Source organism: Mytilus galloprovincialis, chromosome 6 (genome assembly GCF_965363235.1).
Source record: "Mytilus galloprovincialis chromosome 6, xbMytGall1.hap1.1, whole genome shotgun sequence".
In the NCBI taxonomy this organism is placed as follows: Eukaryota; Metazoa; Mollusca; class Bivalvia; order Mytilida; family Mytilidae; genus Mytilus; species Mytilus galloprovincialis.
In genome coordinates this window covers 53,259,730-53,403,908 of record NC_134843.1, presented here as the reverse complement: position 1 = coordinate 53,403,908, position 144,179 = coordinate 53,259,730, and the positions used below count along the sequence as shown (strand labels likewise).

Sequence of the window (144,179 nt, the reverse complement as noted above, 5' to 3'; positions counted from 1 at the left end):
GGTAACAATGTCAAAAATACAGCATCTACATTATGTTATAATCCTAATCACCAACAAAAACATACAAAAATGTAACAAAGAAGAACTGATTCATACAACATCTTATAATTATATAAATATGAATCTGACCTATTTAAGCAACCCCTAATCGTTTACCCAAGTTTTTTATTCAACTTTTTTTGTTTGTCTAAAAGCAGGCTTTGATTACACTATGGTATTTTGAATTAAATAAATCGGGATCATTAACATTATGGTTTAAAAACCTTCAATAAATGAATAATGAATGGTCATAATTTCACTTTTATGAAAAGAAAATGAAATTCTTGGTTTTAACAGTTGTTTTAGCATTATGCTTTGCGAGTAATTTACATATTTACCATATTGATACTATTGCTTTTTAAATAATGTTGGTCGATGGTTGGCTTTTTGTCAATAACATTATACCAAAATGAGCGTGAACTTGTTGTTATAAAACAGAAGTGACCTATACTATAAGAACATTCAACAGTATTATTTATTTACTCACATGAAACAAACCGGGTTGCGGTATTCAGTACATAGGTGAAACTAGACGATATTTATCTAAACGCACGCAAGAACACCTGTATCGTTTTAAAAGACCAAATAAATTCAAAAGTATCATTTATCAACATCTTAAGAAGCACAATCATCCTATTAAATGTTTAACAGTTCAACCTTTAGCAGTGGTAAATAAGCAGCCTGGTGAATCTCATTCAAAGTTTGTACGATCACGGAAAATAATTGAATTAAATTGGATTAAAAAATTACAAACAGTCTACCCTCCCGGTCTTAATGGTAATATCATGGGAATTGATAATATATCAAGAGCCGATTCTGTTAACAGTTTGGATATTGATTCTAAAAACTGTTCGTAAAAATTGTTCTCATTGACGTAGAAAAAATCGAAATCAAAGAAAATTTCGGACCAACCATACAAATATTTCGGACTTAATTTCTAAAGACAACGGTAGACATTATCTGTTAACCAAGCTCTGTGATTTACCTATAAATAAATTAAATAAAAATTCTAGAGGATTGCAACATAATTTCATATGGCAGTCCTAAGTATGAAATCGTTCAAATTATAATGGCTTATTGTTATTCTAAACTGTTTTCCAAAATTGATCACCCTGAAGAAAAAATTATTTTATGAAAATAAAGTATGTCTATAACGGTTTTGATTTTGTAAATATTGCCGGTATTTTTAACGACCATTCTGTTAAAGACCAAATTCCTGGATATTTTGATAATACTGAACTCCCTCTTATTTGTTATATTTACAAGAAATCTACCCGGAAATATGTGTTTAATTATAGACAATTGTGTAAAGATGTAAATATCAGTGAAAAAACACCTATGTCATGTAATTGCAGTAAATCCGAATACACTTATGGCCCCATTTCTCATGTCATAACAGGAGATCTTAACATCGTTCGTGACCGTGATTTAAGGTAGCACAATACAAAGATTTTATAACTGCAACTCCCAAGTTTTAAAATGCTGTAAATTTCTTAATAATGCTTGAAAATTTATAAAGTGGTAGTTTTGGATAGCTAACAGATTACTCTTTCAAATAAATGCAATGTTAGTATTAATAATTATGTAACCAATTATAATGTTAACTGTGTCGAAAATATTTTTCACCAAATTTCCACTTTCAAATGAAATTAGCTTCTGCATAGGTGTCCCTAGAGGGTTGATTTTATTATATGTTGTTCCTATGGCCATTATCTACAAAAGGGTTTCTCAGATTTCAGATAGAAGGTATAGAACAAATTTTACACCTAAATGAAAATTATCTTATTTTATGTGATTAGGATGTTTACACTAATTAGAGATTCATGAGAGAATGGAATATAATAGAGACAATCTGATACACCCTTTTGAAGACCATGATGTGTTGATTAAGATTTCGTTAAAATTTTCTGTATAGTGAAAGAGCTAAATTCAGTCAAGTGAACTTACCCAGATTTTGCCACTAATTACATAATAATTGATTACATAATGATTGCATAATAAAAATATTGCATTCATTTAAAAGATTAATCTTTTATCTATCTATATATACCTCTTTTATTATTTTCTATGCATTCATAAGACAGTTACAGTATTTCAAAGGTTAGTGATTGGAAGTAAAAAAATCTTTGTATTGTGCTACCTTGAAAACATTCCTCAGTGAAGGACCTTAATATCGTCCCCCGTCAATTATTGATTGGAATGAGTGTCGTAATATCATCCACGATTCACTCCGTACTTACTGTTTGGAATGGGTAAAACGGGAAAAAGCTGACAAAAAATCTTTGGACTCTTTTTTTAATTCAGTGATGAAGATAGTTGATATTCGTAAACAGCATTTCAAAGAACATTTTACTTTGAACAACAACCATAAAAACCCTAGTTATTTATGTATTATTGTCATTTTGTTTATATTCTTTTGATACATCTTCTGACATCAGTCTCGGACTTTTCTTGAACTGAATTGTAATGTGCGTATTGTTATGCGTTTACCTACTACATTGGCTAGAGGTATAGTGGGAGGGTTGAGATCTCATAAACATGTTTAAACCCGCCTCAATTTTGCGCCTGTCCCAAGTCAGGAACATCTGGCCTTTGTTAGTCTTGTATGATTTTTAATTTTAGTTTCTTGTGTATAATTCGGAGTTTAGTATGACGTTCATTATCACTGAACTAGTATATATATTTTTAAGGGGCCAGCTGAAGGACGCCTCCGGATGCAAAAGTTTCTCGCTACATTGAAGACCCATTGGTGGCCGTCTGCTGTTGTCTGCTCTATGGTCGGGTTGTTGTCGCTTTTACACATTCCCCATTTCCTTTCCAATTTTTAAACTCATATTTCTAAAATAAACAAACTGCGGGATTGCTAACAACAAAAAAGACAAACAATAGTACAATTCAGGGATATGACAATTCTCATTTCTTCGTGTGATGTGTTTTGAGCTTTTGATTTTGACATTTGATTAGGGGAAAAGTTAAATCACGAAAATACTTAATTCCGAGGAAAATTAGAAACGGAAAGTCCCTAATCAAATAACAAAATTATATGATAAATCACATCAAACGAATGGAGAACAACTGTCATATTCCTGACTTGGGCAGATATTTTAAATGTAGAAAATGGTTGATTGAACCTGGTTTTATAGCGCTAAACCTCTCACTTTCCGTTTTGAATTTTCCTCGGAGCTCAGTATGTTTGTGATTTTACTTTCTACGAACCCCACCAGAAAATGATGGGATCTCAGGTGCTCCGGGAGAGTAAGCAGATCCTACTGTCATTCTGCTGTTATCAATTTCAATAAAAAATATTTTTGATTTATATCAAATATTAATCATCCGCTTCAACTAAACAAATTGTGTTTGGTTAAAAATTGAAAATTAACGGTGTATAATCCATCGAAAAATATCATATATAACTGCTGTCATTTTTTTGTAACGGTGCTAATTCAATTTTGCCAATTTAAATATTATATACATACATATTTAGTAATTGGTAGCTGCTCGTACATGTAAGAAAACTATTCTAATATTTGATCAGTTCGGGCTTAGTTTTATCAAACTCTGAACAACATATCTTATGCTTACATTCTTATAGATTGTCTCAGAATATTCAGTGTAATTTCCATATGCACACATTAACTATTCAGATCTATTCATTGTCCAATTCTGTTGTATTTTATTTCATCAATATTTTTATTGTCAAAGCAAAAATAATTGTAATCATTGTATGACATTTAAAACCCGCATGGATCCGTAATTAATAAAGTATTTTTTTTTCTATGTATATCTACTTAGTCTAGCTGGAAAATATTATATTGTTCGTCATTAAATTTCTACAAAGCTGCCTTAAGTTTGAAGCTTGATGTTTGTTTTAACTTATGTTATATTGAAATCTTGTCATAGACATCAAGTTCTATTTTATCTGTTTTCATTTTCATGACAACTTAATGGTTTAACATTTCCGTTTATGGGTAACATGTTTGCATTGCCATACCCCTGTATTCACATTTATATATATTATGTCTGGTTGACGTGTTGACACATCATCAATATAGTTATGTGTAACTGTCATACGCGTAACAGGTTTAGCTAGCTATAAAAAAGGGTTTAATTCCAATTTTCAACATACGAAAATGCAGGTACAAAGTCAGGAATATAACAGTTGTTATCCATTTGTTTGATTTGATTGGGTTTTTGATTATTTTTGCCATTAATTAGGGACTTCCCTTTTAGAATTGTCCTCGGAGTTCGGTATTATTGTTATTTAGCTTATTTTTGTATAAGGATCAGCTGACGAGTTTTTATTGTTGTTTTTGTTTTCATTTGGCGAATTTCATGATAATTACTCGTTGACATTTTGCTACCTTAAGTAACTCTATATTTACAATTCACGGACAATAAAAGTATAAACAAATGTAAAGCCGAAATAGAAAAGTGCCATCTGAGTGTTTTAAGCAAAATTGAATCAGATTTTTTTTAATTTACGGCCAGAGACAAACATGACAAACGTATTTAGGACGAATCAAATTAACCATTATATAACTTTGTTCTAAATCGCCTATCTTGATTGTTAAACGTGGTACATGTAGTAACACGACTACAGTCAACAGGCTGATATGTCACTCTATATTTAAACATTATTTAGACTGCCTTATTTTGTCTACCAGCATAAATGAAAAACGAACGGACATACAGACTAGAAATAATAATATCCTCCTGCAATCTTCAAATGTTCACAAAAATAAAAAAATCCTTATTAACAAAACTGAGGGTTTCGAAAACAGGGGATCGAGGTCCCAAATCAAATAAAGTTTGAGGTGGAACGGAATAAAAGTGTCGACTTACCATACATGTAGGACTATAAAGGAGTCTGGGTACCCGTGCATACTCTGCCAAGAACCCATGAATCTATTAGCAGAGGTATTGATTTTATCATCTTATCTAGTATATTTAATGACTCTACCGTTCAAAACTTTATACCTCCCTATTTTGATAATATAGAACCACCTATAATTTCATTCACATACAAAAAAACCAGCAGAAGTTTAATTTTTAATTATACGTCAGTTACATCAGACGTGAATATAGATAGTAATACTCCCTTAACTTGAAACTGTAAATAGTCAAAGTTTAGATATGTTCCATATGGCCATGTTATTACAGGGGACCTCAATATCGTCCAGGACAGAGAGGTTAAAAACCTGTTGAAAAAAGGACAAAAATATCGTCCTCCATCTAAAATAGATTGGAAAGAGTGTCGTCAAGTCACCAAATAGTTATCAATGGTACCAGCAGGAGTATAATTTAGTACGCCAGACGCGCGTTTCATCTACATAAGACTCATCAGTGACGCTCATATCAAAATATTTAAAAGCCAAACAAGTACAACATTGAAGAGCATTGAGGATCCAAAATTCCAAAAAGTTGTCCCATATACGGCTAAGCTAATCTATGCCTGGGATAAGAAAATCCTTAGTTTTTCGAAAAATTCAAAGTTTTGTAAACAGGAAATTTATAAAAATGACCACATTATTGATATTCATGTCAACATCGAAGTGTTGACTACTGGCTGGTGATTACCTCGGGGACGAAACGTCAACCAGCAGTGGCATCGACCCAGTGGTGTAAATAGTTATCAAAGGTACACGGATTATAATTTAGTACGCCAGACGCGCGTTTCATCTACATAAGACTCATCAGTGACGCTCATATCAAAATATTTATAAAGCCAAACAAATACAAAGTTGAAGAGCATTGAGGATCCAGAATTCCAAAAAGTTGTGCCAAATACGGCTAAGCTAATCTAAGCCTGGGATAAGAAAATCCTTGGTTTTTCGAAAAATTCAAAGTTTTGTAAACAGGAAATTTAGAAAAATGACCACATTATTGATATTCATGTCAACACCGAAGTGTTGACTACTGGCTGGTGATTACCTCGGGGACGATACGTCCACCAGCAGAGGCATCGACCCAGTGGTGTAAATAGTTATCAAAGGTACACGGATTATAATTTAGTACGCCAGACGCGCGTTTCATCTACATAAGACTCATCAGTGACGCTCATATCAAAATATTTATAAAGACAAACAAATACAAAGTTGAAGAGCATTGAGGATCCAAAATTCCAAAAAGTTGTGCCAAATACGGCTAAGGTAATCTATGCCTGGGATAAGAAAATCCTTAGTTTTTCGAAAAAATTTAAAGTTTTGTAAACAGGAAATTTAGAAAAATGACCACATTATTGATATTCGTGTCAACACCGAAGTGTTGACTACTGGGCTGGTGATACCCTCGGGGACGAAACGTCCACCAGCAGTGGCATCGACCCAGTGGTGTCAATAGTTATCAAAGGTACCAGGATTATAATTTAGTACGCCAGACGCGCGTTTCATCTACATAAGACTCATCAGTGACGCTCATATCAAAATATTTATAAGCCAAACAAGTACAAAATTGAAGAGCATTGAGGATCCAAATTTCCAAAAAGTTGTGCCAAATACGGCTAAGGTAATCTATGCCTGGGATAAGAAAATCCTTAGTTTTTCGAAAAATTTAAAGTTTTGTAAACAGGAAATTTAGAAAAATGACCACATTATTGATATTCGTGTCAACATCGAAGTGTTGACTACTGGGCTGGTGATTACCTCGGGGACGAAACGTTCACCAGCAGTGGCATCGATCCAGTGGTGTAAATAGTTATCAAAGGTTTACGGATTATAATTTAGTACGCCAGACGTGAGTTTCATCTACATAAGACTCATCAGTGACGCTCATATCAAAATATTTATAAAGACAAACAAATACAAAGTTGAAGAGCATTGAGGATCCAAAATTCCAAAAAGTTGTGCCAAATACGGCTAAGGTAATCTATGCCTGGGATAAGAAAATCCTTAGTTTTTCGAAAAATTCAAAGTTTTGTTGACAGGAAATTTAGAAAAATGACCACATTATTGATATTCATGTCAACACCGAAGTGTTGACTACTGGGCTGGTGATACCCTCGGGGACGAAACGTCGACCAGCAGTGGCATCGACCCAGTGGTGTAAATAGTTATCAAAGGTACCAGGATTATAATTTAGCACGCCAGACGCGCGTTTCATCTACATAAGACTTATCAGTGACGCTCATATCAAAATCTTTATAAAGCCAAACAAGTACAAAGTTGAAGAGCATTGAGGATCAAAAATTCAAAAAAGTTGTCCCAAATACGGCTAAGGTAATCTATGCCTGGGATAAGAAAATCCTTAGTTTTTCGAAAAAATTCAAAGTTTTGTAAACAGGAAATTTAGAAAAATGACTACATTATTGATATTCATGTCAACACCAAAGTGTTGACTACTGGCTGGTGATACCCTCGGGGACGAAACGTCCACCAGCAGTGGCATCGACCAAGTGGTGTAAATAGTTATCAAAGGTACCAGGATTATAATTTAGTACGCCAGACGCGCGTTTCATCTACATAAGACTCATCAGTGACGCTAATATCAAAATATTTATAAAGCCAAACAAGTACAAAATTGAAGAGCATTGAGGATCCAAAATTCCAAAAAGTTGTGCCAAATACGGCTAAGGTAATCTATGCCTTGGATAAGAAAATCCTTAGTTTTTCGAAAATTTCAAAGTTTTGTAAACAGGAAATTTAAAAAAATTACCACATTATTGATATTCCTGTCAACTGCGAAGTGTTGACTAATGGGCTGGTGATACCCTCGGGGACGAAATGTCCAACACCGAAGTGTTGACTACTGGGCTGGTGATACCCTCGGGGACGAAACGTCCAACACCGAAGTGTTGACTACTGGGCTGGTGATACCCTCGGGGACGAAACGTCGACCAGCAGTGGCATCGACCCAGTGTTGTAAATAGTTATCAAAGGTACCAGGATTATAATTTAGTACGCCAGATGCGCGTTTCATCTACATAAGACTCATCAGTGACGCTCATATCAAAATATTTATAAAGCCAAACAAGTACAAAGTTGAAGAGCATTGAGGTTCCAAAATGCTCTTTCCTCGTTTTGTAAAGAATGGTGTAAACGGGAAAAATCTGATAAAAAATCTCTTGATTCTTATTTGAATAAATGTATGAATGTAGTAGATAAGAAAATATCACATTTTGAAAATAAGTAGAAGTAAATAATAGAGTACATAATATACTATTTCCAGAATAAGAAATAAACTTCAAATACTTCCAAAGCGGTTTGTATCTGTACCGGCCGACAAAGCAGCCAACAATGAGGTGGTTGTATGCCGTAAATACTACACGAACGTTCTTAAGAATAAAATTTTAAATTCTTCTACATTCAAGTCTATCTGCTCCACAGAGAGTCATATAGTAAACAAGCATATCACAACCACACCAAAGCTTCAGGCTTCTTCTGAACTTTTGAAGGTCCCTACTATGTATTTGCTACCTAAACTACACAAAAAAACATTCAAATATCGTTTCATCTCGGCCTCTAGTAAGTGTTCTACAACTAATCTTTCAGTGCTCTTAACTAGTTCATTAACTACTATTAAAGAGCTTATCATAAACTATTGTAATAAAATATATGAACATAGTGGTATAAACCATTTTTGGAGTGTAAAAAATTCTTTAAATGTTTTAGATAAATTACGTGCTTTTCATGGTCCTTTTGATTCTGTTAATAGTTTTGATTTTTCTACTCTTTACACTTCACTTCCACACTATCTTATTATACAAAAGTTTTCCTATTTAATTAAATGGTCGTTTGGTAAAGCGGAATGTAGATATATTTGCTGCAACTCATTTAAAGCCTTCTTCTTTAATGAGAAAGGTAAATATGCTAGATATATTTACTGGAGGTGTGATGAGATATATAATTGAAGCTGTTAATTTTCTCCTTGATAATATTTATGTACGTTTTGGCAACAAAGTTTATCGACAGGTTGTAGGTACCCCATGGGCACTTATTGTGTCCTTTTACTAGCAGACTTGTTTTTGTACTGTTACGAATCACAGTTTATGATTAAACTCGGTAAAGACCCGTCGAAATTGCATTTAATTGATAAATTCAACAACACTTATCGTTATCTTGATGATATTTGTTCGTTAAATAATCAAGAATCTTCTCAATAATTTACCCCATGGAACTTACTTCAAATAAATAAAATTTATTTAGTAATAACTGTCCTTTCCTGGATTTAGATATTTCGGTTTTAAACGGGAAACTCCACACTAAAATTTACGTCAAGAGAGACGAGTTTTCGTTCCCTATTGTTAATTTTCCATTTTTAGATGGTGATGTTCCTTTGGCACCATCTTACGGTGTTTATATTTAACAACTTGTTCGCTATGCCCGTAACTGTTGTGACGTTTTTGATTTTAACGAACGAAACCTATGTATTACTGGTAAATTATTAAACCAGGGATATCGTTACCATAAATTACTTAAAACCTTTACTAATTTTTTCCATAGATATAAAGATTTGGTTTTGAAGTTTGGTTGTACCTGTAGAAAACTTATTTCAAACAGGATAGCACATCCTTATTTTTACGGAAATGTTGTTAACCGTGCCCGGAAATTTAGAAATGATGCATGTAAACTTGTCGCTCCTTTAAATAAACTTATTCTAAAAGGTTACCTATTCAACACTGTAATAAGATCATTGAATATTGTTTTTATTGGTATAAATATTGATTTTATTATCGGTAAATTAAAAGCTAACTAAATATTTTAGTATGTTATATACATATACATATGCATGGATCTACAATCTGTCGATACCTGGAACTTGGCAGTGCACAAGGTCATGTTTTTCTCTGGCTGTCTATGACGTCTTTACACTAAATCCATTGGATGTTGGATGTGTAAGGATTGATAGTTTAGTCTTAGATGTATGATTTTTTTCATTAGTTGTTAGTGGCTTTGAACTACCTGGCAGATAACTGCGAGTACTCTCAGATCTGTTCATTGTGTTTTTTGTGTCGGGATGTATAAGTACCCGGCCACGTCTACTTGTATTTTTGTCCATCTGATGAGTTAAGCCTTTTTCAACTGATTTTTATAGTTCGTTCTTACGTTTTACTGTTATACTACTGTCCTAGGTTAGGGGGAGGGTTGGGATCCCGCTAACATGTTTAACCCCGCCACAATATTTATGTATGTGCCTGTCCCAAGTCAGGAGCCTGTAATTCAGTGGTTGTCGTTTGATTATGTGTTAAATATTTGTTTTTCGTTCATTTTTTTACATAAATAAGGCCGTTAGTTTTCTCCTCTTGAACTGTTTTACATTGTCTTATCGGGGCCTATCATAGCTGACTATGCGGTATGGGTTTTTCTCATTGTTGAAGGCCGTACGGTGACCTATAGTTGTTTATGTCTGTGTCATTTTAGTCTTTTGTGGATAGTTGTCTCATTGTCAATCATACCACATCTTCTGTTTTAATTTACCATACATGTAGCTCTATAAAGGAGTTTGGGTACCCATGCATACTCTGCCAAGAACCCATGAATCTTTATATCGAAAAAAGAACAAACAAAAAAGAACCAAGATGTAAATAAAATAAAAATAACTGATTTAGAAATTATAAACATTTATTTCTCAGAAAGAGAGGCGAAACATACCAGAGGGACAATCATACTCATTGGTGAAAAATAAATTATGACTTAAAATGAAGAAAAAAACATGAAAGAAACCAACAGAAAAACAATAGTACAAAAAACACAACCATTGACAACAAAGAAAACTATATAGTCTGAGCAAGACGAACCCCACAAAAGACAACATAGAAAACTAAATAGTCTGAGCAAGACGAGTTCCGGCAAAAATTTTGGGGATATCAGGTGGTTCAGAAGGGTAAGCAGATCCTGCTACACATATGACATCCGTAGTGCTACTCATGTGACAATCAAGTATAACACAAAAATACTGAACTCCAACGAAAATTAAAATCGAAATGACCCTTATCAAAAAGCACAAAATGAAAAGCTCAAACACATCCATGATATGTACAAAAGGATGATTATTAAACTTGATTGTGTAGCTAGCTGCATGTTAACCTCTCAGTTGTATTGTAATAAGTTATAAGGAGAAATCGGTATATCAGATTTGGGAACAAGGAACGGCACTTCAGTCACGACATTTTGAAGATATCCGCTAATTTATGTGAAACGGATATTCAATAACAGTCAACCAACTCGTGAATACATCAACTTCCCCACTTCGAACTCTTGTTTTAATAGCTTTGTGTGAGTAGCAACCCATATTCAGGTAAATCACAATAGAAGATAAAAGTCCTGACATATTGTATCAACTGGGAAAGATATTTTCCGTATGCCGGCGCTGCTGAAATGTTGCTGCAAAGAACTTGAGTTCACAATTGGGAATCTGAAACCATCGCGTTTTTTGTAAAGTTATGATTTTAACTGACCCTCATTGTCAACTTTTAGATGTCAGTCAGGATGTGAGTCAATCTTTACCGTATCTGTTATGTATCGTATATCTCAAGTTTGATTGGATGGATGTGATCAACGTATTCACCAAATTAAAGGTAAATGATACTGCTTACTTTTTTTCTTTCTTACAATGATAATCCTGTATGAAGTAAGACTCATATGAATAAAGGAACAGTTGGATTGAGAGTTGGTTTCTTTTTACTCATACCATATATTCCCATTTCTATCAACTCCCCCCAAGTCTCAAGTCGGATGCCTAAAATTACCGTACTTGTGTCAGCACTTTCTATTTATTATTATACTGTGTTCAGTCTAGATCCAATAACGGGGGGCCTCGGTGGCCGAGTGGTCGAAGTAATTACTGTAATCACTAGCCAGTTAACACTGAGGTTGTGAGTTCGACCCCCGCTCGTATGGGTGCACTCGACTTAATCTTAATTGACTAGGATTGTCCGTTTTCCTATCGAAGGTCGGTGATTTTCTCCGGGCAAGCCAGCCTAATCCCCCAATAAAAACTGGCCGCCCCAAAATTGCCTAAATATAGTGCTTAATAAAGGCAACAGTAGTATACCGCTGTTCAAACTCCATGAACAAAAAACAAAATCGGGGTAACAAATTAAAACTGAGGGAAACGCATTAAATATAAGAGGAGAACAACGACACAACATTACAATGTAACACACACAGATACGGACCAAGCATCAGACAGAATCCCACGAGAATAACAAATATTACATCAAAACCAAATACATGAATTTGGGATAGACAAGTACCGTGACACGTCTTATAAAAGTGGCATTAAAACACCAAAAATCAAATCAAATCATATAAGGGGTAATCATCAGTACAAAATGAAATCACGTTATAAATTGCATGCGTCTGAGGCAACATTGAAAACTAAATAGTCTGAGCAAGACGAACCCCAGCAAAGACTTTGGGGAAATCGGGTGGTTCAGAAGGGTAAGCAGATTGTGCTACACATATGACATTCGTAGTGCTGCTCAAGCGACAATAAAGTATAACATAAAATACTGAACTCCAACGAATCATCAGTACAAAATGAAAACACGTTATAAATATCTGACTATTTATAATATAGACTATTCAGAACCGAACATGTGAAAGTCAAGGATAAGTAAAACCGAAACATGAAAAGACAAATTGACCTGAAAATATTTAAATCCATCTAACGGTCAACTTTCCTAATGCCTAAGTCACACATTCACGGATTTGACATAGTAGTACTTGTATATCCTTGACAATTTTTGAACATGTTCAAAATTTGACCACGGATCAGACGACCGTAGCAACTCCTTCCTAAGCCGTATAAGACCGTACTGATCCGTTTTAGTCCGTTCTAATTCGTATACTAGAATGATTTGTACGGCTAGTTTCGGAGAACTACGTACTAGTACGGTTACACCACGTATTGATTAGTTTCAATACGATTTCTTACGAGTGTGTCACGGAACGGCACGATTGCATTACGTTCAAATACGGATAGCTAGGTATCAGCCAGGGTTCTGAAAGTCTATTACGGTTAACGTCACAACACGGAATACTGTGGAATCTGTTATGTTCGTCGGTACCTATTTTCGTGGATTGCGAAAACCTTGCATTTTGATGGATATTTGATTTCGTAGGTCTGCCAAAGTCTGCATACAATTTTATAGTAATTTGTTTTTCGTTTAACATTTAAATTCGTGATTCAACTATACCCACAAAACCAACGAAACCGACGCATATGGAAATCCGACGAATAATGATAAATCCACAGTATAACAACGATAAACTGACATAAGAGGGGTCCTTTTTTTTGGGACGTCGGGATCAGGTGTTTTTAAGCTCGGAATTTCGGAATTGACCCTTTCGGGATCCGGGAATTCTCTTTTCGAAGTTCGGGACTCGGAATTTAAATTTCTTTAGATTCGAGACCTCGGGATTTCATTTTTAAAACCGGGATTTCGGGATCAGGACCCCTCCGACCCGACCTCACATAAGGCTTCTGTATTTATAAATGTTCCATACTTATAGGGTCCTACTTATTCTGTGTCTTGACGTTGAGGTATACATAATGATTATCCATCATTAATAATCAACAACTGTTGCTTGCAATTAATTGGCTAGAATAGGATATTGATATGGCACAAAATTACAGGACAGGGTCGAAATACTTGATGACAGACGTAGAGGTGACAGGAGGCAGAGAAGATGGTGGAGTAGGGACTGACTTCCCTATCCATGGCCAGTTTGAGTCCCTCATACCTGAATTGTGTGCGAAAATTTCAACTACATGTAAGAACTTTGAAAGAATAGTCCCCAAATTTGTTTCAAGATCTGCTACATGTCGTTCGTCTGAGGATAACGAATACTAGTAACACCACAAAGTACAAACAGACAGATACAAAATTTATTTAACAACAATGAAAAATAATCTACGACTAACTGCCATATAGAAATGATGAATAACAAGTAAACTATAGAAATGTGATTGTTTGTACTAACCCTTATTTTAACTGTAACGAACCGTGTTTATCCGCAGTACATACGTCACGACACGTATCGTTGCGTACTAAACCGTGTAATTTCTGTCTTATGCCGTGTCTTACCGTAAGAAACCGTATCACTCATGTCGCCTAAATTAACCCACTCCTTCATTATTCGTGGTAGTAACGTCAAAACTCGTAGTCATACCGTTGTGCATCCGTGTCAGATCCGTAGCAGACTACGAACACAGCATTTCTGGGATCATCCGTGAAATTAAATCCGTAGTGGATCCGGCGAGGTGATCCGTGAATGTGTGACCGAGGCACAAGGGAGTTGAAACCTTAGTTTTTTTTTATTGATCAAAATATTTAAATGGACAATTTTAGAAAGGTTTGTTATAAATCACGTTATTATATAAGTACTGACTAGTACGCGGATGATAATCTTAGGGTCCACTAGCAGATATCGACCGATTGGTGTACAAAATAAACACAACACGTTATAAATATCAGGCGTTCAAACAAATGTGCCTTCTATTTGCAGACAGATTGCTCCCTTTTATTTGTGTTTCTTATTATATGTTTAGTATTGTTTTAAATCTAATACATGTATTTTGTTGGAAAACATTAAAATAACAAAAATACAGAACTCAAACGAAAATTTAAAATGAAATGTCAGTTATCAAATGTCCAAATCAAGAGCTCAAACACAGTAAACAAAGAAAGACAGCTGTCTTATTCCTAGCTTGGTATTGTTATTTCCTCCTGTAGAAAATGATGAATTAAACTTTACTTTTTCATGTTTATAGCTATCTAAATTTCCACTTGTTGACAGTCGCTAAGAATTAATGGTGCTTTATTTTTTTTTTTATAAATTTGAAACAGAAAGCTAAGTTCCATTAAACATGTTAAAAATTGATTTGCTAATCTTTTTTTTCTGTTAAATATTTTTTCAGTTTGAAATAGTAATTCCACGACTGATTAACATAAATGCACTAGTGAATGTTTTAAATGTCAAAAGCTTTGACCCAGTATGTTAAAAAATATATTCATACCATTACCTAATGGCGTCAAATGGTTAAATTATGAATGCAAAATTTCGACAGGAAAATTTATAGATATGTAACGGAATGCGACAGATGCAGCCAAAGTAGTTTAGAAACAACAACACTAACTTTGATAAACATAATAATATATGCAAAAGGTCAAATGGTATTGCACCAAAGATACATTGACACGGTTTAGAAATACACTATGCAAATCCAATCTATTTGGATTTTTTTATTTCCCTTGTTTTCAAAATTTTCCTTTAAATGAAATGTGGATTTGTTTAGTTAGCAAAAAACACAGGTTTAACCAGATTTTTTACATAAAAGATGTCTGTACAATGTACTGTAACAAGAAAAATAATAAAAGCAGTGCAGTCAGAATAATTTTGAAAGTGTACGATAAAGCTGATTTCAGCTAATCTCTTGAAACCGATTAAAACCTTACTCATATTACTGTACTTTGTTTTCGTATTGGGAAAAATGAATAGTTTTTGAAGAAATCAAGCAATATGATGTTTTTAACAAGACAATATAATTAAATTCAAAAATTTCTCCACTTGTAAATTCTAAAAGCGATACCTTTATCTCGTTGCATATGATCAGTTGATGTTACTGTTGAACTGTTATAATTCTCCCTAACCTTGAACAAAAATCTATAACTGCGTTACCACATTGGTCTTTCAAATGTTATGATAAAAGTGTAATTCCAGTCTTATATAAAAAAAAATAATAAAACGCGAGTCTCGCGAAACAAATACTTGTATATTTGAAGTTCATGATCATGATTTTACCCCGGGTGTTGGTTGTAACCTTCATGATTTTTATCCATCTATTAGATTTGAATAACAGTTAGCTTATGCTGCCTACATCTACATTTTCAACATTATCAGTTAAGGTAGGCATAACACTATTGTGTTTCCATACAAATGGTTTTACCTAACAAATGTTGTGCTTGTACAAGAGAATGCTTTTGTCAAATAGTTTATAACTTTTTGATATTTTGTTATATCCTTTGTATGCATTTCAATTGAAAATGAAGGTATTTTAAAACTTTTTTAATATGATACCTGGCTTTCGTTTATTGTTGACAATGATAACCTTTCACATTTTCATACATTTCATATTAATTCATATTAAAATAAGATGCGGTATGATTGTCAATGAGACCGATTGGCCTAAAAATTAACAACTTTGGGTCAATATATTGCCTTCAACTATAAAGCCTTTAAATCATTTACTTCTGATCATTGTCATTACTGTACGAATGTATACGTCTGTTGAATGCTCAATAGATACATTTTCACAACAACAACTGTCTACATATATCGTTTTAAATGTAAATTTTGCGATAACCGCATTATAAAACAGAAATACTAATAAGAAAATGCCTCTACCAAATAAGGAATATGACAGTTGTTATCTACTTGCTTGATGTGTTTTAGTTTTATATTTTGTCTCTCCGTTAGGGACTTTTAAATGTTTTCCTTGGATTTTTTGTTCACGTGCTTCTTTATAACGCATAACGGGTGATTGTGATCTCACAAAATATGATTTACCGAGTCGTGGTCAACATAGTTTGCGGCGCCTCTCCCAAGTGAGGAACGTCTGGCCTGTGTTTGTCTTGTGTGGGGTTTTTTTCTTCATTTATGTGTTAACTGTTTTTAAGGGAACGATAAAGCCTGTCTCCGGTTGCGATATGATCTTATTGTTATTAAGACCCCCGTGTTGGATCCTAGACTTTTTTCTCCTCTTTGGACGGTTTTTCTCTTTGATACATTCCCCATTTCCATTGTTAGTTTTTTCATTTAAAATCAAACAGTGGATGCTGCGTCCATACCAGTCTAAGGTGTTGTTAGATTTTCAATTAAAAAATGTCATGGGATGTTGATTTCTCGTTTGGTTTTCATTATCGTCTGTCCTTATTCATCCATTCAACTCGCTGTATTTTCTTACTGATTTACCTTTTCGAGATACTATATATAATAATGGCGGTATGGGTAAGTCGTACAATGACCTATGATAATTGCTCTCTTCTACTTATAGATATAATTTCAACATACAAAAATATGTAAAACATATATATAACATAAAAAAGTAAAATCACAAAAATACTGAACCTAGAGAAAGATCAATTGGGAAAGTCCATAATCACATGGCAAAATCAAATAACAAAACGCATAAAAAACGAATGGACGAGACATGTCATATTCCTGACTTGGTACAGGCATTTTTAAATGTAGAAAATGGTGGATTAAACCTGGTTCTATAGCGCTAACCCTCTCACTTTAATGACAGTCTCATCAATTTCCGATGAATAAAAATGAGAATGGAAATGGGGAATGTGTCAAAGAGACAACAACACGACCAGAGTAGAAGACAGCCGAAGGTCACATATGGGTCTTCAACTCAGCGAGAACGTCCCGCAACCAGAGGCATACTTCAGCTGGTCCCTAAACGAAAAATGTGTTCTAGTTCATGGATTATGAACGTCATACTTAACTCCAAAACATACTATAAAAAAACTATAATTAAGAATCATACAAAACTAACAAAGACCAGGGGCTCTTGACTTGCGACAGGCGCAAAGATGAAGCGGGTTTAAATATGTTTTGTGTTATCTCAATCCTCTCCTGTACTTCTAGCCAATGTACGTAGAAAAACAAGCATACATCAATACGCACATTAACACTTAGGTTAAAAGAAGACCGAGTCAATTGTCAGCATAGATAACAAAAGAAACTAAGCAAACTGACAAGCATACATAAATAAACAAAGGACTAGCAGTTAATGACATGGCAGATTCAGACAACAATTAAACTAGTTGAAATATTAGGTCTCGATCATATGAAAATCAGGCACATTCCCTCCAATTGTGGGTTTAGAATCATATCGTCATGTATAAATGACTTTAATTCACACAAAAAACTAAAGCTAAGAGTTTGGTCTCACTTTTTTTCATTACTAAACAATGTTCACACATTTCTAAAGCTGAATAGTTTTAATAGATATTTCAAAAGTCGTATTATTATGATCATGATTTCTGTTCACGAGCCTATAATCAAAGCATTTGCTGTTTAGATCAATGATCATTTTTGAAAACGAAATGCTGGAGTCATTTACAAGATTTAGGAAATTTTAATTATACTCGTTCAGTACAGATAACAACGGAATGAAATTTTAAAGAAAACAGCTGCTGTAATTTATTTGTATTTGTTTGAAACTGCAATGCACAGCGTAAAAACAAATCTTGTTTAAGTCAACTGTCAATGTGACGTTACTGTTTGGTGTAATTGATGAAATATAACCTTTGGTCATTATATTATTATCATAAATTAAATGTAACAGGTTTGCATATAATTACGTATCTGTATAAAAAGGCATGGCTACTTATTGTTTATGTAGACAAACAGATCAGGAAAGTTAAACGTAAGTAAAAACATTAAATTAACATTTGATCACAATTCGCCATCGAAAGGTTTGACTTTGGTATAGAAGTCTGGTTATTCCTGGGCTTCTCTCCATCGGCAGTTAAAACTCTGCTAAATAGTGGCGTCTGTGTGTGTACAACGCTCTCTGTATGTAAGGCACCATTGCAACAACGTTTTAAAGACACCTTGGTGACGAAGGTGGCCCGCTACAAGTTAATTTCTTTCATCATCCTCATTTTCCAATGCTCGTCTAAATTGAGGTCATGCATACCGTTTTTGATAAACAAATTTGAAAAAAACTACATATTAATCTGTAATTTAAAGTTATTTTGTTATAAGTTAGAATATACATTAAAATGTAAGGTATGACCCAATTTGACAAAAATATTTAATCAAATAAGATTTAATTGTGATCAGACTCAAGTGTTCTGTAAGTGTTATCTGTTTCTTCGCCAAAAGTGATACATTGCATGTAACTGGTGTTAAAAGTCAAAAAATAATCGACGATAAGGCATCAAAGATAACACTTAGCTGATTAGAAATCGAATGGAGCCTATTTCAAAGGATGAAGGGATACTGGTATATAAAAATTGTCATCTCTTTGTCTTCTTCACATTGGCAGTAAAATCCTTGCAAATTTAGGGGTCCGTTTTGCTCAGCGTTATGCATAAATATGCAGCCACGTCATGCAAGAATATGGACGGTAATTCCGATGCCTCGTGTAGAGGCTCTTTCTGTACGAAAGGAACTCTTGCAAAACTCATTAAGGGGTCCGTACGTAACGTGTTCCAAAGCTTAAAGTTTGTCCCATACCAGTAATACCCTTATTCTCCAGTGTCACTCTAAATTTACAATCTATTATCCCGGTCGAACCCCTATTACAAGCCGTTTTATGTATGAATTCGTTCTCGTCCTGACTATAATTTGAATATTTGCAACTGGACATAACATGTATTAGAACAACAATAAAATACTGAATTTGGTCAATGTCTCCCAACGGCTTTTTTTAGCATTCCAATAGAAATATGTATCGAACTATTTTAACGATGTGCATGTGTTTGTCGTAATTCTTAAACGTTTTTAATGAAGCTCGTAAGTAGAAGCACCTTTAAGAATAAATTCTGTATCATGTTGTAAAAACCATTGAGTTTTGTGAAGACATCAATTGGTATTAGGTTGAGGTGACGAAAATTAAAAAATTGTGTAATTTTCTATTTCTGTCAGTTTTTATTGTGTAAAAGAGAGGCAAGAGATACCAGAGTGACATTCAAACTCATACGATGAAGATAAACTTAAAAGACTATTATGGCTAAAAAAAGAAAAAGACAAACAGACAAACAATAACACACAATTATACACAATATACAAAACTAAAGACTGATCAACACAAACCCCACCAAAATGTTGGGTAATCTCAGGTGCCTCTGAAGGGTAAGCAGATCTTGCTCCACTTGTGGCATCCGTTGCTCATGTAGAGTGATATTTGAATTGAGTTTGTGTACAACTTCCCCAATTTGTCAACTAGATAATGCCTAAGATAACACATTGAATAGAAATTTTACATTATTAAATAGAGAAAAGAAGGTGACACGAATTATAAAGCGTTGCAAACAAACCTAGTTATGTTTGACTAATATTAATTTTAGTGTGTGATATGAAAAGCTTCGTACACATGCAATAGTCGAAGAATGTATCAATCGCGATCATTCAAATTGTATTTTAAAAGCCTTTTATCATTTTATTATGAGTTTACACATTTTTATTTGCAGGAAAGAAAAAAAAATGAAAATATTTGTTTTTGCAGTTTTACTCGCATTGTGCTTTGCAGGTAATATACATATGTTTATAGTTTTGGTTTTGTTAACTAGTCTGAAGTATTTCATTGCGGATGGTCTCAATAGTCAGTATAATTAGAACTACAATAGGGGAACTTTTTTCCATTTCGTGCAAACACTCTGAAAATGTAGTTTTTTCCATTTGTACGAAAGTCTTTCTTGTATGATTAGTTTAACGCATGGTGTTTTTAAGTTCAGTCAAACATATTTTTATTGTTTTTTTAATGTAAATATTGTAAAAACACATCCATGTTAAGGTTTGAAATAGTTAATTGCTAAAACCTCAATATGAAAGAGAGGCAAAAGATACCAAAGGGATTTTCAAACTCATAAGTCAAAAGCAAACTTACAGTGTCATGACAGAACAAAACCAAAAAAAAAAACGATCAAAAGACAAACAACAGTACATAAAACACAACAAAAAAAAAACAAAAAACAAAAGACTGAAAAACACCAAAAAAAAACAAAAAAAAACCCAGCATTTAGTTGTTCTTTATTTGATTTTGAATTTAGCTTGATTTTTTTGCTAACGTTTACCTCACATTTTCCTGATATTTTGTTCTAAAGATACAAGTCCAAGTAATGTGTATACGCATCATTGCAGAAGGAATTTGAATTTAATTTCCTTTAATTTTTTTATCTTAATCTGGTCCATTCTGTACAATAGTTTCAAAGGCGCACGTACATCAAAACGATGTGTTATCCACCACAAACTACCACTAAAAATAAACGTTAGAAGCGACGTTATCAATTATGTTTAGATACAAACAATAAAAATACCTATGTATAGTCATAGTATACAACGGATAATTGCAAACTTTTGGTGCCTTTTATATTATGTATACTATGCAATATGGGATTTGCTCATTGTTGAATGTCATACGGTAACCTAAACTTGTAATCGTTTACGTCATTTCGTCTTATTGGCGATTATACCACGTTTTTTTGTTTTTATAATGTATTTTATTGTATGCTTATTTAATATTTTAACATTTATAGGCTGTGTAGAGGCTGACAAATGTTTTCGCTCCTCGAATGGCTGTGCCATATCCAAAGCCGTTTGTCGAAATGTATGTCGAGTACGCGGTTGTAGTACTCGGAATGCTAAATGCCGTAGAAACAGGAAATGTTGCTGTAAAGGGCCGTGTCGTCTTGGCTAATGCTGACGTAGAGCTGCGCCTTTGGTGTTAGTGATAACAGACCTAATAAAACTTGACAGACAGAATTCTTTGTTTTGTAGTTCTTTATCACAGACAGAATTCTTTGTTTTGTAGTTCTTTATCACAATTTTATGAATATTATAAAAGTTTACCTTGGGGAGAAATTCATACATTCTATTCAACACATACAAAATAGAATGAAAAGCTTGTTTTCCGGACGACCAATTGCGAGTGTGACATATCTCCTGTTTTTATATTTGGTTTACAATTAAAGGGACATTAGCTGTCAAATTCATGTTCACAGGTTTGACTCAAATTCTCATATTTAATTTATAACATACTATAATGTAAATCCAAATTATAAAAAGTCTAAATTCAACACTATAAGATGCACGAACTCGATAATATGTATTACACTTCGTGTATATTTCAGTCTTGACGCCATCTGATTAGCCATCAAGGTGACCTTCAAAGACTGACGACGGTCATAAACCCGATATTAATATAAACATAGATATAAATAAATAGCAAACTCGTGCAATTTTTCTAGATCTGTTTGATTTCATATTATAGGTTAAAAACATATGATAATAATACTTTTTACCTCTACAAGAATGAGTTTTGTAGATCGAATTAGCGAATTAGTCTACCAAATGGTATGCCCTTTTTTCACTTTCAATGTTGACATTATTTTCTTTTTAACAGCTGAACACGCCTAGTTCATGCGTAACCCGTCTCTATCTAAGGGGTTCTATAGAGGTCGAACTATTTACTTGCAAGTGAATAATTCTTTAGCGATTTGTCTTTGCCTATGTTGACAAAACTGAACAAAACTGGGTGCTAAAACCTAATTATTATATCAACATTTCACTTTCATAATTGATTGAACAAAAAATTATAATATTTTATCTATTGTTTTCTTTATCTTGTAGCTAATGCCCCTTTTATCTGCTTTACGCCGTCCATTTACGATGACAAAATGATTTTTGTGAATGTAAATAGTAAAGGTCATATGGATTGCATGATTTAAGCAATGCAGCGTCTCAAAGCATAAGATAAGTGCGTTAAATGAGATTTTACGGCGGAATAATTAACGGTAGACAGATAAAATCAGACGATCGATCGTCCTGAAAATGCATGAAATATTTGCCGCTGGACGTTAAGCAAACAAACATCAATCAATCTTAAAATCGATTAACGGTATTGGGGCATGTTGTAACAACTTGTTTAAATCATGTAGAAAAAAGATATGGAGAAATCATGGTTAACCTCCAACTGACAACCGAATAACTTTTGACATTTTTATCTTTTATGTCTGTTTATTTTGTTTTGCTCATACATTGTAACAGTTGTAATTATCATGGAATTGTATGCGACTGTCATACAAGTGAGAGGTTTAGATAGCTACAAAAAATGTATAAAACCATGTTTAATCCACAATTTTCTACGTAGGGAAATGCCTGTACTACATAAAGAATAGGACAGTTGTTTTCGATTCGTTCAATGTGTTTGAGCTTTCGCTTTAGCCATTTGATAAATGACTTTTCATTTTAATTTTCGTGGAATTCGGTCTTTTTGTTACTTTACTTTCTACTAGTGTAGAGCATTTTTAAATATCATTTTGTTTGGATTTATTGATAACAGTTTGATATTCTTATATCAGTTCTATAATTCAAATGACATAAATTTTAATCTAGTCACATCTTTTTATTTAGAAAAAATCAATCTGCAATGAATTTTTTAGCTAGAAAATCATGAAAACGTCAAAAACATTTAAAATATTAAGGCTGATTATTTCATCTAAATTAGCAACTGTTTATAATAAGGCTGTGCTTCTAACTTTCTTATCTATATAGTCATGAGTTGAACAACTGAGAGAGAGGTGTTAAAAACATAGCCGTATTTGACACAGCCTTTTTCAACTTTTGATCTTCAGTGCTGTACAACTTTGTACTTTTTTTCGCTTTCGATCTTTTATATCTGGGCGTCACTGGTGAGTCTTGTGTGGACGAGGCGCGTTTTTGACGTATTGAATTTTAAACCTGATGCTTTTTTGTTATTCATTAATCATGTGTTTCTTTGTTTAATACGTTCTCCTATTTATTTGTATTGTAGTCCTGTAATATTATGTTGTCATTTCAATGTTATATTTAACATTGCCATTAAAGTGCAAGGTTTGGCATGCCACAAAACCAGGTTCAACCCACCATTTTTTGCTTTAAAAATGTCCTGTACCAAGTCAGGAATATGGCCATTGTTATATTATTGTTCGTTTCTGTGTGTGTTACATTTTAACGTTGCGTCGTTTGTTTTCTCTTATTTTTGAGTGTAATTTCCCATTGCGATAAGACGTGTCACGGTACTTGTCTATCCCAAATTCATGTATTTGGTTTTGATGTTATATTTGTTATTCTCGTGGGATTTTGTCTGATGCTTGGTCCGTTTCTGTGTGTGTTACATTTTAGTGTTGTGTCGTTGTTCTCCTCTTATATTAAATGCGTTTCCCTCGGTTTTAGTTTGTTACCCCGATTTTGTTTTTGTCCATGGATTTATGAGTTTTGAACAGCGGTATACTACTGTTGCCTTTAGTTAACAAGACTTTCAATTGCAGATACCATCAGTTAGATTGGGTAGATGCAACTCTGATTCAAACAAGAGGATAAACATTTTGGAACACCGTTGTTGTAAGACAAAACTATGTTTGAAACGATGTATCAAATATACAGAGATTGATTTTAAAAGTACACAGTTTGATTTTAACAGTATACAAATTGATTTTTTGTTATCATACTGCTTACTTCTATGACAATTTAACCGTTTTATGTGCATGTCTAATGTTTTGAACAAATTGAAAAATATATAATAAATAATTTTTAGACAGATTGGTTTTCAAGAGTTGACGCTGACGCGGAGAAAATAAAATGACTTACTAAGTGTATAAACGTGATTACTGTACTAAATCATATTTGAAAAAAATAGGCCTATTAATCAAACAATCAATGAAGAATATGTCTATGGGACCCTGATGATGCCTCCGCTTGCATATAACGGAATTAGGGGCCATAATTCAAGAATGGTAAAAGTGACGCCACCCAAATTCGAACTTGATCGATCTGTGTTTTGTAGAGATAAACAGTGTGTTTAAGTTTTATAATATTTGATCGAGGCAAACTAAGAGAACGAAAACAATTGTTACGGCATACGGACAGACAAAGGTAATACTTAATGCCCCCTCCATCGCCACGGGGGCATAAAAATACGCGTGTTTATTTTCATATGTCGATCTACTCATTCCTCGTGCATCTTATTGTATTGTACTGTACTGTAGTTCTCCAAAAATATGCCCATACCGTGAATTCCTAACACATTGTTTTTGTTCAGATAACAGCACAATTAAACAAGACACGGGTGCCGCGTGTTGAGCAGGATCCGCTTACCCTTCCTGAGCACATGAGATTTTTTGGTGGGGTTCGTGTTGCTCAGTCTTTAGTTTTCAATGTTGTGTTTTGTGTACTGTTGTTAGTCTGTTTGTCTTTTCTTTCTTTTTCCATGGCGTTGTCAGTTTATTTTTCGACTTATTACTTTGAATGTCCCTTTGCTTTCTTTCGCCTCTCTTTTAAAACCGAACACATGGACAGAAACACCTGCATATCAAGACATATCACTCTAGGCTTAAACGTTTACTCAAGTTTAAAGCTTACATGTTCAAAATGTTTACATCATGATATATACTGTTTAATAGTAACAATAAAACAGATTGTATTCAGGTTAACATGTTTAACATGGAAAGTATTCAAGTTTATCAAGTTGAGGATTTGACCACGTTCCATATTTTCATTGTGGTTATAACTTGTTACAAAAGTGTTCTTATGTTTACCAAAGTTGTTCTAATTCTTAGAACCAATTTCACAGCATACGAAAAAGACATAGAAAGTAAATCAGGTTGTATGCACTTTCTAGCTTGGAACTCAGGAACATGGCATAAATGAGCAAAGTGTATATAGAGAACAATTTACAAAAACAATGTTGTTTTAACTTCTTTTTTTTTCATTTCTTGATGCATAGCACCCTTAAATATGAATATACATTAACCAGTAAAATACAATATTACTTAAAAAATAATTCAAGTGTTCCATATCGATTAAAACAATCTTTCAGTGGCCGAATAAACTTGATTCCATGACCAGGTGTTCAAATGTTCGGTGACCCAATTTATACACGTATCGTCTTACCGCACAAATAAACAAACAAGTTAATTGCCAATCCAATCAAGGATCTCCACCATGGATTTAAAATACATCTTACATTCAGCTGAAAGTTACGTGTGTATATTTTGTTTTTTTTTTTAAATTAATGAAGATGTATAATCTTTATATGTTTGCACATTTTATTCTGATTTCGACATCTTACAATAGATATAAGAAGATGCGGTATGAGTGCCAGTAAGATAACTCTCCATCTAAGTCACAATTTGTAAAAGTAAACCATTACAATTATATTCTCGAGTGTATACTTTTTAGGAATCTAAAAAAAAAGGATAGGGGGTTAAACAATCAGTTTTTAAACGTTCTATCGTGTTACTACAAAAAATATACACATTGCAAGAAATACAAAAGTTTCAGACATAGGATTGTCGTTAAAATTATGTAAAAATAGCTTGTATGTATACCTAAGGAAAATTTGCATATACTTTTCACGGTAATTGTTGGCTGCATTATAAATAGTCGGCACGTGGATGCTACACTTTCGTGACTTTTAAAAACTAATTTCCTAAATGAAATCATTTAATAGAAAGACCTGACGAGCGAACATTAAAAAAATGAATTAGAGATTCTTAACAAGGATTTCTTTTTCAAACATTACCAATAGACATTTAATCAATTTTTTTTTTAAATCTTTTACTCAAAGTATCATAGCTTCACGAATAGATATATACATGTATTGATTTTTGCCTTCAAAACATGTCATTTTATGAAAATGATTGATTGTTAATTGCTCAACGTCCAGTGGCAACTATTCCATACATATGCAGGACGATTTTTTTTTATGAAAAATGAATTGGGTGTTGATTTACAGGTCTTTGATTGTTTCTGTTTAATTAGTTCATTACTTTTATATACTATATGAGTACACCTGTCTACTGTCATAGACTGTATTTTGATGTCAAGATCGTCGTAGGGTTGCTGTCTTATTGACGTAAAACCAATATTTTTTTCCATTCATATTTGTCGCGTTGGTGTAGCATGTATAATTGAATGTAACAAGTATTATTTTAGATAAAGTCGAATCGGTGAATAAAATTTTTACATCATTTATTTGAAAAAAACTTAACTGCCAAGTAAACCCTCCAACATTCATTTTTTTTCAAATTTTCACTTAAAAGAACAAATCAAACATAATACACGGAGAAAATAAACGGAAAGTTGGAAACAAAAATGTACATTATAAATTATTTCAGACTGTCTGGTTCATATACATTTAGTAAGAATAACTGTTGATATTTGGTTTTACGTATACAGAAACATTAATTTATTAATATTGTTATTCAAATTATAAATAAAGAGATAAGGTATGATCCCAGTAAGACAACTATCAACCAATTCGTTTGTTAACCGACAAACAAAAAAGGAAATTGTAAGGCCTGCATATCTTTCAATAGCTTGCAGTATTAACTAGAAAAGGGTACTATTTTTGAAGAAATGTATGTATTTATTTCTTTTTGGGTCGAGTAAAAAACTTACATTCATGTAATACATCAAAATAATCATGATAATTTATTTTCAGGGGCGTATCTACGATTTTTCAAAGGGGACTGTGAGGCTTAAATTTTAGAAAACGTATTTATTTGACGATGTTATGCTAAAAAGTCATAGATCGTGAAAAGCATGAGATTGGGTTAGCGATCAAAGGCACTCTACGCTCTCTTGATCCACAACTGATTTTACTAGAAGAGTGTTTTTTATAATCCATATAAGGATTTATGTAGGATTTCAATCCTTGTTGCATGGAATGTATAATAAATAACCGAACAGAAATAAAATAGACCAAATTCGAAGTAATAGTTGGATTATGAGACACTGTATACTAGACATTTTCTGAACTAACTAAAATGTTACATATAAAGAAAAGAGGATGTGGTATGATTGCCAATTTCCACTAGAGACCAAATGACATAGAAGTTAACATATGAACGTTTTACAACTAGAATAAGTCACAAACCGATGTCACATTTTTTGCATTTGTGTAAAGACGAAATTATTTTCGAAACTTTGAAATATTTTTCATTTTTTTATTATAAATGATCTTTAAGGTGTTTAATCTAATCATAGTGTAATCAGAAATAATTTCCCTATCTCCAAATTATGTATTATATATAATTTGGATTGCTCAGCTTTTGAGGCATTTCTGATAAATAGTAAATTGATTTCATAAATGCATTTTGAAATGAGAAAAACTACACCTTTTAATTATTTTGAAATGCTGCATTTCAACAAAATTGCTGGTGAAATCATTCCATCTGTTACTTCTGATTTGGTCAGCTGCTAAATTAGTAAACAGACATTAGGTTATTTTTTCTGTGACTCCAAAACTCGTAATCGCACAGAGGTAAGTCTTGGTAGAAATTTAAGCTTGCTGTGTTTTTTAAACATTGGTGATGCGTATCAAGTGCTCTGGGGTTCAATGAGTGAAGCAAAAAAACGGGTGTGCATCTGAATTTGTTCTGTACATAAGCATCGATCTATAAAGTTCAATAGCAATTGCAGTTTTGTTCATTAGACATTACATATTAATGTTGTAAACAAAGTTTGGTTAAAATATTCATCAACCTTATTATAGCTGAACATTTTGGCACTTTTTTTTTTATATTATTTGGCCTTTTGCATGATCATTTACATTTCTTAAAATGTGACATTGCTGGTAGAAGAACTTAAATTAATATGAATTTAATAGAAAATCGAAAACAAGATTTCATAAATTAGATTTTTTACTTTGTTCGTTAAGTATTTCTGTATGTGCGTTTGAATTTTAGCGAAACCGTATGTAGGATATTGAATTTATTATTATTACCATTAATAGTATTGTTTTTGTTGACTACATGGCCACGAATGCAACTGTTGCATTGCATGACATGGATTTTCATTTGCCTCAGGAAAGTGTGCTACAAAAAGACCACCAAGTTTAATTTTCCAGGCCTTCGGGTAATTGTATGACTATTTTGGATTTATTGTATATAATAATTTAAATGTCACGACAAAATAATAATTTTGATATTAATCATATTACCAGTATAGTGGTCTATATCGTACGTTTCTATTGCAATGCAAGGAAAGTTCTCTATAAGCACTGAGACCCAAATTTGAGTGTTATGAAATTGTGTTACTGTCAAGTATTGTTGGTAACTTTTGTTGTACTATTTGTTTTAAATGACATGTTACATCGTAAAAGTTTTTAAAACAAATGACTCCGGTAATAAACTTTCATGTCATGCTTAAATAAACTCATCATAGCTACAAGGATAAAAATTGTGTACGCCAGATGTTCTGATATGGGTTTTTAAAGAAGTAAATTTGGTTCAGTATGTTTGTTTAAGCATTTTGAAGGCAATTTTGGTACATGCATTTATCATTTTGATTATTGTTGAATGTTTATATAATCAAGTCATATTGGAAATGCTACAGAACCAATGAAATGTTGAATTGCATTATGGTTTATCTATTTTTAGTTTGGGCTTGATAAGAAATGCTTTTTATCGGTCTTTAAAGGTTACATTTAAGATTAACTTTATGGTCTAATGCATTCTTTGATATATTTTCAAATGCGTTCACCAAAACGTTGTGATTGATTTAAAATTATCAGTGCAATTAGAATTCAACTAATGACGTCACGGTAAATTCATTCTGGTCTTCAAACATTTGGTCGTCCTTAAGATTCTGAAACGGCAAATTGGAGAGTCTTTGCTATCCAATACTTAACATGAAAGTGAATGAAAGCAAATGTTTACCCCTTAGGATATGGGTACTACATGCTATGTAAGCAACCTAATTATATATATTTGTTTACTTTTACCCAGTTATATAAACTTAGGTACTATTAAAACCAAGTTTATTTCAAGTAGGAGAGGAAGAAACGTGGGAAACATATTTCACTGAGGTTGTCGAACCTATTCCATGTCAAAAGAATTGAGCAAATTTCAAACGCCTTTGTGTTGATAATTTACAATCTGTTTGTAGAAACATAATTAATGATTAATTAAAAACCAATTGTTCCAAACCAAATATTCAGAGAACAATTGAAGGTCTTTCCTCATCAATTTTCTAAATAATAAAAACTACTTCCGGTTTACTCAAAGTTGCTTTTGGCGTCCAATCATAGGGTTAATGTCACTTCTGTCTCATATGATTACTTTATTCACACTGATTCCAAAAATATATAGTTTGTTTATACTAATGCCTGTAATAAGGGAGATAATTTGCTACTTCCGGTTATATTTTGTCACTTCCGGTCTCCAAGGATAAGTTTATGTATGTCCATTTAAAAAAATGATATTAAGGTTTTTCTATGAAATAGTGCAAAAATGACAACTTCCGTTCACTCAAAGTCGCTTCCGGTTGAAATTTTTCAAGGTCATATGTCACCTAACATTTTCAAAAGACCTTATGGCTTTATCATGTACAAATCTAAAAACAAAATCAATTTACCTAAAAACAAAACATTTCAGGGCAATAACTCCTATAAGATGTCATTAGATTGTCTAAGACCAAATATATCATTTTCAAACAAGGGAACGCTTAAATAAATTTCCGAATGAAGACATCATTTCGAAATTTGTATCAGCTGAAAGAGTAATGTATCAGCTTTTATTTGACATCAAACTTTAGTATCAAATGAACATATAAATTGAGTGAATTGGACGATTTTTTAATAGTGGAACTACCGAAACTTAAAAAGTATTGATACATGTATATAAAAGTTTGATAGAACATACAGATCAACTTTTACAATCATTTTTATCAAACTCACCACATAGCAGTATTACTTCTTAATTTTCACCAAGTCAAGTAACGCTACTTTTTCTGTCATATAAAATGCAATGCATGTAAGATATATTTTCCTAAGTTTTATAGTTCAGAATATAATATTTGTATCAATAGTTGTGTCTATGTGCTTGAATAAGTACAGATGCTAAGGTGCTTTTATTCTTGTTTTTTGAAAAGACTAATTTCAACCCACATTGGAACACATCCAAAAACTTCCAGTTCTAATTCCATCAAATAAAAACGAATGAAGTAGCTTAGGTCGTATAATTAAGCATGTACATGTCTCAGAGAAAAACGTTTTGGTCCATATGAATTAGGGGGGGGGGGGGAACATGCATGAAACGATTAATCCACTTTCGTTAAAACACGTTCCATGGCGATACTTTGATTGGAAAAAATGTCTATTCTGAAGACAAGAAAATACAACAAGCTAAGCAATAAAGGCATATCGAGTCATTTGAGCGTGTCGATATTGTTTTAAAGGACGCAAATCATCAGGCAGATCATCCAGTGGTATATTTACTCTTTATAAATAACTTCAAGGACAAGCCGCTTCAACATTCAGCATGCATTGTTAACTACTTGATGAAAATAAAAATAATTTGCTTCTGATGCTTAAAATTAATCGGAGCATGATGTTGCTTTTCAAATACTAATGAAAAGTCTACATGATGATCTGTTTTACGAAAGAAAGAAAAAAACATTTTCGTTATCGTATTCTGCAAGGTTAGTAGATGACAATATTTTTCATAAGGATAATGATTACAAACAAATCTCATGTGATGCTGAAAGGTATACTTTAGACTATAAAGTGTGTGATATTCTTTATGAAAAACCAGTACACCCCTGGTGAAATAGATGGTATTAGTATTGTCCAAAGTCTTAATGTAAAAAAGTACAACAGTTATAAAGATTTGGCCAATGACTGCTTTAAAACCATAATCCAAATAATATGTGGTAAGATTACCAATTAGACAAATCCTCAAATCGAAACAAATTTCATCATGACCAAATTAATATGTTTGATTAAACTACAGCTGATGTTCCAATTTTGCCTTTTGTACATTTTTGTTGTTGTTTTACCCTAAAGGGAAAACGGTACTATCTATTCTGCCATAGGCGACAATATTTACATTTTCTAAATTTACCACTTTTTTTAGATAAAAACCTGGATACAACAGTTATATGTTGTGTTAGTACTTTATTATTCTATTTTAAAAATTAAAGCTAAGTATCATGACCAACTTCCAACCGAGCTTGTTTATGTTATCCATGCTCACCGTCATTTTGCACCAAATTTATAAAAGTGGTTTTCGAATAATTCTCTAGAAAATATTTCAATAGGTTTCAAAATTAATATTGTAAATATACACACTGCAGTTATTCATAGATATATAAAAACATATTGACATCGTAACATATGGAATGACAATATAAAATTGAGAATGGAAATGGGGAATGTGTCAAAGAGACAACAATCCGACCAAATAAAAAACAACAGCAGAGGGTCACCAACAGGCCTTCAATGCAGCGAGAAACTCCCGCACCCGGAGGCGTCCTTCAGCTGCCCCTAAACAAATATATACTAGTCCAGTGATAATGAACGCCATACTAATTTCCAAATTGTACACAAGAAACTAAAATTAAAATAATACAAGACTAACAAAGGCCAGAGGCTCCTGACTTGGGACAGGCGCAAAAAATGCGGCGGGGTTAAACATGTTTGTGAGATCTCAACCCTCCCCCTATACCTCTAATCATGAATGTTTTTTTGTAAGATAAGTCTTCGTTGTTTGAGAAAAACATTAAAAAAAGCCTTAAAATTGAAAAAAAATATTATGTTGTCGACTCTTATACAACAGATTATTCCAGTTCGAAAAAGAACAAATTATCATGGGATGGCATTATCATGTATTAAAAAAGATATATTCGCATCATTCGACAACATGATTTAAAGAATTGCCAACTTGAGAATATGTGGTTTAAGTTAAACTAAATTGCGATCGATATTGACAAACATCCCATTATAGAGGGGGCAAGGGGGTCCCAATAACAGCAAAACAGTGAATTGATTTGGCTTAAAACAGATGACAAAGAATTGAAAAGGAATAAAACTGATAACAGTGAATGAAAAATTATAACCAGTCCGGTTCAGGACCGATCTTGTAAAAGAGGGACGAAAGATACCAAAGGGACAGTCAAACTCATAAATCTAAAACAAACTGACAACGCCATGGCTAAAAATGAAAAAGACAAACAGAAAAACAATAGTACACACGACACAACATAGAAAACTAAAGAATAAACAACACGAACCCCACCAAAAACTAGGGGTGATCTCAGGTGCTCCGGAAGGGTAAGCAAATCCTGCTCCACATGTGGCACCCATCGTGTTGCTTATATGATTACAAATCCGGTAAATAGTCTAATTCGGTAGGTCATATTCATGAAAGGGAAGGGGATTGTAGTTACGACGTAAGGAACATATCCGATATCATTTGTGAAACGGTTATTCCATTGTAAATGACTCGTAGATCTTATTATTTAACTGGTGGTATGGACCAAGAAAATTTTTATATGTGCAAACAAGACGTTTTGGCCATTAAGCCAGTTCGGCCTTCATGGATTTTTCCCCGTAACTTGTACAATAATTTAAAGAATGGATGTTAAGTTTTTCTGAACAAAATTACTAGTTTCCTGTTAATCAAGGACACTTTGATAGCTAGATAATTTTTTTAAGGTTTAGTATTTATAGAATAGTTTTTAATTAAAAAAACATTGATGCATACTATAGAATTTGTCTTCAATGACCACAAAATAAACCTTAAGTTATATAATATAAAAATACCAAGATTGAGACAGGAAATGTAAAAATTGTAATTGAAGCATGCATGCCAGTTACAGTTATTCTGATAATATAAAAGAAATTGGCTCAAGGTACTATTCCGATAGTATAATAGAAATTTAGATGACACCAAGTGAAACAAAAAACATGCATCTTATATGAAAATATAGAAAATGGATAATTTGTGTACCGCATTGGAGTAGCTGTAGGATTTTTAAAATGATATTTGTCGAGAAATTAAATTGAAGCTGTGAAAGGCACATCTTTATTTGTAGCAGCGCTAACTTTTGCTATGTAAAGCAGTTAAAAAGCTTTAAAAAACTGGTTCTCTTTTATGTAAACGCAAAGAGGGGGAGTAGCACTAAGTCTTATAAATAAAAATGCTAAAAGCAAAACATGTTGTGTAATTCCCAAAGCCATAATTCACTCACAAATGATACAGAACTATTTTGTATTTTGTAAATAAGTATAACAGAAGATGTGGTATGATTGCCAATGAGACAACTCTCCAAAAGGGACCAAATGACACAGAATTGAACAACTATTGCTCATCATACGGCCATCAACAGTGAGCAAACCCATAACATATAGTCAGTTATGAAATGCCCTGAAATGACAAATGTAAAACAATTCAAACGAGAAATATAATAACCTAATTTATCTACAAAAATAGGAAGGGAAAAACTTTAACACAGTCACAATAAAATTAACGGTACCAATTTTCAAAACGACAAGATCTGAATTACAGGCTCCTGACTTGGGAAAAGGCACATACAGAATGTATCGGGGTCAACTTTAACATGCTAGTTGGTGCCCAAACCTCCCCTATAAACCTGGGACAATGGTGTAACAGTGCAACGTAAGGTTTTTTATGTGGTCATTGAATGAAAATTCTATGGGTGTACCAATGGTTTCTTTTATAACAACATCTATACTATAAGTTATTGCACAAGTTATAAGTGAATTTTGTTCAAATTTTGTACAAATACAAAAGCAATGTCTTCAAAGTCAAAATACAAATATAACTTGTACAAAAAAAGTATAAAGTCAACATACAAATTATAATGTGTACACATTTTTGTGGTCATTAATACATCGCAATACTTGTTCTCAGATAATGGAATTTATTATAAGGGATAATAATAATCTATACTGGAATGTTCCTAGGTCCAACTGATTTTAATCCGTTTATATGATGACATGTTACTCAATTAGAATCCTTCTGCAAATTAGGAGCCACAACATTACAAGTGGAAAGACTTCCGATAGATTTAAGAAAATGTGGTATGTGTGCCAATGAGACAACTTTCCATCCATGTCACAATGTCTAATTATCTTCAATTTCTACTGAAGCGTGGCTGTCAATATACTAACATTCCAATTTGCAATAACAGTTAACAGCAAATACATTTTCACAATAACAGATAACAAAAAATATAATAGTCCTATAACAGCTAACAAAGAATAGAACAATAACAGCTAAATGTAAATGTTTTTTTTTTCTTCAGAATAACAGATAACAAAAAATTAAATTGCCCCATAACAGCCTAACAGTTAAACCCCTTGCCCCCTTCATTATAGTTCGGAACGGCAATCTTCAGTTTACTTCTGACAATGCTTTTATCAAATGTTGAAACATGCCCTTGATGAAAGTATTTGCATAATTTGCTCATTTCGAGGCCTTCTATAGCTGACTGTGCGGTATGGGCTTTGCTCGTTGATGAAGGCCATACAGTGACCTATAGTTGTTATTTGTTTGTCATTGGTCTGTTGTGGTGAGTTATCTCATTGGCAAACATACCACATTTTCTTTTTTATATAAGTTATCTGAACAAAAGCTGTAAGTCAGACCTTTCGTTTTTATTAAATCCTAATTAGTCACTGAGTCTATACTGGTTTTAAATAATGACAATACCTTTTGATACAGGTATACCTAATCATAATGGGGCATAAGTCACAATTGATTGTGTTATTAGTAAAAGACTAACTTATGATATATTGATATTGGATGATAAAAAAATGATTAGGACCTAATGAAACAAGAAGTAGTTGAAACAATTTTTGAATATTTAATTTCTGATGCAAATGACGCTCATGTTGCTGCTACTGATTTTGCTAATTCATTTCTTTATGTAGCATCCGAGTTTATACCTACAAATACAATATAACTATAAGATATGACGACACACTTTGGTATGATTAGAATTTGCGGCGTGAAACGAAAAAATACGATAGGCTTTGTATATGTTTTCTTCGCTCCAATAGTACATCCGCAGAAAAATACATACAACAACACAAAATTATATTGCTTGAAATAGCAAGCTATAAACATTTTTCCACCAGTAATAATGAAAACTTAGATGAACTGAAAAAAAGTGCTGGAAAACAGTTAACATGTAAATTAAAAGCGATACACCGTCTCATGTCTAACCTCCAATGACAGACCTTAATCATAACTTTAAACTTGTTTAGAGGAAACAGTTCGACATTTTTAATAAATATTTTTGTTCTAATTATGTGCACTAATAAATATTTGCCGGAATTTAAAGATCGATGTCTTGAGTTTCTTCCACAAAATTGTAGTAAGCGAACAAGATGTACTTGACATTGTTTCAATGATCAATGTGAATACAGCTGTTGGACCATATATTGTTACCAACAGAATGTTACTTGCTGTCAGAAATGAAAATTCCTAATTTAATAATGTCTTCTGTTTAACAAATCTTAAAATGATAGAATATTTCTTATTCTGGGAGTTTTATGTGTTTTTTTAATTTTAGTTAATTTTTATGTTTTTTAGTTTATTGTGACGTCCATTTTCACTGGACTAGTACACAATTGTATTTAGGGGCAAGTTAAGAACCACTTCCGGGTGCAAGATTTACTCGCTGCGCTGAAGACCCATTGGTGGCCTTCGGCTGTTGTTTGCTCTTTGGTCGGGTTGTTGTCTCCTTGACATTTTCCTCATTTCTTAGTTGAAAAACTTGTGTCTCATGTTTGTTTTTTTTTTCTTTTTGAACAACAGAATATGTTGAATTTAACGTGAGATACAGACGCATCAAAAGTTGACAAAATTCATAATGGTAAGTGCAAAAGTTGTGATAGCCGATTTAAGCTAATTTCAGTCAAGTTAACTTTTTATTGAGGCCACCAGAGATGTGATAAGTTGGACGGAGTTTCCTGTTTTATATAATACTACTAGTGATATTCTATGAAGGGTAAGGATTTACATATAGTTTACGTTAACTTACTACTGATGACAGTGATTTGATTTGGTTTGATGAGTTATTCTCCGCCAAGGATTCCTTCAGTTGTGTTTTGTGAGGGGTTAGGATTAAATTGTATGATTGGCTCAAGACTTGTTGGAGCCGACGTTATAAGCTGGTCTATTTTAATTGGTATTGGAGTTGGTACAAGCTGCGGATCTGGGTCAAAGGTACCATATCCAGGTATATCACAACTTATAACTGGACAACATTGCCCTGGTACCCTGTTCTTTTTACAGTACGATGGTAATGCTGGATAGCCTGGACACCTAAAATAGTGTTGTTATATGGAATAAGGATCACAAAGTACTCCAAGGCTGGACTCCTAAAATAGTGTTGTTATATAGAAGAAAGGTCACAAATAATTCCACGGCTGGACATCTAAAATAGTGTTATTGAATTAAGAAGGATAACAAACTACTCAAAGGCTTGACCATTCTTTTTCAAAGGAAAAATGGTGGGTTGAACATGGGTTGACAACTAGCTAATCTCCCCACTTGTGTGACAGTTGTTTAGAATTCCAGTCGGCTGAGATACATTATTTCTAAAATATTGTTGTTATATAGAAGACGGATAACAAAATACTCCAAGGCTGGATACCTAAAATAATGTTGTTACAGCCCTTGGATGGTGTAAACTTCCCCAAAAAACGTGTATGGTGTAATGGTGTATTGCATATGGTGCAATGGTGTATGGTGCTATGGTGTATGGTGTAAAGGGAATGGTGTAATGGTGTTTGAGGAATGATGTGATTGTGAATGGTGTGAATGATGGTGTACGACATTTCATTGGTTGAAAACGAAGTTCTTTTTATTTTATTTTTTCGTATTGTAAACATAAACAATAATAATAATCTTAATATTTGAAATTTAATTGCATTATGGGTAATTTCGGATCGTGTAGATAGAATAGGGAATGGTGTATGGTGTAATGTGTAAGGTGTATGGTGCAAAGGTGTAACGTGTATGGTGTAATGGTACAAGGTGTATGGTGTAATGGTGTATGGTGTATGGTGTAATGGTGTATGGTGTTAGTGGGAAGTTTATACCATCCAAGGACTGTATATAGAAGAAGGATAACAAAATACTCAAGGCTGGACATCTAAAATAGTGTTATTTAAGTAAGAAGGATAACAAACTACTCCAAGGCTTGACACTATCCTTTTTCAAAGGAAAAATGGTGAGTTGAACATGGTTTGATAGCTAGCTAAATTTCCCACATGTGTGACAGTTGTTTAGAGTTCCAGTCGGCTGAGATACATTATTCCTAAAATATTGTTGTTATATAGAAGAGGATAACAAAGTACTCCAAGGCAGACCACCTGAAAATAGTGTTGTTATATAGAAGAAGGATAATACTCCAAGGCTGGACTCCTAAAATAGTGTTGTTATATCGAAGAAGGATAACAAAATAATCCAAGGCTGGACACCTAAAATAGTGTTGTTATATCGAAAAAGGATCACAAAATATCCAACGGCTGGACATCTAAAATAGTGTTGTTATATAGAAGAAGGATATCAAACTACTCCCAGGCTTGACACTATACTTTTTCAAAAGAAAAATGGTGGGTTGAACATGGTTTGATAGTAAGCTGAACCCCCCACATGTGTGACAGCTGTTAAGTGTTCCAGTCTGCTGAGATACATTATTCCTAAAATAGTGTTGTTATATAGAAGAAGGATAACAAAATACTCCAAGGCTGGACACCTAAAATAGTGTTGTTATATACAAAAAGAATAACAAAATAATCCAAGGAAGGACACCTAAAATAGTGTTGTTATATAGAAGAAGGATAACAAAATAATCCAAGGCTGGACACCTAAAATAATGTTGTTTTAATAGAAAAAGGATAACAAAATACTCCAAGGCTGGACACTTTAAATAGTGTCGAAGAAGGATCACATAATACTCCATGACTGGACACCTCAAATAATGTTGTTATATAGAAGAAGGATAACAAAATACTCAAAGGCTGGACACCTAAAATAGTGTTGTTATATAGAAAAAGGATAATAAAATACTCCAAGGCTGGACATCTAAAATAGTGTTATTTAAGTAAGAAGGATAACAAACTACTCCAAGAATTGACACTATCCTTTTTCAAAGGAAAATTGGAGGGTTGAACATGGTTTGATAGCTAGCTAAACTCCCCACATGTGTGCCAGCTGTTTAGAGTTCCGGTCGGCTGAGATACATTATTCCTAAAATAATGTTATTATATAGAAAAAGGATAAATATATACTCCAAGGCTAGACACCTAAAATAGTGTTGTTATATAGAAGAAGGATAACAAAATAATCAAAGGTTGGACACTAATATAGTGTTGTTATATAAAGGAAGGATTACAAAATAATCCAAGGCTGGACTCCTAAAATAGTGTTGTTATCTAGAAGAAGGACAACAAAATACTCCAAGGTTGGACTCATCAAATAGTGTTGTTATATAGAAAAAGGATAACAAAATACTCCAAGGCTTGACACTATACTTTTTCAAAAGAAAAAAGGTGGGTTGACCATGGTTTGATAGTAAGCTGAACCCCCCACATGTGTGACAGTTGTTTAGAATTCCAGTCGGCTGAAATACATTATTCCTAAAATATTGTTGTTATATAGAAGACGGATAACAAAGTACTCCAAGGCAGACCACCTGAAAATAGTGTTGTTATATCGAAATAGGATCACAAAATACTGCACAGCTAGACATCTAAAATAGTGTTGTTATATCGAAAAAGGATCACAAAATACTCCACGGCTAGACATCTAAAATAGTGTTGTTATATAGAAAAAGGATAACAAAATACTCCAAGGCTATACACCTAAAATAGTGTTGTTATATAGAAGAAGGATAACAAAATAATCCAAGGAAGGACACCTAAAATAGTGTTGTTATATAGAAGAAGGATAACAAAATAATCCAAGGCTGGACACCTAAAATAATGTTGTTTTATAGAAGAAGGATAACAAAATACTCCAAGGCTGGACACCTAAAATAGTGTTGTTATATCGAAGAAGGATCACAAAATACTCCACGACTAGACATCTAAAATAGTGTTGTTATATAGAAAAAGGATAACAAAATACTCCAAGGCAAAACACCTAAAATGATGTTGTTATATCGAAAAAAGGATCACAAAATACTCCATGGCTAGACATCTAAAATAGTGCTGTTATTTAGAAAAAGGATAACAAAATACTCCAAGGCTAGACACCTAAAATAGTGCTGTTATATACAAGAAGAATAACAAAATAATCCAAGGAAGGACACCTAAAATAGTGTTGATATATACAAGAAGAATAACAAAATAATCCAAGGCTGGACACCTAAAATAATTTTGTTTTAATAGAAAAAGGATCACAAAATACTCCACGACTGGACACCTAAAATAATGTTGTTATATAGAAGAAGGATAACAAAATACTCCAAGGCTGGACACCTAAAATAGTGTTGTTATATAGAAAAGGGATAATAAAATACTCCAAGGCTGGACATCTTAAATGGTGTTATTTAAGTAAGAAGGATAACAAACTACTCCAAGAATTAACACTATTCCTTTTTCAAAGGAAAATTGGAGGGTTGAACATGGTTTGATAGCTAGCTAAACTCCACACATGTGTGACAGCTGTTTAGAGTTCCGGTCGGCTGAGATACATTATTCCTAAAATAATGTTATTATATAGAAGAAGGATAAATATATACTTCAAGGCTAGACACCTAAAATAGTGTTGTTATATAGAAGAAGGATAACAAAATAATCAAAGGTTGGACACCTAATATAGTGTTGTTATATAAAAGAAGGATTACAAAATAATCCAAGGCTGGACTCCTAAAATAATGTTGTTTTATAAAAGAAGGATACCAAAATAATACAAGACTGGACTCCTAAAAAAGTGTTGTTATATAGAAGAAGGACAACAAAAAACTCCAAGGCTAAACACCTAGAAAAGTGTTTTTATATCAAAGAAAGATAAAAAAAATACTCCACGGCTGGTCTCCTAAAATAGTGTTGTTATATAGAAAAGGATAACAAATACTCCATACTGGACTCCTTAAATAGTGTTGTTATATAGAAAAAGGATCACAAAGTACTCCAAGTTTGGACTCATCAAATAGTGTTGTTATATAGAAAAAGGATAACAAAATACTCCAAAGCAGAACACCTAAAATAGTGTTGTTATATCGAAAAAGGATCACAAAATACTCCACGGCTGGACATCTAAAATAGTGTTTCTATAGAAGAAGGATAACAAAATACTCCAAGGCTAGACACTATACTGTTTCAAAAGAAAAAAGGTAAGATGACCATGGTTTGATAGCTAACTAAATTTCCCACTTGTGTGACAGTTGTTTAAAGTTCCAGTCGGCTGAGATACATTATTCCTAAAATATTGTTGTTATATAGAAGAGGATAACAAAGTACTCCAAGGCAGACCACCTGAAAATAGTGTTGTTATATCGAAATAGGATCACAAAATACTGCACAGCTAGACATCTAAAATAGTGTTGTTATATAGAAAAAGGATAACAAAATACTCAAAGACTAGACACCTAAAATAGTGTTGTTATAGAGAAGAACGATAACAAAATAATCCAAGGAAGGACACCGAAAATAGTGTTGTTATATAGAAGAAGGATAACAAAATAATCCAAGGCTTGACTCCTAAAATAATGTTGTTATATAGAAGAAGGATAAGAAAATACTACAAGGATGGACTCCGAAAATAATGTTGCTATATGGAAGACGGATAACAAAATACTCCAAGGCTGGACTCCTAAAATAGTGTTGTTATATAATGGAAGGATAACAAACTACTCTAAGGCTTGACACTATACTTTTTCAAAAGAAAAATGGTTGGTTGAACATGGTTTGATAGCCAGCTGAACTCCCCACATGTGTGACAGCTGTTAAGTGTTCCAGTCGGTTGAGACACATTATTCCTAAAAAAGTGTTGTTATATAGAAGAAGGATAACAAACTACTCAAAGGCTTGACCATTCTTTTTTAAAGGAAAATTGGTGGGTTGAACATGGTTTGATAGCTAGCTAAACTCCCCACTTGTGTGACAGTTGTTTAGAATTCCAGTCGGCTGAAATACATTATTCCTAAAATAGTGTTGTTATATAGAAGAGGATAACAAAGTACTCCAAGGCAGACCACCTGAAAATAGTGTTGTTATATCGAAATAGGATCACAAAATACTGCACAGCTAGACATCTAAAATAGTGTTGTCATATAGAAAAAGGATAACAAAATACTCAAAGACTAGACACCTAAAATAGTGTTGTTATATAGAAGAACGATAACAAAATAATCCAAGGAAGGACACCGAAAATAGTGTTGTTATATAGAAGAAGGATAACAAAATAATCCAAGGCTTGACTCCTAAAATAATGTTGTTATATAGAAGAAGGATAAGAAAATACTACAAGGATGGACTCCGAAAATAATGTTGCTATATGGAAGACGGATAACAAAATACTCCAAGGCTGGACTCCTAAAATAGTGTTGTTATATAATGGAAGGATAACAAACTACTCTAAGGCTTGACACTATACTTTTTCAAAAGAAAAATGGTTGGTTGAACATGGTTTGATAGCCAGCTGAACTCCCCACATGTGTGACAGCTGTTAAGTGTTCCACTCGGTTGAGACACATTATTCCTAAAAAAAGTGTTGTTATATAGAAGAAGGATAACAAAATCATCCAAGGCTGGACACCTAAAATAGTGTTGTTATATAGAAGAAGGATAACAAAATAATCCAAGGCTGGACTCCTAAAATAGTGATGTTATATAGAAGAAGGATAACAAAATACCCCAAGGCTGGACTCCTCAAATGGTTTTGTTATATAAAAAAAGGATAAAAAAAATACTCCCAGGCTTGACACCTAAAATAGTAATGTTATAAAAATAATGTTGTAACATATAGAAGAGGGATAACAAAATAGTCCAAGGTTGAACTCCTAAAATAGTGTTGTTATATAAAAGAAGGATAACAAAATACTCCTTGGCTGGACTCCTAAAATAATATTGTTATATCGAAGAAGGATAACAGAATACTCCAAGGCTGGACTTCTTAAATAATGTTGTTATATCGCAGAAGGATACCAAAATACTCCAAGGCTGGACTCCTAAAATAGTGTTGTTATATAGAAGAAGGATAACAAAATAATTCAAGGCTGGACACCTAAAATAGTGTTGTTATATCGAAGTAGGATCACAAAATACTCCACGACTGGATATCTAAAATAGTGTTGTAATATAGAAGAAGGATAATAAAATACTAAAGGAAGGATTACAAAATAATCCAAGGCTGGACTCCTAAAATAATGTTGTTTTATAGAAGGATACCAAAATAATCCAAGGCTGGACTCCTAAAATAGTGTTGTTATATAGAAGAAGGATAACAAAATAATTCAAGGCTGGACACCTAAAATAGTGTTGTTATATCGAAGTAGGATCACAAAATACTCCACGACTGGATATCTAAAATAGTGTTGTAATATAGAAAAAGGATAACAAAATACTAAAGGAAGGATTACAAAATAATCCAAGGCTGGACTCCTAAAATAATGTTGTTTTATAGAAGGATACCAAAATAATCCAAGGCTGGACTCCTAAAATAGTGTTGTTATATAGAAGAAGGACAACAAAATACTCCAAGGCTAAACACCTAAAAAAGTGGATATCTAAAATAGTGTTATTAAATTAAGAAGGATAACAAACTACCCCAACGAAATGTTTGGTATGCTGTACAAAAGAATTTTGATCAAAACTTAACAAAAGACAAAATACTATAAGATACTATTTAGACTATAAGGAATTAGAATGCAAGATTTTGGATTTTTTCGAAATAGAAAAATACTCAAGCCCTATTTTTGTCAATTAGGTAGTTATTCAAACGCATACATATATCATCTTACTTAGATAAACAACCGTACATCCCATTTAGTTGTCCATAAAGACAGGTACACACATAATCACATCCGTCATCCCAAGAGGCTCCCTGCTTGTAAACCTTGTTCTTATATAAGCAGGTATCTGTAAGATAAAATTACAAGTCTTGCTTAAAGTTCCCTAATGCACTCAGTCGTAATATTCTGAAAATGTATTTCACATTTATATCCAACTAAACATATTGCAAAATAGAATAATAAACACACGTTTTTAAAAAGACATGTGTATACTTATGACTTTAATATTTGCATCAAGTTAAGAGACAAACGGTCTAATCTAATTTTATATCGCAAAACAATCGACATTTGATTTTCTCCTCTTTAATCTTGCAACAATTTCTTTATGAATGTGCCCTCCTTGGAAAATCCACAAAATTCGTCATGCAGCACTTTTGATAAAGATATGAAGTTAATTTTGAAGTAAGTCAATGGTTCGGACTTTATATTGATTTAATTCGTTAAAACTCATTTGCTGATTATTTGAATCATTTTCAATCCATTGAACTATAAGAATGGGATTTGATTTCTTACAAACGGAAGAACATGCGCATGCAGAAATTATATCAACTACTGCTTTAATCAAGCTGTGTGTTTGTAATTAATTGCAAATTGACTATAGTATTGCTATATTGGGGATAATTTTACTGATCACCATAGATATAGTGATATGGAAATATAAAAGTTCATAACCTTTACTACTAGTACCTTGTAAAGCATTTGGGTTCTGACTGGATCCATAGAAGAAAGAATGTGTTCCTATAGGAAACAGATTAAATTTGTTTGGTGGAATGGTTCCTGTGAATTTGTTTTCAGTGATTGCAGTATAGTGTCCACAGTCTGGTACTTTACAACAGGAATCTGTTGGGTCTGGTTTAAATGTACAGATTGATGGCAAGTTTGGGTAAGCTTTACATCTGTCAATAAAGTAATATTACATGGTCTTCATAGAGATCTCAGATAGACAAGGTCAATGACTTAATATCATGAATATAGATAATGTCGAACTCCCAATTCTAGCATACCTTTCTAATATGGTGATCGAATGCATCATGTATTCTCTGTAAATACTATAAAAAGTATTAAACTTTATTAAATGCATACCACAGTGGGACTCAATATATATGTTTTATATCTGGGTTTTTTTTATAAAACAATTATAGAATAATAAGGGTTATAATTCAATACGCCAGACTCGCGTTTCGTCAACCAAAGACATACCAGTGACGCTAAGATCAAAATAGCTATAAAGTTAACCTATTCCTGGGATAACAATAATCCTTAGTTTTTCGAAAAATTGAAAGTTTAATAACAGGAAATTTATAAAAATTATCACATAATTTATATTCATGTAAACACCATATTAAACATAAAATGAATAATTGCTGCTTACGAGTTTACCTTTTTGTACAGTTACAAAATTGGTTTTCGGATCTTTAAAGGGAAATTCCGCGATTTTTTACTTATCATCTAATTGTGTTCATCTTAACATAAAAAAACACATTTGCAAAGTTTTAAATTTATATTCCTTCTAATAACGGAGAAAATCAAGTATTTGTAACTTTTTTGGTTGAATTCTCGAGTGGGTCGTGACGTATTAGCCCGATTTATTGAATTCTGGGAAAAAATAAAATCTGTTTAACTCTTATAGCTTATCGACAATATACGTAATTGAAAGCGCACAGCTGACGAATGGTCGAAGTTATTAACCACAATATAAGAATGAACGAAAATGAATATGCATATACCGTTTTGTATTGATTGAATTAAACTCCTATAAAATTATCTCTAGTAAATGTTTTTGAATAAATTTAATTAATTATTGTTGAGATTTTTTTCATAAAATATTTATTGAACATTTTTACTGATATTGAACTGAAAATATTTCAGTTCTATTTACCGTTATTGTTTTGATAATCATTTCAATGCAACTAATGTGTGAGCAGAGTGTGTATATTATTTTGTAAAGGTCACTGTATATTTCTCGGCTTGAGGTCAATTCGTTTACCTTGTAGCTATTTAGCCGCAGGTGTGAGTTCAAGCGTACACAGGTATAAATGTTGTTATTTGGAAAGGATAAACAGAAAGGATTAGAAAGAGTATGCTGTCACGATGTTAATACACTAAGATTTAATACACGATGAGAATAAAGATACAATAATTAAATTGTGTAAATTAATTGAAAATAAAATTCAGATTCGTAATTCCGAAAGTGTATAAAAATAAAAGAAAACAATTTTTGATTACTTTCTTAGCGGCAATTGGCGTAAAGATTCAAATATGAAGCAAAAAATAGTAGTTTTAATCTTTTATAAAAACTAAATGCAATATTACCCAATTTGATATACCATTGTACATCTGTTTGATATCATTGACTTTACCGGAATTTCTTAACTTGTATTCAAATCTGGCTGTGTTTAAATGCTAATAAAACTATTGCAATTTTAAAGTTTTTAATTGACCAAAAAATACAACATACAACATGCATGATTTTTTTTTAGTTTCTTTTTAACATTTTATTCTTACATAATTAAATTCATTTGACAATCATTTACACGAACTTTTTGCGAAAAGAATATCAATTATCTAAGCTAAGGCATTATTTCTTTTGAGGATTTTTGAGGATTTTTTTTTAAATTCTATGATAATATTTGTGCAATTTTGAACATGATAGCCGTTATTAATCCAAAATAAGTAATACAGTAGTTGTAATAAAAGTTATATTTTAGTCATGCATAACTGATATTGACGAATTTATAATAGTTCGTCCATACATCGTTGTTCTTGAAACAATCATTATTAGTATACATGTAAGTTTCCTGACGTATAAGAGCCATTGAGGATGAGCTCCAGAGAAATCAGACTAGTGGCGTTTCGTTCGTTTGTTTGTTGGGAAAGGAGAGGAAATGCAACTGCTTGTACAGATAAACGACAGAATTACCATACAAGCATTTATAGTCAACACAATCAGAAAGAGTTCCCATCGTTAGACGGGGAATATGAAGGCTTCCAAGAATGAACAAGTGACATGTCTAACTCTGAACAGTTAGAAAACAGACTATCGACATCGACCGCTTGTTCTTAATATTTGAAACTGTATGCATATATATACGTATACGTTTATGATATATATAGTGATGAGTTCTTGCGTCTGACAAAAACTAAATTCCTTCATGGTTATATCTTGCCATACGTTTATATTGGTTTGTAAGGTGATTACTCACAATCGTTATTTGAAAATCCTGTTTGTGAGATGTTGATTCATTTCAATACAGAAATTTCGTCTATATATTTCACAAGTGTATAACACGGAGAAGCTCTGAAGGTCCATTACTCCCATTTTGTTTGGGTGTGAACCATCGATGTTTACAGCAATATCACAGAATAAAATGATTATGGTAGAAAGAACTATGGGCGTCATGTGGCAAATATTACATGCATATCGGACAATGAGTTGTCAATCTGTATGAAAAGATTTCCAATACAACCATATTATTGAGAAGGAATGTTTACATGCTATACTCTCGTACTAGTATTACAGGGTTCTTGTGGCGTTCACCTTAGACACACATCTTTTTAACGATGTTTAAAAAAAAAAGACAGAACCAATTTAATGTCATATTTCCCTATTTTTTAAATATAACTAAAAGTCTTTTATCTGACAAGAATACCCCTATTTAGCGAACAAGTAATTTATTCTTTTTTCTGTTATTGAATACCAAGAAAGAAAATAAATCCCGAAATTAATTTGAAACTTTGATACTCAAAAGTTTCCCAGCAAAATATTCACATTCCCTGGGGATAATTAGTGTTGTCCAGTGGCATATATAACAATTGTGATGACGAATTACTTTCTTTGTTCGAGAACAAACTTATTGAAATATAAATCTGTGATTTTACTAGGTCCACAGCTTCAATGAACCAAAGCAAAAGTTATACATCGACCTGTATTTAAATCAAATTGGTTCTCTTCTTCTTCTGGTATACAATAGTCTATCGACATTCGATGATTACATACTGTTGGCATACGTGGACTAGTCTATTTACAACACTTTTACCCCTATTTATTCAAAATATATGTTTTTTTCTTATGTTCAATGTATACATGTATATATTTTAAATTGCGCTATAGTTCCGTAACTTTCTATCCAGTCGTATAAACGAATCGTCGGCAAGTGCGTACATTTTTTTAAATCAATATTTCTGGTCTGTTCCAATCTGTCCTTCACTATTGACAATGACTATATATTACATTTTCCCAAATTCACCCTTGGAAAAAATATTTAAATAGATTTTAATTTCATCAAATCTTATTTTTTGGGTATTATTTATATGTTTATGAATTATATTCTTTACACCAGAAATGTTATTTATAAACAAGCGTATGAGTTTAGTAATGACAAGTAAGACAGAGTTGTATATTATTCATCTGATAGTTCAAAATGGAAAGTTATAAGTTATAAGTTATCAGCCGTGTACACTGATCAATACCTGCAGAAGTGAAACGATGCATGAACTTGCAAGCCCGACAGGAAATCGCTTGAATACCTGGACGTGTCACCTCACACCCCTCACAATACCTTTGGAAGTAATACCTTTAGCCATGCTGGTGATCAGATGAGGAAAGATCAAAATATATTTGTTTATTACTTTAAAGAATTATGAACAAATTAGATTTTCGAAAACAATTTTCACGGAACACTTATTTATGATTTCAACTTTGACTTTTCACCTAATTCCAATATCAACAGTTTAAAAACAACAGACCATGGCAATTTAAAAAGAGTAAGAATATTTTTCGTATCAAGTTAGTTAGTCGGATAAAACAACCGTACGATTGACAAGATATCGACACGCAATTACGACTACATCGGTTACTGTAGTTTTGTTTCTTTGTGGTTTATAGACGACAAAATGGCGGAACGCAGAGAATTGATACTCTAAATTTAAAATCGATGGTGATCGCTTATCTAGCGGAATAAAACTTTAATATCTATGAATTTGAGCATTTTTATACAGAATGAACATAATATCAATTTTTGATTTTTTTGCGAAGTTTCCCTTTAACGTCACAGGTACGATAATATGAATGTTTCATTGGTGTACAGTTGAAGAAGAAGTTAGGGTGAGTATCTTTGCATTCACAGGTATCAGCACATGAAATGTTACCTTCTGGTATCGTTATGAAGGTAAGTGTGAGGATTTCTACAGACACAGATAAAATCAACTGAACGTTTACCTGATGCAATTATATATAAAATTGTCGTGAGTGTCTTTGAATTTACAGGTGTAGAGTTTTCATTTCTGTACAGTTAAAAGTAAATGTGAGGAGATTTACGTTTTAAACATTGAACGACAAAAATATGTGACGCATAAAACTTTCTGACGTCAGACACGCGAAGCAATGAATGTGTTTTTAGATAGATGCTTTTGTGATCTGTTAAATTGTTCCTTTTAAAATTGAAACACGATGATGAATGCTGTACCCATATTTTGACTATTTTATTTATTATGTCTGTTTAGTTCACGCATCATTGTAAATATAACGGAATTTGATGAGACTGTCAACAAAGTGAGAGGATTAGCGGGATAAAACCAGGTCTAATTCGCCATTTTCTACATTTAAAAATGCCTGTACCAAGTCAGGAATATGACAGTTCTTGTCCATTCGTTTTTTATGTGTTCTGTCATTTGAATTTGCCATGCGATTGGGGACTTTCCGATTTGATTTACCTCTGAGTTCAGTATTTTTGTGATTTTACTTTTTACATTTACAGGTCACATCAAATTTACCTGGTTGTATAATCATAGAAACTGATGTGAAGTTCTTTACATATCCAGGTTTGTTAACGTGTACATTTATTACAAAATTGTTAAAGGATTTCAAGATTTACATGTATAATCACATAATAACTTATTTGCTGTACAGTTATAAGTTATAAAAAAATTAAAAGAGGTATAGTCAAAAGAGAATGTACCATGATGTGAAGTTATAAAAGTTGGTATCAGTATCTTTATTATTATTATTATTATTTATTATAACAAAGCCGCTAAATCAATAAATACGGTAGGTCATATTCGTGAAAAGGAAAGGAGATTGTAGTTACGACTTATCCGGTCTCATTTGTGAAACGTTTCTTTAATGACGGTCAACCAACTGGTGATAGCGTCCGTAAAATGTACGAAAGGATGATTTCAACTACACCATTTGGAACTCTTGGTTCAATAGCTTCCTTGTGATCAGCTACCCGCTACCAAGGAACCATGATAGGAAATTCATCTCTTTTTGTCGTAAAGTTTTGTGTTTAACCGACCTTCATTTTTTTAATTTCTAAATGTAAGAGTTTACCTTGGCTTACAGTTATATTCACATGTATAATCACATGATATTTTACCTTACTTTTAAGTAATAGAAGTTTGATAATCAATCACATGATAATTTACCGTGATGTACAGTTATAGAAGAGGGACGAAAGATACCAGAGGGACAGTCAAACTCATAAATTGAAAATAATCTGACAACGCCATGGCTAAAATGAAAAGACAAACAGACAAACAGTAGTACACGTGACACAGCATAAAAAACTAAAGAATAAGCAACATGAACCCCCACCAAAAACTCGGGTGATATCAGGTGTTCCGGAAGGATAAGCAGATCCTACTCCACATGTGGCACCCGTCGTGTTGTTCATGTTATTACAAATCTGGTAAATAGTCTAATTCGTTAGGCCACATTAAAGAAAGCGAAGGGGATTGTAGTTACGACGTAAGGAGAATATCCGATATCATCTGTGAAACTGTTATTCCATATCGGTCAACCAACTCATGATGGCATCCGTAAAATATACGAAGGGATGATTTCAACTTCACCATTTGAAACTCTTGATTTAATAGCTTCGTTGTGATCAGCAACCATCTATCACGAAAATCATGATATGAAATACGAGCACTTCATAACGGTCAACCAACTCGTGATTGTGTCCGTAAAATGTACAAAAGGATGATTTCAACTTCACCATTTGGAAATCTGGGTTTAATAGCTTCCTTGTGATCAGCAACCCGCTGCCAAGGAAATCATGATAGGAAATACAAGCCTAGGATCATCGTATCCTATAGAAGATATATACTCTGTAAGCAGGCGCTGCTAGAATGTTGCTACATTGAAATGAAAAGTTTTGTTTTTAACCAACCTTCATTGTTAATTTCTAAATGTAAGAGTTTACCTTCCTGTACAGTTATAAAAGTTTGTAATAGGATCTCTACATTCACAAGTATAACAAGGCCCATCGTTCCACTGTGAGCCGTTGGAGTGCTGTGAACCCCCAATGTAGACACATACATCTGTAATAGTTCAATAATAAGGCACATAACTTATGTCAATTTAGTAGGTAACAACTATACACAAACTATAATTGGGTTATTATTTCCGTTGAGCTAGAAAATTAAGTAGGCAGTTTGAATTTTGCAACTCTTGGATATTTTCAAGGCTATCAAAAACTTTCGGTCAAATTATAAAGGGTGATAAAAACCCAAATCGTAAACAAAAAACCAACAAAAAACAGCGTTAGAATAAGAAAAAAAACCACTCTGCAAAACACTATTCAAAAGACAAGAACATAATAAAAAAAAATGTGAGTGAGCTCAAATTTAGATCTGGATTAACATCTGTTAACCATAATGTGTTAAGAGGTTTAGCTAGCTTTAAAACCAGGTTTAATCAATCATTTACTACTTAAGAAAATATGTATACCAAGTCAGAAATATGACAGTTGCTATTCATTCATTTCATGTATTTGTGATTATGATTTTCCTATTAAATTAGGATCTTTCCTCGAAATTCACTATTTTGTGATTTAACATCTGCTAATTGGTTATTAAATTAGGCAATGATTTCATTACGGGATGGCACAGATAACAGCATAATGACAGAGTTATTGTATCGACAATTTATACTTGATTGTAATCACCTCTTCAATTGGTTGTAATTTGTAATTTAGAGATAATGTAATAAAATTGCGAATGGAAATGGGGAATGTGCCAAAGAGACAACAATCCGACCATAGAAAAAAACAACAGCAGAAGGTCACCAACAGGTCTTCAATGTAGCGAGAAATTCCCGCACCCGGAGGCGTTCTTCAGCTGGCCCCTAATGCTTGTTTTCAACAACAATGAATGGTAATAAAACCCTCGCACGGTTGGATGTGATTTAGAATTTGATATGTTACATTTGTATTCATACAGGTTTCTATTTGTGAAAACGTTTTAATTGAGGTATAAATATTCATTTGAAAGCAAAACTTAGGTCAGTGTACAACGAACTCATTTTTAGCTCACCTGGCCCGAAGGAAAAAAGTGAGCTTTTCTCATCACTTGGCGTCCGTCGTCCGTCGCCCGTAAACTTTTAAAAAAACCTTCTCCTCTGAAACTACTGGGCCAAATTTAACCAAACTTGGCCACAATCATTCTTTGGGTGTCTAGTTTACAAAATGTGTCCGGTGACCCGGCAAACCAACCAAGATGGCCGCCATGGCTAAATATAGAACATAGTGGCAAAATGTGAATTTTGGCTTAAATATCTAAAACTAAAGCATTTAGAACAAATCTGACGTAATAAAATAAATCATTAGGTCAAGATCTATCTGTCCTGGAATTTTCAGACAAATCCGACAACCTGTTGTTGGGTTGCTGCCCTACAATTGGTAACTTCAAGGAAATTTTGCAGTTTTTTGGTTATTATCTTCAATACTGTTATAGATAGGGATAAACTGTAAACAGCAATAATGTTCATCATATTAAGTTCTACAAATAAGTCAACATGACCAAAATTGTCAGTTTACCCCGTAAGGATATATTGCCCTTTATAGTCCAATTTTTAAAAAATTTCGTCATTTTTAATCTTCTCCTCTGAAACTATTGAGACGAATTTAACCAAACTTTGCCATAATCATTATAAGGGTATGCAGTTTGAAAAATGTGTCCGATGACCCTGTCTTATAACCAACATGGCCGACATGGCTAAAAATAGAACAAAGGGGTAAAATGAAGTTGTTGGCTTATATCTCTGAAACTAAAGCATTTAGAGAAAATCTGACAATATATAAACATGTTTATCAGATTAAGATCTATCTACTGTGAAATTTTCAGACGATTCCGACAACCTGTTGTTAGGTTGCTGCCATAAAATTGGTAATTTTAAGGAAATTTTGCAGTTTTTGGTTATTATCGTCAATACTGTTATAGATAAAAATAAATTTTAAACAGCAATAATGTTCAGCAAAATAAGATCTACAAATAAGTCAACAAGACCAAAATTGTCAGTTGACCCGTAAGGAGTTTTTGCCATTTATAGTCAAACTTTAACAATTTTTCGTCATTTATGTCATTTTTGTACAAAAATCTTCTTCTCTGAAACTACAGAGACAAATTTTACCACACTTGTCAATAATCATCATTAGGGTATGTAGTTTCAAAAATGTGTCATATGACCCTTATAACCAACATGGCCGACATGGCTAAAAATATAACATAGGTGTAAAATGCAGCTTTTGGTTTATATCTCTGACACTTAAGCATTTACAGCAAATCTAACAGGTGGGGAAAATGTTCATTACATTTAGATTTATCTGCCGTGAAATTTTCAGACGAATCCAAAAACCCGTTGTTGGGTAACTGCTCCTGATTTAGTAATTTTATGGACATTTTGCAGTTTTTTGTTATGATCTTAGAAATCATTATAGTATCTAATAATATCCAATATCTAATACTATTAATTATAATTTTGACCTTATTTTGCATGACTCCAAATCATCAGTAAATACAGGTGAGCGACACAGGCTCTTAGGAGCCTCTAATTAAATATAAGAGTGATAATGATACACATCTTACCTTCTGATTTCGACAGACTGTCCCCCGTTGTTACTAATAATATATTAAGAAATAGAAAGAGTTTGCAAATCATACTGCGAAAGATTAAGCTAATAATGAAATTAGTCATTCAATAGTAGAAGTATATATAGAGTTCGTGAGGTATACTTCATATTATACTTGCTTATCATTCAGGAAGAGAACCATATGAATGAGGTCATTTGAGGTTAGATCACCGAGATAAGATTTCCGACATACGTTCACATAACATTTGAACTTTTCTGTTTGTTGTTTATATTTCCCTAATCCTGGCCTGGAATAATGGTATCGTCCACCTACACAAGTTCAACAGTTCATTTAGCCAGATAAGAAACTAGCCAGTGAAAGGTTCTCCATAGGAAACTGGAAAATGCGATATTTGTACTGTCATATTCAGCGGTTAACATAAAAGATCTTCCCAAAAACCTGAACTGAAATACATTTATTGACTCTTATTCAGGGTAAGGTTTGATAATGGCATATTAATCAGCGTAAAGTTTCTTTTTATTTATCGATCAAAAAATATCTCTCTCCTAAAAACGCCGTTTTTTAGTTGTTTAAGAAATTATATTGTTAGACTAGTGGATTGATCATGTCTAGTTTCTAACCAATATAAGTAGAGCCCCTATATCAATAAAAACACTTAGCGATACATTGAACGGTTCCTTATCATAATGATTTGGAAATGCTAAAATAAAAACAGTATTTCCCAGAACAAAGATTTGACTTTTACAGGTAGAGATAATGTAAAAATGAAAAATAGAATTGAACGAAACACTGTACTGCACCAAATATATGCGACCATAATCCTCTAAACAACTAGTAAAAATACATGTGCTTTAGATGAGTCAACATTACCTATTTCCCCTTTCACCCTGAGGAAGTGATATAAGTCATATTTGTGTATGTCACATCCAAGTAATCGGTCGATTAAAATCAATATTTTATCATTTGCTTTTATTTATTTTATTCGTTTTCACTGTTGTGTTGTCTGATAATTATGTACGTCAAATACCCTTGTGTTAGTTGATAGAAAATTGTCAAAATAATTAAGGTGCATTTATCAGGTTTGGTACCATTAAAACGTTTAAACCCGCTGCAATTGTTTGCACCTGTCCTTAGTCAGGAATCTGATGTTCAGTAGTTGTCGTTTGTTGGTGTGATTCATACGTGTTTCTCGTTTCTCTTTTTTTTATATAGATGATACCGTTGGTTTTCCTGTTTGAATGGTTTTACACCGTCTAGTTATTTTTTGGGCCCTTTATAGATTGCTGTTCGGTGTGAGCAAAGGCTTCGTGTGGAAGACCGTACTTAGACCTATAATGGTTTACTTTTATAAATTGTGACTTGGATGGAGAGTTGTCTCATTGGCACTCACACAACATCTTCTTATGTCTATTTGTATAATAAGTTCCGTATCACAGATAATACTTAAATGTTTGAAGACCAACTGAAAAACATCCATGTATTAACAGAAGAACTATTATTAAAAGTTAGTTAAGACACAGGTGATAGTACGTCACACATTGTAAAAGATGTCATGCACAATATATACACGTCGTCAAAAAGAGTGAACTGTACAATTAACACAAATAATGTGTTTATGGACAGACTTACTACAAGACAAGAATGTGTCCACAGTACACGGATGCCCCACTCACACTATCATTTTCTATGTTTAAAGGACTGTGAAATTGGAATAAATTCTCTAATTTGGCATTAAAATTAGAATGATCTTATCAAAGGGAACATGTATACTAAGTTTCAAGTTGATTGGACTTCTACTTTATCAAAAACTACCTTGACCAAAAACTTTAACCTGAAGCCAAAAACTTTAACCTGAAATTTGCACTATCATTTTCTATGTTCAGTGAACCGTAAAATTGGGGTCAAAACTCTAATTTGGCATTTAAATTAGAAAGATCATATCATAGGGCACATGTATACTAAGTTTCAAGTTGATTGGACTTCAACTTCATCAAAAACTACCTTGACCAAAAACTTTAACCTGAAGCCAAAAACTTTAACCTGAAATTTGCACTATCATTTTCTATGTTCAGTGAACCGTAAAATTGGGGTCAAAACTCTAATTTGGCATTTAAATTAGAAAGATCATATCATAGGGCACATGTATACTAAGTTTCAAGTTGATTGGACTTCAACTTCATCAAAAACTACCTTGACCAAAAACTTTAACCTGAAGCCAAAAACTTTAACCTGAAATTTGCACTATCATTTTCTATGTTCAGTGAACCGTAAAATTGGGGTCAAAACTCTAATTTGGCATTTAAATTAGAAAGATCATATCATAGGGCACATGTATACTAAGTTTCAAGTTGATTGGACTTCAACTTCATCAAAAACTACCTTGACCAAAAACTTTAACCTGAAGCCAAAAACTTTAACCTGAAATTTGCACTATCATTTTCTATGTTCAGTGAACCGTAAAATTGGGGTCAAAACTCTAATTTGGCATTTAAATTAGAAAGATCATATCATAGGGCACATGTATACTAAGTTTCAAGTTGATTGGACTTCAACTTCATCAAAAACTACCTCGACCAAAAACTTTAACCTGAAGCGGGACAGACGGACGAACGGACGAACGAACGGACGAACGAACGGACGAACGAACAGACGGACGAACGGACGCACAGACCAGAAAACATAATGCCCATAAATGGGGCATAAAAAAGATGTCAACTAGATGTTTTTGAAAATAACACTTTATAGATTTCGTGCGTTCGAAGCACTTTTCTTGATTAACCATCATAAAGAACACCTAAACATTCCACTTCAAGACAGTAGTTCACTGACGTGCAAATCTGATAAATCGATTCAGAAGGCAAATAAAGGTAACAAACACAAACTAAGGGAATTGCATGAACTTCACAACGAGAAAGGGGTGCGTACACAGGGTAAGCATTTTTTTACTAAGCAAGCATTTTCCGTCATGAGAGCCGACAGAGAGTAAAATGTCACAATCGGTCAATAACATACGATACGTGAATTCTCGAATGTAAGAATAAAAAAACTGCGAAAACATGTGTGTTGAGACACAGACATATGGTATCGGTCAACTTATTCGTGGTGGTGTTCTAAAAATCATTTAGTGTTGATTAGATTATTTATTCTTCATAACTATGTCGGAGCTATGTTTTTGTAAAAGAAAGGCGGATATTATCAAGGTGACATTAAAAACCAATATGTCAAAGAAAAACTGACAACGTCAAGGCCATAAACGAAATACAACGAAAAGACGAAAAAACGTACAAAATACCAGGTAGAAAAATATAAGAGTATAACAAATCAAATCAAATCAAATATTTTATTGTCATATAAACTTTACAGTTTGTGACCAACATATATTAACACAATAAACACAATAAACATACATATTAAACATACACAATAACTACAGCATCAAAATTTTTTTTTTAACAACAAACAAGTTGTTAAGAGTCCCCTGCCCTCAGTTCTAATGACTTTTTCAAGAAGGATCCTAACTTATTTGTTTGTAAAGGTGATAATGGATTTAGTAAATATTGAATTTTTTCTTCTTCATTTAGATTATTAAAGTTATTATTTTCAGTACATATGTGATGAAAAAAATATAACAAAAGAACAGAACTCCAAGACAAATTGAAAACAAGGAAAGGCCAAAGATAAAATCAAACACTATCAATCAACTGTCATATTCTTCGATACAGGCATTTTCTGAAGAATATGTTAAACCTGGTATTATTGCTAGCTAAATCTCCTACTAAAGACTTAGAAGTACAAACCCCAAGAACAACATTTGGTTCATTTCAATTGTGCTCATGAAGGGTAAAAAAAATCTTTTCTGTTCCACATATAAAGTACACATCCTGTAAATGAAGTCAGTTTGGTTCGAACATGCACTAGCGGAAACATATCAAGTGACAAGCAAACGTCGTACGAAAGCCAAAGATGCAAAAGTATTAAGAAAAGTCAGGAGCTATATGACCGAAAGGGAACCGAAATATTTCCAAATCATCAAACAGTTTGAAATTCATAGTAATATTGACCAAAATACTTATAGCAATGAATATCCAAATGAAGAATCTATAATACAAAAAAAAGTAATATAGGAAACAATTTGAAAAGAATGGAAAGATAAAAATATTTATTTCATATCGGTTGAGAATAAGATTCTCTTATTGGATTAAAAGGGGTCACATGACATTCATTATTCTTCAGTAATAAATTCCATCGGTCATTAACAGAAAAAAAAACGGACCAGAAAACCGGTCGTTAACGAACTTTTACATGATAATGACTGGTGGGGCGTGGTTTCCGTCTGATAATGACCGTTGGGGCGTGGTTTCCGTCTGATAATGACCGTTGGGGCGTGATTTCTCTGTTAATGACCGGTGGGGCGTGGTTTCTCTTTTTAGAGAGAAGTACCTTTTATAAAACATGTTCTTGTTTTTAATATATGATTATATTTAAGTTGTTGAATTGTTTATTATATGTTTTCGTTAATTATAAAATTTTAAAGATAACTTGATTGATAAGTATTTATATACTGAAAAATTGCACTAAAATGAATGGCAGTATTACTACGACTTGTCTTCACTCTTTGCCATATAAATCGTAAAACTACTCGAGTTCGCTGTAGGCATTTTGAAGTTATGAAAATTTTACAAAACATGGTTTCTCAATGAAATAAACATAATAGTTCTTGAAAAACTGGTCATAATCGTGATACATGGACTGCCCGTAGGGCAGTGGTATTGACTGCGACAGCGATAATGACCTCGCCTTCGGCTCAGTCATTATCACTATCTTAGTCAATACCACTGTCCTGTGGGCAGTCCATATATCACGATAATGACCAGTTTTTCAAGAACTATTATATAATTATAAACGTAACCGTCGGTCTAAAAATGAATAATATATTCATTCAAAGGGTAAGAGAGTTGATAGTTATAGAATAAAAAAAACTGCAAAGACCACTGTGAGTACAAGTGTAGTGAGAAAATTTCTTCTTCTTCAAATTATTATCACAAAAGTGTTTTCTGAATTTTGAATTTCAAAAAATTCAAACACAAGTTTTCCTATTTAATTTAATGGTCGTTTGATAAATCTGATCATTGCAAATTTATTTGCTGCAACTCATATCAAGCCCTTTTTTCTAATGAGAATTGTAAATATGGTAGATATACTTACTGGAGGTGTGATGGGGTGTTGAAAGCTGTAAATGTTCTCCTCGACAACATGTATGTACGTTTCGGCAATAAAGTTTATCGACAGGTTGAAGGTATTCCGATGGGCATCAATTGTGCCCCTTTATTATCAGACTTGTTCATGTACTGTTATGAATCACAGTGTATTGCCAAACTCAGTAAAGAGCCGTCTAAATTCGATTCAATTTATAAATTCAACAACACTTACCGTTATCTAGATGATATGTTTTTGTTAAATAATCAAGAATTCTCTAAATATACTACCGAAATTTACCCAAAGGAACTTACTTTAAATAAATCAAAAATTAACAGCAACAACTGTCCTTTTCCAGATTTAGATATTTTAGATTTACACGAGAAACTCTACACAAAAATTTACGACAATACGGACGATTTTTCTTTCCTTATTGTTAATTTTCCTTTTTTTTGGACGGTGATATTCCTTTGGCACCGTCTTAAGGTGTTTATATATCACAACTCGTTCGCTATCCACGTGTCTGTAGTGACGTTTTGGATTTCAATGAACGTAATCTATGTATTACTGGTAGATAATTAAGTCAGGATTTCGTTATGACATATTTCTAAATTCCTCCACAGATACAAACATTTGGTTTGAAAGTTTGACTGTACCTGTAGAAAACATAAATCAAACGGAAAAGCACATCCTAATTTTTACGGGGATGTTGTAAACGGTTTAACCGAGACCGAAAATTTAGATACGATCCGGGTAAACATCAATCCATTAAATAAACTTATTCTAAAAGGTTACCAATTCAGGACTGTAATTAGATCTTTGAATATTGTTTTAATGGTATAAATATTGGTTTTGGTATCATTAAATTAAAATCATACTAAATATTATTGTTATACACATATGCACACTCACGGTACTACAATCTATCGATACCTATATTTTGGCATTTCACAAGGTTATGTTTTTCTCTTACTGTTAATAACGTATTAACACTAAATTCATTAAGTGTTGGAAATGTACTGATTGATATGTTAGTCTTAGATACATGATTTTTGTATTAGTTGTTATTGGCTTTGAACTATCTACCAGCTGTAACTGCGAGTACTCTCAGATCTTTACTTTGTGTCTTTTTTTGTTGTAAGATGTATAGATACGCATCCACGTCCGGTCAGTATTTTCGTTAGATGTTTTCTGTTTGTACCGATCTATCGGGTAAGCCCCTTTTCAATTAATTTTTATAGTTTGTTAGGGGGTGATTTGGCACTAGCAAACAAGTTTAACCCCACCATATTCCGTAAGTGCCTGTCCCAAGTCATGAGCCTATAGTTCAATGGTTATAGTTGGTTAAAGTCTGTCATATTTGTTTTTCATAAATTGTTTTGTAATAAATTCATGAAATTAGGCCGTTTGTTTTCTCATTTGAATTGTTTCATATTTTTCATGTCGGGCCTTTTATAGCCGACTATACGGTATAGGTTTTTCTCATTGTTGACGGCCGTACGATTGCCTATAATTGCTTACATCCACTTCATCTGAACTGAGATGAAAACGAACCACTCGTTGATTATAAACTTTGGTGGATAGTTGTCTCATTGGCAATTATACTATACATCTCCCTATTTTTATATGAATGTACACGAAAAACATAACTATAATTATACATTCAAAGATATTATGTTGTCTCCATTTTTTTAAATATAAGGAGATTTTGGAATATATTTCAATGAGACAGCAACCGATCAACAGATGTTTTAATGTGTGGCATATGTTTTTGCAATGAATTATACAAGATATTCGTTAGCAGTCTGCTGCATATTAATGCAAAAAGTACAAATATCATCAGAAAAAAACAGACTGACCAAGGCAATTTTTTAGAAAAAAAAAATCATTATAAAAATAAGGAGATGTAGTATGATTGCTAATGAGACAACTATCCACCAGAGTTTATGATCAACGAGTGGTTTGTTTTCATCTCAGTTCTTGGTCAAAATTGTCGTGCTTTCCTCTAAAGGAAGAGTTTCGATAAGGCCCTTAAATGGTCCTTTTTTCTAGCACAAATTTCAAATTAGGATTTATTGATCAATATTACAATGAATGATAGCTAAAACAATGACTGGATATGAAAATCATAAATAAAAAAAGCACACATTTTTTTCCACAAAAATTCAATGAAAACAAGTAAATTTCCATTGTTTATTTTTTGTTTTCTTTTACTGAAAACATAAGAGCGCATACGTCGACAGAAAAGATCTTATTATAATAATATTTGTTATACCATTTTACATATCTGACATAAATATTTACTTTGTTAAAGCCTGCACTCTATGTTTCCTATGTCTTAATGTTTTGTAACCTATGCGATTTTGTCAAAGTGTTTTAATGTTTACCAAATCTATTCCAATTCTAAGAAACAGTTCCACAGTGTACGAAAAAATATAGAAAGTGAATCAGAGTGTATACACTTTCTAGCTTGGAGACTAGCACCATGTCATAAGTGAGCAAAGTTTATAAAGAAAGAAATTCACAAATACAATTGTTTAAACCATATTTTTCTTAATGTATATATGTTTGTTTGTTTTTTTAAGTTCGTATTTAGTTTGGTATTGGATTTTGAAATATCTTGGCTTCAAGCATCACTAAAAAGACATTTATTCTCGAAATGCGCATCTTGTGCAGTAAAATAGGTACCGTTTATGTCACTAGAACAACACAATGTTGCGTGTATTAAGAGTTCTAGTGTATTATTTTTGTCTATTTTTTTTTCTTCAAATTTCATGGTTACTACGTATACAACATAATTTTGTTGTTTTAATTTTTAGGAGTAATCTTCAATTCTTCAAAATACTGACTGTAGTTGATAATTGATTGTTATAATAACACCCATTGTATTTTGTTTGTTGTCATACAAGGTTGAATGTATATTTTCAAAATGTTGGCAAAGGTTGAAGACACCGTTTTCATTTGTTGACGCAATCATAACTGACTACGCATTTGAAATTACATGTTTCACAGTTTATCCAAGAACATCTGCCTTAACCGTATGTTTTTCGACAAAATATCCGCACCTTTTAATTAAAACAATGGCCTAAAGGTTAACACTGACGACTATTGGTTTTCGGTATAAAAATTATGAAGACAATTTAATCAACCTTATATTACTAGTATTTTGAACTGAGAGGACAAAATAAAAGGAAACTTGAGGTAAGATAACACATTATATATTTTATAATATGCATTTTATGCTACATAGCTTACATGCAATTATGACTTAGTTATTTTCAAACGAGAATACCCCGAATTTGTAATAAAATATTATGTTCAAAATCTCTAGTTGGAGGTTCTCTTATTGACAGTCATACCCTATATAATTACTTTAAATAAGTGTGATTATAACTAGAATAAAAATATATAAGGTATATCTAATCAAACGCCCTGTCTGTAAGCGTGTTAGTCTCTATTCGAATATCATAACACACAGTTAAGACCTATTCATACAATACAGTAATTAACAAATTATCTGAGAAATAAGTCAACAAAGAGGTAGAACCCATTTCCTTGTATGTGTTTTACTCACATTGGCCATGATTCATTGTGATATTGGTCAATAATTTCTAATTTCAAACTGTAGCTAGACAAAGGGACCATTTTAGGGCCTTATCGAACCTATTCCTTTTCTAGGTTATTTTCAAAAGAGAATATTCGAATTTTTAATCAAATTTCATGTTCAAAATCTCTGGTTGGATGTTCTCTAATAGACAATCATACCTCATATTTTCTATTTTCTAAATAAGTATAAATATAACTAGAATAACCTACAAGTACAAGTTATATTGAACCAAACGCAATGTCACTAAGCGAGTTAGTCTCTAATAGAATATCATATCACACAATCAAGACCTATAATTCATATAATACAGTAATTTGCAAATTATCTGAGAAATAAGTCAACGAGGTAGAACCCATTTTCTTGTATGTGTTTCACTCACAGGATCAATGTCTTAAAGTTGTAAAATCGTACTGGAAATTGAATAGTTTATCAAAGAATTATATTATTAAAGAGTCTATAGCATATACATAAGAATTATAAAATTTGCCTTAATGTGAATATACAATACAACGTTTGGAAAATAGTTGAAAATGGTGATTTAAACTTAAAAAAATAGATACTTTTTTTTTCATTTAAAGAATAAGAACAACAGCGACTTCCATTATTTCAGTTATTTTCACTCGTTGTGCTTGAATTTTTGTAGTCCTTCAAATTTTACTTTTAGTTTCCTATTTTTATCGACTCCTAGTAGACTCCTAGGAGTCGATATTAAGAATTGAACGATGGACATTCAGTGCGTGAATTTTTCTTGCTACCTGATTGGAAGATATTACGAGACGTGAATAATCAAAGTTTATTGATCGGTTAGGACAGTCCAAACCTAGTAAATGTCCTTCAATCCCGTAGAGTATCGGATTTGTCCTCTCTATTTTAGAAATTAGATTTTACCTGGTCATTAAATAGTCGAATCTTCTGGAGTTTCGTAAACAACAACGTTAAACGATATATACTACTTCATAACGTGTGACCTCACGTGTGTTGTAAAATTTGGTGATTGATGCACGTGGGTATTCTAGTAAATGAATTAATCTCCAAAGCGAGAGCACTTTCCATTTTCATCAGCTAAGAGTCGACTAACCCTTTTTGAAAGAGGCTAATGCTTGTTCATTTAATCATTGATAAACTGAAAGGAACACATAATATGCAAAATTAAGGGAACGGTACTCAAAATGATGACGTCTTTATCAGAATGGCATGCGTTTTTTTTACGACATCGAAGGTGCTAGAAAAAACTTTGAAATAGTGAAAAAGTGATAATTGAGTAAGGCGTTTAAATTTCTAGCTTGCGTCTTTTAACTGCCTCGAAAACAGCTTTGTAGCTATTTGATATATGTATTGTTGGTTTTTTTTTTCAGATTAAGATGAAAACAGATTATATTGTATTTATAGTAGCAACCTCATGGTGAGTGTTCTTATTTTTGTTTCTGTCTATTTTTCAGTTTAAGTTTGCATGTCAGGAAAAATGCCTTTTACCTATAGATGTGTAACGTGTACACAGGGTAAGCGTGTCTATTTCTATTTTAGAACGGGTTCGTGACTAGTTTGATACTGGATCCAAAATGTTCTATTTACAAAATATATAACAAATAATCTTTATTCATAAATTAACGTCAATGAACCAAAATATGTACAACTGCTCTTTGCGTTCTCTAATAAACTATCTAAAATTATTCTACTTCAAATATATACAACTGGCACAATTATGTACCCTACAAGTTGGTCACACAGACTTACACTTGTCCAATACGTCACTTGTTCTCTTGGTACAATTATGCACCTTACAAGTTGGTCACACAGACTCACACTTGTCCTATACATGTTGCTACCCTTCAAAATACGACTTGTCTTAATAGAGGTTTCTCAACATCTTACGAACGAACGAAAATCGCCCTAACTTGACGTAACTTGCCGTAACGAGAAAAGAGGGAGCAGTTATTTATCTTATAATTTTGGATTATCGGCTGTGCTCTTCTTCCCTTTGAAATGTCTTTTACATGTAAAATATGCATGCTTGATTTTTTAAAACCATTTTGAAACAAATACATATTATATTTATTTGATATTATATAATGTGTAATATACAATTTACTGTTCAATCAACACAGTTGAAGGTCTTATTGATCTATAAATTTAAGTGAAGAATATTTAATCAAAGGACAGTAATCGTACAAGAAATTTTAATAAACATGATGACAACATCACTATTAAGTTTATGTGAAAAAGGTAAATATAGATTCATGTATATGGATCGAAAGGGCTAGGATTTTTTTTTATCTTAGCTAGTTGCTGATTAACGGTAAAAATTCGTTCGTGGACACGAGGTAAAATAAATCTAGGAGTGAACGCCTTTCGATTTAAATTTGAAATGAAAACATCCCAATAAGTTCCTTGATAACTTCTTTGCCCCAACCACTAAAATCCAAATGATCTCTTCTTATTGATATATTGTTATAAATTGGTAGACTTAACAAGAAAAATAAAGGAAAATATTTAAACTTATATATTGTGTTTTTTGTTGTTATCATGGCCTTTCTTATTCTATATGTGTATGTTTCCTCTATAGTATAATTATGAGTATATACATTTTTTTTTCTTGTTTATTGTTTCCGTTAAGCTTCTATGGCATACTGTGTATATTTCCTCTATTTTTCATATTTCTCATTTTTCTTTTTAGTTAGGGGTGTAATATATAAAAATATATATTTTGATAACTATGTGACTACCAGTTGTGTTAGGGCTGTAGCACTCATACTTTCAACAAGAACACACAAAACTCTATTTCTAACGATAGATCGAGTGCACCTTTGAATTTCTTTAACTGATTCCCAATAAATATTAGAAATAAAAAAGCTATGTTGCGACATATCTATTCAAGATACTCTCCTATACGAAATAATGAAACTCATAGTAACTCAAACAGATTGGACCCATAGAAGGGACGTGTGGATATATGAAATATATTAAAGTTGTGTTCTCGATCACTTATCAATCCTTTACAAAACGCTAATTTCGCAATGAAATGAATGGAATATTTGCCACTGAACGTTAAACACCAAACAATCAATCAACCAATTGCAAACTAGATGTATTGAATTATTTAATCAAGGACATTATAAAAAAAATCTTTTTGAATGGATAAGGGAGATAAATCGAACGCATATATACGACATGTCAACAAACGGAACTCAACGTAAGAAAACGAAACAGTCAAAAACAGAAAATAAATTGGAACACGGATGTTTAATGACAACAATAAAATGCAAGGTTGCAAAACAGGATATTAAGTTGTTAACTGTTGTCTTTTAAACACAATTGTAGACATTTATTATGGATTTTATTATAACAAAATTACTGCTCCATAACGATACGTTCGTAAAGTTTCGTCCGTTCGTAAGATGTTGAGAAACCTCTAATGGTATGTACATTGTGGTATCCTACAAGTGAACACACTTGTCTTGTAGGGTAAACTTCCTACTTAACAAACTACAAGTTGTACAAGTCTAATGAACAGGATTCAACCTTGTCCTTTGTTGCATTACATCATGAATGCAATTCGATATTAGAGAATATTAACAGGCACCAACCTGTTCTTTATTATACTTAGTAATACAAACTATATTAGAGACAACGATCTCAAATATCCTTTCTCTAATTATAACATACCGTACGTATCATGGCCATCGTCTTCGTAGCATCAGACGAATGACAAAGAGCTATGAATATCTCCTGCTTATTTACCCCAATGGTAGCCGTACCATTCTTGAATGAGGGGTGTTCTACCAAAGTGCCTCATTACTCGTATTACAAATGCCTTTGGAACACCCGTTCACATTTGACCTGACCCAAGGTTTACCCGCGGAACATCTTATTCTTTTCTATGTTTATTCAAATTTTATACAAATGTATAGAATAAGGCTTCTGCCGAACTGTAACTAATGTAAACAATCAAACCTAAGATACAAAATCATCACATAACCCACGCCTCAAAAATACATGCGTCCCGCATGTCTAAAACTAACTGTACAACGGATAAAACATAGAAGTACTATATACACATTTTAATTCAGTTAAATGTATCAAAACCTTTTCTTTAATGTCTTTGTGACCTTTTTTCCATCGATATTACCAACAATCTAGCAGTCAAAATAGCATATCCTTTACGGCATTTTTATTTTCTTCTTAAAAAGCAAGATCAGCACGTACACTTTTGACCTTCTGCTAAACTAGCCTTGCCATAAGTGACAACTTCTGACTTCAGCGGTATGACAACCGTGTCTGTAGCAACCACTCTGTTACAATCTATAGGTCATCGAAAAATTAAGTCTACCCTAAAATTCTCTACATAAAATATCAATTTTATCATCAATTGAACATGTGTGGTGTTTCATAAAGCCATGTATACCATCGACTTACAGATCAGTTACTACAGCTTAAATGCACAATACGAATTACTATAACTTAATATTAAAAAATGCACAAATTTCAAAATGGGACAAAACAGTCCATCCACGGTGTGCTATCGTCATATTTATAGGGTTTAATTTCTTCACCCGAATTATCTGTGTGATCTGTATGTCGGTACTTTGATTCTTTTTTTTTTTTGTAATTTTCCTTAACATAACTTTAATCTATAGATAACAACAGTGTTTCCCCTTCCTCTGAATCAATGTATAAACATTTGACAGTATTGTGAGTATTCGGGTTGGTGTATGTTGGTATATCACCTTTTTTTTTGTATCTCCCTTGTCTTGACAAAGAGGACCCTTTTGATCCCAAACCCGAATCATTTATTGTTATAAAAACATCTTTTGGAAGAACACCTTTATCTTTTGGTGTTGACGAAACAAAAATCTTTCTATACATAGTTCCTTCCGTATCTTGTATTTGTTTTGTCAACTCGTCAATTTTATCATCAAAAGACATTTTTGTACTTTAATTTAAGATTTAACCATGTATGTACAATATAATAAATGCCAATCGAATATTGCGGATCCAGCCATTTTAAAAAGGGGGGGTTCCTAACCCAGGACAAATGGGGGGTTCCAACTTCATGTCCCCATTCAAATACATTGATCGTCCAAAAAAGGGGGGTTCCAACCCCCGGAACCCACCCCCCCCCCCCCCCTCTCTGGATCCGCTCCTGTGCTTGTACCACTATCGATCGTTAATCCCGAGTGTAAATAATATAGGCAACTAAACTAGGGGAAATTTAAAAACGTGAACAGGACAATTTTGATATACAAATTACAATTACGATGTGCAAAAGTGAACAGTTTAAACATGTAAATTATCACAAGACAGTTTGGATATATAAGTTTATGATATGTTTAAATTGGATAATCATATTATCTTTCTCTATGGATTTAAAAATGAACAATTTGAATCAAACCGCTAGCCATCAATTTATGTAACGTGTACACTGGGTAAGTCTATTTCTATTTTAGAACGGGTTCGAACTGTAACTAATGTAAACAATCTAACCTAAGTACAAAATCATTACAGATGGATAAAACAATTTAATAATATATATGTTTTAAAGTCTCAAGATATCAGTGAAAGTCTCTCATTTTGTCATCTTTGTTTATCTCAAGGAATCAAATTTTACGAACTGACAAAGACTAGCCAAATTGAGTCTTACGGTGGTACCTAACACCTACACTGAAATTAATTTGGCTCGTTTAATTTTCTTAAAATTTTGACAAAGTATTTACTTTGACCCTTTGACAAAATATAAAAAAATCAAAATAATTGAACCAGAATTATCAGAAAAATTACACTGGTTATATAGCAGTTTGACAAACACTCATTTTGATCATTGAGAAGCTTAATATTCCCTTAAAGGGAAAATTCGCGATTTTTTTCTTATGGTTTAAATATGTTCATAATGACATAATATATATATTCACAAAGTTTTATCGCTAAATGTGCAGTAATAAAGGAGAAATTCAATAATTAATGAAAAAATATTAACTACTTCCTGTAGGTTGTGACGTTTTCTCCTGGTTTTTGCATGCCGGGATTTAAAATACAATCATTAAAAGTCTTGGTTTTTAATCATATTTTAACGTAATCGTAAGCGCGCCGATGACTTATGCTTTATCTAATAACCAGCCGATAATAGGAAGATAAAACGCACAGACGTGCAATTGTACACATTCATGAGATAAATTTTCTATGTTAAACGTAAATATTCGAATTATTTTTTTTAGACAACACAAAAAGTTATAAAATTATTTTTAAATAATGCATTTTCGGACTGATAAGGTGAACAAATTAAAGTACAATAATCTGTAAAGACAATATGTTGGTGTACTCTTATTGACCTTTTACTATCTCTGCTATGACTAGGTTTATACGATGTGTGTATTCACGGTTCTGTGGCAATACTCGTAGATGGCTTGTTTAAAGGTAAATTGTTATTTGCACTTCGGTATTTAACCACGCCTCTAGGGCACACCTTGCCAGGTGTGACTGTCTATTCGGATCAGTGGATTATAAAACAAGGGAGCATTTTTAATACACACATTAAAAATACAGGTGACAAATAAAAATAGATCGCCGTGGAATTATTTAATTATATTTGGTGCTATTATTTATTTGAATTCAAATAAATTAATTTAATAAGAAATAAACAGTTTTCGGTTAAAGACGGGAAACTTAATTCATGTGTCAGAATAAAATGATATACACCTCTTGTCCTTGATTTAAGTCTCATAAAAAAGGGGAACTTAGAAATTAGAAATAGCTTTACCAAATCATTTTGATTGTCTTTATTAGGCAAAAAAAATGTACGAGAACACTTACATTTAGACTTTTGAAACCCATGTATTAATTAATATCTGAAACTATCTGAAGATAACTCTACCGAAGCGGAATATAATTGTACGAATAAAGAAAAAAAAATGTTTTTAAATCTTTGCACATTTATAATTAATTATTTTTATCTATTGTTCATTTAATTATACTTAATTAGTACCTTAAATATGTCTACCGCTCGGCATTAAATCTTGGTGTGGTAGGATGGGATTATTACATATAGATTATATTATTTGGATGAGGATTTGAGCTAGCCTATAAAAACACATTAATTAGTTAACATACATTCGAGACCAAAGGATATTAACTTTGCTAAGGCAGCAACCATTTGATTTTCTGGGGGGGGGGGGGGGGGGGGGGGGCTATGGTTTTTTTTTCTGGACAAATTTTTTTTTTCGCCTGCGGCGAAAAACAATCTATTTTTTTCGTGACAAGTCGAAAACAATTTTTTTCTTTCAATTTTAGCATTACATATAGTGGCAGCTGAGGGTGAAACAAACAATTTTTTTTCTCAGAATCAAAAACAAATTATTTTTTTCTCCAAAAACTGGAAACAAACTTTTTTTTCCAAAAAAAACCATAGCCCCCCCCCCCCCCCCCCCCCCCCCCAGAAAATCAAATGGTTGCTGCCTAATTCAATTAACTTTCACTCACATATATTTCTCTCATGATTTGTGCGTGCTTGTTTCTATAGGACCTTGTATATATTGTCCCAAAATTAATCATAAAATCGTAACTAAAAATGTCTTGTTCGGAGGTTGATAGTAAAAAAAAAAAGAGGTTGATAGTACTAACAGTGGTTCCAGTCCGGTCAAGAGAGGCAGATTTTGACGAGTATGGTCAATTTGGGTACGCACTAGAGCCAGAGTATACCGAAGAAGAGCTCTATAAAATGGAAGCTGCAGAAAGTTCCCGAAATCAAGATATCCTTAGCAACCCTCGCCTTTCACCAGTTTAACACAGCCGGATTGGTGTTCGTGTACTAAATGCATAGTTATACCGTTATTGACGGAATGTCTTTGTTGCCCCGAATTTACTCTCTTTGATGGTAATATTGAATTGGGTGAATGCATTAGTGACAATATCGATTTCAGAACAGTTTGTCTGAACCCGGTTGTTCTTGAAACAAGCTATATAAGTTTTCCGAGGTACAAGCGCCATAGAGGGAGAGCTCCAGACGTACTAACTCACAGCCATGTTCACATTTAGTTGAATTATACAATATACTTTTACTTTTGTTCACTGTTGAAGGCCATACCGTGACTTATATAGCTGCTTAAGTCCACTTCATTTTGGGTAAGTGTCTCCCAAGTAAACAAACCACAACTTCTTATTTAATCAAATGACTTATCTTTTTGCGAAAGTTTGGTATGCAAAAGTGCAAAGTTATAAATGGGTGTCTTGCAATATCGAAGTGATAATCTATTTGTCAGATCTCTTATATCTTTTGACGAAATCAAACCATCATGGTATATTCTGCATTTGTATAGACCGAAGTGTACTAAATGATATTCATATTATACATGTTAAATGAATGAACAAATATTAAACCTATCTTTTTATTGTTTTCCGCCCATGTCTGCTCATCGCCAGAAATAAAGTTTGTCGCTCGAAAAAATGGTATTAATTCCAGAGTCAAAATTTAAAGAACTTATTTTCCATGTTTTCTGGTATTGTACGAAAGAGAATTGACCTAACAAAAGAATTGCTATCTTAGGCTGTTAGTAACACATGTAGAGCAGTGGGTCGTTGTTGGACATATAAATCTTAGAAAGTGTATCATCTGTTAAATTTGCAGGTCACTGAAAGGGGAAGTCCCATACGGAAGTAGGTGTTGACGATATTTTTTTTTATCCAGTGACACATATTACATGCGTATTCTTGAACGTTTGATACATCATTTACTCTCAAATTGCAAAAACGAAAACTTCCAATTGTATTTATAGTATTTGTATTTTTATCCATCTGATGAGTTAAGCCTTTTTCAACTGATTTGTATAGTTCGTTCTTCTTCTTCTTTTTTTTGGTATACAATAGTCTATCGAATTCGTTGATTACATACTGTTGGCATACGTGGACTAGTCTATTTACAAAACTTTTACCCCAATTTACACAAAATGTATGTTTCTTTCTTATGTTCAATGTATACATGTAGATAATTTAAATTGCGCTATAGTTCCGTAACTTTCTATCCAGGCGTATAAACGAATCGTCGTCAAACGCGTACATTTTTTAAATCAATATTTCTGGTATGTTCCAATCTGTCCTTTACTATTGACAACGAGTTTATATTACATTTTCCTAAATTAACCCTTAGAAAAAATATGTAAATAGATTTTTATTTCTTCAAATCTTTTTTTTTATGTATTATTTATATTTTTATAAATAATATTCTTTACACCAGAAATGTTATTTATAAACAAGCGTATGAGTTAAGTAATGACTAGTATATTATATCACTTTCGGACACGCAAGACAGAGATGTATATTATACACCTGATAGTTCAAAATAGAAAGTTATAAGTTATCGGCCGTGTACACTGACCAATACCTACAGAAGTGAAACGATGCATGAACTTGCAAGCCCGACAGGAAATCGCTTGAATACCTGGACGTGTCACCTCACACCCCTCACAATACCTTTGGGAGTAATGCCTTTAGCCATGCTGGTGATCAGATGAGCGAAGATCCGAATTTATTTGAATAAAGTTTATTACTTTAAAGAATTATGAACGAATTAGATTTTCGAAAACAATTTTCACGGAACACTTATTTAAGATTTTAACTTTGACTTTTTCACTAATTCCAATATTAACAGTTTTAAAATAACAGACTATGGTTATTTAAAAAAAAAATAAGAACATTTTCCGTATCAAGTTAGTTAGTCAGATAAAACAACCGTACGATTGACAAGATATCGACACGCAATTACGACTACATCGGTTACTGTAGTTTTGGTCCTTTGTGGTTTATAGACATATCGTGATTATTAATCGTAGAAGATGACAAAATGGCGGAACGCAGAGAATTGATACTCAAAATTTAAAATCGATGGTGATCTCTTATCTAGCGGAATAAAACTTTAATATCTATAAATTTGAGAATTTTTATACAGAATGGACATAATATCAATTTTTGATTTTTTTGCGAAGTTTCCCTTTAAGAACACAACGTCATTAAAACGTTCTGCTGATTTTACAGAGTTATCTCCCTGTAGTGTTAGGTACCACCTTAATTCCGTGCCCTAGTATGATGACAGTCATGTCTTCATGCAGACTGTTTAATCCTAATCAATGATAACATTAATTATAATGCATTGAATTGATTTCATGTAAATACTTCTGCATTTAAGTTTACATCTATGAGCTTTACTGCAACATAAACTAAACTTTAAAATATCACTTACAATAGGTAATTATTGCCGAATAGCAGCCTCTCCTTAAAAGTGTCAATGATTCATCTACAATGGACACGTATCGCGAAATTTGTATTACTATAGTTAGTACTGGTTAATCGGCATATCAAATTAATAACTTCTAAATACTAATAGTTAGATGATTATGAATACCATCTTACTAATCCAGTTAGGACTTTCAAAGGTATCTATAAATTTTGAGTTTTTTTTTTCATCTATATGAAGACATGTAAAATATGCCCGCATTTTAATTTAAGAAACAAATATAAAGTGAAATTTTGTTAATCTATCGCTACATTACAGAAACATTATCTTATATGTGAGATGAATTTTAATGTAGACTTTCATAAAATAAAGCCAGGTTTAACATATTCGCGTGTCAGATTTTGAAAATGTCACACTGAATAGGTTGATTGATTGTTGGTTGCTTGATTTACGTCCAGTGGCAAATATGTCATGCATGTTCAGGACGATACACACTGAATAGGAAATCATACTGTGACCTACATGTATTTAAATTCGTCTTCGTGTCAGTTCGTAACTTTTTTAAATTCATGTATACCTTTTACTCTATCAAAAGATATTTTTATATTCTATTGAATAAAATGCATGTAACTCACAAAAAAAATTACCCCTTACTTTTCCATTAACTAAGTTGGTACAATAAATTACTCACAATGTGTCTTGTATTTGTCATACACCGTTATATGCGCTTTTTTACCTGTAAAACGATAGGACATTTGCGCTTCAAATACTATGGACATTTGCGCTTTAAATTTAAATCACCTGTATTAAATTCACCGGACATTTGCGCTTTTTACCTATAGTTGTCCACTGAGAAGTAATATTACGTAGATGAATTTAACTTATATTTGTCATTATTACGACACATGGTGCAGAATCCTTCAATGCCCATTTTAATGAACAGTTCTACTTACTCATTCTGCTAAAAAAAATCTTTTTTAAGAGTATCATTTAACAACAGTCAGCGAATTACATTACGATTTGTTATATTGATGAATAGGCACCCCAAAATTGAGAAACATGATTATTTATTTGAAATACGGTCGAAATACCAGTCAGAACAGATAACAAGACCTTTTTTTCAGTCCTTGGGCTTCAGATATCTAGCGAAAAATTACCTGTGATGGCTGTACGTGTTTTCATGTCTTTAGAATGTTTACTTTTACTAGTTTTAGCTGTATACAAACTTTTTTAATATAAATCAATGTGCTAAGAAATGTGCTTTGCAATGAGTTTAAAATGTTTACCTCTGCCAAGTCAAACCTGGCGGTCCCAAGCCCGGATAAAAAGGAGAATAGTCATAAAAACCAAATATTGCAAAAGCGCAAATGTCCTATGTAAAAAACGCAAAATTTACTGTCCATTTTTAAAAAGCGCAAATGTCCAATGATTTGAAGCGCAAGTGTCCAAAAATAAAAGCGGAAATGTCCTATGAAAAAGCGCAAACGTCCTGCGCCGTAGATTAATTAGTGAGTTTTATTTCACATTCTAAACGAGCCGTACGGCGTATTTAAGCCTAAATGCATTAGAAAGGAATATCCCACTTTAGTCTGGTCGGTAAAATAGGATACTAAGTTTTGAAAATCTTTATAAAAAAAATAACAGTATGTCAGATAATGCATATTTGAAGGGTTTTCTTGTCGCAGAACACACCTCAGGGTGTCAGGATTGCTCAAAGAAAGACCTCTCTCCGGCGGGTCTTTCATTTGATCAATCCTGACACCCCTCGGTGTGTTCTACGACAAGAAAATCCTTAAAATATGCATTATCTATAACATAAACGAAAATCCTCTTCGAGTGCCGTCCACATTTCTCAAAGTTGTCAATTTCTCTAATACCTGTTAGCACATTTCAATTCATCCAGTTAGCTGATAAAGGTTATGACCCTCAAACTCAGCCAATTATCGGCAACCACACGTTGCATGATTAAAGTTTTTTTTTATTCAATTGGACCAGAAAGGTCAAGTTGCCAAATAATTGGAGAAACAGAAATCTAGAATTTAACGGGATTTTGCTCTACGTTTATGTAAAGACAATTGATATAATGTTCTTACTAATTATTTGTGAAAAAAGATATGTGCATGGGGAAATCCTTGATGAGACAATAACAAACAAACAACTAAAGTTACCAAAATAGACATGTTGGGGTCAATATGGCATACCATCAAAGGCGTATGATAAGCTATAAATTCCACGTATTTTAGATCACTTAATATCAGGCACCAACACCAAATTTAAGGCAAAAGCATTATAGCACGCTGTTGCCACTCACGATAATTAATTGAAGACAGGCACTAAAATGTTAGTTACTCGTCAGTACTCAGTCTTGTTCCTTTTATCCTGATCAGTTGTAGAATGAGATATACACTATGTCAATACTTCTAAAAAAAATCATGTTTTTCCAATAGTATATACAACTAAATTGATTTTGCTTATTTGACAGTGTGTGTCTTGCGCATGGATGGGTCAAAGATGTTGAAGCGGTCGACGCTGTCAAAAGGTCACCTTCCAAAGTGGAGAAATTGACATCACCAATCGATATATACCAACTATTGCTGTGGTCCCTCAACAAATTTCAAAATTACACCGACAACTACAGCGAGGATGAAACAGAAGATGCAAGACAAATCAAACGTACAATGAATAGCAAGTTGTCACGTGATTTCCTCAGAAGGAGACGAATGAGGGGAAATAGTTTCCGAATGACTAACAGTAATTCGATGGATCCGTTAGCTAGTGGTTTGATTGGTTAGAGCGCTAATAAAGCTTCCGAACATGCTTTTATTTCAGTTGATAATAGCATCTACTCTTTGACAATTCACTAGGAACACTTCATCTCAAAATTGAATTAAAATTGGAGTAAAAAGTTTTTCTTGTACATCCTCCTATTGTTGTTTTATGAAAAACATTTCTTTTACTTCAAATAACAAACTGTTTCATCAATTACTGAATAAATACTTGCAAAATAGTTTTGTCTCATTACATGTTTTTGTTTGGATGTTTGGATATTTTGTCTTTTATTTTCGTTTTAGATTTTTTTTCTTTCAGTCAACTTGTTGTTGTGGCATTGGGTTACTCTTAAGATGACGACATATTCGCAACTTTTAAACTGAGTGTTATGTATATGGGTCATTATCAAAAAAAGTGCATATTTCGACGAGGTAATATTTTGAAAAATGATGTCATTGTTTAAAACATTTAAATGTGTCCCGCTATTCTATAGTATGGTAGCAACGATATTCAGAAATATGCAATGGGAAAAATGAAGAGTTTCTTCGATTTTAACAATTTTAGGTCATCCTTTGACAGAATCGTGTCAATGGTGTTACCAATTTAAAGCATACATTTAGGTACTACATATTATTGTTTAACATCAAACAACTGTTCCAATTTGTTGTTTAGGTTTAATCTACGACTTATTGACATTATTCATATAGCTGTGCATTCTATTTAAACATAAATTTTAGAATACATCGTCGTAAAAAAGTTGGCTGTCCTAATTATGGCCGTTGTAAATACTAAAAAATACACTCAAACTGAATATATGTGAATTGTATAAGATTAAATGATAATAATATACCTAATCCTTTGTACACGACCTAAAAACACTTTCATTTATGAATAAAGATAGAAAATGTCGCATTTTTATATAGTAACACCACTGACCCTTCAGTAACTCCAATGACACAAAAGTATCACCATTGACATCACATTTCAAATTTTACCTTTATCAAGTACTGAACACAAAGCCAAGATCACCGGGCAAAAGAAAAAGATGAAAAAATAATTCTTAGGCTAAAAAATATCAAATTTTATAACATAACATCCATTACTAAAAATGTCAATAGTGTTACTAAATAGTGTCATTGGTGTTACCAGCATACATCAGTTTGTGAAAACTGTGTATATGTAATACATGATATTGTTAAAACTTTGTTAAATAAGTATTGTTTTTCATAAATAGTATGATGTTTCGCTTGTTAAACATGAAAGAAACACAAAACAATGCTGATTGTCATGATATATTCAGTGATGTTACTAAACTGGTCAATGGTGTTATTTTATCAAAATGGTCTCACCATTGACAGTGACACCAATGATTTAAGGTGTATTTTAAGATTCAGTTACGAAACAAGTGCTTCATTCCCCTATTCTATATGTTGTTACTGGTGCATGTTTCTATAATCAATATATTTCATTATTCAAAGTTAAGGAAATGTTTTTATCAAATGATTTTTATAAAGGGTACACCATGGACACTATTTCCAATTACGATATAACCTTTACTTACTTTTACGATTTTTTCACTAAATCTTCAACATAATTGTTTGTTTTCTTTTGCATAACATGCTTACAGGTAACATTGCTAAGGGAGAAACTGTTGTAAATACCCAAATAATGCGAAAGATAACTCTTATCCTACTAATTTGTCCTTTGGTTACACCATTGACTTAAAAAATGTTACATTTCCTTTTGGTGAAATTTTTAATTATAAAACCAACATACACCTCCTAAATCATTAAAAAATGTTTGTATATATCAAAATGCAAAAAAAAGTGATAAATCATATTCATAACAAATGATATGAATAATATTCCTATTTCAAGTCTGAAAGGATTTATAGTAAAAAATAACGGGTATTTCTGGGTATCTTCAAGGGTTTAAGAAAACATTAAGGATGTTTTTATAACATTTCATACTGTAAACTGTATATTGTGTATCACAAAACATTCATATCTAACATATGCAAGTGTTATTTTGATATATTTTCATGTCTGTGACTTTAAAAGACCTAATAACATGGTTTTGCATGTTTTTTTATAATGACCCATATATGATCGTATGAGTTGTGTCTCTTTGTATAATGATGCATATTTGTCCTCTGATGATATCTGGCTTTTGGAATAAATTTGCTATGCAATGGACGTTTTGGCATGGGAGGCAACAATATGCACCCCGCCCCCTTTCCCCATGTACGTAATATTAATTTTACTGTGCGTATTGCTGTGTGTTTCGTTATTCTACATTGTCCAGAGGTATAGTGGATGTTGAGATCTCATAAGTCATGCAGTCATGTCAACAAATGGTTTATATGTTATGTTGGAAAACTGAAGAGATTAATACAAATAGATTAAGAAATATATTTTATTTACTATTTACCTGTATTCTTTGCGCAAATGAAGTAATTTGTTTCAGCCCAACTGAAATATAATTAGTGTTGTATATTAAAAATTACTTTTTGGGGTGGTGCATTTTGTTGTTAGTGGAGTTGCTTAGTCTTTAGTTTTCTATGTTGTGTCTTCTGTACTATAATTTGTGTGTTTGTATTTTTATTTTAAGCCATGGCGTTGTCTGTTTATTTCCAATCTATGAGTTTGACTATCCCTCTGGTATCTTTCGTCCCTCTTTTATAGCCGAACGTTCTTGTTGGCAGGTAAGTACAGTATAAACGCACAACCAAAGTACCTTATTAAGAGTAATTTTATATATGTATTCAAGTGTCTAGATCTGTTTGATAGTTGCTATATATATGAATAATATCAATGAGAACAAATATAGATATATATAAAGAATAAAAAAATGTTGGTGATGGTGCATTTAAATTGTATATATAGTCATGCACTATTTTAGCTTTTGACACTTAAAGGTGTAATTTTAGGCGCCTGTTATACAAGTGAGAGGTTTTGCTAGCTATAAAACCAGGTTTAATACACCATTTTCTACATAAAGAAACGCCTGTACCACGTGAGGAATATGACAGTTGTTCACCATTCGTTTGATATGTTTGAGCTTTTAATTTTGCCATTTAAGAGACTTTCCGATTGAAATTTTCCTGCACTGGCGTTCTTTAATTTTTTATTCTATTTTTTAAAGATTATTAATCGCTTTTCTTCTTTATATCTTTTTGCAGATGTTCACAATACTTTATTTTATCCATGTAGAGCGATTTGTGATTTTGTCTGCTACCCACTGCTTATCTTTTTACGGGCACTCCCGGCTTTCTCAACCAATAAAAACTTGTCGCCACGAAATAGCAAAAAGGCCGTGCTTAAAAGTGGCGTTAAAACACCAAAAATTTAAAAAATACATACATATAATATAGTTAAAAATAAAAGCATTGTACACCTTTATACATTTTAGGGGGCGAACATGGTTTATAATACCAAATTGAATATGGTTCAAGTGTAGAAAGCTAGACAATGGTGTCCAATCATCGGTTTGATCCGTCTATTCTCTGTATTTCTTTTTATGTATGTCACGCTTTCAACCTGAAGTTGTTTCTTAACCTTGGAATAACAACCTTCTAGAATGTTGGTGATGATTGGTTCTTCTGTTCTACAGTGGTTCTAAAAATGCAGATGACCTCCTAATCAGTAATTTTGCATTTCAATGAAGTCCATATAAAAAAATTAATTTAAATTTTACAATTTTGAAAATAAATACTTTATATATAGATTCTTACATTGATACAAGTGAATGATCGGATTTATCCAATCGAGAAAGTTAAATTATCAATTTTTGAAGTCCGAGCCTCGGCGATGACTTTAACTTGAAATTTATAATTTAACTATCGAGATCTGCATTTTTAGAACCACTGTAGAACAGAAGGACCAAGCATCACCAACTATGTAAGAATCTGTTTCTCTAATGATTAGATAATAAATTTTCTTTTTTTGTTAAACGAAAATCCCCTTCGAGTGCCTTTCACATTCCACGAAGTTGTCAATTTCATTAACACCTGTTAGCATATTTTGATTCATCCAGTTAGCTAAAGAGGTTATGACCCTTAAAATCATCCAATGATCTTTTGAGATCACCGGCAACCACACATTGATTAAATTTTTTATACAATGGACTCGGAAAGGGATAAATTTCCATAGAATTAGAGAAACATTATTCTTATCGTGAGCACTGAAACACACAGATTTATGTAACCCCGATCGTAATATAAACTCCTCCATAATTAACAAAATAAATATAACTTTCAAATAAAAATCAACAAGTCGACGTGGCAAGTGGACAACTTGTTTTCATTTTAATTCTATAAGTAATGTACAGAAAAAGAAAATTTTATTTTTAGGTTAATTTCAAACTATAATAAATATATATTTTATGAATTATAAATAACCCAGTAAAAAAGGCACACATCAATTAATTGGGCGATAAAAATCACAAGTTGAAGAAAACATTATGGTATAATAATAAAATGCAGACAATGTTCGTGTAGTCAAACTTATTTTACATACGGCCTAGCCAAGATCAGATGTGCATTTTGTGTTTCACATGAAGTCAAAAATGAGTATCACCTCAGGGAAAAACTCTTTTGATATTTTGGTTCAAAAATGGTTTAAATTATGAAAAATTGCTATCGTTAGGCTAACACTGGAAGCATTTATATAATTACATGCAGTTTTTGGAAGAAATATTTAATATTTTTATTAAATAAATGGTGTTTAAAAACTGTATAATTTTCTTTAATGGTTGGCTTCAAGACATGGTCACCAGTGTCAGATTTTAGGTCAATGACAAAGACAACAAAATATGTTTAGAATTATTGAATATCAAACATTTTAATTGAAAAAAAAATGACAAGAACATGTTTAACTCACAGTTATTTCAAACAACAGTAGCTTTCTTTGATCATTAATCTTATCTGATAAAACTGTATCTAAAATTATCTATAAATAACAAAACTTCCAAAAAAAACCTTTCTTTTGGTGTATAGAACATTAAAATAACTTGATGCATATTCTTACAATAAACAATCAAACTTAGCAATACAATTTATATGTTTTGTCTACGGACAAGACATTGTATTCATATTTAATGAAATGCATTATTAAAACCTAATTTTGATAAAGCTGAAAGTGTTCTCTTGAAAAAAAAACCATACATTTTATCAGGTTTATCTATCAAATGATGCTTAACTTCGAGGAAAATGGAAACAAATACATTTTGATAATGTCTACGGACAAGACATTTTATTGATATTCAATTAAATGCTTTCAAAGATGATTGTTAAAGTTCAGATTAAAAGTTACTAATTATATTTTAAGCTGTGTTTTTAAAATTTTGGAAAATATAAAAATGTAACCATAATTCTTTACATATATCTCAATAATTTATTGATTTAGCCAAACTGAAGACATTCTCTTAACTGAAATCCATATATCTGACTGCTTAAAACAATCAAACTATTATTAAAACTCAATTTTGACATAGTTGAATGTGTTCTCTTAAAAAAATAACATACAATTTACCTATCAAATTAGGCCCAAAATCAAGGAAATTGGATACAAATATATTGTGGTAATGTCTACGGACAAGACAAATTTCAGTTAAAAAAAAATCTGTAAGAATTAATTGTGACTATATTCATGTTGAAAATACTGAGTTTTAATTTGAATAGATAACTTTCATCACCTATAAATAAGATTTAAGTTCCATAGCAGACAAATAATTGAATTTAATACTTGTTATGTACAAGTGTCTTGTCCGTAGACACTTCCTCATCTGCTGTTAATACTGAAATGCAAAAGACAGAGTTAGAGAGAGAGAAATACTTTTTCTTCATTTGATTTAGTTAATCTTTTAAGGTATGCATCAACTAGAATAAACAATATTGAAGTAAAATAAGGTATGCTTTTTATGACTGATAATCTGACACTTTTTAAAATCCACTGCTGTAAAGTAATTTTACAAAAATTGAGAACACTTAAATTACCATTTATTTATTAAAAATAAGATATTTCTAAGTTTAAACAACACATAGAACTAATTAAGACCCATAAAGCCAAGCAATATTGATAAAAAGACATGTCTACGGACAAGACATGCGTCTACGGACAAGACATTCTGACATATTTTTGAATTTTTTCCTCTATTAATAGATGGTAGCAAAAAAAGTTAGTAGTGTTTTCATATCTACAAAAGAACAGGAACTTAGCAATGCAACATTAATGTAATTATGCTTCCAGTTTACTAGGGAATGCATGTCTACGGACAAGACATTTTTTCACTTTATTTGTATATCCAACTTTAATGGCATATATCTCCAGCTAGGGTACTGCAATTTTGATAAATGAGGTAGTTTTTGATAATGTATATACTAGAAGAGAAAACAAAACACATAATAGCATAAATTTGATTTATTTTTCTCTTTTATCACTACACTGAGCAAGCTAAAAACAAAAGTACGAAATTGCATAACAAGCGCATAGTATTCAACTTTTTATCATAACTTTGTAACCACTGAAGATTTTTTGTTGCAACAACCAGCAAAAGAAAGAAGAATAAATTGTCTATAACAGTGAACCAATAATGTAGTTCAAATTAAGTTCACTTATTAACTATCAATTGATAAAAACAGGTAAATTTTAAATGAAACAACATAACGTGTAATTTTGCCCATTTTCAGCGTGTATTTTAGTGGTTTTTTTCAAAACGGTAACACCTATACATGATATTTGATATTCATTGTGAAACCCTACATTCTCTTCTTCAGTTCAAAGATGTATTACTTATGTAAAGTTTATCTTTTTGTCTTTACAAGCCTATAACATAGACCCAATATGAAATGCACATCTGATCTTGGCTAGGCCGATAGAAAATATCCAGTGACATTACTATAAGTTAAGGTTAAATACTGGTCTGGCTTCTGCATAATATTTATCATCGAAATGACAATAATGTTGCAATATGGTACTTAGAATGATATAATGTTATATTTTATTTCATTTTATTGTTCAATATTATAAACAAAAATCATTAAAAGATAACAAACAATACAGGTAAAACAAAAACCAGGATCGGAATACCAAATTGTTTGTACAAATTGGTAACAGCACATGTTTGTGTTCTGTGAAAATTCTCAGTTGTGTGGAGTATTTATTTTTTATCACTAAATACAATCTCTTTGGTAATACGAATATTCATAAGTGTATGAATCGTAGTGCCATTTGTCGTCTGCATAATCCAACTTAGTATTACCCATTAGAAAACAGTTTAGAGTTTTTGAGCCATACAGCAAGGAACGGCAAACAGGGCTGATCCTCTGTACGCAATGTTGTTGACATTGTTCAAGGGAAATATTCGAATAATCTGCAGGTTCTGGCGTGTCACTGCTTATGTAATATAAGTAAGTCCGCATAAAGAAGTCCCCATATGTTGTACAGTCTGCGAATAAAAAAATGAAAGCGTGGTCAGATATACATAGAGATAACTAGATGACCTAAACAATAGTAAGAATCACATCGGAAATTATATATGATTTATCAACATGATCAACATTGTGCTAGCAGACTGTTACCCCGAGAAAACATTGCCAACCTGGTATTAGCCAATCAAAATATGGAATTTTAACGTGAAGTATAATAAAAGCATTTAGCCACTTATTCTAACAACATCGAAGACAATTAATGGAAACGCTTAAATTTCATAAATGCTCAAAGCATAAACCCTCACTAACACAAACTAAAACAAACTAAAACAATATGTTTCGGACCCAGATTACAGGATGCAATGGTTTTAAGCCACAGTAGTTCGGCAATGCGTTTTGCTACTTTTAATGCTACATGTACTTGTTTATCAATCATATGGGAACAGTACTACATGTAATATCTCTAACGAAATACATGTTTTATTTTACATATGCGTTTACATGTAATTAGTTAACAAAAATATACTAGATTTTGAAATAATAAAACTCCAGACGCTACTGTCAGCATATACGGTTGATAAGTCTTTTTTTTTTTTTGTTTTAAAGGTAAATCATGTTTTATTAATAGTTTTTCACATTTGTTAGTGGATACATCAAATACCGATACCTTATCCCGGCCTCGTTAACCGTTAGTAGTATATAATAAATTTTGTTAGTGCGTGTTAGTTTAATTTATCTGTAAAACATACATTTATAAATTATAATATAATCCAACTAATTGTCTAGTCAATTACAAATAGAAAAAAAATACAATATAAGCATATATAATTGCAAATCATTCACATTTATAATTACGTAATTTTGTTTCGTATTTGACCTTTACTTTTACATCCTCATTATTGGATACAATATACCTGACACATATTGCTCGTTTAGAAAAATCGTGCATCTGTCTTAGTGTGATCAAGTAATCGTAACCTGACATGATTGAAGGATAATATAGTTCATGTGTTAATCTTTTCGCTTTTATATTATTATCAAAAGGTAAGATATTATATGTTTATTATTATCAAAATATGAATTAATTGTCTTTCCCCATAATATGTGCCGTATTGTGTTTTGATTTAAAGTTTTAGAATAGGTGTAATTTAATGGTTTGCTTTACGGCCGCTGAGTCGTCAATTTTTATTTTGCATTTGTAGTATTTCATTTTAAAGATACTTGAGTGATTATTTTCTACGTTATGTTTCGAAACTTTATATGAATAGTATGTTTACATATTTTAAAATCTAACAGTTTAAAGAAATTTTTGAAATTTGCGACAAGATTACTTTTACGTTTTTTTACACATCTGTTAACTTCAAAATATAATTCAAATTCTTGTTTGAAGATGTTGTATATGTCCGCGGATTGTGTTCTTTGTTCCGACGTGTAAAATGATTTGTAAATTGAGAAACCTATCAACGTTATAATAAGATTTATGTCATTATAATGTCGGTCTCCTATTCTATATCCAAAGACTATATCTATTAAGTTTATGATATTCATTTTATCTGTTATTTTATTCCACAAGTCTTTTAAAAATTCACAATCGATAAAAAAAAATATTTTGATAATTGTCTGTGCATTTGCATAAAGCACACTCTGACGTATTAGATATTTTCCATTTGAAAAGATTTTCTGTGTTTGGCAATATATTGCTAAATAATTTCCATTTATAAACTTTAAGTTTGTTTGTGTCTATTTCTTTGTTTGTAAATGATAAGGAGTGTCTAATTTGTAATGGTTTTACGCCTAATATTTTTTGCCATGTCATTATTCCAATGTTTGGAGTTATTTTGTTTTTTATAAAATATTGATAGACGATTTTGTTATCAAGATCAGCTAAATTTATTTCTGTTTCATTCATTCTGATTATTTTTTCGTTAATACTAACTCGGGTTTTAACAGATTTATTTGTTTTCAGGATATCTATCCAACATTTTGGAATAGCTTTTTTTAGTGTTGATAGTTCGGCTATCCAGTTGTGTTTTATTTCTAACTTACGCAGTATTGTCTTTTCGTTGATTTGACCATTTTCGTCAATTATATTGCTTTTGATCCAATTTAGCATCAATAATGGTTTATTTTTTATTTTTATGTTTTTATTACCCCATATAATGTCTTTGCGTATTTCTCTAAAGTTAGTGGGTGATTTAGTTTGACCTCCACCTTTCCGTAGCCAACATTTTAAAATTTCCAGATAAAATTCTGGTAATTCTGTTGTAATTTTAAGTGGTTTTAATTTTTTAAGTTCTAAATTCATTTTGAAGATAAGGATGTTTTTTCCGTATTTATCAAAAAAGAATCTCGGAATAATTGACCAATTTTCATGTTTTGACTCCATTAATCTTGATACCCATTTAATTTTAAGTGTATTAAAGTAGCTGCCGATATCTCATATTGAGTCTTCCTGTACTGTAATCTTTTATGAGAGTTGACCTTTTTAATTTGTCTTGTTTACCGTTCCAAATGAAATTAAAAAGTTCTCTTTCTAGATTGTCGCTATACGTTTTATTTATGACTGTCATACATGCTAAGTATGTGAATTGTGGAATAATAAGTGATTTGATTAGAAAAATTTTACCGATGATTGTAAGATGTCTTTTTTCCCAAGATTTCATGAGTTTTTTTGCTTTTTTAAACTTATTTTCCAAATTTAGTTTTGCGCCTTCTACTTTATTTGTGCCGAAATGCAATCCTAACACTTTAACGGGTTTATCTGTGGATTTTATATTATCTACTTTATCTTTACAATTTTTTAGTTTTCCTATCCAAATGCCTTCCGTTTTGTTTTATTTCATTTAAGACCAGAAAATGTGCCAAATATTTCAATAACGTTTAATGCTGCTATAATTTAATTTTTTGATTTAAGAAACAGAGTGGTATCATCTGCTAACTTGGAAATTTTCAAACTATGTTTTGAATGGTCAAGTTTGATTTCAAAACCTATAATGTTATAATCATTCCTTAATTTACATGCCATGATTTCAACTGCGATCACGAAGATCATGAAAGAGCAGGGGCATCCTTGACGCACCCCCCTTTTTAGACTAATTGGTGCAGAAATCCATCCATTATTGAACACTGAGCTATATATTTATCAGAATATAACGTCTTTATCCAGTTAATAAATGAACTATTAAAGCCGAAATGTTCGAGAGTTTGGTACATAAAGGTCCATTTTAAAGTATCAAATGCTTTTGAAAAGTCTAGAAACAAAATTGCACCTTCAACATTAAATTTGTCGGCGTAATCAATGAAGTCTTGTATAGGTCTAAGATTGAAGCCAATATATCGTTTTTTTATATCCTGTATTCTGCATTTATTATTAAATTTAGTACATTTTTTATTCTTTGAGCTAATGTGTAAGATAGTATTTTATAGTCTGAGTTTAATAAGGAGATTGGCCTATAATTTGAAAGATCTAGTGGATCATTCTTTTTGTATATAAGATTAAGAATACTTTGTCTTTGAGAAAATGGTAGCTTTTGCCTGTCATAGCTTGTATTAAAGATGTTAACAAGGATTGGGCCTAATGATTGCCAAAACTTTTTATAGAAATTTGTTGTGATACCATTTTTACCTGGGCTTTTATTGAGTTTTAAATTATTTACTGCTAGTGTTAAATCTTCTATTGTAACATATCCGTCACACGTCTGACTTTCATGTTTTGATAAAAAAAAAAATTTACTTCGGTACTATTAATATATTCCCGTGATTGGGCAATGTTTTCATTTTCTTTTGAATATAGTTTTTCGTAAAATTTCTTATCAATTTGAAGTATTTCACTTTGATCTGTAACAATATTTCCTTGGTCATCTTTTAGTTTTATTATTGTTTTTATGTTGTTTTTTTTTTTTGTTTGTTTGTTTATTTTTTTCTAGGCCTGAAAAGTAAGCTGTATTTTTTGTCGCCTTTTTCTACCCAATCTTGTGTCACCGGGGAAACTGGGTGACTTGTGAGATGTGTAACAAGAGCCTGACTGAATGGCCTCTTGTTACCGAAACTGTGTGATGCACCTGATCACACAACGAACGATTGCTCTGAATAGCAATAAGAACTCTGACACTGAAACTCTGGTGAAAACTAACTACTTCGAATAAAATGGCGGCAGGAGTAGGAGTCATGAAAAATTGTGTAGAGACTAAAAGTATTATAATGAAGTTATAAGTGGTGTTATAACACAATGATTAGTTATTTTTATAAGAAACCTTGATCGAACTAATGATCTAACTACATTAGGAAGAATTTTATCGGGTATGAATAATAATAAACGAAAAACAACAGATACTCCTTCTCCAAACAAACCAAACAAGATGGCTGACCTGAACGACTCAGGCTCAAAACAGTACTCTCTACCTCCAACACTAATGCAAGCATGTACAAATCGATATTCAACACAGTATACACCGAATTAAATGATACTCCGCTATCAAGTAATGTTATTTCCTCATCTAGACAAGTACTTTATGGAGCAGACAATGGCTATGCATTCACCCCATATCACCTACAAGACCCACATACAACACCAGCTCAGATGGGACATCAGACACCGTCAATGCCAATCCCTATGCACCCTATATCAACTCCACCTCATCCTGGTTTAATAATGTTTATGCATGAAGTCATTTTGGAAGATATATTATCAAGGCTAGTTGATATGGAAGAACATTGTAATAAGCTGGACAGTGAAATTTGTGGCATCAAAACTGAGTTAAAAGACCAAACATGAAATATTGTGTCATTAGACAAGGGTCTTGGTGGTCTTCACTTAAAACTACAAGAAATAGAAACACAAAATATAACATTAACTGATGAAAATTATAAACTGCAGGAAAAATTCATTGATCAGCAAAAAAGGTCTATGAGAGAAAATCTTATATTTAAAGGCATTTATGATGATCATGATCCAACAGAAAACACAGAAGAAACAGTAAAAGACTTTATTAAAACAGAACTGGGACTTGAAAGTAAAGATATAAATTTTCATGTTGTGCACAGGCTTAGGCCCAGACAGGACAGAGGTCCATGAAATATACTTGCAAAATTTGAAAGGAGAAAAGACAGAAATAGAGTTTTGGAAGCAGCACAAAAATACCTTAAACAAAAACCCAAATATTATGTACATGGACAATTTCCAGTGGAAATAATAGAAAGGAGGCGTGAACTTATCCCAATTCTGAAAGATGCTCGTGAAAAGGGACATGAAGCAGTATTGGTAGAGGATAAATTGTTTATCAATAAAAGGCGTTTCGATTCACGTCAATGTGTGCCTCAGATAAATCCACAACACCAACAAGGACCCCGACAACCACCAACTGATCATGGACCTCAACAGCCATCATCTGACCAACACACTCCGATGTCTGTACCTGGGAACATCAACAGGACCATGCCGAAGAATCCTATAGAGTCTATACCACCACAGAACACCACAGGACACTAGGACAGGCGTACAAGAGTACAAAGGAAACGAAACAATATTGTATTAAATCAAATTAAACACTTATCTGGACTGAATGTTTATTATCTTTATGTATGTGGTTTACAGTCCAAACTAAAATTTACTGAATTTTCAAATATCTTTTAAACATATGATGTATTAGTTTTTGTTGAAACTAAAATAGATGATTTAGATATAATTGATCTTCCTGATGGTTTTTCATATGTAACAAAAAATAGAAAGGGTGCAACTAAAAAGTCAGGTGGAATTGTAATTATATACAAACATATTTTGAAGCAGTACATCAGTTTTATTGAAAGTGAAAGTCAATATGTACAGTGGTTTAAATTTCAAAAATGTCTACTAAACTGTGAAAAAGATGTTTTATTTGGTGCTGTTTGTATACCACCGGAAAATTCTAAATATGCAAATACTGATGCATTTGAAGAAATTGAAATTGAATTATTGACATTTGCTGATAAATTTGATTCATATGTCTCTCTTATTGGAGATTTTAATGCAAAAACGGGAACACGAGATGATTTTATTGTTCCAGATGAGTCATTGATTGGTATTTTTGAGTTAGAAAGTGATGATGAAATTTTGTCATACATGTTAGATTATGAACAATTGAAGCTTCAAAATAAACCGTTATCTCGAATGTCAGAGTGTCATTGCAATATTAATAATTATGATCATAAGCTGTTGGATATGTTTAAAAAAACTCAATGTTTATATAGCTAACTCCAGACTTGGTTCTGATATAGATATTGGACGTACTACATGTAAAGATATCAGTGTTATTGATTATTTGCTTTTATCATCCAAATTGTTCTCTTTTGTAGATGAATTTGAGATACCTGATTTTGTACCACTTTTTCTTATGTTCACAATGCAATACACTTTGTTTTTAAATCAGTATTACCACATGATGAAATTACACATGATACATCAGAAAATTCAACTTCAATCAAGTGGAACGACAATAACAGAAACGAATTTGTAAATACATTTCACAATAGTCAAGATCAGCTGACCAATATAATGAATGACCTTGAAAACATATACACACGTGATACATGCACTCAACAAGACATAGACAACATCACCGGAGAAATAAATGAGTTTTTCCAAAATACTGCAAAGGCGACACTTTCAAAACCGCACTACAAATCACGAAAGAAACCGAACTCAAAACCCTGGTACACAAATAAATGTCTCACTTCGAGAAAAAAATTTCATAAAGCCAGAAAATGTTATAACATTCATAAAAATGAAGTAACACGCAAACATCTACTAGAGACAAGTAAATCATACAAGATGGTTACAAACCAAGCATACAAAAACTATCAATTTGACTTTGAACAAAAATTGAGAAATATGTCAAAAAAACAAGGGAAAGAGTGTTGGAAAATTTTGAATAAATTTGTTAAAAATAAAGATGAGAAATCTGAAATATCTGTAGAAACATTACATGATTATTTTAAATCCATAAATGAAAATAATGTACATGATTAAATTGATATAGATATTGATGTTAATAATTTACCACCAGATATAGAAGAATTGTTAAATTATCAAATAACAGTAGAAGAAATAAAATGTGCTGTAAAAAAATTAAAGAATAATAAATCTGCTGGATATGACAATATATTAAATGAATATATGAAATGTACATTAGATGATATAATTAATGTGTATGTAATGTTATTTAACATTGTGTTAGATACAGGTATTATACCAGAATGCTGGACCAAAGGAACAATAGTTCCAATTTTCAAGAACAAGGGTTCCAAATCTGACCCGAATTCTTACAGAGGTATTACTCTCAATTCATGTCTTAGTAAAACATTCACTGCTGTGCTCAATAATAGATTGAATAAATTGTCAGATGAAATAGGCTTAATTACAGGAGCACAGGCTGGGATCAGAAAAGGGTTTTCTTCTATGGATAATATTTTTATTTTACACTCACTTATTTCTCTATATTTTTTATTTGGTAAACAATTATTTTGCTCGTTCATTGATTTCAAAAGTGCATTTGATACAGTTTGGAGAGCTGGACTTTGGCAAAAGATGCTACAATATAATATTGAAGGCAAAATATTGAGAGTTATACATAATATGTATCAGAATATCCAGACATGTATTAGAATGGGAAAGGATATTTCTGCTTTTTTTAGTTGTAATATAGGAGTGAAACAAGGGGAGAATTTATCCCCTTTCTTTTTTCTCTCTTTTTGAATGATTTGGAGAAATTTTTACTAGATAATGATGTTAAAGACCTTAAAAATATATCAGATAAATGCAAAGAAACCTTATTGTAAAAATATTTATAATATTATATGCAGATGACACAGTTATTTTATCTGAGTCAGAGGAGGATCTGCAACATGCATTGACAGTTTTTGAGCAATATTGTAATACGTGGAAACTCAGAGTTAATACAAGTAAAACTAAAATTGTAATTTTCAGCAAAAAGAAATTCAAGGTTAAATCAGATTTTGAAATCTATGGTAAAAATATTGATGTATTAGACTCATATACTTATCTGGGTATTGTATTTAATTATAACGGCTCTTTTTGTTCAGCTAGAAAGAAATTATTGGAACAGTCCAATAAAGCATTGTATGCACTATATAGAAAGATAAGAAATATTGCAAAACCCGTAGATATACAGCTAAAGCGTTTTGATTGTCTTATTCTACCTATAATGATTTACTCTAGTGAAGTATGGGGATTTGAAAATAAACAGGGATTGGAACGGATGCACTTGCAGTTTTGTAAAAATATTCTGCACGTGAGGAAAAGTACGCCAAATTTTATGGTTTACGGGGAACTGGGTCGTTATCCCATTGATATTACTGTTAAGCTACGTATGGTTATGTTTTGGAATGATATGATCTCAAGTGAGAATAAATTATCTAATACTTTGTATAGACTTATGATACAACTTCACCAGAGTAAACCCACACATTTTAAATGGGTTACGTACATTAAATCCATTTTTGATGAATGTGGTCTAACTTTTATATGGAATGATCAAATACCTATGAATAGAGAAATAAAACAAAAACTTGTTGGTCAGTTTATACAACAATGGTTTTCTGTAATTAATAATTCTTCTAGAGGAGAATTCTATGGTAAATTCAAAAGTATATTTGAATTAGAATCCTATCTACTTCGATTGGGAAATACTGATAGATTGTAAATGGCTAAATTTAGATGTTCAAATCTTAAATTCCCAATTGAAACGGGAATATGGAAAAATATTTTAAAAGAAAATACTTTATTAGAATATGTCATCTATGTAATCAAAATATTGGCGACGAATATCACTATTTGTGTTTGTTCACATCCTAGTGTATCATTTCTTAGACAAAATCGTGTACCTAATTATTACCTACAATATCCTTTAAGGCAAAAATTAATCGATTTACTTTCATTTTGCAACATAAAGGTGTATAGGAAAGTATGTACTTTCCTTAGAAAGATTACTTATTTTTTGTAGATGCAATTTTTATACATTTATATTATATTTATGTACTCACAATTACTGATTAATAAGAAAGAATTCTGTACATATGTAATCCTTTAAACTCAAAAGGTAATATATATAATGTATATGTCTCAATGTCATGAAAATCACGTGCTATTATCGTTCACTACTCTGCTGTCGATTTATATGTATACTTTATTATGTTTTGACCTCTTGTACACGTTTGTGTCTGAGGAAATAAAATATTTTGTCTTGTCTTGAGACTCTGGAACTAGCGATGAATAAACCAATAATTCAGCATGGAATACTAATACTTTTATTACAGATGGACTGTGTTCAGTGTAAAGTCCTGAGTCCAAATCTTGCTTATAAAAATTATAAGCAAGTATTTATACACTATTGAATTGACAAGTATAGACATAACAAATAACAATTAATTTGAGTAATATTGTTCATTGACAAAGATTAAACTAATTTTAGAACTTGAAGAATAAATATTAAATAATAATAATAATAATCCATATAAAAATGGCGGACAGGACAAACAGGGCTTCGGAGCTCCCACAAAAAAGTTATAAGCTATATGTTTTGTGGAATATATATATTGGATTTTTGTGATATATCATGTCGAACATTATGTCCTTGATCAACAATGGGATCAAAAAAGGGAAAAGGAAAAGTACAGAAAAAAGTACAGAATGAGAAAAAAAAAGAAACGAAGTTCAAGTAAGACACCGCCACAATCAAAAACAACAAAAATGGACGCCAATGTAAACAAAGTACAAAGTGTTAACCACAATACACTATATACACTATATACTCCAGTAGCAGATCAATTAAGTACATCTCACAACATATTATATGGTAACCCGAGTAATTTAAACCATTTAAACACATACGGTCAAACTTCAATCGGAACTCCGTATCAATCTTATCCTATGGCTCCCTCAACAACTCCTGCAGATTTCCTTATAGCGAACCAACCTCTTCAAACTCATCGCAGCTTTAGCTCGCCACAATCTCAACCATCGGAATTCTCGATGTATAGTAAATTTGAAAACTTTATGATAGACTGTTCACAAAAACTTCAAAAATTAGACATACTCAATGATATTGTTGTGAAAATGAATGCTATGGAACAACGGTTTGAGCATTTAGACAGAAACGTAACAGATATGCGACAACAAATCAACAAACACGACACATATATGCAGGTCCCAGGGGAATCGTTGCCAAATTTGAAAAAAGAAAGGACCGCGAAATGGTGATGGCGGCTGCAAGAGAAAAATTGAAAGACAGGGACACTCAGTTTCGTGTCCATAAACAATTCTCAGCGGAAGTTATTCAGAGAAGACGTGAATTGGTGCCGATCATGAAGGATGCAAGACAAAAAGGACACGTTGCACATTTACGTGATGATAAACTGTATATCAACAACAAGAGATTCTTCCAGCATCCACCACCACAAATGCCACCTAGACCACCGTTCCAAAACCAGAGACCTATGGAGCAAAGACCACCTCCTCCTTTTCCTGGTGCATAGGGATGTTGTGCAAGAGGAACAGAAAGAGATATCAGCACTAGTGAAAATCAAACTAACAATGCGGAACCTATTTTTTCTGAATTAAACATTTGTTTTCTTAACGTATGTGGTATATAAAACAAAAAATGTTATGTCCTGAATTTATAGAGATGATAAAAAATAATGATATTTGTTTGTTTACAGAAACAAAACTGTCTGACATTGATATATTAAATATACCTGATGACTATATGTATTAATCTAAAATTAGAAAAAAATGTAAAAGAAAATCAGGTTGGATTGTAGTTATGTATAGAAATAAGTTAAAAGGTTATTTAAACTTTATAAATACAGATCGTGAATTTGTACAGTGGGTTAAGATTTCAAAACTTATCATAAACCAGAAAACTGATAGTCTACTAGGTTGTGTTTATATTCCACCATCGAATTCGAAATATTCAACAAGTGAATCTTTCGATGAGGTAGAAAATGAGACGCTTAATATAAAAAACATAGAGAGTCTAAATTGTATTATTTTTGGTGATTTTAATGCAGAAACTGGTAGTTTACCAGACTATATTATACCGGACGAGAATCTGGGTGATATTTTTGAATTTAACTCAGACGAGGATACACTTTCGTATATGTTTGACTACGAAAATTTACCTAGAAACAGTGTTCCATTACAAAGAGTTACAAGTTGTACAAATAATTATGGACACAAACTTTTAAATGTATGTAAAAGAAATAACATGTATATAGCAAACTCAAGAGTAGGTAATGATAGAGGTATTGGTAAAAAACTTGTAATGACACAAGTGTTATTGACTATTTATTATTGTCATCTAATTTATTTCCAGTTGTTAAAGATTTCGATATTATGGAATTTGATCCATTGGTCTCAGATGTCCATTGTCAATTACATTAAGTTATTCAAGCTCCAGTGATTTTATATAATTGTAATGACGAACACTCACAATTTTGTAGTGAAAAATATGTCAAGTGGAGAAAAGAAAAGTGTTCAGAATTTTTAGATAATGTTAAAAGTGATCATGATTGTCAGTTAAAACAAATACTGTTAGAATTAGATAATTTAGAGGTACAACAAGGGATTCATCAAAATGAGATGAACAAAGTTGTAGAGAGAATTAGTAACTTTTTTCAATCAGTTGCTACAAAAACTTTTGGTAAATACAAGCCGTTTAAAAATCGCAAACCAAAAAGCGACAATAAACCTTGGTTTAAAAAGCAATGTTTTGATAGTAGAAAAAAATTTCATAAAGAGTGGAAAAGGTACAGTTTTTAAAAAAATGCTGAAAATCGAAAACATATGAAAAATGCAAGCAAAAGATATAAAATGGAAATTTCTAAAGCATATGAACTGTACCAAAGAAATATTGGAAATAAATTACGCCAGACCAAAAAATCAGATAGTAAAAAGTTTTGGAATATTTTGAATAGTATTGGGTCAAATAAAAAAAAAGGCGTAGTCCCTGAAATTTCTATTAAAGCTCTCTATGTCCATTATTTAAAGATATGAATAGGTGTGACTCAAATACTGAGGAACCAGAAGTTAATTTTAATGTACATAATTTACCAGATGAATTGTATAGCTTATTGAATGGTGCTGTAACCGAAGATGAGATTTTAAAAAGTGTAAAAAAATTAATAAATGAGAAAGCTAGTGGATGTGACAAAATAATTAATGAATATATAAAATGTACTGTATATGATCTTATGCCAATGTATGTTAAACTTTTTAATTTAGTATTAGATACAGGAATAGTTCCAGAGTTATGGTCTCTTGGTATTATGATTCCTATTTTTAAGAATAAAGGTTCCAAAGCAGCAGACCCTGCAAATTATAGAGGTGTAACATTAAACTCTTGTTTAGGAAAAACTTTTTTCATCAATAATAAATGAGAGATTAAATAGTTTCTCAGATGAAGTTGAACTTATATCAGAATCTCAGGCTGGATTTAGAAAAGGATTTTCAACTACCGATAATATTTTGTGCTGCATTCAATTTTATCTATATTTTTTTCGATGTGCAAAAAATTATTTTGCACATTTGTGGATTTTAAGAGAGCATTTGACACTGTTTGGAGAACAGGGTTATGGCAAAAGTTACAAAAATCTCACATTACTGGGAAAATATTTACAGTTATTTATAATATGTATCAAAATATAAAGACATGTGTTCGATATGGTAACCAAAGTTCAACTTTCTTCAACTGTAGTGTTGGTGTTAGGCAAGGTGAAAATTTATCACCGTTTTTGTTTTCGGTGTTTTAGAATGATTTAGAAAACTTTTTTGTGGAAAATGATGTAAAAGATTTAGAATATATTTCTAAAAACTGTGAAGAATTGTTACAAGTGTTAGTTAAAATTTTTGTAATTTTGTACGCAGATGACACTGTTATTATGTCTGATAGTAAGGAAGAACTACAACATGCACTCGATGTTTTTGAACAATATTGTAACATATGGAAACTCCAAGTTAATATAGATAAAACAAAAATTATTGTGTTTAGTAAAAAAAAGGTACGAGACAACTTTGATTTTCATGTATATGGTAATGCTATAGAAGTTGTAGATTCTTACAATTATTTAGGAATAACTTTTAATTATAACGGTAATTTTTGTACTGCTAGAAAAAGGATTTTTGATCAAGCACAAAAAGCTCTCTACAGGAAGATAAAACATATATCATTGCCTATTGATATTCAGTTACAACTCTTCGATGCTGTAATCGCACCTATATTATTATATTCATCAGAGGTTTGGGGGTTTGAAAATAAACAGAATATTGAGAAAATGCATTTGCAATTCTGTAAAAATATTCTTGGTGTTCGGAATAGTACACCAAATTTTATGGTTTACGGGAAATTAGGTCGGGTTCCGTTAGATATCTCTATAAAACTTAGGATGGCATCATTTTGGTGCAGAACTATTAAAACAGAGAGCAAACTGTCAAATATCCTTCTAAGACTTATGATTAAACTACATGAAACTAATCCTACCAAATTTAAATGGATTCAATATGTAAAATCTATATTTGATGATACAGGTCTTAGTTTTATATGGAACGATCAATTAGTTGTAAATATTGATTGGTTAAAAAGTATGGTTAAACAGCGATTAACAGATCAGTGCTATCAGCATTGGTTTTCGCAGATACATAATGCATCTAGGGGTGAATTCTATTCTGTATTCAAACTCGAGTTTGGTTTGGAACCGTATCTATTGCGATTATTACCCAAGGACAGATATTACATATCTAAACTTCGATGCTCGAATTTGAAGTTACCTATTGAGACGGGTAAATGGGCGGGGATCGCGAGGGAAAATAGAATATGTACATTATAAAATGAGGGAATAGGGGATGAGTTTCATATATTGTTTACCTGTAAAAATGCTGATGTTTCTGCTCTTAGATCAAAGTTTATACCAAATTACTATGTAATGAATCCAAGCAAGAACAAATTCACTGGCTTGTTGTCTATATGTAACGTACAAGTTCAAAGGAAATTATCAATTTTCGTGAAGAAAATCATAAAATACTTAATCTAATTATACCAATTGTCTTTTAAAATATACTATGTATTTGTGTTTCGTTTGTCCTGTCTCGCTATGTATTATCTTAATATGTTTGTATATATTGTCCTCTTGTACACAAGTATGTGTCTGAGGTTATGAATAAAATCTTGAAAATCTTGATTATGACAATTAAGAACATACATTATGAAAAAGGTAAAATGTCACTAATTAGCTAATAGAGTATAACATGTCACTCAATGTCCAAATTGAGAATTAAATGCATATCAAAGCATGTTGATTTTAAGTCCTTTATACGAAATGTAAATAGAAACGAAAATATTAAATAAAATGAATTATAAAATACATAGAATTAAAGTCTAAAATATCAAAATTAAGAATTTTATATCAAAGTCCAAAATATTAAACTAAAATGTCACTAATTAGCTTACAGAGTATAACATGTCACTCAATGTCCAAATTGAGAATTAAATGCATATCAAAGCATGTTGATTTTAAGTCCTTTATACGGAATGTAAATAGAAACGAAAATATTAAATAAAATGAATTATAAAATATATAGAATTAAAGTCTAAAATATCAAAATTAAGAATTTTATATCAAAGTCCAAAATTTTAAACTGAAGCTGCTTTTTCCCTGGTCACACTTGTTTCGATCTTAATTGGGCGCCTTTAGCTTTATATTCATAATGTTTTTCTAACTGATTTTCAATTTCATTTATTTTTTGCAAAATATTGTTGTTTTCATTTTTCTGATATTTTTCAGTTAAGATTGTTAATTTTTTTTCCATTTGCTTTATTTCATTATTTTTATTGTAAGCTCTACTTTTGCAATAATTTATTGTAAACAGTTTAATATCAAGTTTAATCGCGTCCCAAAGAAGATGCACATCCGTAGTTGTGTCTTGCATGATGGTTTTGTATTTAGCAATTATTATTTCTATTTCTTTACAATATTCATTTTCTTCTAAAATAGAATTATTTAATTTCCAGTTGATAAGTCTTACTCTAAAGCGCTCCTCGTACGTACGACCCAGTCATAAGATACTTTCGAAAACCAGGCCCCAGCTGTTTTATAGAAAAACATGACATTTCATAAATTTCGTTTGCCCGAATCGCTTTTCTGTTCTTCATCAAGTGCAAAATTATGCTCCGTATTGAGTCCCACGGTCTTTTGAATTTGTGCCGATCTGTATTTCATTTGCGCTGATTTTTTCTTTCATCTGCGCCGATTGTGTACAGGTAGATAACAGGTAAATGTTATTACTTATTCATCATTTTATACCTCTTCCGTTAGCCAGTTGTAAAGATGTTATGAATTATTATATTTTAGGGTGATGCGAATAGAAATTTTATTGTAATGCGAATAAAACGATTCTTGACTGTTATTCGTCCTCTAACAACTTTAAACGGATGCAGCTGTCCAGAAATAGATAGGAATATATAAGTACTTAATAGTATAAGAATGCATGAAATTTGTAACCAGAAGGAGCGTCAGACATTATGTCATTCAAATGTAAAGTAGTACTCGATTTCATCTGGGGGAAAGGGGGGACAGGACGGAAATTACAGACGGCCATTTACCAGTGTCACTTAATTTGATTTTATACCCTGTGCTTAGCCCACCAGACTAGATTGTCCTCCAAAAGTACTGAGCAAGATGAAAACGGCAACGATCTATTTGCAGGGCACAACAGTTATATTACATAATTGACAATTCAAAACATATGTACAACTTGATATATAACGGAAGAGCTTTACATCGATAAATGATAAATAACATTCACCTGAAGTCAGCGCTAATAAAAGAATCAAATAGGCGCAAATGAAAGATCGAAATGTTTTTTTTAAATGGGCGCAAATGTCATACGACCGAGTCCCGCTTCCGATCGTGTTATTAAACAATTTTACAAAATTAAAGGTGCATGAAATAAGTTTATAAATTAGAAAATTGATGAAATAAAGTTACCAATCTAGTGTCCGTCTTCCTGAAAAGTCGTTATTTTAAATAATCATATGTTTCCTTATATAATGATTTTTATTTCTGGGCCTTTAGGTTTATGTTATTGAAAAATACCACCCACAAAATGTAGCTCTATTGGGGAAAAGTTGGATGTGGGCTGGCCTTATTTATATCGTCCCGGTTTCATCCCATATCCTCGACTAGTGCCTTGGGCTTATATGGGATTCAGCGTCTCAAGCTCAAGTCGATTGTTGATTGTTAACGACCAGTAGCAAATATTTCATACATGTTATAAATCAATGCAAAAGGTCGATCATGTTAGAGATTCCGTCCGGGATGACGGTCGGTAGGGACAGACATTTAGCCTTACAACGGGCCTCCTAAGGAAAGTTGTAAACTGCAAAAGCATGGAAGTCTATGTACACGAGGCCTCGGATTTAATGGGACCAAACGTTGCTGCGTACTAGAACATCCTGCACAGCCAAAAGGACTCCCCACTTTGGCGAGGATTTTACTACCGGTTGGAAAAAGACAAAGTCATAGAGTGACTATATTTCTATTCCCTAGTCAACCTTGCGGAAATGGGAGTCTCGACCAGGTCAATTATCAGATCGATACAGAAAAGTCTACGACTGCTTTAATTATTGTACACTTATAAACTGACCTTTTAATTGCTGTAGAGCATATAAACAGACATGCTTCACTCTCAGAGATACGATTGAATAGTTGATAATTTATTCAAAAGGCGATGAGAAATATTACATGGACTGTAACCTTAAACATTTGCTAATACACATCTAACCCAACCGGAACACCCAAGTTAGCCCTTGGTTGTGGTAGGGGTTATGTTGTTCAGTCTTTTTTATGAAGTGTTTTGTGGACTTTCACCCTTTCGTCGGTTTTGTTTTTCTTCCACTGCCATTGCCAGAGTATTTCTTTTAATTTATGAGTTTCGAATTTCCCTTGATGTCTACCGCCTCCTTCTTATTTTGATAATGTAATGAACGTATCACTATTGATGGCATTATACCCGTGAGAAGGGTACCGACATTGACATTAATATATTATATATATGCGAGTAAAAACTCAACAAAATATACTCACTTGCCAAACATGTATGTTCCGTTGGTGCAAAACTGTAACCTGATGTACACATACATCGTTTTTCTGAACATTCAAACGTATTAGCACTGGTATTATTTAAACAGTCTGCTCTGCATTCCGAGGAGACTACAGTACAGTCAGCGTCTGTATCACATAAATCACCAATGTAGCCTTTCACTAAAAACAAACATAAAACATATATTAATATTAGTTTAAGAGCTACACATAGCCATTATTTTCTAGAAAAGGTTTATAATATGAGAATGGTAGTATAGTAAATATATAAAAGATATTTCCATTATAAGTGTCATGACCATAAGAAGAAAGCATTTCGTGTTTGGTGTAAATATAAATGATGAATAAACATTTGTGAAATACATTTTTTTTCATTCTGGTACAGGATTGTGTAAATGTTCGCAAATGTCGCCAACGTCGCCAACATTTACGAAATCATTACTGTTCGCCAACGTCGCCAACGTCGCCAACATTTACGAACTCATTACTGTTCGCCAACGTCGCCAACCTCACCAACATTTACGAACTCATTACTGTTCGCCAACGTCGCCAACGTCGCCAACATTTATGAAATCGTTATTGTTCGCCAACGTCGCCAACGTTTATGAAATCAATACTGTTCGCCAACGTCGCCAACGTTGCCAACATTTACAAACTCATTACTGTTCGCTAACGTCGCCAAGATTTATGAAATCAATACTGTTCACCAACGTCGCCAACATTTACCAACTCATTACTGTTCGCCAACGTCGCCAACATTTATGAAATCATTACTGTTCGCCAACGTCGCCAACATTGATGAAATCAATACTGTTCGCCAACGTCGCCAACGTCGCCAACATTTACAAACTCGTTACTGTTCGTCAATGTCACCGACATTGCCACCATTTACGAAATTATTACTGTTCGCCAATGCCGCATACGTCCCTAACATTTATGAAATCATTACTGTTCGCCAACGTGGCCAACTTTAGGAAATCATTATTGTTCGTCAACATTACCAATATTTATGTAGTCATAACTATTCGCAAACATTTACAAACTAATACTGTTCGCTTGGGTTGTCAACATTATATTCAGGAAAACATTACTGTTTGCCATGCAATGTCACTATATTTGCTAACCTTTACGAAACCTGTACCATTGTGTACTGTTCCCAAGAACATATTTACTGTTCGCCAAGTGTGCGCCACATTCACCAATTTTTAAGAATTATTAATGTTCGCCAACCTTAACATAATAATTATTGTTCACCAAGTTCGCCAACATTGTTTTATATGTAATATTCGCCAACTTAGCCAAGTTTGCCAACATTTATTTTTGTATGTTTTATTCACCAACATCTCCAACGTTATTTCTTATGTACTGTTTGCAGTTTGCAAAACATATTTGTTATGGTTTGTTTAGCATGTTTTTAAACATTAAATTTAGATATAATATATTATTATAACAATTTTATGGCGAAAAATTAAATTCGGATTTCGGCCTTATGTATCCGTCCTTGTCTCTGGAAATACACAAGTTGTCAACATCCGTTTTCGCTATCTTTCCCTGGAAATTGACCGCTAACCGTTTACTGAATCTAACTTGGTGCTATAGAACATTATAATGCTGTGAAATGGTAAACAGTATGTCCCTTATTTTTGTAAGTTGTAAACATTGAATACCGACTAAACAATTGAATTAAATCTCAGTGCAAAAGTGATTACATTATTTTTAATTGAAATCATAATTTTGACAAATGTCCATTACCGGCATGTTTCAACTTATAAGAATGTGAGAGATATTCCTTTTTACTACTATTACTATCAGACCACTCAGGGACAGATTTTGGCATTTTTAAAAGGGGGTTCCAGCCTTCACGCTTAACTTTTGAGTTTTCAAACCAGACGTTCATTTTTTTGAAAATTTTAGTTGGATTCTATTGGCTTGTAGAGAAGAATTTTACAAGCCCGAGAGCAATTTTACAACCAATGCCGTAGGACTTGTGGTTTAAAGCATGAAGACTTGGGTTCAACACAGGCACTACTCTCTGAAAAAAAATCCTCTATACCTTTATATATATAAGATGAGTGCCTGTGGGGTCCAACTAAATGTTTCCATTTAAATGCATAGTTTGTAAATTTAAAACCCCCACCCCCCTTGATGACAGTAAACTGGTTAATATAAAATAAATTAATGTTTTTGTCCTAAAATCATTAAAAAATTCCATAAAGGCAAAAGCAAATTTAAATTATATTTAAAAAATAAAACAAAGTGAAAGGAATAGTCATTGTATTCAGCGTCCTTGGGGGACTAATAAAGGACGAAATTGTTTATAAAATAGAATGTAACTACAATATATGTATATGTTTAAACTTTTATTTATTAGCATGATTTTTAGGGTAAAAGTTATAGTTTTGAGGGATTGAAACTTAGACATGTTAGAGAACTTATATAATGAAGGCATATATAGAAACATAAATGGTGTTTATAATTTTAAACACATCTATTGTATCATGTTATGGTGTTTTAATGGAGATGAAATTATAAAACAAATATTTGATTACATGTGTATTTATTGGTTAACAGGTGTCAGACCACCAATTAAAAATCCCATCTGTTCAACCAAATTTGCAATTTTTACAGCTTTTTAAATATTTTACCTTAAGTTTAACTTCATAGAAACGAGGTATATTCTGAATTGTACATGTATCAGCTTTCTACATGTCAGGTTTCGCCATACCTTTAAAGCCTCCTAACAAAATAACTGACCTTCGAACAGAGGTACTCCAAAAATAACCCCTGGTTTTCTGGAAATCTTAAATTAATATACTATGGAGCGCATTAATCCACAATTTTTCATGAAAAATGATAGACAAGTAAATTTTGGATCAAAATGGTCTACATATATTTCTCTTTCACCAAAAGTTTCATGTCTGAAAATTTGTTGGTTAGTTTAAGTAAACAAAGACATCAAAAGCACTATTTTGTGTCAGAGTAGGGCTACTTTTATCATACATGTACGTTCTAAATTGGAGGGAGTAATTGGTGGTCTGACACCTAAAGAGCAAAAAAAATTGATTAGAAATGTTTTGTTTTGTTTATTCTTAATCCTTAGTCAACTTGTAGTTAAAAACATCCTTTCTAAGCATAATGCGACTCATATTACAAATTTCACAGCTCAATTTAAACTGACTGTAATGTAAGCCTTTTATTGAAAATACTTGAAAATCTCATGTTGGACTAGAGAAACATGAACTTTCAATATCAAGATCAGTTTTTGTTGATTTTTCCTTGTTTGTTCTACTGATTTAAAGACTTTCCACAATTTTTGCAATGAGTTTAGTAAAAAATTCAAGGTATTGAAATATTGACTCACCTTTTTTACACCTGGTGTCAGTAATGGGACTATCAACAGTTACTGATCAAAAGTGCAGTCATGGTCATTTAACTGTTTTATTTGTGGGTCTCATTGGGGTCTAAGCGTGAGACGCGGGATTGCCGATTTTTTGTAAGCGTGACACGTGAAAGTCAAATTATTGTGCTGTGAAAACGGGAAATGAAGTCTAGCGGGACACGGGAAATTACAAAAAAATGAGAATTGCTTACGTACATAGTGTAAGCGGGATACGGGAATCTGACAAAACAGTAAGCGGGATACGGGATCAGAACCCCCCAATGAGACCCCTTATTTACTATCAGTTAATAAAATCTAAGGTATAAAACTTTCATTTGAGATAATAAATGAGATTTTTGTGAGTTTATGCAGTATTTATATCAGGCTATGTTATCTGACATATACATGGTATGCCGCAATGATATAAGGGGTAAAAATCAAATAATTTCATTAAATCTTTATCTCGACAATTTTTTCGGGGTAGTAATCAACTTATGTTTTAATGTTTTACACCACAGAAACAACTTTCTGTGCATTTATAACAATTAATTTATAACATTTTTTATATGAAAGCATATTGTGAAGCTAAAACTGTTTTTGATTGAAGATTTGTTTTTAAACATATATCTTGGGAGTTTCATAGCACCATTTATTTTTATTTAGTCTTTTTATAAAATGTTTTTTGAAATTTGAGGATACATGGTTAAATTAATTTTAAAAGCTTGTAAACCATGTAAATAGGAAACTAGAGGCTCTCAAGAGCCTGTGTCGCTCACCTTGGTCTATGTGCATATTAAACAATGGACACAGATAAATTCATGACAAAATTGTGTTTTGGTGATCATGACGTGTTTGTAGATCTTACTTTACTGGACATTCTTCTTGCTACAATTATCTCTATCTATAATGAACTTGGCCCAGTAATTACATGCAGTGGAAAATATATATTCTAAAAATTTACAAAAATTTAAAAAAAATTATGAAAATTGTTAAAAAATGACTATAAAGGTCAATAACTCCTTAAGGGGTAAACTGACAATTTTGGTCATGTTGACTTATTTGTAGATCTTCTTTTGCTGAACATTATTGCTGTTTACAGTTTATCTCTATCTATTATAATATTCAAGATAATAACCAAAAACTGCAAAATTTCCTTAAAATTACCAATTAAGGGGCAGCAACCCAACAACGGGTTGTCCGATTTATCTGAAAATTTCAGGGCAGATAGATCTTGACCTGATTAACAATTTTACCCCATGTCAGATTTGCTATAAATGCTTCGGGCCAGGTGAGCTAAAAAAGTGTTGAGAAATTTGTTTACTTCCACTCTTCCAGCTTTGTGCAGTGATGGTCATTTTTTTTTAAATACAATGAAATGTTATGTGAAATTTTGCTGATTTACTGGACAGGATAAAACTTTATTCATATGAAGTATTTCTTTATTTGAATATGTTGACACAAATAAATTATGCACACTTAAAAAAAAATATTTTTTTTTTACAAAAACTGATATGATCATAAATATAGGAAAACAATGGTGGTATTAATTTTAGTAATAATACAATACATGCAATAGTAAACATGGTAAATTTAAATATATACATTGAAATTTTGACAATTTTCATTTAATATTACCCTTTCAGAAATAAATCCTGACAATTTTTTTAATCAGGATATCTCAAGATTATCCTGGGAAATCCTGAAAATATCCTGTAAAGCATTTAGCCCTTTTTTTAGGGAAAAAGTTGATTGGAGAATTTCAAGAAATGTCAGGAAATCAAGCAGTTTTAAACTAGGAGAATTCTCAGGACATCTCAAGACTTTCAAAAATAAATATAATATAAACCAGGATATGTCAGAACTTTTATTTCAACTTTCATCCTTCTTTCAGAAACTTTACAAATTCTCTCTGAATGAAAAAACCAAAATAAAGTCCTTGATGATTCCTGGTATTGGGACTTAAAAAATATAATAAATCTGTATCACAAATTCAAATAAGAAAGAAAATCTTTGGGATTGAAATTAACTGTTGTTTGTTGAAGTAAATATTCACATAGTGTTTTAGCCAGGATTTGTGAAGGGTGATAGAATAGGGTGAAGAAACTAAAACTATTTTGTCAAACATTTTTGAAATACACAAATTATTATAAATGATATGAAGCAAAGGTTAATTATTGGTGTTAATTAAAAATATTAAACATATTTTGACAGTTAACTTATTTACAGTTACTGCTGATCTTCCTGATGATGGAAGCATAACGAGTTTCAGTTTGACAGTTTTTCAAAGTCAGAGATTTTTGCGATAAAAACAGCATTATGTCCGAGAAACTCGGACATAACAGCCGTTTTACTTCAGAGTAATTTTGGGCTAAACCTAAGCAGGCTAAGATCATAATTTAAATGACACATCAATAATAAATCACTTTCCGAACTATTTTGGAAGAGTTGAAACACACATAATTTTGTCATTGCCGGATATGCAGAGTTCTTTGGTTTTATTTACAGTGCCGGTGGTACATTTTTTTGTTAATTGGTAACACTGTCACTGTCGTGACTCTGCAAGAAGTCTCTTTTGACTCTTAAATTCCTTTCCCTAAAGATGGAAATTCTGATTTTCTCCAAGTTCACATATGTGCCTTTCTATTAATTGTCGTCCGGCATATGAATAACTTAGAAAAATATCAGATCAATGATAGATTGGCCAACGACAGACGTTTCTCTCAATGTATGTAAAATGTAAATAAAGCTTGACCTCGTGGTTTTTTGTAATTGTACTGAACAGTTCGGCCCTAAAAATACCGTCCTAGATAGCGCGACAACTTCTTCGATCGCATGCACCATGTGCCGTTTAAACTAGTGTTTATTTTTATTATAATTAATTATATAATAATATAATAAAAACTGCATATGAATGTATATTTGTTTGCGACACCCTTGAATTATTTTCATAATACCGTTACAGGGACGGATCAACTTCTGGCCGATATAATTTGGGGCGAGATTGTCACCTCAATGTGAGCGTAAGAGCACTTGATAAATACGTCACCAAAATGGAGATTACGCTGATGGAAACCGAAAAAGACATTTCCAGATAGAAAGATTTCAGATAAATGCATTACAAATTTAATTTAAAATGACAGACATGTGTATATTATTATAAAATATAATTTATTGAGGAACTATGATTTTTTTATGGTTTTTATTTGAGCAAAGCATGAACATCAGAAAGTTTGAAAGCATATATTTTTTCTTTTAATTTAAACAAAATGAATAATTGTTTTCACATATGACAACGGGTTTAACAGGTAGATACGTAAATATGGAAAGCCAACGGGGTCAAAATTCTTAATTCGTAACTTGCAGTTGTGTAATTTCAAAATTCTTAATGCGTAAATTGTCAGTTTGTAACTTGTATATATTTGTAATTTCAAAATTGTCAATTTGTAAGTTGTAACTGTGTGATTTCAAAATTCTTTATCGGTAAATTGTCAATTTGTATATTGATGTTTTGTAACTTGTAAATTGTCGATTCGTGAAATGTCGATGTGTGAAATGTCAAAGTGTTAAATGTTGTCGTTGTATTATGCTAACGATCATTATGACGACAGATGGCGCTCGGTTTCTTCTTCTGTAAATAGGAGTACCTCCATATATGGAATATATACCTAACTAATTTAAATCAATTATATACAGCACATACATATAATGTCTCCTAATAGAAAACAAATAGACATAAAATACATTGTTTGTTTTATATGACATGTCTACCAATGACAGTTTTATATAGAGGAGACCTCGAATAAACATGTATGTTTACTGTACTCGTCACCAAACCTGGGAGGGTGTGTCACTTCCTGTATTAAGGTATATACAATTGTGTCGCTGGAATGGGCTTCCTTGTCAACTTCGCAAGATATTTCTTCTTAATATTTGACCGGATCAAAATTAGACTAAATACATGAAATATAAGACGGAGCTGGAAAATTCATACTAATATCAGTGTTCTGGGCGCAAATTTCGACAAAATGTATGATGGGAGAAATGGGTGGACACCTATTATTCCTTAATATTATAATCTCAATATTAAAATTTCAGAAAAGAATGTAATTATCTAATGATTTATTAATACAAGAAGCAAATGGACGAACAATCTTTATTTATTTGACTCTTGAGTAATGAAGATAACAAATGTTTTATATCATAGTTGTACTTTGCATACTAGTCACTTAGTTAATGTATACTTTATATCAAAACTGTATTGAATATGCAATATTTTGTAATAAAATCTTATGAAACCAGATAACTAAACTAGGACCTATACAATGGCCTTTCATATTTCCAACGTAGCCAAGAAGGCCAACTCAACACTAGGATTATTGATAAGAAATTTGAGGTATTGCCAATCAGAATGCAAGGAAACCGCATACATTTCACTGGTCAGGTCAATAATGGGTTATGGTCAATAGTATGGAACCCCTACACTTCTACGAACATCAACAAGCTTGAAAGAATACAGCGACAACCTGCAAAATTTATAACAGCTGACTACAAATCCAGAGAAGATGGTTGCGTCTCAAACACGCCGAAACTACAAGACATACAGACAAGATGCTCAAGCCAGACGCTAATATTTCTGTACAAGGTGGTTGAGGGGTTGGTTTCTGCTTTAGAACCAGACAATTAAAAAAAGCTCGTCCAAAAAGAACAATTGCTACCAAGGAATTTAACAATTATCAGTTAAGAAATGTTGTGAAAAAAACAGGTCAAGAACTACACAAAGTGTTTTAAGATCTCAACGAGCAAAATACCACAATATTCTACCTCATTTTTCATAACAACAGTACTAGTAATCGAGTGGAACCACCTTGTAGTGCTCACACCGAGCGTTGACAGACGTTCATGATCAGAAACTGCTGTCTTGCACCTCTCTATCATTGTATTAATAAAGCCAGTATTGGTATCCACAACGTATTCCTACAGATAAAGATGATAATGGTAATAGATCGAAATATACTAGGAGGTGTCTCCACTGAAAATTTTGTCAATTACAATGATCGTAAAACTATGAAACTGTTTGTTTTTTTTTACTAAACCCGTCACCTACACCTACTTTTAGCCAAAGTGACACCCTTCCCCTTTGACTTGTCAGAGAGAAGATTTCACCATTTCGCCATTTGCATGCCAGTAGCATTTATCTCAAATATGCATATATGTTTATCCTAATTGTATTTCTCCATGGTAATCTTTGCACTTGATTTGGGGTTTGCGGCCGGGGGTTATGTCTTGGGTCTTCTTTTTTTTTTAGAGTAAAAGGGTAGCCTGGGATCCTGGCTCACTGCTAAACAGAAGAGCCAGGCGGAATACAACATGGTTTGTCAATAGCGTTATTTCTTGACATATGGGCGGGAAATATTTATATTGGTACCAACTCATCGCAAAATATTTTTAATTTCATATGAAATGCAAATTTTTTTTTTTTTTTAGCTTTATTGATTAATATCGTAAATCAACTCGGTTAATTAACGATCCAATCGATGAAATACTAGATTTGGTCAGGTTGCCTTGCTTATAAGGAGGGGTTACCGTATATAAATATATATTCATATCTGTCAGCCCTATCCCCTCTTGTCAGAATAAGATGGTCCGATAGTAGCATTTAAGGATTAATAGAAATCGTTTATTACCAGTAACTGGGTTTTCAAGTAATGATATAGCCTTTTATAGACGACTATATATGGTATTGTGTATTCTCATTGTTGAAGGCCGTAAGTTGCCTATACTTGCTTACACGACCTTATTTGAACTTTTGTGGATAGTTGTCTCATTGGCAATCATACGGTTTTTAACACATCTCCTTAATGTATTTACCTGAATAATTCAGTCGTTTTATTCCGCTGACAAACGACTTTAACCTTGCAATTAGGAGAGATCGTTTACGTGGAGGGACTGAACTATTCGGGATGTATTTTTTATATAGTTTCCGCTTGCACGAAATGCCACCTGTCGTCTTCAGTAAACAAAATAAAAGTGGGATCCTGTAAACATGCATTTTTTTGGTTTTGCTTTCTTTCAGCGGCATTTGCTGAACGTAATTGATTTAATTTACGTATGAAAGTGCTCCTACTTATAGATGGCTTATACGCGAAGAAGAAACCGAGCGCCATCTGTCGTCATTACGATCGTTAGCATAATACAACGACAATATTTAACACTTTGACATTTCACACATCGACATTTCACGAATTAACAAGTTACAAGTTACAAAACATCAATATACAAATCGACAATTTACCGATAAAGAATTTTGAAATTACACAACTACAAGTTACGAATTGACAAGTTACGAATTAAGAATGTTGACCCCGTTGGCTTTCCATACGTAAAATGTATAGTAATTGAATTGTGTGAATGGTTCTTTAGTGAAAATAATAAGTAGCTATACAAAAAATATATAGTTTCTTTTATCTTCAGGGGATAAAAAGGGGGAGGATTTTTAATTAATTTGATTCCTAAACAGCTTCTGATGTTCTGTATAAACAGGCAACAATATTTCTATTGAATTTATTGCTTTAAAACGTCTAGAAAAATTGATTCTTTGTGGATTTTTTTGATACTTTTAGGGTTGGATTGAATGATTAAATGGAGCTGCCAGTTTGATAGTAAACAGATTCCACGCAGATTTCAGTTACATTCATTCTGCAATACTACTTGGAAGAACAGAGACGGCAAAATATTACAGAAAGAAGCAGAACTTTACATGTATCCTTTTATATATCTGACGCATAATTTAATTTAAATATTGGGTGGGTACAGGGGCGAATCCAGACATTTTGAAAAGGGGGTATTCTATCTTTAATCATAAATGTCCCCATTCAAATGCATTGATCTTCCAAAAACTAGGGGGGGGGGGGGGTCCAACCCCCAGAACACTCCCCTTTGATCCGCCACTGGCGTACCATTTTTATTGGTAATTGAACAATATGAGCAGCCATTAAAAATGTTTGCTAATAGTACTAGTATCTAATGTAAAAGTTAAAGAATCATTTTTAATGGGAACTTCGACAGCCGTTGAATTAAGCTTTTAAACATGGCCACTACAAATACTCAATAATATAACAACTATTCTTGCTGTAATAAATTGATATTAACTACATGTAATGTAATTCAAACCGTCAATGGCGGTCGCTATCCTTCATAAAAAAAACATAGGATAGCGACCGCCATTGACAGTAAAACCTCGTCCCACTCACTAAGCAACCCATGTGTACCAGGGCAAACATCTACCATATCAGTGGCGTATTCAAGGGAGGGTTCTGGGTTTTTTTTGGGGGGGACAATCAATGTATTTTAATAGGGACATATAGTTGAAACCCCCCTTTATCCTGGGTTGGGAACCCCCCTTTTTGAAATGGCTGGATCCGCCCTTGCTTAGAATGAGGAATATGGATTTACACTAATTTAAGAAAATATTTGCCAAAGAAAAAAATTGTGCATTAAAAAAGGATTTTACTCAAATTTTGTAATTTCTTATAGAATGTACATTTAAGACATTTACTGGTACTTAAATCAGTCTGCGACGTTAAGCGGTAGCCCGAAGCCCGTGTCTAGTTTAAATAAGCTCGGACTAGTTAACGTACACTGCTGATAGTCCGACCGGTCTAGTGCATATCTGTGTGCACTTTTTTCATCGTTACCGTAAGTTAACGCAGAATGTCACTCAAGTCAACTCAACGCCATCGATATTAATAAACTGATACTCTCTTCCTTGCAAAACTTCTGTAAACCAGTTTTGACGGTCTCCCTAATAACCGATTGTTCAAAATAAAAAAAAGCGCGAAAACGGTCAGTACCACGTGTTTTGAAAATGTCAAATTTTGGTAATTATTGATTGATTTATGTTGCATAGACTAAATAAAATATAATCATAACAGAAAATAAAAAAAAAACATTGAACATTTTTGCGTCGGAAGATATTAATTCGTAACTGCCCGCTTGACATCTTGTGTATTTTAGACGATTGGTTATTAGGATGACTTCAGTGACTGGTTACCGTTAATTTTATGAAGAAGTGGAACCAGTTTTGTTTTCATTTCGAAAGTGTACTCACAAACATCGTTTAATATACATGGCTTCACTGTCGGAAAGTCACGGCGAGACCATGAAAGGCACCAAAAAGGCCGCAAATCCGACCAAGTTACGGAGGCTAAAAAAAATACGAGGATAAACGGGTCCGAGAATTTAAAACTCATTGGACGGACGGTCGTCCCTGACCCTGGCTCCAGTACGAGAATCTATGATATCTAGTTATGTTTTGTAGCTACTGTAAGGAGCAGGTAAAAGGAGACAAATTTGTATCTGTATTTGTATTTGAACTGGATTTGTTCAGCAAATTCGGAAAAATAATTAGTCCGAGATTACTCTGACGTCCAACGGCTGTTTTGCCAGACAAGCTGGGGCCGTGGGACGTCAGAGCTCGTCCCATATCAAAAAGTGGATATTTGCCCACCCAAAATAGATGCGCTGCTTCGTCGCTTCTGGTGCCGACTGACGGCCTTGGAATTATATAAATCGGGCATCAATCTGTTCATTTTTCATTTATCTCTTCATTTATGTAAGTTTCACCTACCTGCCAACCTTTATTTTCTCATTATTAGACTGTTTTCACAGTGACCCATCGATTTCGGCATTAATAAAAATAATATGAAAAATTATGAAGAATAAAATTTTAACTGATTGATTTTCTTCTTTTCTTGTTCTGCATCAGAAAGGATGATCTCTTTAACTTCCAAAGTCAAATTTGAATGAGAAATTAATTTAAACAAAATGTGATGGCAAGGGGTTTAATATATCTACATGTATACATTTATTTTAAATGTATGTCTTAAATTCAAAGAAAAGAGTCTTACACAGTCTTGTCAACAGTTTTGAGAAGGTTTTTTTAAGGAAAGCAGAATTTTTTATATTACATGGAGAAAAAACTCTATATTTTTGAAAAGTTATATACAGGATTTTACATCTAATATTCCAAAATTGTCTTGGGGGAGCAAGCCCCCAAACCCCCCTAGCTGGTTCGGATCACTTCGTGATCCTCACCGGTGACACAGATTTATTCGGTCCTGTAAATATAAATTCAGGCTAGTAATTTTTTTTAACTAGCATGTATACATGTAGATATAAAGTTCTTCTAATTGTTTTTGGCACAGACTGTGAAATAAGAACATTCTCAGGATATTCACAGGATATACCAGGATTATCCCAGGATTCTCCCAGGACCAACTCAATGCAAGCAAATCTGTAAATCCTGACATCAGGATAATTTCCTGAGACCAGGACCTGATGAATCCTGAGCACAGGATTATCACAGGATTTTCTACTAGGATATTTATGGTCGGGATGGTCTCTGGATACCCTGGAATATCCTTGTTCCAAATCCGTCCCATGTTTACCCCTATCTCAGGATCAGGATATCTCAAGATTACCCTGTGATTTTTCTCAAGATTATCCTGAGATATCCTGGGTATATCTTGTGATATCCTGCACCATTTTCGCAAGGGTGACTTATAGTTCTTTATAGATTGAAAATTTGCACTTTATGTTGTTTTTATGCAATTTACTAATGAATTGTTAAGCCAATGCTTTAAAATTGTGTATTAATTTTGATATGCTCTTACACATGTACCATGGTCACTGCATTACAAAATTTTGATTCATTTAAATATTAATATATATTTATTTTTTTGCTTAGGAGTTATGGTACTTTATAAATATGAAAATAGGCATAGAACGTTGAGGGTTATAAACGTCTGAAAACGCGAAACTCAATTTGATGTTTATTAAATTTTACAACTTAATTCTTGGTACCTTTTAATGTATTACAATGTACCTTAAAATTTGTCATAAATGTACAACATGTACATAGATAAAAACTTTAATAAAGAAAAGTGATGAGTAGGATTAGTTAATTTTTGGACATAACTTTGGTTTAAGTGAATGGATCTGTATGAAATTTAAACTCAAGGACGGAAACTTGAAAAGGAAAGTTGGGATTGATTTTAGGGTTTATGGTCCCAACAGTTTAGGAATTAAGGTCCTAAAAAGGGGTCCAAATAAGCAATTTTATAGTTTTCAGACAATAACTTGTGTGTAAGTTTATGGATCTTTCTGAAATTGAACCACAAGGTTCCATACCAAAAAAGGAAGTTTGGGATTGATTTTGGGGGTTATGGCCTTAACCAATACTTTTCTATTTCTTTGTATAAATTGCTTATTGTTATGCCCCACCTACGATAGTAGATTGCTTATTATCTTGAAAATTGTAACATATGTAATAGACAGAGAAAATAAACTATAACATAATACATAATAGATAGAGAAAAACATTAAAATACCAGAATGATCAGGAATACAAATTTTACAATTAAGTTTAATGGTTAAAATCATTAGTCAAATCCTTATTAGAGTAAATTATTGCCTTTTAATGACTATTTTTACTATTTTTTTGTGTATTTGCCTTATATCTTTATTATCATAATATGTATTAAAATAGAAACTTAGATAAGCAAGGTAAATTCTTCAAAAACAATGGAGTGATTGTCTTTTAAATTTCATTTTAAAATTGTTTCTTTACATGGTTTACTTAAACAAAAATGTTATCTGAAACTTGTAGGTAAAATTTTACCAGACATAGCTACAATTATAATTGGAGTATGTATTTTTTTTGTAAAATATGTCCTCTCTTTAGAGCCTATAGTTATTTTAAAGTTAAAGAATTGAATGCTATTTACATTTTATTTCTATGCAGATATATAATGTCACGAAGTTATAAATGTCTGTCATATATATGTACATGTAATTGACCTGATTTTCACTGTTGAGTTACTGCTTTTTATTTTAAAAGCTCTTCATTGCACTTATTACATTTTATAATGATGTTTAAATGGCTGTTAGTAGGCTGATAAGTCTTTTTTGAAGATTTTTGTATTCCTTTTTGGAAACTATTTATGGGCTATAGCTATTTAATTATTAAAAATGTAGCACTATTTAGTTTCTGGATAGGTTGCAATTGTTCAACTTGATTAAACTATTACTTTTTAGAGATGGTATTAGATTTGCATGATTTTTTTATTTTACAAAAGATGGTCAAGTATATATATATATATCCCTTATATTCTTAAGTATTGATTGTCATTATGAGTTTTTTATTTATTCTTATTTTTATATGTTTTTATACGACTGCAAAAATTGAAATTTTTTTGGTCGTATATTGGTATCACGTTGGCGTCGTCGTCGTCCGTCGTCGTCGTCCGAAGACATTTGGTTTTCGCACTCTAACTTTAGTAAAAGTAAATAGAAATCTATGAAATTTAAACACAAGGTTTATGACCATAAAAGGAAGGTTGGGATTGGGTTTTGGGTGTTTTGGTCCCAACAGTTTAGGAATTAGCGGTAAAAAAGGGCCCAAATAAGCATTTTTTCTTGGTTTTCGCACAATAACTTTAGTATAAGTAAACAGAAATCTATGAAGTTTTAACATAAAGTCTATGACTACAAAAGGAAGGTTGGGATTGATTTTGGGAGTTTTAGTTCCAATAGTTTAGGAATTAGGGGCAAAAACCAAGGTCCCAAATAAGCATTTTTCTTGGTTTTTGCACAATAACTTAAGTATTAGTTTATAGAAATCTATGAAATTTTAACACAAGGTTTATGACCACAAAAGAAGGTTTGGATTGATTTTGGGAGTTTTAGTCCCAACGAATTATGGGCCAAAAGGGTTCAAAATTAAACTTTGTTTGATTTCATCAAAAAATGAATTATTGGGGTTCTTTGATATGCCAAATCTAACCGTGTATTCAGATCTTAATTTTTGGTCCCGTTTTCAAATTGGTCTACATTAAGGTCCAAAGTGTCCAAAATTAAACTTAGCTTGATTTCAACAAAAATTTAATTCTTGGGGTTCTTTGATATGCTGAATCTAAACATGTACTCAGATTTTTGATTATGGGCCCAGTTTTCAAGTTGGTCCAAATCGGGGTCCAACATTATATTAAGTATTGTGCAATAGCAAGAAATTTTCAATTGCACAGTATTGCGCAATAGCAAGAAATCTTCAATTGCACAATATTGCGCAATAGCAAGAAATTTTCAATTGCACAATATTGCGCAATAGCAAGAAATTTTCAATGGCACAGTTTTTATGAAATATTCTTTAAAAATTGGAGTTATCTTTCTTTGTCCAGAATAGTAATTGAATCAACTTAAATCATTGTTTTATACAATATACAATGTATATTCACTTTAACTACTAACTAATAAATTAAAACAATCTTTACCATTCAGTGATTACAAGCACTTTTTTTACATTTAAAATTTTATGATGTATTTAAATGATTAGTTATGAGCAAACTCCATTAGAAATTTGAATTGAGATCAGTTTTGGAATAAGGGAAAGGGGGATGTGAGAAAAAAAATTGGAAGGGGGGGTCAATATTTCTCATTTCAGATTTCATAAATAAAAAGTAAATTTCTTCAAACATTTTTTTGAGAGGATTAATATTCAACAGCATTAGTGAATTGCTCAAAGGCAAAAAAAAAAAAATTTAAGTTCATTAGACCACATTCATTCTGTGTCAATTTCCTATGCTGTGTCAATTTTTTAATCACAATCCAAATTTAGAGCTGAATCCAGCTTGAATGTTGTGTCCATACTTGCCCCAACTGTTCAGGGTTCAACCTCTGCGGTCGTATAAAGCTGCGCCCTGCGGAGTATCTGGTTTTTAATGATTTGAATGTAAGTTGGCAATTTTTAGGCAAACAGGTGGTACTTGCTTGAAAGACTTTTAAACTGTAGAATAGGGGTACTCGTAGAAATTATTTAGAAGTTGTGGAATTTGGCGAACAGGATTATGGGATAATATCTATATATCGATATCCCCTCTGAATAACTATGTTTTGTTAGCTTTGGGGAATGACAACATTTTTGTGTTTTGTATAGTATATTACCATAAAACGTTGGTTATCAAATACCAAATTGTCCTGAACATGACATATAAGATGTCTGCATGTTGATTTATTTATGAATTATGTCTTTGTATCAATGATGGAATTAAGTCAACGTAATGACTAGTTTGTGATAATGAAAACACTGGTGTAATATTTTTTTAGTAATACAGAGATATTTTTTATTTAAATCAAATGCATTGTTACAAACACAAGCGAAACTAAGAAGATGTTATATTTAAATAACATCAAATATATTTTAAGTTGGCGAACATTCATTATGTTTAGATAGTAAGCAAACAGTGGTACTAGTATTGTTAAGAATGTTTCCAATGTTGAAGAATTTGAACAACAAGGGTATTATTCAGAATGTTTTAAGAAGTTTGTGAACATGAGCACTGTTTAGAATGTTGGCGACGTTGGTGACGTTGGGGAACAGGGTTACTGTTTATAATGTTGGCGACATTTGCGACGTTGGCGAACAGGAGTACCTTTCAGAATGTTGGCGACGTTGGCGACGTTGGCGAACAGGGGTACTGTTCAGAATGTTGGCGACGTTGGCGAACAGGGGAACTGTTCAGAATGTTGGCGACGTTGGCGACATTTGCAAACAGGGGTACTGTTCAGAATGTTGGCGACGTTGGCGAACAGGGGTACTGTTCAGAATGTTGGCGACCTTGGCAGTGTTGGCGAACAGGGGTACTCTTCAGAATGTTGGCGACATTGACGACGTTGGCGAACAGGGGTAATGTTTAGAATGTTGGCGACGTTGGCAAACAGGGGACTGTTCAGAATGTTGGCGACGTTGGCGACAAGGTTGGCGGGTTGGCGAACATTTCCCCAATCCTGTACCAGCATGAAGCAGCAATAAACTAAATAAAAAGCAAATTAATCAAACACAATAATGGAAGATACCATGGTAGTCATTTAGTCTCTAATGGAGAGTTGTCTCATTAGCAATCAAATTGCATCTGCCTTTTTTAAATTCACAACACATGTAGAAATTGAAAGTCAAAATTATAAACGCTAGAGATTACAAAATTCAGAATTCCTTTAACAGAACAACTAAGCCCAAAAGGTATTTCTGCACGAACAATTTTTAACGATTGAATGAGGACTGTTTAGATATCATTTAGCACATTAAATTTTCTAGGTAATATCCGTAATATTTGTAAAACATTAGATTATAGAGAAGTTAGATTACAATACGTAATAACTGATTTCCGAACTATATGCACACTGCATACAGGAAATTAATACGTCTAAATCAAATCATACCGCTTTAACAATTAGGACAGTACGGTTAAATAAGACATACTTAATTTAACGGAGAATTGGAACCAACTGGTACCGTTTATTGCATAACGATTCATGCTGCGATGTTATGTCTGTCACAGGACAAGCTAGGTGAAACAAATTATGCAAAAATACATGGTCTTTTGTGAATCAAGAATAACCACAAAATTACAAGATAATTCAATTTCCAATAAATGATTATATTTTCCCATTCAAACAAAGATAAAACTTAATTAAGTAATGCAGTCACAGTTCATTATTTCGTTGTTGCCTCGCCTCACTGCAAAATAACATGTTATGTTGATTGCATCATTTGTGTGATTGTTATTTTCTGATCGAGTAAACTATTTGATCGAACCACACGAGCTTCGGTAGTATGACCCGACAATTGTACGTTCAAAGTTCACATTTAGGATTTTGTATATTTCTTTAATCTATGCTTTTTATTATTATTCCGAGTCCTTATGGCGTTTTAATAATTTATTAGTTTATTGTATTTTACGCTATTCAAAAGTTACTTGTATGTTACACTTAACTATAATCCTTTCATTTAGATTAATTACCAAAGATTTATATCCGTCTTTAAGATAAAAGGTTTTGTAATAAAGAATATAGATAATTTGACACTAAGTGATAAATGCCGAAAGCCATTCTTGACAAACTTATACGAAGCATGTTTTTAATCCGTAATCCCCGCTTTCGGCAAAACGCGAATTGATATTATTTAATAAAAAGATATTTGATTGGTTCATTTTCCGTATGTCAATCAGTCTTTTGAATTGTATTTTATATTTGTTTTTATGTTGTTAGGCAGTGATGTTTTAATATTTGAAATATATGGATGTGAAATAAATATGGAAACTTTCCAGCGACTTAGACTTTATCTCAACTACCGCTAGTTTCCCCCAGAAACTAACTAATATGACAGAGGTGACCAACAACCTGGTCATATGTGGTGGATTAATACCCGTGATCTCAGATGTGTACCTCAAACGCCAAGCGAGTGACAAAATGTAATTTTAATATTAACAATATTTCGTTATAAGTGCTATTGACAAAATTTTGGCGAGAAATGAAACGACGGAAGAAGAGAAAAATGTGTTTTTCGTTTACATTGGACATATGTCTATCATAACTATGCTTAAATTTTAATTATATAACTTCAAGATCTGTACAACTAATTTCAAAATGGACCCTACGAAAATATTAGCTAAATTCAAAGGTGACTTTACCGAAAACCCAAGTCGTTGGTGGAAATTATTTGAAAACTTCGTTTCGTTATATTACGAGGAATCTAAATTTTGTAATGCATTTCCACTTTTTCTGGAAGAAAATGCACAGATATGGTATAACAAATTGTCAGAGGATGTAACAAAATGTCAAAACAATTTAAAGTGCGAGTTTTTAAAGAAATACGAATTTTCTTCAGGACAAAATTTTCAAACTAGTACTGAATTAATAAACCTATCTCAACGCGAAGATGAAAAAGTGTCAGACTATATTAACCGGCTTCATGTTTTATCTGAAAACCACGATTATGGAGAACAATTTACTTTATGGAAGCTCCGGAATGAATGTAAACCTGAGCTTATGCGACAAATGGCCTTCGGTAAATGGCCAGAGACAGTAGCGGAAGCTGAAAATCGACTGCGTTCAGTAGAAGCGACATCGAAATGTCTACTAGAGGAAGACCAGAAGAGAATGCAGGAAAATATCGTCACAAAACTGCAACCGGAAATGGAGAAGATGCTACAACAAATTAGTGCCGTAAACAGCAAAGCGCTACAGCAACCTACTACAAGTCCGACAATGGTGGAACCACTTCTTGATGATCGCAAAGTTCAACATCGTACCAGACCGGAAAGACGACAACGCAGACGTAACCCATGCTACAGATGCGGTGAGTGTGACCATATACCATCTCAATGTCGCTTTATTCGAATAAAATGTAATAAATGCAAATCCATAGGCCACAAAGCAAAAATGTGTAGATCAAAACCAAAACATTTTTCGGCGCAACCATCAAAATTCATTTCGGCAACAGGTTTAAATAACACAAAAGCATCAAATTTAATTAAAATTCGGGTTGCAAATCATTCTGGTATGGCTATGGTTGATTCTGGAGCTACTATTAGCGCAATTTCGGCAGATTTTTATTATGCAAATTTGCATAAGAAGGTTACACTTAAAAAGGCATCTCTTCTTGCAACTGGAGCAAGCGGAGCATCTTTAAGAGGAATAGGAACAATTGATGTCCCTATAGAAATAGGTCGTTTAACAATGCAACAAACTTTTCATATTTTTGAAAATTTTACACATTCTATTATTCTTGGTTTAGATTTCCTAGATCAACAAAAAGCTAGGCTTAATTTTGATGACAAAACCCTTATTCTACAGTCTGGTATTACTGAAGTTCCCCTTACTAATGGTGATAATAATGACAATAGTATATGCTTTATTTCTTTAGTTAACGATGAAGTAATTCCCAGTAGGTCAGAAGTCATTATCCCCGTTCAAACTGTTGACAAAAGTATAAAATCTAAAACAGGTATTATTGAACCGAACCCAGCATTGATTGGTAAACAGAATATTGTAGGTGCCACATGTCTTGTACAAATAAGAAACAATAAAACATTTTTACAAGTTCTTAATCCTACAAATGCCAAAGTACGGTTATCAAAACACACAAAAATAGGCAAGTTCAGTGAAATTATAGAGAACTCGATTTCAAGTGAAATCACCGATGACACAATAGAAATAAATTCAATAGATAAGGGTACACAAAATAAATATAACGAAGCAAAGTACATCGAAATAGCTAAAAGTTTAAATTTCGATTTTTCTGACTCTGATTTAACAACAGAACAAAAACAAAAACTAATGGTAATGTTAGGTACAAATAGGGACGTTTTTGCTATGAATTTATCCGAACTTGGTTGTACAGATCTCCATCCCCATCGTATTGAAACAGGCGACGCACAACCTGTAAGACAAAGGTTCTACCGGCAATCACCAGCCGTTAAAGGAGAAGCCAGCAAACATGTAGAAGAGATGTTAAAATACGATATCATAGAACCGTCACAAAGTGAATGGGCCAGTCCCATTTGTTTAGTCCAAAAGAAGAGTCCAAAGTCAGCATCGTCAACACCCAACACGCCCAAGTATAGGTTTTGCGTTGATTTTCGTCTCCTGAATACTTTGAGACTAAAAAAGTGCACCCGATTGTCCAAATGGACGATATTGTTGATATGCTAGGCGAGGCGAAGGCGAAATTCTATAGTACCGTCGATATGTTCAATGGATTCCATCAAATAAAGTTAGATCCAGAGACTAAACATAAAACCGCATTCACATGTCACGAAGGAGTATTTGAATTTAACCGACTACCATTCGGCCTTTCTAACAGTCCGCACACTTTTCAATTAGTCATGTCCGAAGCTTTACGTGGTATAAACTGGAAAAGTGCACTAGTCTACATGGATGATGTACTCGTTTTTTCAAGAACATTTGAAGAGCATCTGCAACACCTTACGACTCTATTCCAAAAGCTACGGGAAACCAATCTAAAACTTAAACCTACAAAATGTACTTTCGCTGCAAAAGAAGTAAAGTTTTTAGGCCACGTTTTGTCAAAAGATGGAATTGCTGTTGACACAACCAAGACAGATGCAGTAAAGACCTTTCCAATTCCACAAAATATAACAGACGTGAGAGCATTTTTAGGACTTGCAAACTATTACAGAAAATTTGTAAAAGGTTTTTCCAAAATAGCTAGCCCATTACACAGATTACTTGTCAAAGGTGCAAAATTTATATGGGACAATGACTGTCAAAACGCATTCGAAGAAATAAAGAAACTTCTAATTTCATCTCCAATACTCGCGTTTCCAGACTTTTCAAAAGATTTTATCCTCTACACGGACGCTTCACAGATCGCTATTGGTTACATACTTGGACAAAAAGATCATAAAGGCAGAGAACAAGTCATTGCTTATGGTGGACGATCTTTGAGAGGAGCCGAAAAGAACTATTGTATCAGGGATCTTGAATATTTGGCTTTGGTTGAAGGAGTTAAACAATATCATGTTTATTTGGCTAGCCGAAAATTCACAATATATACAGATCATGAAGCACTTCTACACACTCAGAAGCTTACGAAGGACAAAATCACAGGCCGACTTGCAAGATGGGCTATGTTTCTACAGAGCTATGACTATGAAATAATTTACAAAAAAGGAACGGCTAATGGTAACGCTGATGCGTTAAGTAGAAGACCATACGATACCGAAATAGCGACTATTACAACAGCTACAGCCGAATCGTCAACACAAACAGAAGCCTCTTTCATCGAGTTAGACCCATATGCGTCCATTTGCGAAATAACCACAAGTCCACAAGAAAAAGTCGTAAACGACCAACGGACAGATGAAAATTTCAAAGAGTTCATAAAATATATATTAGATAAAGAACTACCCGAGAAGACCAGACAAGCGAGGAAAACAGTTATTGAATCCCAAGACTATATCATAGACGATGACGTATTATATCATTTATACTACCCGAAAGGAAAAGGTCACAGAGCGGATAGAATAGTCAAACGGTTAGCAGTACCCTTAACTCTACGAGACGATATCCTAAAGTCATACCATGACAGTTTACTTGGTGGACACGGTGGCATTGAAAGAACTTATCATACCATAAGATATAAGTACTATTGGCCTGGTATGTACAGTGACATTCAACAATACGTACAGACGTGTATACAGTGTCAAAGAGCTAAGCCGGATGCGCACAAACGACCGACACCTTTACAGCCACTTCCAATACTAGACGTTTTCAGACGGGTTCACATGGACATTTTAGGACCATTTAGAAAGAGTCCAGATGGATATTCACATGTCTTACTTATCGTAGACTCGTTCTCTAAATATGTAGAAATCTTTCCAATGAAGAATACAGGTGCAAAAGATGTAGCCAACATATTTTACAACCAATGGATATGCCGATATTCCGCGCCAGATGCAATTCTTACAGATAAAGGTCAAAACTTCATGTCTAATATATTAAAAGAGGTTTGCAATATATTCGAGATAAAAAAGATGAGAACCAGTAGCTACAGACCTCAAACAAATAGTACTTGCGAGAGGAATAATAAAACAATAGCAGAGAAACTTCGTACATACATCGCCGCAAACCAATTAGATTGGCCAGATAAATTGTCCAGTATTGCTCATGCAATGAACACAAGCGTGTGTACAGAATCTACACAGTATACCCCGTACTACATGGTGTTTAGTAGAGAATGTAGAACGCCGATTGATACAGTTTTGACAGCACCCACAAATGTTGGACCAGACGCAAGACTGTTCATCGATGGACTACATAGCAATGTCTTATTAGCCAGAGAGATAGCTAAAGAAAATTCGCTTGAAGCACAGCAGAAATACAAGGCGCAGCATGATAAAAATGCGAGAGAGGCAACTTTTAAAATTAGAGATAAAGTTTGGATGGATACAAAGACTACTCCAGTTGGATACTCAAGAAAACTTTGTAACAAATGGCAAGGTCCATATTACATAACTGAGGTAACCGGAAAGAATACATACAAACTACGGCGCTGTTCAGACGATGTACCAATCAAAGGACCCGTTAACGCAAACAGGTTGAAACAATATCACGATCCACAAGATAGGCCTACAAACAATGTAGATGCTCCAACTGACGATGAAATGTCGGACGTTGAAGATGAAGAGGAAAATACCCAGGATGTCGACGAAATTGTTCAAACCGATATACAGCCAGAGAACGAAGTTCCACCAAATACCGATGACATCCAAACTAACGATGATCCAGATATGTACCAAGTAGAACGGATAATTCACGCAAAACGTATAAACAAAAAAATGCATTACAAAATAAAATGGTTAGGATATAGTCATAGACATAATACATATGAACCGGAGGAAAATATTCCCCAAGAGTTAAGACATGATTTCAAAGTTCGGAAGGATCAGGCTAAACGTATAAAAGCACATAAAACAAAGTGATAGAAATAGCTCCCTCCGTATTCTTTTGTAGAATTAGACATTACAATTGCACATCATTTTTCAAGTTAAATAGCAAAAGATAACTTACATACTGTACAATGTACAAGCTCGTTGTTTTTTACATCGCAATTTGATAGATAGTAACATAATCAAGTACTTCATATACAAAAAAATAAAGTCATACAACTACATATTTTTTTTTTTACCTCAAACGGGAATGTTACTAATATAACAACATTTAAATTTATATTGGTTTGTCATAGTATGTTTGTCGTAAATTTGGACCTAGTGTTTTTTTTTACACAAGTTAATGGTCGTATTATCAGACAAACATCAGTGACAGTTCATACATCAAGTAACTGCAATTTTTACAAAATTGGTGTTATTTTCATGTTCTAACAATGGTATAACGGGTACAGTCGTACCAAAGTTTTGGCATTTCTTTCGACCCCTTTCGATCATGACTTGGACTCGTCACCCAATTCGTGTTCAAAGGAGTTTCAATATAGGAGTGACGATCCTATGCTGAAACGATCAAACCTTGAAAAATATTTTTAACTGCTTTTTGCATTTAAAGAAACCATTGTTAAACTTTTATTTTATTTCAAAACGTGCATTTTTTTTTCAAACAACACATCGACACAAGTTCATTAGCATATATTAGAGTATTAACTTCTTACTCAGATAAAATAGCGTATTCAAATTTTCATCAGAACCCGTTTAGTTTTAAAACACACAGCATGTTTACAAGAAGAAAGATTTTACACTTGAATTTTACACTTATTTCGTTCTTATGTTCTATTTTCTAATATTCTCAATTTGAAGTTCAACAGTTTGACCCCCCCCCCCCTTTATTTCTTACCAGCATTTTGTATCCGTAGCCAAGTTGTCATAATATTTTTAGATAAGTATGTTGAGATTTTATTTACTTGCAAATTTATATTTTTAACTTTACAATCAGTATTGCGATATTCCATACAATGCCTTTTCAAGTACCGAAATGATCTACATTTTGCGTTTTTGTTTATAATAGTTATCAGGTATAAGCGACATTTTGATAAATGGTTACATTCACATAGATGTATTCACTGTATTAGTACAAAGATTTGTACATAAATATTCGTATAGTGCTACAGAAATAGTTCGGACAAATGTTCCTGAAACTTAAAATATGTAGTTCAGATTGAAGAGAATCTCCGTGATATTCTTAGTGTTTATTTCAAGACGAAATAGAGTTGGTGATGAAAATAGATTTATTTGACAGAACAATGACTTTATGCAATGACAATGCTTATATATATATATATTTACTGATTTATTTTATATTCCCATATAGATTCAAGTATCGAATTTCTATGAGAGAGACACAGTGTTCATATGTTATTTGCATGGTGGCAAATATTACAGACTGTTCGTTTATACATATTGATTCGTGATTTATTCGTGTTGGTATTTAACACACTTAGATTTAATTACAGGTCCTTTAAAGATATTTTGAGAGAAAATTTTAGACGACAAATGTTCGTAATAGCGCGCTTGTAAATAATGTAAATAAAATTTGCTCTTTTTGATTTTTCCACTATGCATCTTGAAATAGTATTCGTTCATAATTTACACATGCTGATACGGGAGTATCAGATAGGGACCGACGGGGTAATATGACCCGACAATTGTACGTTCAAAGTTCACATTTAGGATTTTGTATATTTCTTTAATCTATGCTTTTTATTATTATTCCGAGTCCTTATGGCGTTTTAATAATTTATTAGTTTATTGTATTTTACGCTATTCAAAAGTTACTTGTATGTTACACTTAACTATAATCCTTTCATTTAGATTAATTATCAAAGATTTATATCCGTCTTTAAGATAAAAGGTTTTGTAATAAAGAATATAGATAATTTGACACTAAGTGATAAATGCCGAAAGCCATTCTTGACAAACTTATACGAAGCATGTTTTTAATCCGTAATCCCCGCTTTCGGCAAAACGCGAATTGATATTATTTAATAAAAAGATATTTGATTGGTTCATTTTCCGTATGTCAATCAGTCTTTTGAATTGTATTTTATATTTGTTTTTATGTTGTTAGGCAGTGATGTTTTAATATTTGAAATATATGGATGTGAAATAAATATGGAAACTTTCCAGCGACTTAGACTTTATCTCAACTACCGCTAGTTTCCCCCAGAAACTAACTAATATGACAGAGGTGACCAACAACCTGGTCATAGTAGTGTTATAAAACTTGATTTTTTGTTTTGATACTAAATTCGTATAATTTTTTACATGACGTGTTTCTTTGAAAAGATTGAATTAGAAAAAAATCTAGTTTATAAATACACAATTCCTTTTTATAAATTCGTTTATATTTATTTGCGTGTCCTAGCAATAGTAAACATTTGTTGGTTTTGAAAGGAACGGCTCCATGAGATGCTAACTATAGCTAACTGCAAATCCAAGGACAATGGCTGGTTTTGAATGGACAGATGTATGTTAATTAATATTCCTATGGTGCACCTTGTAACCAGTAATTCAATTGTTTTATAATATGGACCAGGGCAGCTTTTTAAACAAATCTACATACAGCACCTGACAAAAATAAATAGTTAAATATACCTTGTTTGATGAATGAGAGTGCATTTTTTGTCCTAAGGCTTGTGTTCTTTGTTAATATTTGATTTACTGTGATAAAAACTTGGTAAACGATTCTGAAATTTCCATGCATATACATATTACCATTTCACCAAAGTATTCACAAGAGGTGACAACGACGATAGACATGGTCATATACAAATGTGTCATTAAATTAATATATATATTTCTAATGTGAGCTGTTCTTATTTTTTACGGAGTGCAAGATAGGCGAAATATATAGAAGAGGGACATTCAAACTCATAAGTCGAAAATTAACTGACAACGCTATGGCTAAAAAAAAAGGACTAACAGACAGACAATGGTACAAAAACAACATAGTAAAATAAAGACTAAGCATCATATACCCCACGACAACATGGCGATGATTTCGAAATTTCTAAAAAAAAAAAAAAAAAAAAAAAAACCTATTCAACAACTCTGTTTCAGAAACTATTTCGAGATATTTAGCCCTATAACTTCAACGTGAAAGATTTGCCACTGGACGTCAATCAACCAACAAAATATCATAAAACGTATTTACGAAACATTTAGCATCACATTATTAAAGCATCGGAAAGACTTTCATAAATATTTGAGTATTGACCAAGTTACGTGTCAAGTTATCAAAGGTGTAAACTATTGACATTAACACACTGATCGCAATGTAGTACTAAAAAAAAATACAAGCCTGGTATCGTCGACGAGTTTCATTTTACTTCTGAGAGTAAGGAGATGTGGTATGTTTACCAATGGAAACTCTGTCCACCAGAGTTCAAATAAATTTGATGTAAGTAATTATAGCCAAGCGCACGGTTTGGTGAAGCGCGTAAACTGGACAAAACCTTAATCGTAATTGATACGTGTATATGTTTCAAGTTACAAAATGTGATGTGATCATAACGTCACTGTAAAAACACATCAGAGATACAAGGTCTACAGTCCGGAATCTGGCGCGCAATTTCTAAAAGCCAATTAAGAAAACTTGATCCGGGTACGGGACGTACTAATCAATATGCAATCCGTTTTTGTTTTTTGTTTCCCCTTCTATATCCGTGGTTTAAACATGAATTGTTGCCTTCTTTCCGATTCACGGTTCATTTTTGCGTTTATTGTAGTAAATTATCGTTAGTACGTGGTTCGTTCATCGATTAGTTTTGCTATGGTCTGTTAACTTAAGTGTCTATGAATTGCGAAGACAGCGTCGGATTCCGTACATGCTTTGGTCGTAATTTATTTGTTGACTTAAACGCAAAAGAAACTGCACCAATGTCTGTAATTTTTTTTTTTAACTCCGATAGATAATTGTATTATCAGAAGTATATTATCTTTCTTAAATGTCACATGGAACATGATAGGAAGTGTCAAAAGTTATATGCAACATGACACCATAGCATTAAATACTATTAGATATAATTATAATTTTTTTGAAAAGAAGACATTACTTTTTAGTTTCCTTAATACAAGTATTTTTGATAGATTACTCACGAATCAGGATGTATTCTAAGACTTGCAATTATAAATGAAAGGATATCAGGTGTTATTCAGACAAAACTTATACAACGTACATGTTAGTGTAATATTTTAAAAAGACAATAACAACAATTACAAAAGAAAATTTATTTAAAGGTAAACATACTGTCTTAAACTATAATAGACAAGTGTCTCAGGAGTTTTCTTCTCTTTTTCAAAATAACAAACGGTTTAAAAGACATAGATTGATAAAATATAGTAAAGAAAAATTACGAAACTTAAAATGTAGTAAAATTGACTATTCAATCAATGTCCTTGCTTTTTGGGATATTATCAATTGTGAATTGGCGGGATATGATTTTCTCTAGATTTTTCATATATTTAACATTGAAACATTTTTCTTTCAAGAAACATATGAAAGACTATATAAGATTTTCTTAAATGGCTGTTTAAACTGTATGATGTTAAATTATGGTTAGAAAAATTGGGGTTTGCAGACAAAATCTTATAGGCACGAAAATCTGACAAAAAGTAAAAAGGATCGTAAGACTTGTCATTTAGATAAAAAAAAAAAAAAAAAAAGACGTGGCGTTCGAATTAATTTTGAAAAGTAGACATCAAGGTATCATCCTTATTAAATATTACCGCCTGTGACAGTACTTCACATTATTTTTTAAAACTTCCTCCAAACCAATATACATATAGAAATAAGAAGATTTGGTATGATTGCCAATGAGACAACTCTACCAGTATCCCAGTTAGACCACTAAACTGGTGGTTCAAAGTGTAAATTTCTATTTCATGATTTTATGAAGCTAAATCGAATAGACCTTATAATTATCAAGTCAGTGTAAAACAACTATTCTAATTTTGGTGTGCAAATTACATTTATATGCGCACAATTTTCTGACAAATATGATAACGAAAGTTACGTGCAATGTCATTGGTAGACAAATTAAAAAAAAAAAATCCCCTTCCATGGCACACGAGGTGTAAGTTTTCAAGGAATGCATAGGAGTAGATACTCCAGAATAGTTTTCATGGTTCTTGTGTTACATATATTACTTAACAATTAGCCTCCTTAAGATCAATAATCGGTATCTGTATTACTTTGCTAATTAAACGTTCTTTTGATGTACATATCGCAATATACAGTAATAATTATTTTAATATTCCTACATTTCCGGCTGCAGCAAACTTCCGCCAAATTCCTTTGAACGTTTATTTAAGTTATTTCCCCTTCACAGAAACTAATTAGTATGATAGCATTCAAAGTTAGTAATTATATTAACAAATGTTGCCATTATGGTGCAAAATTTCAACATGATAGGAATTCTTTTACGACAATTCTGCATAATTACATAATATTGTGAGACATGTAATTGCTATTAATTATATTTTCCTACTTGGCTAATAACTAACAATGTATAATGTTTATAAGCTGACTTAATTGTCATGGAAGTGAAAAACCTTTATCATCTTAAGTGTAACAAATTGATTTGAAATTTGACACTATTGGAGATAACAAACTTTAAGCATGTACAGACTATTTAACCTAGTTACATGTTTGCGTTTTCTTAGAAAATAAAGAAACTGGCTACCCCGGCTGTATCTGTCCTGCTGAAATTTATTATTAGGTCTTTCCACCTTTCCGTGGAAAGACCTATTGATTTTGTTCTGATTATTATTAAGTCTTTCCACTTTTCTGTGGAAAGACTTATTGTTTTTCTTCTGATTTTTTTTTTTTTTTTCTTCCGCCAAATTTTGCTCTTGCGATAAACATTTGTTTCTCAATATGTCGCTTAGATATTTGGCATATGATATCGAACAGTTAATGCGCTTTTGAAATTTACCCTGCGTAACCGAATACTTTTCTTTGTAGGAGTTATCTCCCCAAACACTGTTTTCCTTATGTCCACTACTCCTTCGCAACCGTAAAAGATTATGACAAATTTATTTTACAAAATTGCTCATTATATCCTTCGCATGATTTGTCCTATTTTGACCGAAGCGATATGAACACTCCATATGAGAGTTATTTCCCCTTATGCATTTGATATAAGTGATATGCATTTCTATCTTGTAAACCATAAGTGATAGAGACCTAGGATCTTTTGATTTGAGGTCCTTGGTTAAAAAAAATGAAAATTAGGTCAAGGTCAAAGGTCAAGGTCATATTCTTATTTTTGAATTTGGCCTATTTTCACTCATTTTCATTAACCTTATAAGATATCGACAAATTATTTTGACTAAATTGTTAGTTGCGACATGTCATAACTTAATAATTTTAGTTGAAAGGGTGCGTAGACAATGAATGGGAGTTTTCGGCCCTATCATATCTAAAATTATGTTTAAAGTGATATAACTTATTTACCATACATATTAAAGACCTAGGGTCTTTTGATTTGAGATCCTCAGTTTGTGACCTTGAATTTTAGGTCAAGGTCATAGGTTAATTTGACGTTCTAGATTTTGACCTTTGCTTTAAATTCATATCTATACATCATAAAGCCATATGAACTGACATTTTAGACTTATTTTTAATATTTTAATATCAAAATAGATATTAACTGGTGGAAAGACCTTCAATTGTTCTATGAACAATGGGTTTTTAATTATTTTTTTTTTCTTCCGCCTAATTTCTTTCTTGCGTAGTATTGTTTCACAAGATGTCGCTTAGATATTTGGAATATGATGTCGTAAAGTTTATGTGCTTTAAAAACTGACAACTGCGTAACCAAATACTTTACGTTGTAAGAGTTACCTCCCCAAACACTGTTTTTCTTGTGGCCACTACTCCTCCGCAACCGTAAAAGATTACGACAAATTTGTTGTACCAATTTGCATCTTCAGGATTAGGATCTCAATTTGACCGAAGCTATCCGGAGACTCCATATGAGAGTTATTTCCCCTTTTGCATTTGATACAAGTGATATGCATATGAACTCATTAACCTTTAGGCGTATAAACCTAGAACCGCTTTATTAGGTGTCCTTGGGTCCCAACTTAAAAAATGAGGTCAAGGTCAAAGGTCAAGGTCATGTTCTAAATTTTGACATTCACCTCAAACTGCTTTTTCTCTGAAAAAAGTCAGGGGTAAAGTTGAAAAAAATGTGAGCAAAATGTTAGTCGCGACATTATTTGTGTCGTGAAATTTTGTTGAAAAAATATGCGTAGTATTTTGGGGGTTTTCATGCCACTGAAATGGAAAAATCAACAAATTTACTAATTATTGCTTCAAACTTTACAGCTCTCATGATGCGTACATGCAATTTATCTTTGTAAATCATCCAATGTCCACAACTACCTATCTACACCCCGCCCCCCCCCCCCCCCCATTTTTTTTTTAGGAATCCCATTTCTATTTTATTATAAAAATGCTAATCCATCTTTTTGGTAAATATATTTCTTTCTGAAATACAAATCTATTCCTGCACAATAAAATATCTGCTCCAAATCATGTACATGTATTTCTGAAAATTGATCGATAAACGTTTGGTTAAAGTACTATAACACCAGCAGTAATAGCATTTTTGTGTGCATGCAATGAATGAGTCGACCAGTGGTCAGCGGTCAGCAATTGGACAATAGTTTACCTGTAAAATAAATCGAGAAAATATATTTTCCGTTAGCAGTACAAATCACGTGCAGTCCGCTTAACGTTCCAAACTGGATTGAGAAATTAAAATCAATGATGTAGAAATCAATCCAAAGTTCGAAAAAAGTAGTAAAATCCTAGAATCAAACTTCTAAACATGCATTAAAAAACAAATCTGTGTTCCCGTAGATACGTGTACAAAAAAAACATGCACGATCCGACATCAATGACCTGTAAATGAAAGAAAATTAAATCCGTTTGCACATTCTTTATACATAGGTGTGCTCAGGACGACGTCTCTCTCTGCAAAGGATTATAATAAACCTGTTTGACTATATGAGCTTGGTGACGTCACAATCGCTGCATCCGGTACTACCTAAAATGAAAAAGGGGTTTTCCCCTTTTCGAAAAAAATTAAAATGTGCACGTACATTTCAAACCATGCAGGTCAGGTTCGATTTACTTTAAATACAAAATTGAATACAATGCACACACAATAAGATTAATAAGTAAATAAGACACACATCCTGGGAAACCCTATTAAAAAAAAACATTTATAAAGGAAGATACAAGGATTTTTTTTAGGCAGTGTCTGAGCGTACCCGCATGCGGGTACGAATAGTCAAATTGCCATTCTGGGCTGCGCGTACCCACATCCGGTTTTATAATAAAATGCCGTCGGATCGGGAATGAAACGTGAAATATATACGGAATTTGTTGCAATTAGTGAATAAATTGATTAAAACTACTCAGAATTTTTATAAATATACACATATATATAAAGGTAAGTGAACAGTTTTTTCTCAGTTAGTAAATATTCTTAAAATAGAAGAGAGTGATATTAAAACTGTGGGGAAGACATTTCAGACTTATCATGAATTAGAAAAATTTGTACAGAACTATCAGACGTTAAATTTCATACAATTGTATGAAAGAAATTCGAAATCTATAGCAGCCGCAGAGAAAAGAAGAACCGGGAGTACAAAAATTAAAGAAGATTGAAATCTGTACCAAAACAATCATATTGGATATGTTCCAAAACTTAATTAGTTACATGAATCTTTTATAATTGGTTTAAATTGATACTATTACTTGCTTTTTTAATTTATATAAACTCAAGCTTTAATTTTAGTAGTTTTATATATTTTAAAATTTTAGTTTCTGTTTTACATTTTACTAAAAGATTGTTTTAAAATATCATATTATGGGTATATTTTTAAATTATTAAAATTTTATTCTTTAAATTTTCATTTAAATTTCATAATAGTATTAATTTCTATCATGTTTTTCTTTTACAGGGACTGTACAGTTTCATTTTCCATCATTGTGCATTTAATTTTGCAATGTTTATTATGAATCATTATTTAATAAATACAATCTGAGACTACTATGTGTTATAGTAGTCTCAGATACAATTAGAAAATATTATTTTTCCTACTCTTCACTCGTTCTACACGAAATCCCCATATTATCGATAATTTCCGTATATATTTCACGTTTCATTCCCGATCCGATGGCATTTTAATAGAGTACCGGATGTGGGTACGCGCAGCCTAGAACGGCAATTCGACTATTCGTACCCGCATGCGGGTACGCGCAGACACTGCCTTTTTTTGTAGTGTATATATCCTTGCATGTTCCTACAAATATCATAATTTCAATACAACTAAAATGTTGCACGGACCCGTTTTCACGTGTTCCTAGAGGCTAGGTCTCAAGTGTTTAAACACGGGCATTTGGCTCTTAATGCCGTTTTCACGTGTTCCTAGAAGCTAGGTCTCAAGTGTTGAAACACGGGCACTAGGCTCTCAATGCCGTTTTCACGTGTTCCTAGAGGCTAGGTCTCAAGTGTTTAAACACGGGCACTAGGCTCTCAACGCCGTTTTCACGTGTTCCTAGAGGCTAGGTCTCAAGTGTTTAAACATGGGAATTACGCTACCAAATCCTTTTCAACGTGTTCCGTGAGGCTTTAAATCTATCTATCAATCAATCAATCAATCAATCAATCAATCAATCAATCAACCAACCAACCAACCAACCAACCAATCTATCAATCAATTAATTAAGCAATTAATAAAAAAAATCAATCAAGTTTCAGAGGGGAAAGACCGTTAACAATCGTTTTTTAAACAATTGATTTATATTTTTAATTTGTATTCATTAAATTTGGTTCATTTGGGGGTGTAAAAATATGCGACAGCTGTTCGTAGAACGCCCCGTTCTATATGTGCATGTTAAAGAACCCGAGCAAACATTCTTCAGAATGCACTTCAAAGAACAAAGACAGAAATTTTTTGTACAATGTATCTGTTTTAATAATAATCTACCTCAATTTGTTATTCAGGGGCCTGGTTTTCGAAAGTATCGTAAGACATGGCATAAGATATATCTTAGGACAGACCTTACGACCAATTTATGACTATCATATGATTTGTCATATAATGTAAATTAAATCTGTCTTTAGATAGTCATACCTTAAAATGTAGACTCATTATTAAAATTCAAAGTAGAATTAAAAAACCACGACATTCGAAATGAGAATCTATCTTAACATTATTTATTCAGGAAAATTGAATACAATCTTAACCCAATTTTGATGTTCGGCATCCTTCTTTAATTGTGACTTGTTTAGAGCTAACAGTATATCTGTTCCAACATGTAAATGTGGTTTGGATGTTGAGGATATGAACCATTTTTTTCTTGATTGTCCTTTCTATCTATATGAATGTCTATATATTCTATTCATGTATTATCATCTGAATACTTTTACGATTCGGTACATCGAGTACCTGCGTAACGAAAAAGCCCGTACAAATACGTAAATAAAGAACTATCAAAGAAAACATTAGTTTAGTTGTCATACAAAATCACAAGTACCCAAATGAGTCAAAATTTTACGTCGCAGGAGATTCAGAATTTAATTACAACGTGGAGAAGTATAAATCTTTTTAATATTTTGCCAACTGAGCCACACACCCATTATTTTTATTGTACTAAACATACAATTATACATGACAAGTAGTTAAAGTTTTAGTTAATAATCATAAGACTATCAAAAGTCATTCGCGAGGTGTCCTAAGTTTACTTTGGACACTTTTGAAAACATATCTTTCGACTATTACATCTCATAAGATCATCATAAGACATGTCTTAGTCATAAGATACTTTCGAAAACCAAGCTGTGTCTTTTTTCAAGAGTTGGTTTTGTCCTATATACATGATGTATATCAATACATGTTCACGTTGAAATATTATGATTTTTTTTTAAATGGAAACATCTAACATTTAAATAATATAAACTCTGTTACACCTTTACGTAAACTACAAAATGTATACATTTTTACAAGAAGTCATGTTTGCGCTTCTTTGTTACATATATTTTTTTTTATAGTGATTAAGATTAGAATACATTGGTGACTGCTGTACCTATATTTTTGATATTTTGCACCTATTATGTCTGTTTATTTGGTTCACACATCGTTGTCAATAAAATGGAATTTGATGAGACTGTCATACAAGTGAGAGGTTTAGCAAGCTATGAACTCAGGTTTAATTTTACTTTTTATATACGAAATCAAAATAATGAGTTTATTGCAAATTATATTTTCGACTTTGAATGTCCCTTTGGTATTTTTCCTATTTTTTGTAGACACTGTATATCTAATCATATCTGGTTGCTGTTATTTATTAAGCAGTTAAGAAGTCATTTCTGATGTGGAAAATATTTGTTTGTTAACCAAAATATAAAAGACAAACATAGTAAAGAAAATTTATCATTAGATCCTATTCGTTACTTGTCGAAATTAGGGAGGATATAAAGTTCATCTTGGCGAATTTGGTAATAAAACATCATTTGAACGAAATAACCTCTGGAATATTATGACTAAGGTCAAATGCGTTTGGATATTTCAAACGATTTTTGAAATCATTGGCTTTCAACTTTAAAAAATACCTTATTCATATATTAGTTATTCAACTGAACAAAGCAGCAAAGATGGTTCTATTATTGTTAGTTATTATTTAGGGAAGTATATAATTGCATATGAAGTAATTTTGCTGAAATTAACCTCATCCAGAGAAATTATTAACGATAGACATGATAGACATTCCATTCGTCCAATTGAAATCTCAGTGTGGTGCCATGTCGTTTTCAGAAACAAATCAATTATAAAAGATTATCAACTACAAAAACTGGAAAATTAGAAACTTAGGCCTTTAAATGTATTTGAAATGAAGATTTACACAAATTATTCAAGGGGGATTCAAAGCAATGACGTTACACGACGAGACAAATGAATACCAATGTCCCCACTCAACTGTTCGATAAATTTTATACGATTTGAAAGATGACATGTGAATGCAACCAAAGATTAATCTCAACGCATTTGATGTAAAGTAGATTTTGTTTGTCAACAAACAATTGTGATACATGTGAGGAATCTATTAATTGTGTTTTCTCAAATAAAAATAATGGCGGACGTCATTCACGTGCAAAATGGTTAAAATTTTAAATTGGAGAGGATTAAAAAACAAAACGTACAGTATTTGATGAGTGTAAGACTTTACATCAACATTTATAAAACAGTAACACAAACACCCCTCCTTATGAAGATAAGAACTGCATGTCAGTAGAGTCGACGTTTTAACAGTCAGCTACTAGTATCCATTAGATTGACAAAATATTTCGGTTACTTTTATTATGCCAATGGATACAGTGTATGTATTTTAATTTGTTGTTCTATACGTCCAACGTCATGTACTAACGAACTTTATGCGAAAAGGCCATTTAAATAATTTAATGGTAAAAACATAAAGTCTTTTTGGAATTTCAGATCCTCAATGCTCTTTAATTTTGTACTTGTTTGGCTTTATAACTATTTTAATATGAGCGTCACTGCTGAGTCTTATGTAGACATAACGCCTGTCTGGCGTACTAAATTATAATCCTGATACGTTTGGTACTATAGTTACTACTTTTGATTGAATATAGCTTTTACGAAAATGTATAGTACAAAAACAGAAGAAAAGGAAATCACGTTGAAATTTTTATTTTTATCTTTGTATATTCTTCACTGTAAATAAAAATTAGATCCCATGCACGCTCGGCATAGTAAACTCAGTGCCCGGCACGTTATTATCAGTATGTTGATGTAGTGCTTAATTAAAAAGAAGAAGAAGATTGTTATATTGTATATATAACAAAGAGTAGTTGATCAATGTTAATCCTGGTATTTGATAATTAATATAAAACAAATTTCAGAATTGTCATACAATATGTGCCAAAGTGATGCACCCATTCAAGGTCACATACCAATCAAAATCAAACAGTTGTCACATCAGCGTAATAGAAACTATATTGCAGTGATATATAATCTTTTGTTTATCAGTATAATCTGGTTTGTTGTTATATATTATATTAATATTTGTATAATTGTTATATATAGAGTAGATCATCTCTCGAAATATTCTTCCGCATGCGTTGACACAAATTAATGATTTATTCTATCATATATATATTTCTCACGACAAAACATTTCCTTATCATTTTTCTATGTTCTTCAAAAAAATATTTTCATTGAAGAAATGAAATTATAACACGCAATATTGAATGACATTTTGGAATCGATAATATCCGCGTACGAAATAAGTTCGGTTATCAGTCAAAAGTGTAAGGGCGTTTTTGCGTCAACTTAACACCGGTATGACTCTCAAGGTAACATCCGATTTAAGAAGTCCGTAGCATACCTTGATTACTTTAAACTAATAATTTATTAATGGCATTATGTTTCTTGTTCAAAAAATTACTTTAATATGTTTTGTTTTTTTCTATTTATAAAGAAAGAAGATGCGGGTAAATATCAATAGCGGAGCAAAGTGGAGATACAAATAATAACAAAAAACATAGACTCATATTCTAAAACAGATGAACGGAATTTTCACAACATGTTCAGCTTCTAAATTTATTTGGGAAAAAATAAACTCGTTTGAAACGTTACAGATATAAACTTATTGTACAAATTACATTTAAAAATCATCAATAATTGTTTGTGTAAGAGTGCCAGCAGGACAATTTTCCATACGATCAACGTTTACAATAAACAACACTATTCTTGACAAGATTGATCAAGAGTATTTTTGAACTCGTGGTGAAGATACATTGCTGATGTTGACTGTTCATATATATATGCAAGCTTGGCAAGCTTGAGAGCGCTTACACTAATAGTGCAATTTTTAAAGGAAAAAAGAATTTGAGGTCATTAGGAATTGTACCCTTTGTAGTAAAGAGGTCGGAAATGCATTTTATTGTTTATTTGATTTAAGATTCCATCAATTGCACCACGCAGACGAAAATATGTACTGGCTTACAATCATACAAATCCCATAGAAATACAGATGAGAAACACGTAATCATAATGTAATGGTCGATTGTACAAAATTATTTGTTCCTGAAAAAAGTGTATCGAATGTATTTAAGAATTAAAAAGCTCTCCTTAGTAGTACATTAAACGCACTTCATAGACTAAAAATTAACATTTAGTAAGGTAATTGTATTATCAAATCAAATTAAACCAATTTGCCTATGATACAATGTGTACTATATTGTGTATTTGAAATAAACATGATAACAAATTTCAAGTCACTTGCTTTAACTTTGTACTTTTAATTCGCTTGCAGAATATCTTTTATGCTGTATCTCCAAGCATTTTGACACTAACTAATCATGCTAACGGTAAGTAGAAATTATACGTCACAAACATGAAAGTGTTCCGTCACAAATCTGCTTATCAATTATTATCAAAGTTCAATGAAAACATGTTTGCTATGGATTTTCTTGACAAAATTTTCCATTCACACTTACATTCAAATGGAAGCTTTATAATTGAAATAATGCACTACAACAAGCGTAGGCAAAACTAAAACAAAATTCCAAGTAGGATAATATACAGCTGAATATTTATCAGCATGTCTATATTTAAGCAAGGCTTCAGGGCGATGACAATTGTAACACGGAAACAAGGTTCTGATAATTGAGACCAAATTAAAATTCATTGACAGTTATCAAAGAGTCACATTCTTGCCTCGAGTACTAAAACTGAAAACAAAGATTAATTGTCTAATAACATTGAATAATGTAAGATTTCTCTTGCCCCGAGGTTGATTTTTTTAGTTAAGTTGGAAACAATATGCTTACTTCCTAACAATACCACAAATTGTCATATGATACATTTACAAACTGAGGTTGTATTCAAATCAAATGGGCTGAAATTCTGACTTGTGCATGCGCAATACGCCACCAACTGTTCCCTCATATAGTTGTTGCTAATGTAAACATGGATATAGCAAGCGCATAACTCGCAATCTCTCAGCTTAACGTCAGCCAAAACAGGACATTAAGACGCAAACGGTAAATAGAAAAAAAACCTTGCTTAAAAATGAAAAACGATGAAAAGACAGTATACATGATTATAGTACAAAATATTTCACTGTAAACAAAAGACTGGTAAACATAACTTTATTTGTAACCGGAAATAATAGCATTATCTCCAGATAAACTCATCACCACGATTATCAGAATCTTCGTATTAGTCAGCAATTACTTCACAAAATATACGTGACGATGATTGTTTGAAACCTTATATTTTACTCAAAATATATAGATATTCTACTTAAAATATATAGATTTATAGACATTTTACTTAAAATATATAGATATTTTACTTAAAATATATAGATATTTTAATTAAAATATATAGATATTTTACTTACAATATATAGATATTTTACTTAAAATATATAAAATATTTTACTTAAAGTATACAAATATTTTTCTTAAAATATATAGAATATTTTACTTAAAATATATAGAATATTTTACTTAAAATATATAGATATTTTACTTCAAATATATAGGCACCAAGATTTTGCAATCATGGATCGAATTTACAATTTAATTTAGATTAGACATATTGGAATCTTCAACAAGTGATTACAAACATACACTTAACATTTTTTAATTTGAGCTTAATTCGGTCAGACTAATTTTCCGTTTAATAAATAATGTATAATGATGATAGTTATAAAAGGTACCAGGATTATAATTTAGTACTCCAAACGCGCGTTTCGTCTACATAAGACTCACCAGTGATGCCCATATCAAAATATCTGAAAAGCCAAACAAGTTCAAAATTGAAGAGCATTAGGATCCAAAATTCCAAAAAAGTTGTGCCAAATCACGCTAAGGTAATGATGAAAAATGATAAACTATATTTCTAAGATCACCATTGTGATAAAAATCACTGACTATTAAATGTACTAAGAAGAAGGATTTACAGAAATCAAGTTATTTATTTTCCATAATAAAAAAAAACAACATGTCAAGACTGACAACAGATAGGAACGGTCTCTATACCATTTTTTCTTTATTGTTGCATGAACTTATTAAAAGGCATAGTATTATTGTCGTTTGTCTATTCTACGGTCTTTGCCTTCAACATTTATTTTGAATTCTTAAGATTAACAAAAGAATGTTTTCAAGAAAAGCCAATATTTGCCGTGGAATTTTGTGAAATTTACATTCCGTAACAAACATAAAAAAAACATCTGATGACACAATAGGTTGAAATGTGTTACGAAACAAAACATTGGTCGACAAATTAGAAAACTTTAATGTCATGATCACATCATAATTATGTCTTGTGAAGTTAATCATATTAATTACTTATTTTTTGTTAAAACCTTATATGTTTTCGCTACAAATTGACAACATGCAAGTACAACGTTAAGCAGGATTTGATAATAATGTGTATCTGATCGATATAGATCAGTGTATACATGTAACATGGTCATTTACTATGTTCATAGTGTGTGGCTTTTTTAGATGGAAATATACCTTACAAATGCATTAAAGCAGACATTCTCGTTAACATCCTGTAAAATATCAGACTTTATAAGTTGTTAAAACAGCTTAAGTAAACAGCAGACAAAAGGTCCAGTTTATCTTATTTACATATTCAAGATTATAATTAATACAAAAGTTTTTTTTAATATTTTATAATATAACAGAGTTCTTGTTTCAAATTAAGGTCTTCGTGGTCCTACTCTTTAATTTGACTTATGCATTATGTATACCTTGTCTTTTTTTTCTATTTAAAATTATCTTAAATTGTGTCTGCAATGTGGATTTGTAAGCTACCATGACTTACCTCCGCTGAAATAATAAAATACATTTCCAGTTTCTACAGAAGCAGCCGTTGCATTTCCAAACATTATCGAATGTCCAGTACAGGTTTTAGTACTTTTATTGAAGAAGTAACTGACACATCTTGGATCATCCATACAATAACTTGAACATCTCAATACATTGGAAACATATGTTTTAGTCCATAATTTTCTCTCTTGTTCCGTTTTATCGTTGTAGGGATTTAGTCTGTGACTGGTACATTGTCTGAAATCCGAATCGGGTCTATTCAAACATTCATCATCAGTATTTATCAGCGGAATGAAAATGAAAATAATGAAAGTTCTTGGAAAAAAACTCTTACGAAATTGCATTTTAATAACTGCAGTTAGAAACTTATACGGAATGATAATGAATTAGTTTTGATACAGTTATTCATTTTAACTGTCCACGTTATAACTGAACGGTCCAGTTTACTATCCATTCATAAGTGATCACGTGGGCCATGGAAATGCAGAACAAATCAACCGAATATTGATTAACAGTATATCGGATTAATTTTTAAGCTGCATCTGAACTTAAACAGACTAATTTACCAATTATATATCATTACAGCCAATTACGGATATTTCTCGTCAACGGTTAGAAGATTCTGTTAGTGGGAAAGATCAATGAACCGGAAATAACTTCTGATAAACTTTGTTGGCATTAAATGGCAGCATGGATGACATCCGTACATAGCGTTTATTCTTTGATTATTTCTAAACGATAATTGGCACATATAAGAAAGGAACTGATTTATCATCAAAACAATAGAATGTAGGGAAAAAAATTATTGGCGGATTTTAAAGTAATTTGAAATTTAGCACGCAAATTCAAAGTACCGAAACGACAGTTTGTCAACAAAAACACAACTTTAAACGATTTTTAAACTACTTGCAATATAATACTTAATAATTATTCAGTTTATAACAATACATTTTCTGTGGAATGATTTTTCTTATAGATCAGTAGGTGTTGGTGGGTTTAAAGAGCATTGCGATATTTGTAGCTGCATTGTTTATTAAAAACACAGATTTTTAACACTTTTACATTAGTAATGAACGTATGATAAACTATAGGTATGTACTGAGAAGAACATCTATCGGGCGACATCATCTTTTTAACAATAATAAGTATCTATACAATACAATTATAGCGATACGTGAACGTTGAAATGGTTATTTCTTTTTATGGATCAGGTGTTCTTATCGAGGTCTTCTGTAGCTGACTATGCGGTATGGGCTTTGCTCATTGTTGAAGGCCGTACGGTGACCTATAGTTGTTAATGTGTGTCATGTTGGTCTTTTGTGGATAGTTGTCTCATTGGCAATCATACCACATCTTCCTTTTTATATTTTATGGTTTTGAAGACTATTGCGATATTTGTAGCTACATTATTTTTTCAAAACACAGATGTTAAACACTTTTACAATAATTATAAACGCATAATAAAGTATAGGTATATATTTTCAAATTGATTCTGGCCAATTTTTTCTCAATTGCTTTATCCCTAGAAAAGAAATCTAGCGGGCGACATCATCTCTTCAACAATATGTAAGTATATAATTCTCAAAGTGACTTCTATTAACTCAATAAAATTTGAAAAACAATCATTTCATAAATATTTAGCTTTTTATTGAGTTGCTTTTTCGTTTGCATAGTACTCACACGTCTTTTAATGATGCATACATATGTTAACTTTATAGTTATCAATGCAATAACTTTATATAATTTATATAATAAAAATACTTCTGTGCAATTGTAGTCTGCGTTAAGGATGTTCGCTACTCTGTTTAAAAATAACAAGCTTTTTAAAAGACTGTTATGAATTGATAGTTTATAAATAAAGAAACAATAAAAGCAGAAAAAAATGGAGGGTCCGTGTGCTTGTTTTCGAGATATAAGCCATTGAAAATTTGGCAGGAAATAATACTAACTAGATTTTTCATACATTTAACATTGACACCTTTTTGGTTCAAAAACTATGAAAAAATAACAAGGATTTTATAAGATTTTGAAATATTTTGAACTTTATGTTATAAAATTATGAAAAGAAACGTAGGGGTTAGTGGGCAAAATTTGTTAATGGCAATACATGGATAAAACTAGAGGATTCTGAAAATCTGTCAAAACATTTTAAAAAATAGAAGAGCAAATATCCTTAACAGCATATTCATATTCCTGTCATCAAACCTCCCAAAAGGATCCGCAATTGTTTGGAAAGAGCTTTGATGTAGATTGATTTAAATTTCTAATAGTAATGTTATTTGATACATTCTCTTTTGTTTTGTACAAATAAGAGCTAGGTTATGTTTAATAAGAAATAAAAAGATTTGATATGAAACTCTCCATCCAAGTCACAAAGTATAAAAAGTGATCAATTATAGATTAACGTACGGCCTTCAACACGATGGTTGAGTCACATCGAACAGCAATCCATAAAAGACCCCTAAAGCTTGTTCAAATTTCATTTTTGGAAGTTTCATTTGCTTTCCAATTTATAGGACAATTGGACTCATTTTATATAAATATGAAAGAAATCTAAGCAGGATTAATTGTAAACATCCTTCGTTCGAATGAAAATTTCTATTAGACTTGGATAACATTGGAAATTACAGTTGTTATTGTCCTTCTTTTTATCCTTTCTGTTTGTTTATCATGTTTATAGAATGGTTTCAAAATTTAATCATTAATTTTTCAATTCTTTATCAATATAGCTTTCTCATTTTCTGGTGTGGTTGGATGTCTTAAGAATCTTATCTTTTATTAGCGATAGTGTCAATACAAAGAACAATTCCTTTCTTTTAAATTGCAGTGGTTTGATTAGATATTTTTTTATAAAGTACATAACTGTACATTGAAAGCATTCGAAAACAATTGTTTTCTTATTTTTCTTTAAGTTCAGTTTTAAACAATACTAATAATGATAGAGTACCAATACAGAAAGAGAAAGACGGATAGTTCGATTTCAGAACTTACATCCTCTCCATGAAAAAAGTTTATGTTTGTCTGCTAATAATATCACGCAATTTTTAAGAAATGATCGATTATACTTCCTTGTTTTCAAAACATTTCCATTTTTTAAAAGAATATGCTGATGAAGGCTTTTTATGGTCATGACTTTTGCATCCAAGTTAATGAAATTATACCATGGGTCTATTTTCAACGTAACTACTGACACAAAACGTCCATGAACCCTTTACGTGTAACCTTGCATATATCCTTAAATCTTCGTGGTTTTTTTCCGAAACTTCAAGTCCTAGCGTCCCGAAATTCAATGACGTACGATCATATATAGTTCTTCCAGTTACACTGTTAAACTAAATACTATAAGAACACACCTGCGACATCGCGTGTCAATGACTGAATTATGAAGTAGTTGTGCCTAATTTCAAGCCTTGATTTTTAGTATTCGTATGCTGATTAAAAGGGGAACAGCTTTCTTCTCTGCTTTCAAAATCTTTCTTTTTATCCACGTTCTGGTTTTCTTACAGCCGAAAAAATCATATGACAATGACTATTAACTTATAGACAACACTTATCATTAGTAAAAGAAAATTCCAAGTACAATGACTATTTAGAGTTATCATGTGTTTCATATAATGTAACATGGGGAAAAAGGAATTGTGATTTGACATTAAAATAACTATCTATTGTGGGATTTACAACATAGAAAGCGGCATATAACGGAATTTCGTCACCGCCTGATATTTTTCTGAAATCCAAGTTGAAGTGTTTTGAGTTGTAAATTTAGCACATACAACTTTTTATT

At 32.2% G+C, this 144,179-nt stretch overlaps 1 protein-coding gene and 3 long non-coding RNA genes across 4 annotated transcripts; 2 read left to right on the top strand and 2 right to left on the bottom strand.

Annotated features, from left to right (window-relative positions):
* Positions 1-18,381: 18,381 nt before the first annotated feature.
* On the top strand, positions 18,382-21,478 carry LOC143078188 (uncharacterized). Its single transcript, XR_012979096.1, has 3 exons — positions 18,382-18,417; positions 20,189-20,247; positions 21,254-21,478. It is a non-coding gene; the product is annotated as an uncharacterized LOC143078188 (long non-coding RNA).
* A 13,865-nt stretch (positions 21,479-35,343) lies between these two features.
* On the bottom strand, positions 35,344-53,559 carry LOC143078187 (uncharacterized). Its single transcript, XR_012979095.1, has 6 exons — positions 53,397-53,559; positions 50,735-50,852; positions 44,220-44,428; positions 43,482-43,599; positions 36,549-36,832; positions 35,344-35,448 (listed from the first exon to the last, which is right to left on the bottom strand). It is a non-coding gene; the product is annotated as an uncharacterized LOC143078187 (long non-coding RNA).
* Positions 53,560-61,692: 8,133 nt separating this feature from the next.
* Positions 61,693-75,428, top strand: LOC143079881 (uncharacterized). The gene is made up of 3 exons (XR_012979521.1): positions 61,693-61,799; positions 63,561-63,607; positions 74,904-75,428. It is a non-coding gene; the product is annotated as an uncharacterized LOC143079881 (long non-coding RNA).
* Positions 75,429-82,182: 6,754 nt separating this feature from the next.
* On the bottom strand, positions 82,183-140,804 carry LOC143079880 (uncharacterized). The gene is made up of 3 exons (XM_076255506.1): positions 140,391-140,804; positions 99,750-99,926; positions 82,183-82,636 (listed from the first exon to the last, which is right to left on the bottom strand). Exons 1-3 carry the CDS (start codon positions 140,737-140,739, stop codon positions 82,362-82,364), a joined length of 801 nt encoding a protein of 266 aa, XP_076111621.1. The 5' UTR covers positions 140,740-140,804; the 3' UTR covers positions 82,183-82,361.
* Positions 140,805-144,179: the final 3,375 nt, after the last annotated feature.

Bases quoted from the DNA above. Each gene is read 5' to 3' on its own strand.
- LOC143079880 (XM_076255506.1), bottom strand. From the start codon at position 140,739: ATGCAATTTCGTAAGAGTTTTTTTCCAAGAACTTTCATTATTTTCATT. The intron at 99,927-140,390 runs GTAAGTCATGGT...GTTTGTTTTTAG, and splicing joins ATTTTATTATTTCAGCGGAG to TGAAAGGCTACATTGGTGAT. The intron at 82,637-99,749 runs GTGAGTATATTT...TTTTATTCGCAG, and splicing joins GGAACATACATGTTTGGCAA to ACTGTACAACATATGGGGAC.